We start from the raw sequence: 124,016 nt of genomic DNA on the forward strand, positions 1-124,016 counted from the left end.
AGGTTACTCTGTGTTCCCTCCTCCCATATGTAAATCTTAAAAAAACAAAAAAAAAACCGGGTAACCCCATACATAAGGAATTTTATTCTTCACTAATGTTTCCGTTATTGGTTTAAGACTTCGTCTCCAATTTAATGTGTGTTGAGAAAGATCATTAAAAATTTGCACTGTTTTGTCTTTATATTGTATCTGATTCTTAAATCTCAATTCTTTCATAATTTGCTCTTTTTTATAATAATTACCAAATTTCACCAAAATGTCTCTAATCCCTTTGTGGTTTTGCCCCCCCACACAATGGACTCAGTCCAGATCCAATCCGTCTATTGGTATATCAGATATCAGCTCCTTGAACCAGTTCACGATAATTTCTCTAAGATCTTCTCCCTGCGACTCCTTTAGCTGCTTTATTCAAAAAGTAGATCTACTAGATTAATCTTCCAAGGCAATCATTCGCAGTTCCCGTTCTTTAAATTGTATATTAGTTGATTTTTCAAAAGCCTCTTGTTTCTTCTGGTCCAAATCCGCTTTAGCCTCTATCTTTTTGATCTTATCCGAATTTTCCGCCGTTTTATCCGCTAAAATACACATTTGATGTCTAAATTCACTCATATGCTGATCCATTTTTTTAAAATATAACAATGTTATTTTCAGCTATAATGGCCTTGATCTCCATCAACGAGGGAGGGTTGCTACCACTTTCTTTTCCCCCTTCAGTCATATTTTTTTCTTTATTTGGTATTGTATCCAAAGGGACTGGGTCTTTATCTTCCTCCTCTTGCTCAACTCCAGGGGCTGTACTTTCCAGGAGGGAGAGGTATGCCAAATTATGATTTGAAAGTTCCTTTTTTTTATGATTTGAAGGTTTCTTATTTTTTCTTCTTCTTCTTTTTCTTTTTTTTGTATATTAAGCTTTTCCCAACTTTTGATCTTTCTTTTAACGTTAGGCATGGGACTCTTCTGGGTAGGGCATAAATCTTAGAGTATAGCTCACTTCCTTAGCAACTTATGCTGGCTTCTCTGTTATATATCAAACACTTTTTCCTTCTTCACGAGGGGGGGGAATATCCAGTTCACAACAGCATTCACTAGAGGGGATCAGATTTAATCATTCACAGCCTCTCAGCTTCCCACATCTCCCTCACCGAATGCCGAATGCAGCTTCTTCCACCTTCTCTCCCCCCTTCTCGCCACGCCAATAAATCCAATCAACAACTTCCACCTTACAAAGCCAGCATTTCAATCGTTCCCATGTGAGATAAGAATGAAAGGTTATAACACAAATCAATGTCCAGCAAGCATAAATTCCTTCTTTTAAAACTGCGTCAGTGTTTGCTCTTTACTTTCGCTTTTGATACTGTTGCCGTTTACACAGACATTGTATTAAACATCAATCATCTCACCTCCCTTCTTCAGATCTCTCCACTTTTCCAGCTCCTGTGACTTTTATAATCATTTTCTGTCGTTTGCTCAAAGATTTATGCCCATTAGAAGAGAGATAATTGCTTTTTCCGGCAAACGCCGCTTAGAGCCTCAGAAGAAACCCGCCATTGCTCAGGCGGCCAGCTCCGCCCCCCCCAGGGACCCTGACAGGGAAAAGAGGGAGTGGGTGGTAACTCTATTGTTCATAGTCCATATTGGAAAAGAGTCCCCGAGCCCATTGGTTAGGTTGTTGTCTTTGGGAAAGCTTTCATTGAAATTGAAAAAGAAATTGAGATTTGAAACTGTGTATGAATGAGTTAAAAATGTTTTGTGAACATCTTTTTATGTTGGATTGCCCCCTAGTGGATCTTTTGATCCAAAGTTAATTTCAGCTGTGTCATTGGAATCAATTTGCAAATGTAAACGTAGAAATGTAATTAAGTAAATGTGCCTTTCAAAGGATTGGAATGTGAATTACAGAAAAGTTGATGTTTGTACAAAAGTAGAAAGAAAAGAATTGTCAGTTTGTGTTTTCCACCCGGCCCAAGTGAAAGGAGTTTGAAGCTTTTGTTTCCCTCCTATGGCTAGATCCCCCTTTGCCTCCTCCTTCCTAGTGTTTGCTGCTTCTCCTGTGCTTAGCAGCTAGAGATAAGCAGAAAGAATGTTTTGTTTTCAGTGAAAGTAGTCCAAGGATTTTGAAGACTTTGTGTATTTTGTCTTTCACAAACCCCAGATAATTAGAAAATGTAGAATCCCACTTTCACCAGCTTAAATGTCTTCCTTAGCTTTGAAGATTTACTGCCTGAGTTAAAGCTCAAGTCCTTGTAAGCACAAATAGCGCAGACGTTTTGCCAACTGGAATCACATGCAAGAGAGAGAGAGAAAGAGAGGAAGTTGCAGATAGGTAGAGGAATGTGGAAATGTGTAAAAGGTTGTTCTGAGAATGTTGGTTTGAAAGACTTTAAGAAAGTTGTTTTGAAAAGATGTGGTAAAGTGTAAAGTGAAGTGTAAAGTATTTGAAGAGAAGAGGTGAAACAGGAAAGTGTTTGAAGGTTAGTGTACGTGGCATGGTTTTTTGACCAGAAGGAAAAGGGGGGGGGACCCTGTCTTGAAAAGGTTTTGAAATACGTTTTATGCAGAAGAAGAAGAAAAAGTTAATGAATGGACAGTCTTGCGCCCTCTGCTGACGAAGATTGGAAAAACTGAATTGCTATATTTTTGTGTGTGTTTTGAATATTATGTTCTGAAAATTGCCCAGTGGCTCTTTTGGGCAAGGATATTCTTATTGCAGGCCCAAATTTCCTTTGGCCTAATAGAACATTTGAAATGCTTTGAGCCTGAGCCTGAGCCCTAAATGCAACTACAATTGAATCCTAAAAGTACCCCTGTGTCCTTGCATCAGTATCCTTTGAAATTAAAAGCCAGAAGAAGAATACAGTTATTTATTGCTTTTTAAAAATGGACTTGTGAAATAATTAAAGCAATTAAAAACTCAAAGCTTGCATTACTGTGTTTGCACCACCAGCAATGGTGTGCTGTGCCAAGAGTCAAGTCCCACCTGGAGACCAGTGGAGTCCTGGACCCAAGGCTCACTTTCAGAGACATTCCAGAGCATGATTGCCTTGAAGTCTTCCAATTTGGCACCAAACCTCGCCCAGACCTGTATGATGACCTCAAGTTGTTTACTGATGGATCCAGCTACAATTGTACAACAAGCTGCTGAACTCGTAGTATGCACAGAAGCCCTGAAACTTGCTTCAGGCAAAAGACTATATTTACTGATTCAAAATATCACATGGACAGATTTGGAAAGAAAGAAGCTATTTTACTTCTTAGGTAGAGTAGAACATGGCAAAAGCCCTAAAATAGACTGGCACCTCCATACCCTATGGAGACTCCAGTCTAGTAGACCGGTAGAGAGAGAATGAATAGGACCCTGAAAGAACCCTAGCAAAAATTAAATTAGAAATTTCCTTGAAATGGGTGGATGTATTTCCAATTGCATTGTCAAAAGTCAGAAAAAGTCTTAAATTGTTTCATTTTGAACTAATGTTTGGCTTTTCCCCTCAGGTTTTAGTGGGGGAATAAGAAGAAATTAAATGGGAACTGAGGAATGATTTATTCCAAGAATATGTAATTGCCCTATAGTTTTCTTTTTCAGCTCCATCGTTATGCTGCACCTTTCCAGAGATTGTCATTAGAAGAACCCTATCCACCTGTTCCAGCTTGCCTGCTCAAAAGTAGAATTCCAGAACTGAGAAAGTCCTTACTGCCTTGTACTTGTAAGTCATTCTGCTGTGAAATTATTAGAGACAGTTAAATGGACACATTGTTTTAGAATCAAGTCCTACAGAGTACCCCTGCCTCCCCCTGGCCTCGCGTGCCAGGAGGACACGGGCAACAGAGAAAACAACAGCCATCTGCCTTCTGGTGCACTGGAAGCCGCCAGAAGCACAGGCGAAGAAACCAGCACGGAGCAACCTAAGTACTCAGCCCAACATTTAAGGGGGGCACTAAAGTTAAATTTGATAAATAAAACTAATGAGCTTACATTTGTGTGAAGATCGTGTAGCTGTAATTTTGATAATTCTTGTCCTGTTCATAAGTTTCTTACTTTAGTAGTTCCAAGTGATTCTTTAATTGCCACAGCAAATGTTTTTAAGAAAAGATTTTGCCTATATTTGTGCCTTTTACCACTTATAAGTAACTTAACTTCATTCCACAATTGCCAAACGTTGTTTGCAAACCCTTATCTTCCTGCCTTGCAAAGCTTGTGACCACCACACAAGCCAAAATATAAGATAATTAAAGGTTCAGAATTGTGCACACATATTATGCTTTGATTCTACCCAAGGACTTTTAAAGCCCTACGTTACAGATGAAATGAAAGTTAACAAAGAAAAATCTGCATGCAGTGGCACATACAATTTTAGTGACATGCCCTTCTATAGTCTTAAACACTCTATAGTTTAGATTTCACAGATGTCATTTAGAAAAATGAATCAATAAGCCTTATTAAACAACTCTGTGTTCTTTTTCAGAAAAAGTGGAGCCACTTTCATAAGTTTTTCATAAAACAAGACAACTACCCACTGATGGTCTATTTAGATGGCTCACTAGTTAGTTATCCAATATGGAGTAGTTAAAAGAGAGATTTCTTGCATTGTATTTTGTTTCATTGTAATGATTTTGTTTATCCTTGCTTTTTGTCTCCCCTGTATTTTGTCTCTTGTGAAAAATCTTGCAAAATCTGTAATCCCCCAGCAAATGTATTTGCATTATGAAGCCTTAGCCATAGATGATCAAAAAGAAGCTAGCAAGCTTAAGTTTTAAATCGCTTTAAAGGGGGGGAAATGTTAGCATAAGTGTCTCCATTTTTAAAAGGAAACTGTAAAGTAGTTATCATACAGCAGGCAAAATGTCATGCATGCGAGAATATCTCCTTGAGTGCATCTGTCTTATCTAACATAAACAAGAGCTTCGGCTCCAGTCCTCCTGTGTCAAAGTTAACTTTCTGTAACTACTGTAAGGCAAAGGGATTGTTTATAAAACAAAGAGAATTGTTTAGCAAAATTAGCTATGCCCCAGTGTTATGTTCTGATTGGTTTATGCTGCTACTGGGCCCTGCCCCTTGCAGGCTCAAATGCTGTGCTAAATTCCCAATGTCTTTGTTTGATTGCTCCTTTTGAAGAGACCAGGCCTTGATTACTAATCAATAAAGCGCTTTTGAACCCTCTGTTGCTGGAAGTGTGGAGTCATACTTAAGGGCTGTTTGAATTTCATCCTTGGGTGAAAGAAATTGATCTAACAAAACCATTTACCCTATTTATATTGGTAATGTTGTTGTGGCTGTTGGTTAATGCCCATCTTTTTAGCTGTATTCTTAGCTTTCTGAATAGTGTCCGTAGCTTAATCTGTATTAGCGTGAAACAGTCCTATTCCATCAAATGGTAAGTTCTCAATTCTAGAACGGGTCTCAAGGCATCAATCCCACCGATCTGAGCCAAGCATGTCTTCTAAGTGCTATAGCACCGACCATAGCTTTCGCTCTACAGTCGGCTTGATGGTGAACCGTGTTTCTCTGCTGTTCGGATAGCTTGATTGCTTTGTCCTGAAAGAGTCAGGCAAGCTCGCGATGATCCTCTGGGAGGTAGTTACAGAGGGATGACATCTTCTCCCAAAGGAAGTGTTGATATCTCGCCATGGTAGCTTCATAGTTTGCTACTGGAAGCTAGAAAAGAAAGCCAGCTCACAGAGAGCAAGCGAACAAAGAGCGAGTGAACACAGATAGCAAACAGGAGTTTGACAGGGGGAGTTCAGCAAGGGAGGTCAAGGGGGAGGTCTCTAAGGGGAAAAAACAAAAAAACACAAAACAAAAACACCAACAAAAATAAACAAAAAAACCCTTTTTTCTCTCTTAAGACATACTCATATGCACCTTCAGAGAGGACAGGACAAAGCACATGCAATTCCACTATAATCAGAAAGGAAAAAACAAAACAGAAATAGACTATATGGGTGGAAAGGAGTCCCTAGTAGTAGTGACCTGCAAAGTGTGTGCAATGTTCGTGTTCCTGACTGAGATCGACATGGCGTACACCTGCAACAAGTGCAAGCTGGTGGCACTTTTGGGAGAAAAAGTGAGAGGACTTGAGCAGTGAGTGTCCACCCTCCAAGGAATAAGAGAAGACGAGGAGTTCTTAGACAGAATGGTGGAACTGCAACAGCAACAAGAAGCACATGAGATTGAAGAGCAACAGCCAGCTGAAGCAGAAGTGGAGTATGCTGAGGTGAGGAAAACCAATGAAGAGGAAACTCCTTGGAAAAGAGTGACAGTTAGGAGCAGAAGAACTAGAAGGCATTCTGCACCAGTGGAACCATGAGAGTTAAGCAACCGCTTTCAGCTACTGGAGGATGAGATTGGAGGACAATTTGCAGAGGAAGAATTACAGGAGACACTGTGCAACAGTGAACAAGATGCAGAAGGTAGGTCGACCAAGAAGAAGAGAAGAGTAGTCATTGTGGGAGACTCCCTGCTGCGTGGGATTGAAACCCAAGTATGTCGTGGTATGCTGTCTCCCTCTAGGAGACAGATTAGAGACGTGACTGAAGGGTTACCGATGCTCATAAAGCCCATGGACACATACCCTTTTCTTCTCATCCATGTGGGAACAAATGATGTCGCCAAGCGGAGCTACGAAGAAATCATTTCAGACTTTGAAGTTCTGGGAAGGAAACTGAAGAACTTTGGGACCCAGGTAGTTTTCTCATCCATCCTCCCAGTTCTTGGAAGAGGATTAGAAAGGGAAAGGGAAATACTCTGGGTGAACGATGAAGGTGGTGCCAACTTGAGAGTTTTGGATTCTGGGACCACAGGCTACACTACTTGGAAGATAGACTGCTGGCAAGGGATGGGTTGCACCTCACAAGGGCTGGAAAGAATGTGTTCGGCCACAGCATGAAGAACTTCATCAGAAGGGCTTTAAACTGAATCTTACAGGGGCGGGAGACGTAAACTTTGAGGCAACAATGGATGAAGGCCCATGCACCACAGTACAGAGAACAGCTCCAATAGTGCCACAAAATAGAGTCCACAACAATGTAGGAACAAAGCCAGACTATAAAACACATGGTCTTCGATGTCTATATACTAATGCCCAGAGTATGGGAAACAAACGGAACGAACTTGAACTTTTATTACATGAAGGCAAATACGACCTGATAGGTATAACTGAAACTTGGTGGGATGACTCCCATGACTGGAATATAGCAATTGAAGGATATATAACTTGTTCAAAAAGAACAGAAGAAATAGAAAGGGAGGCGGAGTTGCACTATATGTTAAAAATACCTATCTCTGCACAGAAATAGAGGCGGATGAGACTGGGAGCCCCAACAAGAGCATCAGGATTATAAATGGGGCAAGGAATAAAAAGAATATGATAATCGGAGTCTACTACCGACCACCCAATCAAGGAGAAGACGAGGATGAAACTTTTGAGGAACAAATTGCCAGTGTTTCAATGAAATGTGATGTAGTAGTGACGGGGGATTTCAATTAGCCTGATATCTGTTGGGAGACCAATACTGCCAAAAGCGTCCCTTCCAAGAAATTCCTGACATTTGTGGGTGATAACTTTCTCCTACAGAAAGTGGAGGAAGGAACTAGAGGATCGGCAATCCTTGACTTGATATTGACCAATAGGGATGACTTAGTGGATAAAGTAGCAGTTATGGGAATTCTGGGGGAAAGTGACCACGTCATACTTGAATTCTTGATGTACATGTAACTCTGGATTTTAGGAAAGCTGATTTTAATAAACTCAGAACTATGATAAGTAAGGTCCCATGGCACTTGAGCCTAATGAGAAAAGGAGTGCAGGATGGGTGGGAGTATTTAAAAAAGGAAATTTTAAAGGCACAGTTACAAACAATTCCAACAAGGAGAAAAGATAGAAGACAACAGAGGAAACCAATGTGGCTCCACAAAAAGCTTAGAGATGACCTGAAAACAAAAAAAGGATACATATAGGAAGTGGAAGGAAGGCCAGGCTACAAAAGAAGAGTACAGACAGGTGACGCAGAAGTGTCGAAATGGCGTCAGGAAGGCTAAAGCTGAGAATGAGCTGAGGTTAGCGAGGGATGCTAAAAGAAATAAAAAGGCTTACTTCAGATACGTGAGTAGTAAAATACGGAGGAAAGAAATGGTGGTTCAACTGCTTAATAAGGATGGCAAATTTATAACAGATGACAAAGAAAAGGCTGAAGTGCTCAATTCCTACTTTGCCTCAGTCTTCTCCCAAAAGTGGGTCTATGACCCCCTGGAAAAAGTGAAGCAGAAGTTGAGGGGGCAGGATTGCAATTTGAGATTGATAAACAAATGGTCAAAGAACACCTAATTTCCTTGAATGAGTTCAGATCTCCAGGGCCCTATGAACTGCATCCTAGAGTAATGAAGGAGCTAGCGGAAGAACTCTCAGAACCTTTGTTTATTATCTTTGCAAAATCATGGAAGACGGGTGAGGTGCCGGACGACTGGGGGAGGGCTAACGTTGTCCCTATCTTCAAAAAGGGCAAAAAGGAGGAACCTGGGAACTACAGACCAGTCAGTCTGACATCCATCCCTGGGAAAATTCTGGAGCAGATTATAAAGAAGTCAATCTGTAAACATCTTGAAATCAATGTGGTATTCACTAGAAGCCAACATGGATTTGTCAGGAACAAGTCCTGTCAGACTAATTTGATCTCATTTTTTGATCGGGGAACCTCCCTTGTGGACTGTGGGAATGCTGTGGATGTCATATATCTTGACTTCAGCAAAGCTTTTGACAAAGTGCCCCATGATATTCTGATTAACAAACTAGCTAAAAGTGGGCTAGATGGAACAACTATTAGGTGGATTCACAGTTGGCTACAGAATCGGACTCAAAGAGTACTTATCAATGGAACCTTCTCAAACTAGGGAGAGGCAATGAGTGGGGTACCGCAGGGCTCAGTCCTGGGCCCAGTGCTCTTCAACATTTTTATTAATGATTTGGATGAGGAGGTGCAGGGAACACTTATCAAATTTGCAGACGATACAAAATTGGGTGGGATAGCTAATACCCTGGAAGACAGAAACAAACTTTAAAGTGATCTTGATAGGCTGAAAACAACAGAATGAAATTCTGTGCTGGGCTGAAAACAACAGAATGAAATTTAATAGGGATAAATGCCAAGTTCTACATTTAGGAAATAGAAACCAAATGCACAGTTACAAAATGGGGGATACTTGGCTTAGCAATACTACAAACGAGAAAGATCTTGGAATTGTTGTAGATCGCAAGCTGAGTATGAGCCAACAGTGCGATATGGCTGTAAGAAAGGCAAATGCTTCCAAATCACGTGAGGTGCTGGTTCCTCTAGAGTACTCTGGATTTTAGGAAAGCTGATTTTAATAAACTCAGAACTATAATAAGTAAGGTCCCGTGGCAAGGGAGCCTAAAAAGAAATGGAGTGCAGGATGGGTGGGAGTATCTAAAAAATGAAATTTTAAAGGCACAGTTACAAACAATTCCAACAAGGAGAAAAGATAGAAGACAACAGAGGAAACCAATGTGGCTCCACAAAAAGCTTATTGATGAACTGAAAACAAAAAGGGATACATATAGGAAGTGGAAGGAAGGCCAGGCTACAAAAGAAGAGTACAGACAAGTGGCGCAGAAGTGCCGAAATGGCGTCAGGAAGGCTAAAGCTGTGAATGAGCTGAGATTAGCGAGGGATGCTAAAAGCAATAAAAAGGCTTTCTTCAGATACGTGAGTAGTAAAAGACAGAGGAAAGAAATGGTGGTTCAACTGCTTAATGAGGATGGCAAATTGATAACAGACGACAAACAAAAGGCTGAAGTGCTCAATTCCTACTTTGCCTCGGTCTTCTCCCAAAAGCGGATCTATGACCCCCCTGGAAAAAGTGAAGCAGAAGTTGAGGGGGCAGGATTGAAGTTTGAGATTGATAAACAAATGGTCAAAGAACACCTAATTTCCTTGAATGAGTTCAAATCCCCAGGGCCCAATGAACTGCATCCAAGAGTAATGAAGGAGCTAGCGGAAGAACTCTCAGAACCTTTGTCTATTATCTTTGCAAAATCATGGAAGACGGGTGAGGTGCCGGACGACTGGAGGAGGGCTAACGTTGTCCCTATCTTCAAAAAGGGCAAAAAGGAGGAACCTGGGAACTACAGACCAGTCAGCCTGACATCCATCCCTGGGAAAATTCTGGAGCAGATTATAAAGAAGTCAATCTGTAAACACCTTGAAATCAATGCGGTGATTACTAGAAGCCAACATGGATTTGTCAGGAACAAATCCTGTCAGACTAATTTGATCTCATTTTTTGATAGGATAACCTCCCTTGTGGACTGTGGGAATGCTGTGGATGTCATATATCTTGACTTCCGCAAAGCTTTTGACAAAGTACCACATGACATTCTGATTAACAAACTAGCTAAAAGTGGGCTAGATGGAACAACTATTAGGTGGATCCACAGTTGGCTACAGAATCGGACTCAAAGAGTACTTATCAATGGAACCTTCTCAAACTGGGGAGAGGCAACGAGTGGGGTGCCGCAGGGCTCAGTCCTGGGCCCAGTGCTCTTCAACATTTTTATTAATGATTTGGACGAGGAGGTGCAGGGAACGCTGATCAAATTTGCAGATGACACCAAATTGGGTGGGATAGCTAATACCCTGGAAGACAGAAACAAACTTCAAAGTGATCTTGATAGGCTGGAGTGCTGGGCTGAAAACAACAGAATGAAATTTAATAGGGATAAATGCCAAGTTCTACATTTAGGGAATAGAAACCAAAGGCACAGTTACAAGATGGGGGACACTTGGCTCAGCAATACTACAAATGAGAAAGATCTTGGAATTGTTGTAGATCACAAGCTGAATATGAGCCAACAGTGCGATATGGCTGCAAGAAAGGCAAATGCTATTTTGGGCTGCATTAATAGAAGTATAGCTTCCAAATCACGTGAGGTACTGGTTCCTCTCTATTCGGCCCTGGTTAGGCCTCATCTAGAGTATTGCGTCCAGTTCTGGGCTCCACAATTCAAGAAGGACGCAGACAAGCTGGAGCGTGTTCAGAAGAGGGCAACGAGGATGATCAGAGGTCTAGAAACAAAGCCCTATGAAGAGAGACTGAAAGAACTGGGCATGTTTAGCCTGGAGAAGAGAAGATTGAGGGGAGACATGATAGCACTCTTCAAATACTTAAAAGGTTGTCACACAGAGGAGGGCCAGGATCTCTTCTCGATTCTCCCAGAGTGCAGGACACGGAATAACGGGCTCAAGTTAAAGGAAGCCAGATTCCGGCTGGACATCAGGAAAAACTTCCTGACTGTTAGAGCAGTGCGACAGTGGAATCAGCTACCTAGGGAGGTTGTGGGCTCTCCCACACTAGAGGCATTCAAGAGGCAGCTGGACAACCATCTGTCAGGGATGCTTTAGGGTGGATTCCTGCATTGAGCAGGGGGTTGGACTCGATGGCCTTGTAGGCCCCTTCCAACTCTGCTATTCTATGATTCTATGATTCTATGATACTGCGTCCAGTTCTGGGCTCCACAATTCAAGAAGGATGCAGACAAGCTGGAGCGTGTTCAGAGGAGGGCAACCAGGATGATCAGGGGTCTGGAAACGAAGCCCTATGAAGAGAGACTGAAAGAACTGGGCATGTTTAACCTGGAGAAGAGAAGATTGAGGGGAGACATTATAGCACTCTTCAAATACTTAAAAGGTTGTCACACAGAGGAGGGCCAGGATCTCTTCTCGATCCTCCCAGTGTGCAGGGCACGGAATAACGGGCTTAAGTTAAAGGAAGCCAGATTCCAGCTGGACATCAGGAAAAGCAATGGAATCAGTTGCCTGGTGAGGTTGCCTTGAGGTTGTTGTGACACTAGAGGCCTTCAAGAGGCAGCTGGACAAGCATCTGTCAGGGATGCTTTAGGGTGGTTTCCTGCATTGAGTAGGGGGTTGGACTCGATGGCCTTGTTGGCCCCTTCCAACTCTGCTATTCTATGATTCTATGATTTAAAAAAGGAAATTCTAAAGGCACAATTACAAACAATTCCAACAAGGAGAAAAGAGAGAAGACAACAGAGGAAACCAATGTGGCTCCACAAAAAGCTTAGAGATGACCTGAAAGCAAAAAAAGGATTTCAATGGCTTTAAAAAGGGACTGGACAAATTCTTGGAGGGGAGATCAATTATTCTTGATGGCGCTGTGCTTCCTCCAGTAACAGGGGCAGTGTGCTCCTGTATTTATTTATTTATTTATTTATTACATTTTTATACCGCCCAATAGCCGAAGCTCTCTGGGCGGTTCACAAAAATTAAAACCATCATAAAACAACCAACAAGTTAAAAATACAAATACAAAATACAATATAAAAAGCACAACCAGGATAAAACCACGCAGCAAAATTGATATAAGGTTAAAATACAGAGTTAAAACAGTATAATTTAAATTTAAGTTAAAATTAAGTGTTAAAATACTGAGTGAATAAAAAGGTCTTCAGCTGGCGACGAAAGGAGTACAGTGTAGGCACCAGGCGGACCTCTCTGGGGAGCTCATTCCACAACCAGGGTGCCACAGCGGAGAAAGCCCTCCTCCTAGTAGCCACCTGCCTCACTTCCTTTGGCAGGGGCTCACGGAGAAGGGCCCCTGTAGATGATCTTAAGGTCCGGGTAGGTACATATGGGAGGAGGCGTTCCTTCAAATAACCTGGCCCCAAACCGTTTAGGGCCTGTATGCCAGTTGCTGGGGATCATGGGCGGGAAAGTGCTAGAACTGCACTCCTTTCCTGCTTGTGGGCTTCCCATGGGGGCATCTGGCTGGCCACTGTGGGAACAGAATGCAGGACTAGATGGACCCACGGTCTGATCCAGCAGCAGGGCTCTTCTTAGGTTCTTACAGAGCTACACTTCTCTAGAGAAGTCAGGCCTGCTTTGTCCTCCATTTCCCAGCAGGCTGGGGAAGGAAAGGCAGAGAGATTCTCAGGGACAGAAGGGGGCCTGGCTAGGGGGGCACCTGCCCTTGCCTCCAAGCATTGGCGTGCAGACAGGGGGTTCAGCTGAACCCCCTAATATGCTGCCGCCACCATGTTTGCCCCATCCCTGACAGAGTACGCGCTTCCCTTCTTGCAGTCCAAAGAAAGACACAGAGTCTGCTGGTCCAATTAATCATAAATATATTTTCTAGCAACCATCCACCACCGACTACATCAACTACCCAACCACAACATGAACATTACCTACAGAATATATACACAGGGTTTTCAACCTGACCAGCAACATCCCAGGTGCTGCTAATCAGCACACCCTGGCTGATGCAATTAGCTCTCTTCATTTCAGGAGCTTGGTTAACCCTTACCATTCAGGTCTGTAAAATCCTTTTTACTTACAGTGAATACACTGACACCCCTCCATTTTACTGACCTGAATGAACATACACAAAACAGTTTACATATTGTGATTTACCATATTCAGTTTCTCAATTAACTCTTGATGCCTTTTTGCACATAATGGTTTAGTCATCAGATCTGCTACATTATTTTCTGATTCACAGTATTCCAGATCTATCAGTCCATTATTTACAGATTGTCTAACATTACAATATTTTATATCCACATGTTTACTCCTGGCATGCATTCTTTCAGTTTTAGCCATCTGGATACACGTTTGGCTGTCTTCATTTACTTTTATTGGTTTATCAATTGGCACATTTACATCTATCAACAGTTGTTTGAACCACACTATTTCGTTACACAGTTCAGATAGTGCTGCAAATTCTGCCTCAGCAGTAGAAACAGAAATTGCATTTTGTTTCCTTGCTTTCCAGCCAATTATGGAATCAGCAAATGTTACCACAATGCCAGTGGTAGATTTTCTATCACTTCTGTCTCCAGCATAATCACTATCCACGTAACACTCCAGATTTGGTGTTCCTGATGAACTTAATTTTAAGCATTTGTCCTGAGTGCCTTTTAAATACCTCATTATTCTTTTTTACAGCTTGCCATGCATTTGTTGTGGGTTTTGCCACCAATCTACTCAAAATGCTTACTGCATTGGATATGTCTGGTCTTGACCATTGTGCCAGGTACAACAGACTTCCAATGATAGATTGATAAAGGTCTGGGTCTTGAAAATATGTTTCACCTATATTCTTTTGAAAATCTACTACCATTGGAGTTTGGACACTTTTGCAATTGTCCATGTTATATTCTTTTAATAATTGCTCAATTTTCTGTTTTTGGTTTAGCAGAAAACTGCCATCTTGTGCCCTTTCAATTTCAACTCCAAGATAGTTTTTAATATTTCCCAAATCTTTCAATTGAAATTCTTTACCAATTTCCTTTTCAAAGTCTTGAATTTGTTCCTTTTTACTTGCCATCAAACAAAGATCATCCACAAAAGCTAACAAAATCATTTGTTTTTCTCCTGTTCCCTTGGTATACACACATGGATCTGCCAAGCTTCTTTTAAAACCTTGAGATTGTAAAACTTCATCTAAACATTGATTCCAGTTTCTGGCTGACTGTTTTAGACCATAAATGGCTTTGTTCAATTTATACACCATTCCTGTTTTTCCACTTTCATACCCAGGAGCCTCCATCATGAAAATATTTTCCTTTAGTTCTGCATTTAGGTAAGCAGTTGTGATGTCAAAATGATTGACTTCAAATTTCTTTAATGCTGCCAATTTCAAAGCTAATCTTACGCTCTCTGACCTAACAGTAGGTGCATAGGTCTCATCAAAGTTCAAGTGCTTTCTTTGTGTAAATCCCTGTGCTACTAAACGTGCCTTGTATTTTACTTTACCAGACACTAGAACTTTCTTTTTGTATACCCATCTGCAGCCAACTGCTTTCTGATCTTTAGGCAACTGTGTTGGTGTAAAGACCTTGTATTTTGCCATTGAATGCATTTCCTCATCCATTGCCTCAAACCATTTTTTAGATTCAGCTTTTGGCAATTCCAACACATCCTCTAAACATTGAGGTTCATAACTTACATGACACACTCTCACTTCCCCCACAGTGAATCGCTCTGGAGGTATGCCTTTTGTTGCCCTTTCAGAACGCCTGGGTACAAAGATTTCAGTTTCCCCCTCCTCTCTCTCTACTTTAGGACTTAGAATGTCTGCTTTCTTTTCTGGACTCTTTGCTGATTCTTGTGATGGCTGCAAACTGTGTTCTGTCTCCTCACTATCACTTAGTGGCATGATTATCTCTGTGTTTGCATGTATTCTCTCCCAACCATCCTGTTCTGCAAACTCTGCTGACCTGGAAATTACAACTTTCCCATTGTTAAGTGCAAATCTATATGCCTTAGAACCAGGTTGGTATCCAACAAATCTCAGTTTCCTTGCCTTAGGCTGACCCTTTCTTCTTTGTCCCTTTGGTATATGCACCCATGCGTAACAACCAAATACTCTTAAATGAGACAACACTGGTTTCATTCCAAACAGCAGATAATATGGAGTGTTGTTCATGACAGAACTCCATAATCTATTCAGTATATAATTCGCTGTTAAGATAGCCTCCCCCCAGAAATGCTTTGACAATCCTGAATCCTGTAACAGTGAGTCCTTCATGGTTTGTAACACACCATTCCTCCGTTCTGCCACACCATTCTCACTGGGGGAGTATGGGTTTGTTTTGCGATGCCAAATGCCTTGCCGCTTCAGCCAACGTTGAAAAACACCTGCAAGAAACTCTCCTCCTCTATCTGTTTGTAACTGAGCCACTTTGTAGGAAAACCTCCTCTCCACCCAAGCAACCCAGCTTTTAAATGTCTCAAACGTTTCATTTTTGGATTTGAGCAAATAGCAGAACCCATACCTTGTAAAATCATCTACTATTACCAGTACATATTTTGCCCCTCCTAGGCTTTGTGGCAGTGGACCAATTAAATCTGCATGCACCAATTCAAATGGTTTTTTCGTTGACCTATTACTCTGTTTACTAACAGGGTAAGCCTTTGATTTTGATACTTTGCACGCAGCACAATCCAAATACTTGCCACACTGTTTTATGTTTAACCCTTCACACATTTCAGGCATTTTGGCCAAAGCTCTGAAATTTGCATGACCTAACCTTCTATGAAGTAAATGTATACAATTATCATGCACTGGTTTGTTATACATTGCAGTATTTACATTATCAGAGATATTTTCTTTAGGTAACATGACATACAGCCTGTCCTTTAACACACCTTTCGCACAGAGAATTCCACTTTTTTCTACTTTGCAATACATTCCTTTAAATAACACAGAATATCCATCCTGTGTAAGAGAGGAAACACTTAAAAGATTGTACTCTAAGCCTGGCACCAGTAATACCCCATCAAATGTTTTGTTCATGCTTGGCACAAACACTTGCCCTTGACCATGAACTGCAGATTTCTTTCCATCTGCCAAACTAACATGGTCTTTAGAAGTTGGATTCAAAGTCACAAAATCTTCTTTTCTGTTGGAGATATGCTGGCTGGATCCAGAGTCTAGGAGCCAGGTTTCCTTTTGCAGCTCATCAACTGCTCTCACCACTGAAACAAACTGCTGACGTTTGCCTCTTGTTAATCGCTGGTTCCTGGGTTTCTCAGCCCCTTCTTGCAGCTGAGCCATACAATTTCTTTTCAGATGCTGTGTTGATCCACATCTGTAGCAACGCTTTACAGCCAGAGCTCTCTCTACTCCTCCGCTGGTCGCTGCCTCCTCCATGTCTTTTTTTCCTCGCAAGCTTATTTTTGCACGGGCACATTCCTGTGCTTTATCAGTCCGTTTCTGCTCCTCTTCAAGAAGCCTCCCAGTAAGATAATGCAAAGTAAGCTCTCTTTCTGGCATTGATTCTAAGCTGGCAACAATCATATTCCAGGAATCATCTAGGGAGCTTAGAATAATATATACTTTGTTTGCTTCTGAAAAAGTCATTCCTCTTACCTCCAGTTCTGCAAACAAAGTTCTCATGTTTTGCAAGTGCTGAGATAAACTTTCCCCCAGCTTCAAGCTAGCTTTGTATAGCCTTCGGGTTAAAGCAATCTTGCTGCCTGGAGTGTCACGGACATAAATCTGTTGCAAAACATTCCAGCATTCACTGGATGTTGTTAACCCACGAATGTGGACAAATTGGCTGTCTTCCAGACCCAAAATTATACATGCTTTAGCTTTTTCATCAGCTCTCAGCTCTCTTGCAGTAGGGTTTACTGGAGAATTACTGACTGCATCCCAGAGACCTTCCCTCCGGAGGTACATTTCCATTTTAATGCACCATGTTAGGTAGTTATGTTCATTTAGTCGGTTCAAAGGAATTCCTCCACTCACCGCAACTGCTGCCTCAGCTTCCATATCTTCTGGTGTTCTCAGGCCTCGTTACAAAACCTTCAACAGCTCAAGAAGATGCCTTAAGCACTGCTCACCAGTGGATCCACTCAAACAGAATCAGAGCTTTCAAATCAGCTCTGGGCCCATAACCTGACAGAGTACGCGCTTCCCTTCTTGCAGTCCAAAGAAAGACACAGAGTCTGCTGGTCCAATTAATCATAAATATATTTTCTAGCAACCATCCACCACCGACTACATCAACTACCCAACCACAACATGAACATTACCTACAGAATATATACACAGGGTTTTCAACCTGACCAGCAACATCCCAGGTGCTGCTAATCAGCACACCCTGGCTGATGCAATTAGCTCTCTTCATTTCAGGAGCTTGGTTAACCCTTACCATTCAGGTCTGTAAAATCCTTTTTACTTACAGTGAATACACTGACAATCCCTGCCGAGCAACTTCAGGGAGAGAGGACAAGCAAGGAGCCGCTGCTCTAGCCCAAGCTCCCCCATATATGGTCAGCTGCCGCCTGCTGCTGCTAGGGTAACGAAACCCAGAAAAACCCAGTTCGACCAATCTGGAGGAAGGAGGGAGGGAGAGAGGAGAAGAAAAAAGCACCAGCAGCACCAGTACCCATTGACGGCAATGGAGAGTGGAGGAGAGCTGGCAGCAGCAACGAGGAGGAAGAGAAGAGCCCCACGTGCGAAGGAGGTGAGGGGGAGAAGGCCGGCCAGCAGTGGGGCTTACAATCAGGGGCCTTGCTTGTCCCTGCCTGGGCCAGTCCCTTTTTTCCAGCCTTGGCGCGTACTGAATGCAGCTTCCCTGGGGGTTGCTCCCTGCCCGGGCCTCGGCCGGGCGCCTCACCTATCTCCAGCCTCGGTGCATGCTGCACACGGCTTCCCCGGAGGTTGTTCCCTGCCCAGACCTCGTGCCCCATCTTTCTCCAGCTGCTGCAATGCCCTCCTGCCCTGGCCTCAAGTGCAAATCCTTTTTCCAGTTGCAATGTGTGTGCGTGCACGTGGCTTTATTTGGCTGCCCTGGGCTTCTTCAGAACCTGCCAGGCATCCCCTTTCTCCCACCCCCCTTCCACCTATGTAGGGAGTGGCTGGGTGATCACTTACCTGCATAAAAATTTCCATTGGGTTCAGCTGTTTTCGCTAAAGTTGTTAAAGCCCAATGAACATTTTAGTTGCTTTTTGCTACACTGTTCCTAGCTCTACAATATTTATTTTTCAAACCATTCTTTTGGTAAATATGGTATGTGTGTATCTTGTGTCACTTTAAAACAGAGCTGCAGCACAATCCTATGTATGTCTACTCAGAAGTAAGCCCCACTGAGATCAATCAAACTTACTCTGAGGTAAATGTGCACCGGATGCAGCCTGAAAATGAAGAGGGGATGAAGAAAGAACAGGAGAAAAAGAATTGTAGAAATAGAATAGCAAGGTAACTGGGATATTTAACCATATTTAAAGACAATAAGTACATCCCACACTGGGATATTTAACCATATTTAAAGACAATAAGTACAGCAAAATTAGTGCCCCTCTACTTCAGTCCCAATTAAATAATTACAACAGTGAACCAGCTAGGTCTTCCATAGGAAAACTCTGTACCAGGTGATAGTTATTTTTAAATTTTAATTAAAAATATATTATCCTTTCCTATAACAAAATGGTACTTACTCCTAAGTAAGTGTGTCCCACTGAAGAAGGAAATCCTATTTGATTCCTGTATTCCTGTTAGTGTGACATAAGTTAAAGGCACAATTTTATGCATGTTTAGACAGAAAAAAGTCCTTCAACTCCTAGAATCCCCTATCTGGCATGGCTGGCTGGGGTATGCTGAGAATTGTAGGACTTCTTTTCTTTCTAAATATGCACAGGCTTGCACCTTAAATGAGTTTAAAATGTGGAACTCCTCACATGTGTTGAATCATATATATACTATTGCTCTAGTATCAAGAATGTAGCAGCTGTCAGTGTGGAAGATATATCTGCCATTTGAACTGAAGCAACACATTTTAAGACATAAAGGGGTCTATAAGACTATTACATATGGTTTCTAAAATTGCTTAACACCATTGTAAGCTACTACCTGATTATGCAGAGAGAGATGCCCAGGCAATTACTATACTTTGCCATTATAGGCAGCATGGCTCCTGGCAAGGGGAGAAGTGGGTAGACTGGCTGTTGACATGTTCAGTGGAGTGCCATAGGCCTTCTTTACTTGTTGCTTGTTCCAAGCTGTCCAGGCCCCTTATCTGGGTCAAGGGGGCAGAAGTGGCACTGCAGCAAAAAGGGATATGAGCACCAATGTTTGGACTGGGGCAAAATAATACAGTATGTGGGTATGTGGTGTGGTTTGGCTTGAATTGCTTGTGTCTGGATTTCCTTTCTGGACTGGACTTGCTGGTTACATGACCCACAAGGCCAGGTTGTTCTTCTTTTGTGTTCAAAAGCTGTAAAGTATCCTGTGAGATCTGGAAGACTCACAACTTTATTATGGCATAATAAGCTGTTGTCCACTGGCCTCAAGTGCCAAAATGACTTTACTGGCTTTGCACTGTGAGTTTGGGGGTGGGGTGGTGGGTCATGTCATTTGCTATTCCGCTTTGGACAGCAAAATGTCTTGGACCAGCCCTGGCAAGAGCTGGCTATAATTTTGATACTGAACAACATGCATTGGGTCTCCTAGGTGTACAGGGCCCAGGTGTCTCAGGCAGGATCTACACTACTGTTTTCATAGAATCATAGAATAATAGAGTTGGAAGAGGTCTATAAGGCCATCAAGTCGAACCCCCTGCTCAATGCAGGAATCCACCTTAAAGCATCTCTGACAGGTGGTTGTCCAGCTGCTTCTTGAATGCCTCTAGTGTGGGAGAGCCCACAACCTTCCTTGGTAACTGGTTCTACTGTCATACTGCTCTAACAGTCAGGAGGTTTTTCCTGATGTCCAGCTGGAATCTGACTTCCTGTAAATTGAGCCCATTATTCCGTGTCCTGCACTCTGGGATGATCGAGAAGAGATCCTGGCCCTCCTGTGTGTGTCAATCTTTCAAGTATTTGAGGAGTGTTATCATGTCTCCCCTCAGGCTTCTCCTCAAGGCTAAACATTACCTCTGTTTCCTTTCCCCTCCGGGACACTCATACCTCTCCTGTCTGCACCCTCTCTCCCTCTTCTACCCCCACACATAGGGGCATTTCTCTCTCTTCTTTCCCCAGGGCTCCCCCTATGCCAATCCTCTTCTTCTGCCCTTATTTTATTTAGAGTATTTTTATTTAGAGTATTTTTATCCCGCACCTCAGCCTAAAAGGCTCCCGGAGCGGCTTACAATTGATCAGTAAAGAAGACTGATGTGCCCTTGTGATGGTTTCATATCCTCTCTTTTCTCCTTCATCTCCTGTCTTCTGCCAATAGCCCCTTCGCGGCCTTCCAGAGATGCCCCTAGTTCCAGATCTCCTACACTCCCCCAAGTTCTCCAAATCTTGCCAGCCAGCCCTCTCTTACGCTAGGCTCGCAGCCACCCCTCGTCTTCACTATATTCACCCCAGAAGTCTCTCTCCTGGACCTCATTCCAAATTCTTTGCTCAGCAGCACACAGGGCAATCTTTTAAAATCATTATTAGGGCATTTGATGTATGGTGTATTCTTTGTATGGTGCTGGAACTTAAGATGACACTCATTGTTGTTAATGTGATAGAATCTGTTTTAAATGTGAATCTGTTTTAGTAAGTTTGGATTAGGTCATTATCTGATTAAATTTAAAGATGGTGAAAATTGACTGTATCTTTATATATGCCTGGTTATCACTACAGCAAAAAAATAGTATTCAGAGTCTCCATTTTAAAATGTGTATTTTTAAAGTACAGATTACTTGTTAATTAAAAAAAATACAATTTACTTCAGTTTTCGTTTATTTTGTTTGATGAATGAAAAAAAAGTCCTTTATTACTATATATTTAATCAATGTTTACCTTAAAAAAAAAATCCCTGGCTGAACCCCCTAATGAAATGTGCTGCGCACGCCTATGCCTCCAAGGCCAGCTATCCCTCAGAGCTGCCCACTGGCCCTTGCCACACACCACTGTGTGCCTCCTCTGCAGGAAAAGGGATCAGGGTGGGGACATACAGAGGTGACCCTGGGCCTCCCTCTGTGCAGGCACTGGACTTTGGCCACACTCCATCCACCCACGCGGGGAAGGGGAGGCACAGAGCTGACCTTCTGCTGCCTTCCCTTGATGCTGCCATGCTTGGGGGCTTCAGAGGCCTCCTCTAGCTTCCTCCCTCCTTCTGGCCACTGAGGGAGAGATAAAGGCCCCTGAGGCCCAACAACCACCCTCAGCACCACTTCAAGAAGGGGCTGGTTCTCCTTCCCTTTCTCCAATGGGCGGCGGTGGGCCAGTGGAGGGGAGCTCAACTCACCAGCAGTGCTGTTTACACACTCATGGCCATACTTAGTAGCCTCAGCACTGCTGTCACACTCATAAGCAGGCTTGCTTGCTTGTGGAAAGGAAGGGCCGATGGCGGCCATCTTTCTCCTATGGCTGCAACTGAGGGGAAAGACTAGGCCGGCCGGGGAGCAGCCACTGCCGTTGCTGCTACTGCATCACAGCTGCTAATAATGTCCCAGAGGTTAAAAGAAAAGGCTGTAACATGGGGGGAGCTCCGGGGGCCTTGGCTGCTCCCTCGGCCGCCCACCAACGCTGTCTGCGGGGGTGGGTGGGGGGCAGCTCTGTGGCTGGAACTCCTGGAGGCCATTTTAGGAGCTTCTGTTCAAACGGCGGCTGAGAGGAGCGAAGGCCATTGCTTGCTCACCCGCCTCCTCCACAACGTCCAAAATGGCACCCCAAATGGCACCTGTGGCAGGAGTGCGTCGGGGCAAGACACAGCCCAAGCAGCCCCTCTCCCTCACATACAACTGAGGTAAAACTGAAGCGGAAGGGAAGCTCAAGCAGTGCCGCATCCGCTCGGCTGGGCCAGGATCCAGCTGCCTGCTAGCCAGACGGGGCTGGTGAGGGGGGAGTTGAGGGGAAGCCCCTTCCTCCACTCCATCCTGGTGCCATCCTTGCTGGAAGACACCCTCCGCTCCATTCAGCCAGCTGCGAGGATCTCAGCCCAGAAGTCAACGTCACCCCACCCTGCGGCACCCAGGCAACGAAGCCCAGGCTTTAAGCTTTCCTGTTTCCGTTTTTTGGAGCTCCTCATTACCTTAGGACGCGGCGCACACAGCCTGCCACCATGTTTTGCTGCTGCTCTGGAGTCATGATCCTTGGGACGCCTCCAGGCGTGGAGGACAGAGCTGGGCTAAGGCCTTGGCTGCGGCCTGGTCCCCTGGCTAGAGGGACTGTGCACTCTCAGAGTGGAGGTTTCAGGACCGGGTGGAACTTCCCACCATGGCCAGTGCCTCCATTTACCTCAGAGAGTGGCGTGTCCCACTTTCAGGTGGGCCCCTATGCCACTAGCCACCCCAGGCCCGTCTTATGCCTGCCGCGGCCGCTGGCTGTGCCATATCCTTGTGGTTGGGCCGATGCCCAGCCTGAGCAGCTCCCCACATGTGCCGCTGTGGTGGGGTGGCCTTCTTCTGTACCTCCGCTCCCCCCACCGAAGCCCGGGCCGCTTCTGTGGGGAGGGCTGCCTGCTCCCCCTCTCAAGGGCCCGGCCATGGGGGGCTGGGGGCTCCAGGTAGATGAGCTCCTGAGCAGACGGTGGGAGGGAGCGGGAAGTTCCAGGCTTCATCAAAGGAAGCTGCCTTAGATCAGGCTGATGGTCCATTTAGCCCAGTATTGGCTACTCAGAGTAGCACCAAGGGCTCCCCAGGGTTCCGGGGAGGGGAGGGGTCTTCCCCATCACTGCTACACAAGAACCTTTTAATTGGAGATGCTCTTGGGGTTGAACCAGGACCTCCTGCATGCAAAGCAAATGCTGACACCGATCGAGCTATCAGCCCCTCTTTGCTCATTGTGATTGCCGTTTCTTGTTTTTTTTTGCCAGCTCTACTTTATGCTTTCCTTTTTAAAGACAAGACTTTTAAAATAACTGTAAGCCCTAAGGGTAGTAGGGCACCTACTGGCCATTTTGTTTTCCGCCCGTGGGGATCTCACAGGCTCTAGGGAAAATGGGCACTCTGACAGTCATGAGTGGAGCAAGCTAGGAGGAAATGCCAGCAGTAAGCATGGCTATAACTTTGCTCTAATTAAGGCTAGGAAGATCCTTCAAAGGCCTCATTAAAACTGAGCCACAAAACCTTCCTTTTAGCATGGAAGCCAGCCTTGGCAAGTCAGCCATTGGGTTTCCTCACAAGAGGAAAAAGGACTAGGCTCCTATTTATTTAGCAGACCTATTGTGCCTAACAACTCCTTTCCAACCCCTAAAAATAAAGCAGAGGATTTGGTTTTAAAATAATTTAAAAATATTGGCAATCAAGGAAATGGAAAATGACATTTCCAAAGCACTTTTCAGAAATGAAGCCAGCAGCTCAGTGGCAAGACTCCTGCTTTGCATGCAGAAGGTCCCAGGGTCAATCCCCATCATTTCCAGGTAGGGCTGAAAAAACTCTCACCTGACACCCCGGAGAGCCATGGCTGCCAGTCAGTGTGGACAACAATGGGCTAATGGACCCAGGGTCTGATTTGGCACAAGGCTCCTGTGGGCGGTCTCTTATTCTGTAAGCTTGGAAGAGAGGCGGGGAGGGAATTGCTCAGTGGTAGAGCGATGTGCTTTGCATACATGCAAGACCCCATGGGCAAGGACTGCCCTCTTCACTTTGAAGTTCGAGGATCAAGGCTAAGACAGGGCCCTGCCTCAGCTCTTGGAGGGATGTTGCCTGTTAGAGTAGAGGAGGGGAGCAGAAACGGAGCAAGGTGAAGTGCGGTGGGGGGATTTCCTAACAAATTCAAGCAGGCCATGCTAAGAGAGACAAGCGGGGCCACTCAGCTAGCCTTGCTAACAGACAACATTCATTTTTTCTTCGTCCCTTCTCATCTCTTTTTCTTTGTGTGTCATGTCTTAAACCTATGGACAGGGACTGTCTTGTTTAACTAATTGTCTGGAATCTGCTTTTGGCTGAAGAGTGGGACAAAAATATTTTAAATGAATACATTTTAATTGGTTTTACTGTTTTTAAATTCTATACCCAGTCCCTGTACCTGTTTGCATTCTCTTCCCCTCCTTATTGTTTTACTATGATTTTATTAGATTGTAAGCCTATGCGGCAGGGTCTTGCTATTTACTGTTTTACTCTGTACAGCACCATGTACATTGATGGTGCTATATAAATAAATAAATAATAATAATAATAATAATAATAATAATAATAATGGTAATAACAGCTGGGGAAGGCAACAGCAAACCACCCCGCTATAAGGCCTGCCAAGAAGACGTCAGCGAAAACTGGCGTCCCTCCAAGAGTCAGTAATGACTCAGTGCTTGCGCGAGAGGTTCCTTTCCTTCCTTTTTAGCTTATTAATGGTTCAATTTGTTTTTAGCTGTGTATATTGTTTTATATTGTTTGTATGATTTTTATCTGTATGCCAACCTGAAATCCTTGTGATATTGGGTGGGATACAAATGTTTTAATAAAGAAATACATTGCCCATGAAGCCATCTGGCAGATAGGGATGGAGCCATCTTGGTAACACACCAAGCATTATCAAGGTATGCCAGCATTAATCACATCCCACCAGAGGACCGAAGGCTGCCCCATGGAGTTAATGACTAGAGTGTGGCAGGTGGGGAAACTAGGGCTTTGCTTCAGAACCTTTGAGCAGGTCTGGGGTGCCCCCTCCCTTGGCAGGGACAACCACAAACAGCTCCCAGCCACATCTGAGATTTAGAAGCACCCTCCCCTCCCAGTTATCAACACTCTTTAGGCAGGTCCCAAGGCCTCCCCCTCTTGTCCCTACTGCTGTCCTCCAGTTGGGAGTTAAACAGCCCCATAGATGTGAAATCCGGCACATGTTCACCTGTGGAAAAAAGTGACATTGTTATTGCAGATAACAATGGAAAGCCCAGCAGTTCTTGTGTGTTGAGGGGGAAATCTGGGAAGCATCTGCCATTCAGGACAGACCAAGCTGGCTGCCTTCGCTGCCCTTTAGCAAGACAGATTTTCCTTCCCTGTACACTGGACTTCCCCAACCTGGTACCCACCAGGTGCATTGAACTGCCTCTCCCAGCTTAGCTGGCTAATGCTGGGAGTTGTAGTCCAGCACATTTGGAGGGGCCCAGGTTGGGAGGCTGCTGTGAACTAATGTATTTATTAAACTTCAGCATTCACACAGAAAGGCTAAAGGACTCACCACCCGGGAGCCCTGCCCCCACATTCTGCGCTCTTGCTTAGATGAATGTCTCCATACCTGTTGTCCGAGGACACAACAGAGGCGGCCTTGGGAGTTAAATACAGCAGGGAAACAGGAAGAAGGCAGCTGAGAAAAATTTCTATTGTCTCTTTATTTATGCTAAATAAGTCATGACATTAAAAAAAGAGTCTGTGTTTTGTTTTGTTTTAAGATGGGCTTAAATTGTAAACTGGGTGCTTGGCCAAAAGACTGTCAGCCAGACTCCTTGGAGGATTACATTTGCACCGAAACATCAACAAGCAGGCACGTGCATACAAACACCTCTCCAGCACACCCTCTGTCACAGCACAAAGATAGCGTCTGATTTATACAGCTGTTTTTCATTTATACAAAGTTTGCCACTGCAGCAATGGTATGCTATAGACCCTCCTTTTACAAAACTCCCAGCTGCCTGCTGTTGGGAGAGAACACAGTCAGAAACAAAACAGATCTGAGAGATGCCAAACACAATCAGAACATATCCACATTCATTCCACTGGAAAGTTCCCAGTAAAAGGGATCCCGGGGGGCGGGGGGCGGGGAGAATTGGACATGAACAAATCAAAATATTGCACTTAAATTAAAAAGGCAAAAAACTCAATAGGAAGTTGAGACTTTCTCATGGACTTTAACCAACTGAGCATCCAGATAAAAATTCAATAAATAAACCTAGAGAGAAAGATGAGAACCAGATGAGCAAAGAGAAGCAGTAGCTCTGCATGACCATCAGTGAGAAGGACAAGTAAGGAGGATTCTTTGTCCAGAGCAGACACACCGAAGTGCTAAATCATTCCTGAAAGTGCGGAGCCTTCGTTAGCGCCTCTTTGGCAGTGCTTGTACACCCATTCACACAAGCCATCTTGGTCCCAATCCAGATCCATGTTCGGGAAGGGATCCTTCTGAGCTTGCTACCTCCAGAACGGAAGACGGCTCAGAATTTCACAGTGGTCTGGTAGGGTGACTGACCCTCAGCCCCCTTGATCACTGGGACATCGTCGTACCGGAGAAAAGAAAGCAGGTTCCTGGGATGGATTGGGGCCAGACTGCTTAGTTCTTCAATCCCGGCTGGGTCCCTTCTAGATGATATGGTTCTGTGTTCCAGCAGTTCCCCTACCAAAAAAGGCCGTGGATCATATGTAAACATACACCTCCCTAAAACAGTGTCCCTGGAGGATCAGCCGTGGCCCCCTCTACAGTGGAGGGCTGAGTTTCTTCTGGTTAATGAGGTCCAAGTACAGCTCTGAGCGCAGGAAGCGGGGATATGAGTCCTTCTCCATCAGACCATAGATCCGCCTCTGGGCAAGGTTGAAGCATCCCCAGGTGATGTTCTGCAGGTTCTCTTTGGTATGTTCCCGTGTGTAGGAGTCTAGATTGACCTAGATGAACAGGAGAAAAACAAACCAAAAAGTTTATCAATAACTGATCCTGGCAGTTTAAGCTCAATTGAAGGCAGAAGGAAAGACAAGCCAAATACTCATGGAACAATAGTTGACTGGCCTAGCATCTAGTGGCAGGTGCACGTTCACGTGACAGCATGGCACCCACTGTAATTTCAGTTTGCAGGTCAATGCTTCAAAACCTGTTTTAAATCTGCAGTGGACAGAGTAGAGGAATGGATGCCTCCATCTCCCACCCTGCCAAGTAAGCAGTCAGCCAGCCAGCCTACACCCTGTCAGGACTTCTAGAGGCCACCCCTAAATTGCAGACTTCAACCAGTGTAAGTCATTCTCTTTTCCAAGAGGATCCTGGGGTGTGGGGGAGTGCTGATGATCTCCAAAGCTATTTTCAGCAAAGGACAACTCACAGCATACTTTGGGGTGGGAGCCTAACAGGTGAAATGGCATAAAGCATCTTCCTGAAGGGACTTCATTTGTGAAGTTAATTCACAAATGGAGTCCCCACAGAGTTAAGGGGTGAAAGTATTGTCCTGGAGGGAGGGAGAGCTGGAGCATGCTTACATGAATTTAGATTTATAATGTTCTGGTGCATCTTTTCCTCTCTATATGCCCAGTCATGAATACTGCCTACACAGAGGTTTTCATTTTTTTAAAAAATGTACAAGTATTTTATTCTAGCAAGTCTTGACGTGGCTTGAAGATTCATCAGCAGGACTCAAGATTTCAAATCAAAAACTCATTTGCAAAAGCTCAAGTTTGAGAATGTGAGTTCCCAAGTGTCTCCTTTTCATCCCAGGCTTTTGGGCTGGGAGTTCTTGACCATCTACAAGGCAATACGGCACCTGGACACAGGCAAAACTGAACCTCAGATTGTTGTCATGGGGCTTAGCTAGAAGACAGCTGACCACTCCGCCACTCACTTCTTTGCAGGACTGGATGGCAATGAATTCAAGGAATATCTTCTTGGCTTTGGAAGCCATCTTGGACTGGGATTTGATCTTCTTGTACTCCTCACATGCCAGCCAGAACTCCAGGTTCTCCTCACTGAACTCCGTGCGCAGGAAGGCGCGAAAGGCAGCCAGGCCATCTGGGAAGGAAAGCACGAACACGGTGGCCTTGAGTTCAAAAGCAGGCAAGCTAGGAACATTCTGCACTGGAGGTTCAGGACTTGGCCAAAATACAGAACCTCGAGAAGCAGTTTGGGGCACCTGGCTGGCCGAGGCTGAGACAGCAAATACTAGACGAAATGGACCTTTGTTCCAATCCAGCAAGACTCTTCTTGAGGGGGAGGGAGGCTCAAAAAACACCCTCTCCAATGCACCAGGCACTGGAACAGGTAATACACAGATCCCTTTTCCTGCCCCACAAAAGAGAGTCTTGCAACCCAAGGATGGAAAAAGAGGCCAGCTAAGGCTCCTGCATGAAGCCCCTGACTCAGCAGGAGAATACCTGCTTGGCATGCAGAAGACCCCAGGTTCCCGTCCTGGGAACTCCAGCTAAGACAGGGCTCTCCATTGGCAGGGCTGGGAAAGGAGGCCTTGGATGATGATGCCTATCAGAGTAGGCAGAGGTGGGCTAGAGGGCAAACAACTCGCCCTCCCCACGTGGAGGCGGTGGGTGGGGAGAAGTAAAGAGCACTAGCTTCTGAGTGAAGCATTCATGACTGCTTTTATCTCCATAGAACTGGACAGAGTTAGAAGGAAGGAGGGCAACTTTAAAAAAGTTTTTGCAGATATTTGAAATTCAGTGACATTTTAAGAATTTGGATTTTAACGTTTTGTGCCTCAGTTTTAAGTGAGGCTTGAAAGCCAAAACCAATGAAAGCCCCCTTACATTTATGCTGCAGCAGCTTCTCCAAGGACTCCCCCCACTTGAGGGCTTCTTCAGGAGTGGGCCTGCGAAAACAGGGGGGGGGGGGGAGGAAGGGGTTGTTACTATTTGCTTTGAAAGAGAAGCCGGAGTGATCAGAGCTCTTCCCTTCCCACCACATCAAGGCCTCCCCTCATCAGAATTGGAATGGATTGTAGTCCAAGGAAGATTCTTAAGTGAATGCTGCTAGGTATCCCGCATACCTAGCTTCGGCTATGGAGCGGTATATAAATGTAATAAATAAGTATACATTTGCATTCTGCTAAATTACTTTTTCTCCCAAACAATGAATGTTGCTAGATTTAAGGGTTGTTTTCCTTCGTGTCTTTATTCCAGAAGTACGGTACATCCATCAGTCATCCATGTTTTATATCCATATATAGATTGCCACGTGTCTCCGCCCCCCAGTCCGGCACCCACCATCACCACTTACTTGAGAGATTTCAAGACTTTGTCCAGTTTACTGGCAGGGTGTCCCCCTCCTGGAGACTCATTCCTCTTCCGGAAGATCCCCAGCCGGTTCTTCATGTCTTTGGCCCTGGAGGCAGAAGCCAGGCTGGGTTATAGTATCCGGTCTTGGGGGAGGGGGAATTAGCAGCTCCACAGGGGAGGGAGGGGGGACACGGGACAATAAATGGGCAACACAAGTAAGCCATGCTTTCCAGCCAGGTGAAAGGCCGCCCAAGAGACCTCGGGAAGCGTTGGGGCACGATGGCTTCTTTCCTCCGTCCTGACGGCAACGTTCTCCATGCCTGCTGCTCCGCTCAAGTAGAGCCTATGCAGCGTGCTTCCCAGGGAGCAGTCACAACCGCACCCCCAACACATACACGCAACAGGAGAGCAGCAAGGACGAATGAACCCGGGGCTAGGAATCCAAGCAGGCAGCTTTGCCGAGGGCGCTCAAGGCACTCTGCATATGCCTTGGAAACCAGCCACCGAGGCTTGAGCCCCAGCATCCATTTTACCCGCCTTTAAAGGTTTAAAACTCCCCACCACCTACTCCTTCATGGTGTGCCGCCGCTGCAGGCTGACCCCGCGAGAGGCCCGCCCGGGCGCGGCCAGCACCATCTCCGCGCGGAGGTCGGGCGGTGGCGGCGTCTTTGCCTGCTCGCGGAAGAATGGCATGGCGGCCCGGCAGGGGAGGCGCGCGGATCGGAGCAGCCCGTCCTTGCCGCCACCGCTGCTGCCTGCCCGCTCTTGCAAATGCCGCCGCCGCCGCCGCTCCGCCCGCCCCCTCGGCCGGCGTGTGGCTCATACCCAACGCCGGGCTTTTCCCCTGGCCGGCCAGGGCGCTGCTATTTATAGCGCTGCTGGCGAGCCGAGTCTCAATCTGCCCGGGAGGGGCTCAGGACCACAGGAGGTGCTGATGATGGGGGCGCAACGCCCCCCGGCGGCCCAGCCCGGAATGGTCGCGCAGAAGGCCGGCGGCTGGGCGGCGCCTTCCCTCCGGCACAAGCGGGCAGATCCCTGCCCACAGGCCCTTACAATCACGCCCACCCCGCCGCTCTCCCAGGCGGCAGAAGGTGAGAAAGCCCACAGCGGGGCTGGAGCTCCAATGGGCAGAGGAAGGCATCCACGCGCTTCGCGGAACCCAGAGAACGGGAGGAGGGCTGGGACACCAGGCCCCTCCCCAAATGTATTCTGCACATGCCCAGAAACACTTGGGACAGAACTGGGGGTTGCTAGATGCTCTCTTTCCCAAAGACACCTGTGTGCCATTCCGACCAAAATCCTAGAACGACTTGCCCCACTGAGCCCAAAGTCACTTACTTCTGAATGATGAACACAGCCCTTTGGCTGTGCAGAAGCTTTTCAGCCAGGCTTGGAGACTTAGGAGCAGCTGCACCACTTTCAGTAACATTAGTCTCTCTCCAAAGGGAGGGAGGGGAAGAGCACTACTTACATTTTCTGTCACCCACCCAAGCTTAGGGTGACATATATGGGCCTTTCCTTCACAACGACCCTGTGAAGTAGCTCCAGACACACACAATCAATTTATTTATTAAAACTCATGATTAATTGAGGTTGCAATCCTATACACATTTACACAGGAGTAAGCTGCATTAAACTCAAAGGCGCTTTCTTCTGAGCAGATATTTATAGGATTGCATGTAAGAGTTCTTTGACGACTCCTTAAAAAGAACATAGATATGCCCCTGTCTTCCATTCACAAAAGCCATCAATTTGGGGGGAGTCCCAAAGGACTGCTAGTCCAACTGCTGCCCCAAAGGGTGGGAGCAACCCCACCCCATGGTTGTACCCCCACCTGTGCTGTGATGAGAACACAGGTGTCTCAAGCAAGTGAGCCAAGCTGCATGCTACCAAGCTGGAAGGCAATCCCTTTCTAGGCATAACTCCAGAAAACTTGTTTGGGGGAGCAAAAACCAGCATAAGGGGAGCAAGGATGCTCTCTGAGACATTCATATATTGGGACTCAAAGCTGGGGGGAGCAAAGGGGTCACTAGGAGGACCCATGGCTGCTCTCTGCCCTGCGCACAAGCCCTAATGTGCCAACAAAACAATTGGGTTGGGCTTACTGGTGTTAATAAGTATAATTAAAATAAAATCTAATAATAAAATTTATTTATGTTATTAAATACACACATGCAAAACCAGTTTGTTTATTATTACAACATGTGCACTTTGCTGCTGGTACATGTTCTAGGAGGAAAGTATTGGCAAGGGTAATAAATTGGTGAGTTTTTAACTTTTAATAAAATTCTTTTGGTATATTTTAATATAGTCTCAAGAAAAAGTTTTTCACCATAATAAAATTAAAATAGTTTTAAACATAATATTGTTTGTTTAACAACAGGTCTTACCCCCTACAGTGTTCTCTGTTGATAACTGCACATTATGTGATATACAATGTGTCTGTACACACCTGTTTGTCTATTTGGGGGCAAATTTCTTATATACTTTTTATTTATTTTATTTATTATTACATTTATATACCGCCCCATAGCTGAAGCTCTCTGGGCGGTTTACAAAAATATACTAAGACCAAATCCCTGTTACTAGACCACTGAAGACTACAGTGGTCTAGTTAAAATTGATTTGGTTTATTTGGTATTGGCCAGCCCTTGGTATGGTCTAGCCTTTGTAACGCAATCACATTGTATTCCCTCTCATTGGTTTGATGTATGTTTTATAGCACAACAGTATATTCTTTCTTCTTAGATAAATAATTTTACTATCAGATTTTGTTTCAGTTATATTTATTATCATCAGTAAGCCCAACCCAGTTGCTTTGTTCCCCCCACAAGCTCTTCTAAGGGGGTGGTGGAGAGAGATTCCTTCTTTCCCGACAATGGCCAATGCTCGATCTTGGGCATGGCCAGGATCAGGCCGTTATGGTGAGGAGTGGGGGAAGGTAGTAATGGTGACAGCAGTTTCCGGTGCCCAGCACCTATTTTCAGGACCTGAAACACGTGGGAAATAACATGGTGAGGTATAAGTTTAAGAGTGCTCATGAGCACATACAAAATGCTTCTCTCTCTCTCTCTCTCTCATCCAGCCTGATCAGTCAACACTGCCCCAGGTCACATTCAGAAGAAGGCCATGTAGCCCACAGATAAGTTTGAGCCCCAACACCTTTTAATCTGGGTAACCATATGGAAAGGAGGACAGGCCTCCTGTATCTTTAACTGTTGTGATGAAGAGAGAATTTCACCAGGTGTTGCATGCGTACAAAGGACATCTGCTGAAATTCCCTTTTCTATGCAACCCTTAAAGATACAGGGATACATCCTCCTTTCCACGTGGTCACCCTATTTTAAAATTATTTTAAAGGTTTATTTTTTAAAAAAGCATTTTCTAATTCCAACTCATCTTTGTTTCTTTCTTTTTTTAAAAGGGGCGGTGGGAGGTTGTGTCTCCCACTTGCGTTAATGCATATTCACTGGGTGCCAGTCCAGGTCCGGCCCGATTCAAAGTGCTGGTATTAACATTTAAAGCCCTAAACAGCTTGGGACCAGGCTATCTAAAGGAACGCCTCCTCCCATCTGTACCTCCTTGGACCCTAAGGTCATCCTCAGGGGTCCTTCTCCGTGAGCACCTGCCGAAGTGAGGCAGGTGGCTACCTGGAGGAGGGCCTTCTCTGCTGTGGTACCCCAGCTGTGAAATGAGCTCCCTAAGGAGGTTCGCCTGGCACCTACATTATATGCTTTTAGACACCAAGTGAAGACCTTTTTATTCTCTCAGTATTTTAACAGTCTATGAATTAATTTTAACTTTGCTGTTTAAAATTTGTATTTTAAATTTGTATTTCTGCACTGCTGCTGATTTTATCCTGGTTGTGCTTTTATATTGTATTTTATATCATGTTTTTATACTGTTTGTTTTTTACCTTGAATGATTTTAATTTTTGTGAACCGCCCAGGGAGCTTCGGCTATTGGGCGGTATAAAAATGCAATAAATAAATATATAAAATGGGTGAATGCTGCTCTATCCCCTCCACAGCTTCTTACTACTGAGGAAGCCTCTCCCCTCCCAACCCCCTAGGTGGGGAAGATATCTTACCTCTCTGGTACTGTCTGAGACGGATGCAGGGCACGGGGGAATGCACCTGACACCCACCAAGCAGCTAGACCACCTCCACAGCCACCCGAGGGAACAGCGCTGCCCCACAGAAAGGGAGGGAGGGAGAGGGAAGACCTTGCTCCAACTCCCACACCCTTTGAGGCCAGTCATACCTCGCAAGACTGTTATGAGGTTCAAGGGGAAAACATTCTTGGGGGACAGGTGGGGCAGGAAAAAACTATCATATTGATGAACAAGAAAAGAAGGCTGCACCACAAGCAATCGTAGGGATGTTTACTCAGGAGTAAGTCCCACATGCATAGGATGTAGCTCCTAGAGAGAATAGTACCAGAAGGCAGGCAAGGAAGAGAGGTGACACAGAGATGTTTTCCTGGGGTAAGCACCACCAAATTTCATTTCCAAAAAGTGTGGAGCCTTGGGTGGGCTACCTCTGAGCATATGCAGAGGTTTCCTTGCTGTCACAAAACTAATTTTTGTAAGGACTTACGGACAAAGCACTTTTGGTCATGTAGAGAGCACCTTTCTGGTCCGACGTAAAGCAGCGTATAAAAGCAAGCAAAATAAATCCAATGTGCTTTTGGACAAAATGCATGGAGGAGGACATGCAATGTTGGGGGACATGCAATGGCATAAGACCATTGCTTGTGGGCTTCCCAGAGGTTGCAGGCTGGTCAGCTCCCATGGGAGGGGGGAGGCATTTTTGAAGGAAAAGGGTCTCTGGCTGCTTCTGCCATCACTAGTGGGTAAATCTTGGATGAAAAAGGTGGGTTTCCATGCCATTGCCATGGGCTCCATCCTCTTGAATAGGGTTAGGGTTGGGGTTCACACTTACAAGTTCTTGTGGGCAGCTCTGGCTCCTCGGCTGCAGGCACATTCTGGATCCAGCATGTGGTGCTGCTGCTGCTGCTGGGGGAGAAAAGCGTGAAAGATGGGGTAAGCAGATCTCCCTTGGGAGGGAGGGACACCTGTGAAGGAAGACCTGGCATGCATTTCACAGCAAATGGGAGGCCTTTCTGAAGTGCTTCCACCATCACAATGTGGCCCAAACAACCAGTGCCGAGCTGGCAGACCCACAAACCTGTCCCTCCCTTACTGATCCGGCCACCTCCGCTCTCTTGTTTGTCTTCTTCCTTCTCTTCCTGTTTATCTGACTGAAACCCCAAGACTACAACAGGGACACAAAGGAACTAGAGGATAGGCAATCCTTGACTTGTTATAGACCAATAGGGATGTCTTAGTGGATAAAGTGGCAGTTACGGGAACTCTGGGGGAAAGTGACCACGTCATTCATGAATTCTTGATTATGAAGGAGACAAAAGTCGAGCGTAGCCATACACGTACTCTGGATTTTAGGAAAGCTGATTTTAATAAACTCAGAACTATGATAAGTAAGGTCCCGTGGCAAGTGAGCCTAATGAGAAAAGGAGTGCAGGATGGGTGGGAGTATTTAAAAAAGGCAATTTTAAAGGCACAGTTACAAACAATTCCAACAAGGAGAAAAGAGAGAAGACAACAGAGGAAACCAATGTGGCTCCACAAAAAGCTTAGAGATGACCTGAAAACAAAAAAGGATACATATAGGAAGTGGAAGGAAGACCAGGCTACAAAAGAAGAGTACAGACAGGTGGCGCAGAAGTGCTGAAATGGCGTCAGGAAGGCTAAAGCTGAGAATGAGCTGAGGTTAGCGAGGGATGCTAAAAGAAATAAAAAGGCTTTCTTCAGATACCTGAGTAGTAAAAGACAGAGGAAAGAAATGGTGGTTCAACTGCTTAATGAGGATGGCAAATTGATAACAGATGACAAAGAAAAAGCTGAAGTGCTCAATTCCTACTTTGCCTCAGTCCTTTCCCAAAAGTGGGTCTATGACCCCCCTGGAGAAAGTGAAGCAGAAATTGAGGGGGCAGGATTGCAATTTGAAATTGATAAGCAAATGGTCAAAGAACACCTAATTTCCTTGAATGAGTTCAAATCTCCAGGGCCCGATGAACTGCATCCTAGAGTAATGAAGGCGCTAGCGGAAGAACTCTCAGAACCTTTGTCTATTATCTTTGCAAAATCATGGAAGACGGGTGAGGTGCCGGACGACTGGAGGAGGGCTAACGTTGTCCCTATCTTCAAAAAGGGTAAAAAGGAGGAACCTGGGAACTACAGACCAGTCAGTCTGACATCCATCCCTGGGAAAATTCTGGAGCAGATTATAAAGAAGTCAATCTGTAAACACCTTGAAATCAATACGGTGATCACTAGAAGCCGACATGGATTTGTCAGGAATAAGTCCTGTCAGACTAATTTGATCCCATTTTTTGGTCGGGTAACCTCCCTTGTGGACTGTGGGAATGCTGTGGACGTCATATATCTTGACTTCAGCAAAGCTTTTGACAAAGTGCCCCATGACATTCTGATGAACAAACTAGCTAAAAGTGGGCTAGATGGAACAACTATTAGGTGGATTCACAGTTGGCTTCAGAATCGGACTCAAAGAGTACTTATCAATGGAACCTTCTCAAACTGGGGAGAGGCAACGAGTGGGGTGCCGCAGGGCTCAGTCCTGGGCCCAGTGCTCTTCAACATTTTTATTAATGATTTGGACGAGGTGCAGGGAATGCTTATCAAATTTGCAGAGGACACCGGGTGGGATAGCTAATACCCTGGAAGACAGAAACAAACTTCAAAGTGATCTTGATAGGCTGGAGTGCTGGGCTGAAAACAACAGAATGAAATTTAATAGGATAAATGCCAAGTTCTACATTTAGGAAATAGAAACCAAATGCACAGTTACAAAATGGGGGATACTTGGCTCAGCAATACTACAAACGAGAAGGATCTTGGAATTGTTGTAGAACAAGCTGAATGTGAGCCAACAGCGCAATATGGCTGCAAGAAAGGCCAATGCTATTTTGGGCTGCATTAATAGAAGTATAGTTTCCAAATCACATGAGGTACTGGTTCCTCTCTATTCGGCCCTGGTTAGGCCTGATCTAGAGAATTACGTCCAGTTCTGGGCTCCACAATTCAAGAAGGATGCAGACAAGCTGGAGAGTGTTCAGAAGAGGGCAACCAGGATGATCAGGGGTCTGGAAACAAAGCCCTATGAAAGGAGACTGAAAGAACTGGGCATGTTTAGCCTGGAGAAGTGAAGATTGAGGGGAGACATGATAGCACTCTTCAATACCTAAAAGGTTGTCACACAGAGGAGGGCCAGGATCTCTTTTCGATCCTCCCAGAGTGCAGGACATGGAATAACGGGCTCAAGTTAAAGGAAGCCAGATTCCAGCTGGACATCAGGAAAAACTTCCTGACTGTTAGAGCAGTACGACAATGGAATCAGTTGCCTGGTGAGGTTGTGGCCTCTCCCACACTAGAGGCCTTCAAGAGGCAGCTGGACAACCATCTGTCAGGGATGCTTAAGGGTGGATTCCTGCATTGAGCAGGGGGTTGGACTCGATGGCCTTGTAGGCCCCTTCCAACTCCGCTATTCTATGATTCTATGATTCTACAGCATGCCTCTTTTTATGCTGCTAGATACATACCTGGAGTTATTTATTTATTCTTTTAATTTTTTAAAGGTTTTGCTCCAATTTTAGTTATTGTTCATTGTAATCAATATTAAAAACTCTGAATAGTAATTGAAAGATAAGTGTGTTCTGACCCACATCTCATCTCTACTTCAAGTCCGTGGTAGGTGAAAATGTTAAGAACCAGATGCACCAAATCAGAGTTTATGACAAGACGATGGGCATTACTGATGGCTGGAGGAGGGATTTGCCGGTACAAAGAGGAAACAGCTTTACGAGATGGCTCTTGCAAAAACAGCCATGCAAAGCCTGGGTTCTTATGGGTATGGGCTTACTATATAAAGCAAAATGAAAACATACACACTGATGAATTTTAAAGCACTAACTCACAAAAAAATCAGTACTTTTGCCACTTGGAAAAGTAACCCTAAGCAACAGCATCACTAGTTCAAAATGCTGGGATGGGTTGGGGGTGGGGGGAACCCCCAATGTGCAACCCAATCCTAGACCTCACTGTGGGTGCTTCCGGGCAGACAGCCCCTGGCACCAGCAATCATTATGCATTATTCCAGCTTTGCACCAGAACGGTGTTGTTGTTTTTGGTGGAAAAATAAAAGCTGGAAGAAGCCAAAGACAGGAGGTCACAAGTGGAATATGCTGTTGCCTAGACTGCCCATAATAATCTGAATGCACTCTCGGTTCAATGGCATTTACTCGCAAGTAAATGTGTGTAGGATTGTCTCCATAGGAGAGTTTAAATTCTGTTTGTTTCCCTGTTCATGCCTGTTCATGCTCCACAGCCCCAGGCAAACCGTGGGAACCATCTCCCTGGCTAAGAACTCTGAGCGGAGGCTTCCTTTCCTGCTAGGTGAGGCTTCCGGAGTTTATAGGCTCAGGCAGCCTCCTGCTCCAGCAGAGACATCCCTCTGCATTTGGTGTGCGCCAGCCAGCCCCAAACACATTTCCTCCCATTGTTGGGCTGGGGGAACATTCTGCTTCCACGCAAAGACAAAAAGACAGACAGGAGCTGCCCAGCCCCAATCATCATTATCAGTGGGGCAGCCACCGAGGTACGTACAAAGGCATGTGCCACCCCACAGTGTGGTGAGGGGGGAGACTTATCACCATCTGGGCAGGGTACAGGGTTTACCCTCCTCCACCCTGGCCTACGGCACTTGGCTGGGGGAGCTGGCTGCTGGTGGGGGTGGGCCAGACCCCGGCGTTGCAGGGTGGGGGGAACCACGTAGCCTTTGGCTGTCTTTCAGTTTCATGATTGAGGAATTGGATTGGATGAGGCCTGCAGTGACAGGTATGCCAAGAGCACAGGTGACGGTGAGGGGGGTCATGGGGTTATGGTGTCTATTGCATAATTGCACCCCACAAAGGGACAAGCTGGTATTGGGCACAGCCGCCTCCGCCTCCTCCTCCTCCTCCTCTTCTTCTTCTTCTTCTTCTTCTTCTTCTTCTTCTTCTTCTTCTTCTTCTTCTTCTTCTTCTTCTTCTTCTTCTTCTTCTCTTTCTTCTTCAATTTAATTGGGGGGGTGTCTCCATTGCTCAGTGTCAGAGGCCCTGCTTTGCACACAGAAGCCCCCAGGTTCTATCTGCATCACATCCAGGCAGGAGCTGATGGGAAGCCAGGGCCCTCCTCCCTGACTGGGAGCACGAATGCCAGATAGGACACAAATAGACTTACCTGGTCCAAGGCAGCTTCCGTTGTCCTTAAATCAGTGTGCATCCCAAAATTGCACCCCACACATGCACACACTGGCAGTGCACAAGAATCTTGGTTTTCTTTTCTTTTTAAAAAGCCAAGTTTCTAACTCGTAGTGAATTAACTGTGGGCTCTTTGGTTTGCTTATTTTGAGAGCTAAAGAAACAATAGTACTCAGACCAGGCTTTTAAACATTCAAAGCAGTCGTCAACTTTTACAATAATCCTAATGTGGCAGGTGAGGGAACAGAGGCTGAGAGCTTGTGACTCACCTCAAGTGCATTTGTGGACAAGTGAGCTCTGAACCAGCTCAGGCTCCCACATTTCTGTGAAGAAACCTCACTGAAATCCAGGGGAATTACCCCTGAGCGTTGCTTTGCCCCACAGTGCCGCTCTGCCTCTCAGTGGCCATCTCGTGCCCCCAAGCACTGAGCACAGGCAGATGGAGGGTGCTGCTTCTGAGCAGGTCACTCTGGCCAACACTCTTCTGCCCAGGAGGACTGAAGCATGGCTGGCCTTGCTGCCCATGTGAGCAGCCCAGGCGAAAGCTCCCCCCCCCCTCCTGCATTCTGTCCAAAGACATTTACCATCTCCTGCTGGTTCCAGGGCAACCTAACAGAGTGAGCAAACATCTGTCAGAACTTCCCACTGAGAACGCCGGGGTGAAACGGCCTCTGGAAGACCACTCCTAACTGCCTCACTCAAATTCGTGGCGTGGTGTCAAGAGGCGCCTTCCCACAACTTGGCTGGAAAGCCCAATGGCCACTAGGGGGCAGCCAGTGCACATCATGCACCCGATCAAGCAGCTCTAGGACACTCTGATTCAGAGGCTGCCAGCTGCAGCCTAAGGCGGCCGCCAGCCAGGGCTTTTGCAAGGGCTCTGCCGTCTCTCCCACTGTCACATCGCAGGGCTCACAAACATTCCCCTGGCCCTGCTGCCAGGACACCTTGAGCAGTAGCCCAAGCTGCTGGGATGGCGCAGGGGATGCTTGGCCCACCGCAATGCTACACGCAATGCTAGACCCACTGGCCCCGTTGCAGCTCAAGTGGTCCTGTGCACACCTGCATTCCAGGCCTCTGTAATCTCCTGGAGAAATCTGCCTCCCGCCCCTGGGCTCCTGCCTCTCAACATGGCTCAGAGCTGTGCCAAACCCCCTCCCTCAAGGGAGGAAGAGCCTTGCTGGTCAGCGGCCAGCAGCCCCTTCCCACAATAGCCAGCCAGGTGCTTCTGGGAAGCCCAGAAGCAGGGCTTGAAGGCAGCATGAATTCTGATTCAGGAAGTTTTGCTCTAAATTCCAGCTTCGTGTCCCAGAGCTGCTTGATCGGGTGCATGATGTGCACTGGCTGCCCCCTAGTGGCCGTTGGGCTTTCAGCAAGTCTCTCAGCCTCAGTTTCTCCATCTGTGAAATGGGAACTATCGTGACCCACCTGGGAGGATGACTGAGGAAGATTATAACACTGTTTGAGGTTTTATGAGCAAAACCAACATCACAAATAGCCATCCTGTAAAATAGACAAAAACAGCTGTGCATTTTTGACTGCAGTGCCCCACCAAGGTGTTGCAGAAGAGAAACGAAGTCCTGCCGATCCCAAGGGGGAAGAGCAGCCACACGGGGATGAGGTGAGCTGAGCAACTGGCGCTCAGCATGTGTGCACGATGCAGGCAAACTATTTCCAAGAGTGCAACCCTGGGGTATGGGGAGGAGCAGCCAGCTGGGCAGGCACCCCCAGATTAACATTGGCTGCACCAAAGACTGAGCCAAAAGGCTTTTCCAAGTCCTTCACATGGAAATGCTCCACACTGCCCTCAAGTTACAAGTATTTCGCCTATTATTATTATTATTAGTAGTAGTAGTAGTAGTAGTAGTAGTAGTATCCTGCCTTTTGCCCAATACTGGGCCTCAAGGTGGGCTTACAAAATTTAAAACATACATTTTAAAACCTATGAATATACAAAAGTTTAAAATATATTCCAATATTAAAATATTAAAACAATTAAAATACATGACAATTTTAAAAGACCTTAGCACAGACGGAGGCCCAGATTAATCGCCAAAGGCCTGCCGGAACAAAAAAGATTTTGCCTGCCTCCGAAAGCACATCAAGGAGGGAGCCAGTCTAGCTTCCCTGGGAAGCAGGGAAGCTAGACTGGAGCAGCCACCGAGAAGGCCCTCTCCCACGTTCCCACCAGGCGTACCTGTGATGGTGGTGGGACTGAAAGAAGGGCTTCCCCAGAAGCACAGGCAGGCTCGTTTTTAAATATTTTCTCAGAAGGGCAAAATTCTCCAATCATTTCTTGAGGCGGGGGGCCTCACAATCGGTAGCAGTGATAATGTAGTTTCTTTATTCCACTCCCTGGCCAGCATTTTGTCTCCCCCCAAAAGCTGCAAGGCATTGTGTCACTCCAAGGTGTTGTGATGGGAAAAATGGTATCAAACAGGCACATGCAGTGGAGAACAGTCAGAGAACTTTTGACAAAATTTACCTGTGGGGAGAAAATTCTCAGAAAATGTCTCACAAATTTTTCTTCTGAGAAATGTTGGCCCAGCTCTTGTTTGCATTTGTCTGTCTGCACCTGCTACCAAGTCCCCTGTCTCTACTGGAGGAAAGAAGAAGCTTCTCGTACCCTTTCGGGGTGTCACCTGGGGGGTGGGGAACTATCTGTTTGGCGAGCACAAGATAGAGCTGCACCTGCAAACCAGAAACAAGCACCAGGCGCTGGCCAGTCTCCGCTCCACCAGCAAGCTTCCAGAAGTTTCTTGCTGCTAATCGTTTTAGAAATATACTCGCTTCTGGCCGAGGGCTCCACAGAGGCCGTGTCAGCAGATGGGCCCATCTGTTAATGCTCCTGTACTGCAGGAACATTAACAACCACCAGAACCCACAAGATGCTCACGGCAGCTTGCAGTTGTCACCCAAGCCCCACCCAACTTCCTGGGCAGAATAAGAATGACTCAGCCTGAAGTCTCTCTCCAAGCATCCCTGGGTTTCTGAGAACAAGCTGGTACATTCACACAAATTGGAAAGAAAGGCAAATCATAGTACATTGGGTCTTAAACTCTGCAAGAGTTCATGGTGAGATCCAACAGAAGCAAGTTGAGAAACAGATAAAACCTCTTTCAGAACCAACCACTTGTTTTCTTTTTATGCTGGCAGCAATCCTGTGCCTTTAGCATGGCAGAAGAGGCAGACATCAAACAGGTCAAGCTCTCAATATGGCTGCACCTTTGCTTAGGAGGAGTGGCAGGGAGTACGGAGGCACCTGTTGGAATTGGGTGTTGGCAAAAATCCAGCCTCAGTCTGAATCTTAAAAGCAGAACTTCTCATCCTCTAGCAACAGGGACAGAGACAGAAGCTGGCTATGGAGGAGGAGGAGGAGGAGGAGGAGGAGGAGGAGGAGGAGCAGCAACTGCTGCTGCTCAGAGCAGGCTCCAGAGCTGAAGGTGTAAAAGAAGGGCTTGTGTCCCAAGAAACCCCCTGGCAGAAGTCATCCCCTTGGGCTTGCAGCCTCTTTGCAAAGACAGCCAGGTTCCAGCTGGCACAGAAGGAGGGGGCGCCCCACAAACTCCCAGATGCAGCATTGTTCCAAGTGCTGGTTCCATACCGGAAGCAAGGAAAGGAACACAGCCGAGGCAGAATACAAAACACTTTTCCCTTGAAAGGGAATTTGGTATGCAGCGATTGGCACCTCTCCCCAGAAGGATGGGAGGCATCAGGTAGGTGAACTAGTATCAGTTAATGTTTGATCAGTCCAACTTGTGTTAGAATGAGTATGTGAAAACTTTTCAGCAGAAAAGAAGATGAAGAGTGCTGTGAAACCCAGCACCTTTCAGACAGCTACGGCTGGCCCAATAACAAACAAAAGCTTGGTATCTTGGTTTTCCCAACCAATGAAAAGTCCGCTGGGGCTGAGGATCAGGAAGAGCCCAGCGCAGGGCCTAAAGGGCTTCGCACTAGAATCTGTTTTCAAAACCAAGGTGCAAATCTGAGATAACAAGAGTGGTCCAGATCATGTGCAGAGTATATTGCCGTCGTTGCTAAGTAATCACAAAACCACAGCAACATGAGGCAGGGCTCCCAGGTCAGAAAACATGGCGATGAGTTGGAAGCGAGGCCCAGGGCCTTTGCTGTTGGAAAGCAAGCACGAACCAACAGCCAGGGTTATGGGTGCGCCGGCTGACAGCTGTTCTCTTGTTGCTAAAGCTGGCTGTCCAAAAAGCATGGAAGGCAGGCAGAGAGCAACACAACACGGGCACTGCAGGACACCCAGTCCTCTACTGGCATTCCCTTGGAGAGGACCTGGATCTGGGAGGTTCAAAACAATCTCTTTTCCCTGCCTTAAGAACTAGAAACTTTTAAAAAGCCCAACAACTTAAAAGCTGAAATTCTCAAGAGGCTGAATCCCTTGCCTAATGCCAAGCCACCTGCTTTCCTGGGCTCCTGTGGAAGTGAACAACACATGGAGGCCGGGCTGCCTCTGGGCTCGAGGGCTGAGCACCTCTTGTCTTCCCACTTGACCCCCAGGGCCTTTCTCTGGGAAAACTGAAGGAAGACTATGCCCTGCTTGAGGCAACAGCAGACTTCCCACTCCCATGGCAGAAGATGGAAAGGAGTCCCTAGAGGTGGTGACCTGCAAAGGGTGTGCAATGTTCGTGTTTCTGCCTGAGCTCAACATGGCGTACACCTGCAACAAGTGCAAGCTGGTGGCACTTTTGGAAGAAAAAGTGAGGGGACTTGAGCAGCGAGTGTCCACCCTCCAAGGAATAAGAGAAGTCGAGGAGTTCTTAGACCGAACGGTGGAACTGCAACAGCAACAAGAAGCACATGAGATTGAAGAACAACAGCCAGCTGAAGCAGAAGTGGAGTATGCTGAGGGGAGGAAAGCCAATGAAGAGGAAACTCCTTGGAAAAGAGTGACAGTTAGGAGAGGAGGAATTAGAGGGCGTTCTGCACCGGTGGGGCCATTGGAGTTAAGCAACCGCTTTCAGCTTCTGGAGAATGAGACTGAAGGACAGTTTGCAGAGGAGGAAGTACAGGAGACACCATGCAACAGTGACCAAGGGACAGAAGGTAGGTCAACCAAGAAGAAGAGAAGAGTAGTCGTTGTGGGAGACTCCCTGCTGCGTGGGATTGAAACCCAAGTATGTCGTGAAGACCCATGGACTCGCCAGGTGTGCTGTCTCCCTGGAGCACAGATTAGAGATGTGACTGAAAGGTTACCGAAGCTCATAAAGCCCACGGACACATACCCCTTTCTTCTCATCCATGTGGGAACAAATGATGTCGCCAAGCAGAGCTATGAAGAAATCATTTCAGACTTTGAAGTTCTGGGAAGGAAACTGAAGAACTTTGGGGCCCAGGTAGTTTTCTCATCCATCCTCCCGGTTCTTGGAAGAGGATTAGAAAGGGAAAGAAAAATACTCCGGATGAACGACTGGCTTCGAAGGTGGTGCCGTCGTGAGAGCTTTGGATTCTGGGACCACGGGCTACGCTACTTGGAACATGGACTGCTGGCAAGGGATGGGTTGCACCTCACAAGGGCTGGAAAGAATGAGTTCGGCCACAGCATGAAGAACTTCATCAGAAGGGCTTTAAACTGAATCTTACGGGGGTGGGAGACGTAAATTTTGAGGCAACAATGGATGAAGGCCAATGCACCACAGTACAGAGAACAGCTCCAACAGTGTCCCAAAATAGTGTCTGCAACAAGGTAGAAACAAAGCCAGACTATAAAACACATGGTCTTCGATGTCTATACACTAATGCCCAGAGCATGGGAAACAAACAGAATGAACTTGAACTCTTATTACATGAAGGCAAATACGACTTGATAGGTATAACTGAAACTTGGTGGGATGACTCCCATGACTGGAATATAGCAATTGAAGGATATAACTTGTTCAAAAAGAACAGAAGAAATAGAAAGGGAGGTGGAGTTGCACTATATGTTAAAAATACCTATCCCTGCACAGAAATACAGGCGGATGAGATTGGGAGCCCCGTCGAGAGCGTCTGGATTAAAATAAATGGGGCTAGGAATAAAAAGAATATGATAATCGGAGTCTACTACCGACCTCCCAATCAAGGAGAAGACGAGGACGAAACTTCTGAGAAACAAATTACCAGTGTTTCAAGGAAGTGTGATGTAGTAGTGATGGGGGACTTCAATTACCCTGATATCTGTTGGGAGACCATTACTGCCAAAAGCGGCCCTTCCAAGAAATTCCTGACATGTATGGGTGATAACTTTCTCCTACAGAAAGTGGTGGAAGGAACTAGAGGATCGGCAATCCTTGACTTGTTATTGACCAATAGGGATGACTTAGTGGATAAAGTGGCAGTTACGGGAACTCTGGGGGAAAGTGACCACGTCATACTTGAATTCTTGATTATGAAGGAGACAAAAGTCGAGCGTAGCCATACACGTACTCTGGATTTTAGGAAAGCTGATTTTAATAAACTCAGAACTATAATAAGTAAGGTCCCGTGGCAAGGGAGCCTAAAGAGAAAAGGAGTGCAGGATGGGTGGGAGTATCTAAAAAATGAAATTTTAAAGGCACAGTTACAAACAATTCCAACAAGGAGAAAAGATAGAAGACAACAGAGGAAACCAATGTGGCTCCACAAAAAGCTTATTGATGAACTGAAAACAAAAAGGGATACATATAGGAAGTGGAAGGAAGGCCAGGCTACAAAAGAAGAGTACAGACAAGTGGCGCAGAAGTGCCGAAATGGCGTCAGGAAGGCTAAAGCTGTGAATGAGCTGAGATTAGCGAGGGATGCTAAAAGCAATAAAAAGGCTTTCTTCAGATACGTGAGTAGTAAAAGACAGAGGAAAGAAATGGTGGTTCTGCTGCTTAATGAGGATGGCAAATTGATAACAGATGACAAAGAAAAGGCTGAAGTGCTCAATTCCTACTTTGCCTCGGTCTTCTCCCAAAAGCGGGTCTATGACCCCCTGGAAAAAGTGAAGCAGAAGTTGAGGGGGCAGGATTGCAGTTTGAGATTGATAAACAAATGGTCAAAGAACACCTAATTTCCTTGAATGAGTTCAAATCTCCAGGGCCCGATGAACTGCATCCAAGAGTAATGAAGGAGCTAGCGGAAGAACTCTCAGAACCTTTGTCTATTATCTTTGCAAAATCAAGGAAGACGGGTGAGGTGCCGGATGACTGGAGGAGGCTAACGTTGTCCCTATCTTCAAAAAGGGCAAAAAGGAGGAACCTGGGAACTACAGACCAGTCAGTCTGACATCCATCCCTGGGAAAATTCTGGAGCAGATTAGAAAGAAGTCAATCTGTAAACACCTTGAAACCAATGCAGTGATTACTAGAAGCCAACATGGATTTGTCAGGAACAAATCCTGTCAGACTAATTTGATCTCATTTTTTGATAGGATAACCTCCCTTGTGGACTGTGGGAATGCTGTGGACGTTATATATCTTGACTTCAGCAAAGGTTTTGGCAAAGTACCACGTGACATTCTGATTAACAAACTAGCTAAAAGTGGGCTAGATGGAACAACTATTAGGTGGATCCACAGTTGGCTACAGAATCGGACTCAAAGAGTACTTATCAATGGAACCTTCTCAAACTGGGGAGAGGCAACGAGTGGGGTGCCGCAGGGCTCAGTCCTGGGCCCAGTGCTCTTCAACATTTTTATTAATGATTTGGACGAGGAGGTGCAGGGAACGCTGATCAAATTTGCAGATGACACAAAATTGGGTGGGATAGCTAATACCCTGGAAGACAGAAACAAACTTCAAAGTGATCTTGATAGGCTGGAGTGCTGGGCTGAAAACAACAGAATGAAATTTAATAGGGATAAATGCCAAGTTCTACATTTAGGGAATAGAAACCAAATGCACAGTTACAAGATGGGAGACACTTGGCTCAGCAATACTACAAACGAGAAGGATCTTGGAATTGTTGTAGATCACAAGCTGAATATGAGCCAACAGTGCGATATGGCTGCAAGAAAGGCCAATGCTATTTTGGGCTGCATTAATAGAAGTATAGCTTCCAAATCACGTGAGGTACTGGTTCCTCTCTATTCGGCCCTGGTTAGGCCTCATCTAGAGTATTGCGTCCAGTTCTGGGCTCCACACTTCAAGAATGATGCAGACAAGCTGGAGCGTGTTCAGAAGAGGGCAACCAGGATGATCAGAGGTCTAGAAACAAAGCCCTATGAAGAGAGACTGAAAGAACTGGGCATGTTTAGCCTGGAGAAGAGAAGATTGAGGGGAGACATGATAGCACTCTTCAAATACTTAAAAGGTTGTCACACAGAGGAGGGCCAGGATCTCTTCTCGATCCTCCCAGAGTGCAGGACACGGAATAATGGGCTCAAGTTAAAGGAAGCCAGATTCCGGCTGGACATCAGGAAAAACTTCCTGACTGTTAGAGCAGTGCGACAATGGAATCAGCTACCTAGGGAGGTTGTGGGCTCTCCCACACTAGAGGCATTCAAGAGGCAGCTGGACAACCATCTGTCAGGGATGCTTTAGGGTGGATTCCTGCATTGAGCAGGGGGTTGGACTCGATGGCCTTGTAGGCCCCTTCCAACTCTGCTATTCTATGATTCTAAGTCGAAATAGACCTTCTGGGGCAAGGCCCGCCCGACCCAACAGGCAGGCCAAGAAGCGGCTGGCAGATCAGGATCGCGGAGATGCCAGGCTACTCTAAAGAGAATGCAGTAACGCAGGCTGGAGGAGCAGGGTGCCAACTCCAGAGACTTTCCTAGCAGCATCTCTTTTTCACACTGAGAAGGGATACCCCCACGGTGCCTTTCTGCCCCCTCCCCCCACACCCATCCCTGCTTGGCCTACCTTCCGGTTCCCAACAAAGAGCAGAGTGAGCTGGTGAATGGAGCCCCCATTCTTCGTGAGCTGCTTCTTGAGAGTCTTGGGGGACGGCAGGGTCCAGCTAGAGTTGGGTCCCTGCTGTACTTCGGCGTAGTTCAGGCTGGTGTCGGAGGTGAAGCAGTGGCCGCCCCGAGGCTCCTGCAGGAGGCTGCCCTCGCTGTGGGTACGGCGGCGGCGCAGCGAATTCTGCACACTTAGGTTGCAGGGTGGATTGCAAGTGGAGGCCTCGAACATGCTGCAGCGCTTCCTCTCGCCCTGCTGCAGGTAGCCCTCATCGCTGTCCTCCTCCTCCTCCTCCGCCTCCTCCTCCTCATCAGCCAGGCCCACCAGGCCACCCAACTCCAAAGTTGCAATGCCCATGGTGCCCTGGCTGAAGGTGCTGTCCAGCCGCAATGTGGGGATGGTGAATGCTGCAGAGCTGCTGCAGGGCTCCTGCTCCTGCCCCAGAAGGCGTGTCCCTGGTTCCTCTTCTCTAGGGCTGCCCTGGGCCACCGTCATGGTCTGCTCAGCCGACTCCTCTGTCTCTGGGTGGGCTAGGTGGCTGGGCTGCTCCTCTCCCATGCAGGGCATTGCTCCAGCTGTCTCAGCCTCTGGCTCAAGCATCTAGAAGGAGAAAGGGGGAAGGGTCAAGCACATGCCTAGGGGAAGGGGATGTCAGTGTCTCAAGAAAAATGCTGGAAGGATTCAGCAGAGGCTGTGCCTAAATCGGTGATGGCAATGCCAGCAGCAGCTCAGGTGTGTATTCTTGAGACTGCCTGCCCAGAACTACCATCACCAAGCTTCCACATTTTGGAGCCACAACAGTCAAGCCAGGTTGGAACAAGGCCCACATTGGCAGCATAAAGGGGGGTTGTGCAGAAAGGAGATGTCTATTCCTGACCACTAGCCATGTTGGCTGGGAATCCTGCATGGAGCACAGCCTGTGTCACTGGGTTGTGGCCTGATACCCTTTGCAAATGGAAAAAAGGTGCTTGTGTCTGTTGCACCGTCTGTGTATATAAGAAACCTCCCTGGACCAGCCCAGTGGCCCGCCTAGCCCAGTCATGTCTACTCAAGAGTGCCAGCCACGACTCTCCAGGGTCCCTGGCAGTGGAGCGGGGGAGGGGGAGAGAGGTGTCTTTTCCATCACCTGCTACATGAGACCCTCTTAACTGGAGATGGTTCTTGGGGTTGAACTGGGACCGTTCCGCACACAAGGCCAATGCTCTGGCAGCCAGCTGTGAAGGTATTTGCCAGAGTGACACAAGCAAAGCTCCCTGCCTTGAGGCATTTACAAGGTAAACGTGCACAACTGTGGCAAGGAAGACAATAAAGGGAAAGAGAAGCAAGCAGGAAGGAATCATAGAATTATAGAATAGCAGAGTTGGAAGGGGCCTACAAGGCCATCGAGTCCAACCCCCTGCTCAATGCAGGAATCCACCCTAAAGCATCCCTGACAGATGGTTGTCCAGCTGCCTCTTGAATGCCTCTAGTGTGGGAGAGCCCACCACCTCCCTAGGTAACTGATTCCATTGTCGTACTGCTCTAACAGTCAGGAAGTTTTTCCTGATGTCCAGCCGGAATCTGGCTTCCTTTAACTTGAGCCCGTTATTCCATGTCCTGCACTCACGGAGCATCAAGAAGAGATCCTGGCCCTCCTCTGTGTGACAACCTTTTAAGTATTTGAAGAGTGCTATCATGTCTCCCCTCAATCTTCTCTTCTCCATGCTAAACATGCCCAGTTCTTCCAGTCTCTCTTCACAGGGCTTTGTTTCCAGACCCCTGATCATCCTGGTTGCCCTCCTCTGAACACGCTCCAGCTTGTCTGCATCCTTCTTGAATTGTGGAGCCCAGAACTGGACGCAATACTCTAGGATGAGGCCTAACCAGGGCCGAATAGAGAGGAACCAGTACCTCACGTGATTTGGAAGCTATACTTCTATTAATGCAGCCCAAAATAGCATTGGCCTTTCTTGCAGCCATATCGCACTGTTGGCTCATATTCAGCTTACGATCTACAACAATTCCAAGATCTTTCTCGTTTGTAGTATTGCTGAGCCAAGTATCCCCCATCTTGTAACTGTGCATTTGGTTTCTATTTCCTAAATGTAGAACTTGGCATTTATCCTATTAAATTTCATTCTGTTGTTTTCAGCCCAGCACTCCAGCCTATCAAGATCACTTTGAAGTTTGTTTCTGTCTTCCAGGGTATTAGCTATCCCACCCAATTTGGTGTCATCTGCAAATTTGATGAGCGTTCCTTGCACCTCCTCGTCCAAATCATTAATAAAAATGTTGAAGAGCACTGGGCCCAGGACTGAGCCCTGCAGTACCCCACTTGTTGCCTCTCCCCAGTTTGAGAAGGTTCCATTGATAAGTACTCTTTGAGTCCGATTCTGTAGCCAGGGGAACTCGCTGAACAGCAGGGAGCAAAACTCAGTGACCCAGAAAGGAGCCAAGTCCGTGACTCTCAGGTTCAGCAACTGGGACACTGAAATAGGAAGTCATGTTCAGAAGCCGGGATTCCTGATCGGTCTCTCCTAGAAAAGCTGCAGGGCAGGCTCTGTAGCCGTGAAGAGCTCTAATCTTCTCAGAAGAGCCAGCCTAGGCTGGCAGCTACTCTGAGACGGGGCTCTGCAGTCGGACCCCAGGGGCTTTGGTGAGTCCAGATGAGCCAGGGAGGAAAGGGGAACCAATCACTGCCAGCCCCAGAGCGCCCTCCACCCCCACCCTCAAACACACACACAGAGCTGCGAGCATCTGGGGGAGCCAGTGCTGCGCCCCTGGAGCCCTCTGGCCAGCCCCCAAGCTCCCAGGTGCAGACTGCTCCGGAACATTTGCCCCAGGTGGAAAGCCCGGCATCTGTGGCCACCCACTTCTCTTTTTTGGCCTCCGCACACGTGCGGCGGCGACAACTGGGGAGGGAACGCAACCTACAGCTCAGCAACACCTGGCTAAAACGGCCTCGCCATGTGATTGATGCCATCTTGCCACCGCCACCCGAGCCAACTGCCTGCCTGCAGAGTCCAAGGGTCGCTTCTTCTTCCAACTGCCAGGCTCAAGATCCTGAACTCTCCTGCTCATTGCCTCCAAGTAGTACACGCAAACAGGACTGCAGCTGGTCCTCAGCCTCCTGCAGATGTGTGTGTTTTTCTGCACATGCTCTCTTCTCTACAGGCCCCGTTAAATCTATCAGTCTGACCACCCCCTTCTGAACCAACAGGGATACAAAGCACTTAGCTCTCCACTGCCTCCTTCCCCCAGGAGAAGACCAGCACAGGAGGAGGAATTGCTCCATTCTGCACTCTGCTTCCTGCAGAAGTGAAGAAAGAAGTGGCCAAGAAGCAGGACAGCATGGAAGTTCACGGCCAAGATCTTGCTTCCATCCCTCACTCATTCCCGGCAAGCTCCTAGAATGCACAAACTACCATCAGGAAATGGTAAAAAGGGAAGCCCTTGTTATCACGAGACACCTGCCTCTGGTGCACTCCTTTCCAGGTTAATCACACACTGTTTCTTACTCATGCAGCAATTAAGATGCCTGTTGAGTCTAATGGTTGGGGGGACCTTAAAAGACTTGGTGTGCCTTCTATTGAAGATTCTCCCCATCAGATAAAAACTTAAGAGGACATGAGCAGGCACCATTAAACAAGGAAATATTTTTCTGGATTAAATTAAATCTCTTGCAAATCCAATCAGAGTCCCTGACATGAGCAAGATATGCACTCAGAAAGTTGCTGGATACAGACAAGGGTGAAAGCACCAGTCTTGTGGTTGTCTCTTAGTCCATCCCCTGAAGATGGATGGATGGCATACCAGAAGAGGCTGCAGCACTTCATTTGTGACTATTTTTATTTATTTATTTATTTCATTTTTATATGGCCCAACCGCCGAAGCTCCCTAGGCCTGTTCGCAAACCCTAAATGTGTTGAGGTTGGCGAAGGAGGGGAAAGCATTCTGCACACGTAGAGAGACTTCGAAGCAGCTCCGAAGGAGACCAGACCAAAGGGAATCCATCTGGTCCCACCCTTAGTTTCCAGCAGTGGCTGAGTTCCCTCCACCCCTAGAAGCTCACAGGCAAGACATGGACATGGATCACACCCATTTGTCCCCAGTATCTGGTACTTGGAGGTGGACTGCTTCTCCGTATCCTGTCTAGAAACCAAGATCAACCTGAGCTGCCTGAACCTTGTTTTCTTGCTGGACTTTGGGGCTCTAAGCTGCAGTGCTCTGGGAATCAGCGCTTGTCGCCCAAATGCAAGGAGCGGACAGCTTTGGGCCTCCCCCCCCCCCCCCGCCACCATTGGCCATTCCTCTGTAATTCAATCTGGTTGGCTTGCTTCTTGTTTCTGCCCTGCCACCAACAACCAACTTAAACAAACAGATGCAATCTCCTTTACTGCTGCCTAAATTCTTCTATGGTGCACGCCACGCATCAGCCACGTCTTTATCAGCCGTTAGCCACAAGGCTGCCACTTATGGGGTACAGCAAGGCTCTGGTGCTGAGCCACAAGAAACAGGGGAGGCACTTGCCGGGGTGGGGTGGGGCATAGCTTGCTTGCTGGCTCATGCGGCCAGAGCACAAGGGCACTGAGGACTGTGGGAACACTGTTGGTGTGCATAAACTTGACACCTACCCCTCCTCCTGAATACTCTGGCAGATGCACTGAACTCTGGAAGAGTTTACAATGAGGCACTCATCCTGTGATTTCTGACATTTTCAAAGCTGCAGCACAAAGGGGAGGAGATAATCCCCCACCCCGCACCTCTTGCCCCAAGTCCTTTGGCAGCCACAGAGGATTTTGGAAGAGAGATGGAGATCTTCTCATTTGAATGGAGGCTGGGAAACGGCAGGGACCTGCACAACCCTCTCCCCTTGCTCCAAAGAGACTCTCCTACTCACTTTCTCCAAACTTCAGTAGTGCTTAGCAGAAGGCAACAAAACACGAATTTTTTATTTATTTAAAATATTTCTTGGATGCCATTCAGGGCAGTAGCCCTCCCAAGGTGGCATACAGCAATAAAACACAAAGGACTGGTATGGTATTGCGAACAAAAAAAAAAAAAACAGTAATACAATAAAAGCAGCAATAATGAGCTGGCAAGTGGTTTTGTAGAAAGACAGAGATGAGACTGTGTGCCTTTCACCGGCAGAAACTCAACTGGTGCTTCTTTCCCCTAGTCTGGAGATGCAAGGATGGAAGATGTCCCACTTGTTGATTGCTGCCTGTCATGCTGCTGGTAAAAGGAATGGGATTCTGAGGCTGATTGGTGCCAGCCCTCACCTAGCAGAGGAAATTGCAGAAGCCTCCCAGGAACATAATTCTCTCTTCTAGGCAAATGTTAAAAGAACAGAACCTTCCCGTCTTACTTTGCATTTGCTCATTGGACAGCAGGAAGAAAGACACCCCTTTTCCCCTCAGATCCATAGCTCAGGGGGAGATCACATGCTTTGCAGGCAAAGGTTCAGGACTCCCCAAGGTCTCCCATTTTAAAAGGACTAGGCAGAGGGGGTGGGAAAGAGCCCAGCCCAGCCCAGCCCTCTGCCTGAGGCTCTGGAGATCCGCTGCCCCACAGAGCAGACAATCCTGGGACAGATGAACACACCCAAGCAGTCTCCTCAGTTCCAATTGCTTCCTCCCTACCTGACAACGTTCAACAGCTTAGCAACTCTGCTGGGTAGCAGATGTGAGACACCTGCAGACACACCCTCCCCCAGCTGCCTCCTTTCTGCAAGCAAGTCGCCAGCAATGTGGCTGTTCCAGCTCATGTGCACTACCCACCCCACGCACCGTCTCTGCCACGGGCTTTCTTGGCATAGGCACATTGGAAACACCTACCCGTGTTGTCTCACAAAATGGCGCCCCGTTCTCCAGGTCGCCCCTGCCACGGAGGACCCAAGCAACAAGCACAAGAGCAGCAGCTCCTCGCCGCCAGCCAGCATCCGACAGAGTCACCCGCAGCACAACTCCGGCATGGAGACGTCACTGCAGCCAGCTGGTCCTTCTATGGATGCACAAGCTGCTCCTCAGACAGTGGTCCTCAGAGCCTCCCGTTCTATTTCTGGCTCTGACAGGGTTCCCTGGAGCTCTTGGGCCTGACAGCAAAGCCGGGGCTGGAGTGGGGAGAATGACCCTCATAACCCACAGGGAAATCATTCCTGCCTGGCCTTGCCCCTCCCCCTTGGGCCAGTTCCTCCTCTCCCAGTAAAGGACAAACAAAACTTTGTGCTGAATTGCATTCTAGGAGCCCTACTCTGAGACCCATCAGCTACCAATCCCCTGCTGTTACCATGCATAGTTGTACTATTCGGCGCGTCCAAACCCACAAGCCCCAGGCGGTGGATTTGGGGAGAAAATTTACTGGTTCTGCTATTTACAATATTATGAATTGCCTGCTTCAATTAAAGAGATAGGGTTAGGATTCAATTAAAATAATCTCCCCCAGAAGACTTTAACACACAGGGTTGCCCAATGAGAGGCAGTGCCTGCATGGGTTTCATCACAGTTCTCTAATCTGATCCAAACTTTCTGGGAGCCATTTTGAAGCCTGCTACTCTTGAAAGAAAATCTGCCAATGAGTCATGCTGCTGTAATCTTCTTGTGAGGTGCTTCTCTGGGTGCCCCAAACTTTGAAAGTGAGGCAGGTGACAACTAGACAGGAGGCCTTTTCTGTGGGGTGGGGGGTGGCAGTGCCCAAAGACTGGAGTTGCCTCCCTAGGCACATTCCCTAGGCACCCTCCCTGCCACCCTTCAGGCAGCAGATGGAAGACAGTCCTCTCTCTTCTGCCTTTTTTGACCAAGGGCAGAGACTGCAGGCAGAAGCACACCTTCCTCAGTGGGGCTTCTGAGTAGCAACACGCTGCCATTGTTGGGCTTTTCCCGGGGTTTTTGGCCATGTCAACTGCAGTTGTTGCTTTCTCTTAATGTACTCTGTTTTATTTGCTATTTTATATGTTTGCATTTTTATATTTTAGTTTCATGTTTTTATTGTGAGCCACTTTGAGGTCATTTTGTGAAAAGCAAGGTAAAAATTTCCAACACAGGTAAATATGTCATAAATAACAATGCCACAATATTTGTATTCTCATGGTTTGTTTTTTGGCGTTGTTTTTTTTTTAAAAAAAACACCTTTGAATGTTTTTGGGTGGGGCGGGGGGTGGTTGATGTCATCTTCATTTAACCAAAATTCTGTGGCCCCTCACCCACATTTCTGAAGGTCTAGATTTAATGTCCTTCCTTATGAGCCTGTTGGGAATGACTGATATGTAGCCTTTAACAAACAAGGTACACTGAGAGAAGGGATGAAAGCGGACTGGGATCTACTGGCAGGGTCCCTCTGGGTGATTTGCAGTAGATCAACAAGAGTTTCTGACCACCAACAGTTCAAAAAGAGAAACAACCAAAAGGGCTTCCCCCACCCCCACTTCCAAATTAGGCTGTGGAAACTAAGGAAGTTGGGGGCGATAACCAGGGAGTGGATTTTTTGCGCAAAAGGACTGTGAGCTCAGTTCTGGTACTCAAAACAAGTCCCTGCTCTGTGGAACTTACAGTAATGTCTACTTGTGCTGTGAAGCACTATGCCCATTCATGGTGCTGTATAAATATGACCAATCGTGGACTGAGATGCAATTGGGCCATCCAGCACTGAACAGCAGGTGCAGAGGAGAAAGGGTGGCCACAAAGGTGGAGAATCCAGGGCTGTGGGCTGCTCCACCCAGCTCTGAACAGACGAATGTTGCTTTGCAGGGATGGAGCAAGCTGGCTCCCTGCCGTGCATCTCTGTCAGGAAGAGGAGAGAAACGAGGGGGACAGCCTGTGAACAAGGAAGATCAGCTCTGATTAACAGCAGCTCTGTTTTTAAACTGGTGGAGGGTTTACTCGCGGCCATGAATCCACGCTTTTCATTCCCACCCATTCCATTTAAGAGAGAGGGCACTGGGACACGAAGGCAGCCAGTTCAGATCACAGCAAAGGGGCTGAGATTCAGGAAGTAGGGCTAGCCCTACTGCAAGGTTATTTTGCAAAGAAAGAAAGAAAAAAGTGGGGAGCTGTATAATCTTAAAGCTTGCATATTTGGCTTCCTTTTCACACCTCACAAAAACTCTAGTAATGTTAGGAACACACACACACATCCTTGATAAATTAGCCTAATCCTTATTTAAAACAACAACAACATCCAAACTAGCAGCAGTCACATCTTGCCGTGTGTGTGTGTGTGTGTGTGTGTGTGTGTGTGTGTGTGTGTGTGTGAGAGAGAGAGAGAGAGAGAGAGAGAGAGAGAGAGAGAGAGAGAGAGAGAGAGAGAGAAAACAACTTTTCTACCATTCTATAGGCCATTTTAGACCTGACAAGCAAGAGACAGGCCAGGAAACACCATGGCCTTATGCTTCCTGTCCCCCATCCCAGCCTGACTTTCCACCCTGTCCCAATCCGCCCTCTGACTAACGGAGCCAGGTCGCCAATCCTGCTCAGAGGCCTGGAGCTAATAAAGGCCCTTTTCGACCTGAGATGTTTACCCAGCACTCAACTCTGATTGCTGCCCTTTTCCCATTCTTCGCTCCTTCTTCCTTGCCAGCTGAAGTGCTTAATTACACAACGGACTCACCTATCATTAAGAGAGGTTCAACTGTAAATAAGACTCCAGCTCAGGAAGCAAGCAGAGCTGGTCAGGTTCCAACACGCCTCATTCCTTGACCAGGGGGAGTGGGGAATCTTGGGTGTAAACACCCTGCTGCCAAATGGGTGGTCCATGCCGCATCACGGACACCTGCTGACGTCCCCTTGGGACCCACACAACGACACAAAATATCACATCTTTCCAATGAGTATCATCAGGGGAGGCGACAGGACACTGACTCACTGGGCTGGCCATGTGGTAAGGCAGGTGCTGCAGAAGGAAGGTTTTCATACGTTCAAAACTGTTCCCTGTTCTCTGGACCTTTCCTGTCCGTCTCTTAGTTTTGCCTTGTCAGAGTGTCACTGGCATGAGATGTTCACAAGGGCTGCCATGATGCTTCTGCCCCTTTTCCAGAATCCCTAAAAGTTACATTTCTCAGCAGACGCATCTCATCTCTGGTGAACACATATCTAAACACATGTGCTGGAGCACTGAGGCACATTCTCCAGATGACCAATTGGTAACAGATTGTAGGGCATTGTATTTTTCTGTGATCCTAACTATGCGGCCTGTAAAATGTACTGATCAGGGCTGTGGGAGGCACGTGACTTTGTGCTTTGTTAGAGCAAAAGCTACATGTGGGATGCAGCCAACGCCTGCTCATAACCTCCAATGTACTAGATATAAATCCTGGAACACTCAAAACACCATCTTCATTCTGTTTAGCCCAAATTTCACCCATGAAAATCATACCAGCCTAATGTACTTGTTGTCACCCACCTTTATGTTTACCTGTTCAGAAAAAATAAGGATTTCTTAAAAAAAAATGCTTACCCTCCCAATGGAATTTATTGTATGTATTGTACAAAACAAAGCCATCAACATTTACTATCTGTATAGGGAGTTTCTGGTGCACATTGAGATGCAGAGACATAAGAGTCAAGACGTGTCAGCTTGTCACTCAGAGAGGCAACAACTTGAGACCTGAAAAAGGAGGAGGGAAACAGCAGGGGCTCAAGTGCAAATGTGTGCAGGCTAAAAGCATTTCTCAAAGGCATTCTAGCCCAGCCAACATCTCGCTAACAGGCAAAGCGGAATGGTGATTATCAGGTGCAGCTGGAGCACATGCCAGCTTTGGAGATAAGCAAGTGTGCTCCATCCCATGATTGCCTATTTGTGGAACTACTCAGGGATGCACTGAGATAAAAGCCTAGTTCTCAAACAGCCTGCGGTGAGGGAGAATTCCTTCCAGGTGACTAGGCTGGTAGCCAGTGTTCAAATTACTGAGTGGGTGAGTGTGAAAGCTATGACCCCCATCCACTAATCCTCCCCCATTTTAGCCAAATCATGCTCTCCAGATCCTTCTAAAAAGAGTAGCTAAGAGGGTTGGGGGGCCCTTTGCCTCCCTATATTTTGAGCTCCACATGTAACCAGGAAGAAAACTAGTTTTTTCCTTTCCCTCCCCTTTCAGATCATCAATCTGAGTAACACCGATACTAGCAAATATTTTACATGGCTCATTTAGAAAGCTGGGGGAGATGCTTCATGTCTAAAAGAGGAGCAGCATTGCTCGGGCCAATGGCCTGGTGGCTGTAGTTGCCAGTCCAAAAATCCCGCTTCATGGATCCCCAGGAATTTAGTCATGGGCAGTGGCCACCCAGTGCTGGAGGCAAATGTGCACTGTACATGCTCAGGCCACCTTGCATCCTATAACTAGCTCACATCTTCTGGGGCTTATCCATGGCTAAGAAGCCTTTATGTGAGGCTGCAACTTGGTAGCCACCCTGAGCATTTGTGGGAAAGACATAAAGCAAATATAATAAAATGAATTAGGGCTGTAATCTTTAACTGATTAGTCAGTTAGATTAATAGAGTAGATGCTATTAAGCTACAAAAAGATGCCCCTTGCTAATCAGGGAGCAGTTTTTAAAAATTGTATTTTTAAGACAAGCAGTACTTAAAAATGCAGATGGCAATTCTGTTCCTTCTCTTACTCATGGATGCCTCTTCTAAACTGATGCCTATTCTATGACACACGTGTGCCAAATCTCAAATCAAAGATGTGCAGCTTGCATCAGAACTACAGACATGTATGCAACTTTATATCAACACACCATCTGACTGAAATCATTGAGTGTCCCACTCTCTCTACATTCAAGAAGGCCAGACCAGGCTGACTTGAGCAAACTCTTGCGAAGAGACCGAGCCCACCCAACCTGCTATTCCCAGCCTGCTGTTTGACCACCCCCCTCATCCCACTTCTGCCTGGGCATCTGTGCAGCTCACAGTTGGCAAAAGTGCTTCCCCTGGGCACCCTGCTTCCTGGAAAGTGCTTCCTGGGCATCCGCTTCTCAGCAACGCTCGTAGCCCTGAGGCATGATGCATGGACCTCCTTGACTGAGCTCTTTCCTCCTCAGGCTCCCCCCTGCAGATCTCCTTTTATATATATATATATATATATATATATATATATATATATATATATTTGCTTTTCCACATTGATTAAACATACAACATTACAATAAAAGAAACATCAAAACAACTATGACATACTACATACATGTTGAATAAATGTTGAGTACATATGTATTGAATAGATATTAACTATAAAATATTATACCATAACATAATCATTCTTAACATAATAGTGCTCCCCCCACCTCGGGATCTATTCCTGATTCCAAAATCTTATCGTTTCTTCTGCTGGCAGTTTCCCACTTCCCTTAATAAACACAAATATTAGGAACTGTTTCCAGATTCCTTCAAACTCATTTATTTTAGTTATACCTTTTCTCCACTTAATATTACAAGTCAGTTTATCATTAATAGCTATATCCCATACTTCTTTATACCATTCTTCAATAGAGTATTCCCCTTGAATCTTCCAGTTCCTAGCTACCATCAATCGTGCTGCAGTCAGCAAACTCGATATCAGCTCTTTAGTTTCTTTTCCACATTTTACATCTTCAAATAGTGACAGTAATGCAATCTTTGGTGTTTGTTCTATTTTCATTCCCACTATTTCTTCGATTTCAAAAAACACCATCTTCCATAATCTTTGTACATATTTGCATTCCCACCACACATTTCCCCCCACAACCTCTCCAACAATTTGCTGAATGCTGATCATTTATCTTATTCAATCTAATCGGGGTTAGGTACCACCTCCACAAAATTTTAAAGTAATTCTCTTTTATTCTCACTGACATACTTCTCAACACTCTTTGTTTCCACAGTCCCTCCCAGCTCTGTCGCCCTATTTGTACCTTCAAATCTGTCTCCCGTACCATTTTCCTTGAGCTATCCCTTAACTCCTTTTCTAACAATATTTTACATATTTCGCTCATTAACCCTTTTAAAACTATACTTCCTCCTTTACCTTTTTCCCTTATTTACTATTAACTCTTCAAACTTCGTCATTTCTCTACAAACTCCATTATCTTTAATCCACTTTTTATTCCATTGTTCTAATTGCCCATACTCTAACCAAGATAATTTTTTCTCCTTTAACAAATCTTCCATATCTTCTCTTGTGTTTATATCTCTTAACCAATCCTTTAATTTCAATTTGTTTTTCTCTTTTAATATTTTACTTAATCTACCCTTCAGTTCCTCTGGGAAATTCTTTAACATTATTACCGGTGATAAGGCAGAGTTGCTCGGAAGCAGCTTCCCTTTAAATTTACTCCAAATTTCCCACTGAGACCTCAGGAGTGGATTATCTATACTTTCAACCCATTTTCTCCCTCCTTCCTTGAAAAAGACATTTTCCAAGCTCATCTCCACATTACTTGTAGTTTTATCCTCCATCCAATATAGATCTCCTACTCCTATAATTGCTTCTACAATATGTCTTAATCTATTTGCTACATAGTATAATTTTATATTTGGGAGACCCAATCCTCCCTTTTTTTGGCTTATAAAAAAGCCAAAACCCCTGCAGATCTCCAAATGTCTGCTGTTGCTAAGAAGTGCATGGAACCCCACAGGAGGGGGGCTTTGCTTTGTGCCATTTTAGCCCTTTAGTGCCCAACAAGTACTGCACTGGGGGGTCGGGGTCTGTGTTGCCTGCCAACAGTTCTAGCCTCCTTTATGCTACCAAGTGCTTCTGCTCCCATTACCAACATCCGCCTTCCCAGCTCTACCCCATTCCTGGGCACATGACTCTCTGGCTGGCTGCTCTCTCACCTGCATCACCACTTCTACCATTTTTACAAGCCGTGTTCCTTCAACGGTAGCCTGGCACACTAAAATCAAGCATTTTCCCAGCATAGAGAGAAAGCAACAGAGAGGGGGGAAAACACCTGCTTAATTTCTACATGTCAGGAGCAAAAACAGTGCAAAAATCCTGCCAACCCTTCAACTTCCCTTGTAAGTAGATTTGTACTTTTCAGTGACCAGACTAAAGTCCTTTGCAAAGCATCCTTACTTAACATGAGGGCATGAGGCCTTCCCCGCCTCTCACTCCAGGTGACTCTGCAGGAATAATCCAGAAGAGCCACACACCCACGTCCCTTTGCCTCTGCCCTCACAGCCATTAATACAGACCAGGATAGCATGCACTGAAAAGGTACACTACCCTTTCACCACCCTGGAAGTGAGTTTCCCTGAGGATGAGTTATCTACAAGACTTGTGCATCTGCTGTAAAAAAAAATATGCTCAAGGCAACAAACAATTGTTAACATAACTGAAATGAAACCAACTTTTGATAACATTATAGCAACAGATAAACTAATTTGTATGCACATGAGGTTGAAAAGAGAAAGGAAGCCTTGTGAACAGAACATCTGCCTGTGCCCTCTAGGACAGATACAACAGCGCCTTCTCACTCACTTCCTTGGTCCTCCTACCCCTCCCAATTGCAAAAGGCCACATACACACCAGAGCCCCACAAGGCTTTTATGCTTGCTGTTGTTCCCCACCTCGATCCAATTGGAGAAGCAGGTAAAATATATTATTATTATTATTGGAATGGGGGGCAGGAGTAGCAGAGAAAATGGTGCACAGGAGTCGCCAACCCGAGCCTTCACGGTGAGCCTGCCCTCTCTGAGGCAAAAAACCCAAAGTGCAGCATCGCTCAAGCTCCTCATGTGGCCAGGCCACACGTGGAGGAGGAGGGCAGGGAGGCCGGGACCTGCTGCTGCTGTCCTGCAGCCATTGGGGTCTCCAGCGGGAGTGAAGGGGGGCTGCAGCCAAGACAGAGGCCCGCTTGCCAGCTCTGCTTCTCTTTTGTGCAGTGAGCATCTACCCTTGGCTGAGGAAAAGCGACAACTTGCAGAAGATTTTATTGGCCTCACTAATTGGCCTCACACCATCATTGGATTAAGCGCCAGCCAGGACTTTTGCCAGAAAGCAGCCCATTCAAATTACCCTCATAACTCCAGATGCTGAATTGATCACGGCTGGACAGAGGCAGGCACCGCTCCCTCCCTCCCTTCCTGGGCCTTGTTGGGAACAAAAGCAAGGCTTTCAGAGCAGGCCAGGCTTGAGGAAACAGAGCTGTCGTGTTGCCCTACGGGGCAGAGGGAGATTGTTCCAGCGGACATCAGCCCCTCCCTCGCTTTGCTGGAGAAACAAGCCCAACATGGCCCCCAGAGGAGAGGCTCTGTGTTCACTTGCTCATAAGGCTGTGGAAGAAAACAAGCTCGAGAAGAAGGCCTTAGGGATACCACCTCTTTTTCCTGGCAGGGTTCCAGTGCCTTCCACAGCTTCACAGCAGGCAGAAATGCAACAGATGTCCATCTCTCTGTCTCCAGCCAGAGTACAGAACTTAAAAAGAGCCAGGCTGGATTAGACCAAAAGTTCATCTAGTCCAGCATTCTGTTTGCACTGTGGCCAGCAGATAGCCCAGCAATAAGCCCACAAGCAGGACAGGAGGGCAACAGCACCATCTATCCAGCATCTGCCAGCAACTAGCAGACACAGGCATACTGCCTCTGATACTGGAGGATATGTAGCCACCATGACTAGTAGTCACTGATAGCCTTCTCCTCCTTGAATGTTTCTAACCCCATTGTTTTAAAGCTATTCAAGTCAGTGGCCATCACTACATCCTGTGGTAGCGAACTCCATAGTTTAACTCTGCATTGTATGAAGAAGGGCTTCCTTTTGTCTGTCCAGTGGAATTTTAGGATGATTTTAGGATGTTTTTTAGGAAGTTTTAACAATTTATACTATGTTTTTAATCAGTATTTTATGTATTTTATAGTTACTGTTGTTCCCCGCCTCGATCAGGATGGAGAGGCGGGTAAGAATTATTATTATTATTATTAATAATAATAATAATAATAATAATAATAATAATAATTCATGGGATGACCCTGCTGGGTTCTAGTATTTTGAGAGAGGGAGAAAAATGTCTCCTTCTCCACTTTCTCCGCATAAGAACTTGCATGCTGGATCAGACCAAGGGTCCATCCAGTCCAGCACTCTGTTCACACAGTGGCCAACCAGCCATCAGCCAGGGATGAACAAGCAGGACATGGTTCAACAGCACCCTCCCGCCCATGTTCCCCAGCAACTGGTGCACACAGGTTTACTGCCTCAAATACTGGAGATAGCAGCATTCTCTAGTAGCCATTGATAGCCTTCTCCTCCAGGAGTTTATCCAACCCCCTTTTAAAGCCATCCAAATTGGTGGCCATCACTACATCCTGTGGTAGTGAGCTCTATAATTTAACTATGCACTGTGTGAAGAAGTACTTCCTTTTATTTGTCCTGGATCTCTCACCAATCAGCTTCATGGGATGACCCTGGGTTCTAATATTTTGAGAGAGGAAGAAAAATGTCTCCCTCTCCACATTCTCCATACCATGCATAATTTTGTACCCCTCTATCGTGTCTCCCCTTAGCCTCCTTTTCTCCAAGCTAAACAATCCCCACAGTTGTAACCTTCCCTCATAGGGGAGATGCTTCAGCCCCTTAATCATTTTACTTGTCCTGGCAAGAAAAAAAGAAAAGGCAGCCACTCTAAAAAGAGGGAGATGAAGCTTTCTCCAAGGGCAGTCAAGGAACATGGGTGAGCCGACATGGAAGTGACCCAGTTCCCTTGATGAATTGCAGGATGCGGTGGAGTGAGGAGAGACTTCCCGAAGGAAGGGAGAGCAGCTGCGAGAAACCGTCTCCCTCCCTGCAGACATGACAGTCCACCACCCCCATCCCCCAAACTCAACAAAACTCACTGAGTGTAGCTGTCACGTTCTATGGCAGGCTAGCACCAAGAGACAGATGCGGGAGAGCCACAGAAGAGGAAGGCCACAGCCTCCCACGCCCTGCTTGGTGGGCTTCTTGGAGGGACCCATTTGACCACTGTGGGAAGTGGGATGGTGGACTGTGAGCCAGCGCCAGAGCTCTCATCTCCGTACAGAAAGCCATACTGGTTGTGAAGGGGCTGGCCGGCCAGCTACCTGGCAGGATCGGTTCCCAAGAAGCAGGCAGCTGCAGCACCACAAAGACAGCTCCTTCCACCCAGCTGCGCCACGCAGACCGGTTGCCAGCCATCACACTGAAGCCCACAAACAATTTCCTCATTCATCTTTTCTTCTCTTAGCCCCACCCCTTGACCCTCCTGGAGCAAGATGCTGGCCTCAGCACCACCCTGCCTGGCACAGGGCATTGTCTTGGCTAGCAGTAGTTGTCAAACTGAAGAAAGATCTTCCAGCCATTTGTGCTCATTCAGGGAACACCAAGTGATCATCCAGCATACAAAAGGTCGTCACGTCACCACCATCACACCATCTCCTTTTCATTCAATATTACAGTAATGCGCAAGGACCAAAACCAGGGAGCCCATACAACCAGCCTGCTGTCCATTCCTCACTGACAGAAACAGATGCCTTCAGTTAATTGATCTCTGCCCTGAGGAAGCTTTGCCACCGTGCTTGCTGTATTCCCAAACTGGAGGTGGACAGGTGGTGCCCCTAAAGGCAGAGCCCTGAACCCTAACCTTCTAGCCGCTTGGCTTCTGGCTTACCTTGCATTCCGCTGGCGGAGCCGTCGGTGTCGTCACTGGCGGCTGCTGCTTTGAGATGTGGTCAGCCAAGCACCAGCACACCCTCTTCTTCTGCTCACAGGAGTGAGCCTCCAAGCTGAGCACGCATTCCAGCTTCTAGCACACAGAGACACAGAAGAGAGGCCAGCCTGAGTGGAGGCTATGCAAAGCACCGGAGGCCCCACAGGAGGCCTTCCTCAGCTGCAGCATTCAGAGGTGGAGGAGGAGGAATACAACCCAGAGAGCAGAACCCAACATACCACTTCCCTTCTGCCCTGTAGCTCCACAGCAGGGGCCCTTTTGGGGAGACCGCCTGTGCAAGGTCATACGGAGAGGCTCCCTCCCACTGGAGAGTGCCAGAACCCAAGCCTTAGCAATTAAGTCAAGGCAGGTAGGTGAGGAAACTTTTATGAATTTGGGGACATGGGTTAGGGCTCTGCTGGAAGGTGTGGGTGCTTTTGTTATCTTCTGCCTCAACCTTCCGTGTGGAGTAAGGGTATTAATCTACAGATGGATGCATCACATCCACCCAGATCTTTTTTCTATACAGCTCAGCCTTCTCTTGAAGACCAGGCAGGAGTAGGTGTTGCCACTGGTCTTTTAGCTAAAAGGCCAACTGGGATTTCACATTCTAGAAAACACTCATTTTCAGTGCAACCATGGATGCTAGGATGAGGGCAAATTTTGCTAAGTGCCATCACCGTCTGTTACCCGACTGAGCACAGACTATGAGCTTTATCACACCAGCGTTATACTGTGCAATCACTGTGAATTGCATGCAAAGGACTCAGAAGTTTTCCACTTTATAATCTGCTTTGAATGTGAAGTACTCCCATGCATCCTGCCTTAATTGTGCAATAAAGCAAAAAGATTCGCCATATTTAGCCCCTACTTTTTTAGTGTATCTTCCAAGCCGCCGCTGGGGCGCAGGAGCAGGATTTTAAAGAAATGCTTACATATGTGTAAGCTTTAAAGATAAAGATACCAAAATTGGCACAGTAATAGATATTAGGGAGAGCTTTAAGCATACCAAATTTGAATTGAATTGGGCCATCCATTGATTTTTAATGATTTTTTACATTTCCCCCCTTAAACTCACTTCCTGGTATGCAAAGGATCGTTGTCACCCGGTAGCAAAAACAACAACCGCGAAAGCTTAGCGCTACAGGGATAATCCGAGGGAAGCAGGTACATGGGATGAAGCAAGTACAGGTTGTGCTTACTTGCTCTAGCAATACTTTGCCTTGTTACAGTTTTAACAGGATTTGCTTGTTTGATGGGCAAAAAGCTACAGCCCTCAAAGATGAAGTCTTCCTTTAGTCATGAACAGCTGTAATAACCCGTCACCCTGGCTTGCCCTTGACTTCTACAACAGCATCCAGGGCACGCCTCTTGCCTTGTGAGTAGGGTAAAATGATCCTTAGGCTGTTTTTAAGGTAAAACTCTCTCAAGATGGCGTACAGAATAAAAATGCCCTTCCTGGTTGGGATGTTGGCCTTTGCTCTTATGACTTTCAATAACAGCTTCAAGGGAACCATAAAAGTAGCCCTGGACCTGAAAACTCACCACAGGCTGGGAGGGGAGAATTCTGGGTCAGCTTGGGGCCCACTCTGGCTTGGTCTGGCTTGGGGTTATTTCTGACCTTCTGCAGCCCAGCAGCCCCAGGGCGCCTGAGTCAGTCTCAGCCTTGGGCGACCTGCCCAGCTTGAGCAGTTGCTAATGCACCTCCTTCCCTCCTGCTCCCCCTGACGCCAAGGAGCAGCAGGAGCGGAAACTGGGAGAAGAGTCATGCTGTGGGGAGAACAAGGGGCCAGTGCACACTCACCAGGACTTGCATCCAAAGCCACAGATCCCTTGCTTTGCTAAAACTAGGGGAAGCTCTTGAAGATGGTGCAAAGATCACCATGGCTGGGCCGGGTGCGTGTCTGTTGTGGGTGGGTGCCATACATCAGATCTCTGACCCATTCAAAAAACACATTCCTGGAACCAGGCCAGAACCCCAGCAGCTTCACCACCCCACAGAGGCAGCGCAAGGCTCTCCCTGCATCACTAGCGATTAATGTTGCTGCTACTCAATCCAGCATTGTTTTTTAAAAACAATAAAACCTTACCTGACTGAAAGAACAAAGTCCACTGTCCAGGAGGAGGAAGCACAAATGTGCAAGGAACACAGTAAGAGAAGTACAGGTGGAACATGGGGTCCCAAGCCCCAGAAAGAACTGCTATGGAGGACACACATGCACACAGCGGACTCTCAGCCATGCAAAGCATCGAGATGCCTTATCTGCGAGCCCAGCCTCTGCACGCGTTTGGCTTCGAGCAGCACAAGAGGCCGATTGACAGGGAATCGATTCTGGCTCCCAAGGCTGGGCGGGATGTGGGGGTGGATGTGGCCGTGCTCCAGCTGTAGCTAATATACCCTTTATGCAGCTCTCCAGAATGCCACCCAAGAGGCAGCTGGAAAGACATTTCCAAGTGCTCTCCATCAAGAGCCATTCAGAAGCCCGGCTCCTCAGCCCTCACCACAGCTAATGGAATTAATGGCTTGCATCAATTTGATTAGGCCAGGGCAATAGTAACACTGTGCAAACTTACTGCAAGGAAAGTGGGGGTGGGGAGGACGCTGCACATGGATGCTTTTTCCTTGTACAGGAGGTGTATACAACACACACACACACACACACACACACACACACACACATAGGCAAAACAACAATGCTCAGCCTGTAAAAAGAGTACTGAATTGAAGCTGAAATTGTTAAGATGGGGTGAAAAGACATTTGTCAGTTTCTCTCTCTCTCTCTCTCTCTCTCTCTCTCTCCCACACACATCACACACATCATAAAGACAAACAAACAAAGACAAGCACACACACAGCACCATCTTCAGACTTTGCTTTTGGGATCCCCAAATTTCTCCCACACACATTTTTTCTGAAAAACTGGAGAGAAACAAACTTCCCTCTAACAGCTGGGAAAAGGCTTTTATGGAATGATGTGACAGTAAGAAAGACCTTTAGGGGAACATGCCCAGTGACTCCGCCACTGGATGAGGTTCATGACAGCAGGGATGAAGCAAATCCAGAAGGCAGGGCAGGGAAAGTGACTGCTGCACCCGCCTGTGGTGCTGCTGCACAGGTTGGCTGATTTATGACATGTCTATCCTGCCTCCCCTCATGCTTCCTCCTCCCCATCTCCTGCCTTTGCAACAAACAACCCTGTGAGGTAGGTGAAAGTTCATCCAGTGAGCTGAGTGGAAAAACAGGAGCCTTGATTTCACCCCCCCCCCCCGTCCCAAGTGGAGGCTCCACAGCCTGAGCCCCAGGAGCTGCTGGGAAGGAGCTCAGGTGTTCAGATAGCCAGGAGTCATGCGTGCTCAGCTGCATCATGGGCAGCGGGTGGGCAGTGGGGGGGCTTGCGGAAACCTTTCAGGTGCTCAGGTATTTATTTTCGGGGCACACTCATGCACACCATTAGGGAGTGACCCGTTATCTGCCACAACCCCCTTATACAGCAGCCTGGCTCAGCCTATGAATTCCACCCCAGATACATGCAGCAGGACAGGTGGTTTGTCCTGGTTAGACAAGAGCCCGGCTGGCTAGCACAGCAGCAGCAGCAGCCACCGCAGAGGAAGGCCCCTGGGCCCCAAAGCAGAGGAGGAACTGTGGCGTTACACCCCACAAGTCAATTCCAAATGTATGTCTGCGGTTTGTAAGTCTGTGGTTTTTAGAATGTTGGCCTGAGTGGGCGGAGTTAGAATGTCTTGGGAGGGGGAAGGAGTGATATATAAGGGAAGGACTGATGGGATTAAGAGACTTTTTCAGGAAAGCTTTTCAGGGAGACTTGTTAGGTACTCTTAGAGTCTGTAGTGCTCTCTGTGTTTATGGTACTTAAGTTCTGGGAAATTTGAGGCTCAGTGTAGTGAGTGGTGTCTTTAGGGTGTGGTGTGGACGTAGTGGAAGTATATTAATCAATACTGATAATAAAGAAAGTTCAAGAGTGATTGTGTGAGAAAAAGGAAAGCGCGAATGTGAATGAGTGACCGGATTGTATGAAAGGTTTCAAAAAGGTTTTTAAATGTTGTTATTTGAAACAAAGCTTATGAACTTCTAAAAATAAATTTTGATTGTTTTGTTTTTAAACTACCACAAAAATCCCACGTGTCTGTTTGGCATTTATCATCTCAAGTTTACACATTTAACACCCACTCTGACAATCATTCACCTAAGCAGATATAACTCACAGTGCATTATTATATATATATTAAAATCCATTCTTCATTTTAAACCCTTTTCTCCACATAGTTTGGAGGAAGGTGGTTTTTATCCCTTGCCTCAGGTGTATCAAGCGGTGGTGCTTAGCTTGAGCAGGGAGTAGCCTCGGCCGGGTCTGTCGTTCAGAGCCTGTGTGGCCCCATAATAAGTGGTGGCAGACGGGAGGTCTGGTGTTCAGAGCCTGTGTCGTGGCAGGAACCCAGAGCTCCCAGGGATGATGATGATGATAATTTCTTACCCACCTCTCCCTTGGATTGAGGCGGGGAACAACATTAGTACAGGAATCAACACATCTTAAAAATTCTTGATTTTACATTGATTTGGGTAGGCCTGCCGGAAAAGGCTAGTCTTCAAAGCTGCCTTAAAATCACAGAGAGAGTTAATTTGACGAATCTCCTCCGACAGGCCGTTCCACAATCCAGGGGCAACAGAAGAAAAGGTCCTCTGGGAAACTGATGCCAGCCTAGTTTTGGCTGACTGAAGTAAGTTCTCCCCAGAGGACCTGAGTGTGTGGGGCGGACTGTATGGGAGAAGGTGATCGCACAGGTAACCTGGACCCAAACCATTTAGGGATTTAAAGGTAATGACCAACACTTTGTACTTTGCCCGGAAACATCTGGACAACCACCTGTCAGGTATGCTTTAGGGTGGATTCCTGCATTGAGCAGGAGGTTGGACTCGATGGCCTTTTAGGCCCCGTCCAACTCTACGATTCTATGATTCCAATTGGCAGCCAGTGGAGTGTTTTAATGTTGGGGTAATATGCTCACCCCTAGATGTACTGGTGACCAGCCTGGCTGCCATATTTTGAACTAGTTGAGTTTCCAAACTAGGTACAATGGTAGCCCTATGTACAGTGCATTGCAGAAGTCGAGCCTTGAGGTTACCAGAGCGTGCAGTACTGTCTTTAGGTCTTCCAACTCTAGAAAAGGTTGCAGCTGGCACAACAGCTGAAGCTGATAGTAGGCCCTCCTGGCCGTCGCATCTATCTGGGCTGTCATTTGGAGCAACGGATCCAGGAGCACCCCCAAAGTGCGAACACAGTCTTTCAGGGGGAGTGTAGCCCCATCCAGAACTGGCTGACACACCTCCAAACCTAGGTCAGAGCCCTTGACAGCAAGCACCTCTGTTTTGTCTGGATTCAGCTTCAGTTTTTTTCCTCATCCAGCCCATTACCGCCTCCAAGCATTCATTCAGAAGAGACACATTAGCTGATGCTGTTATTGAAGGCATAGAGAAATATATTTGCGTGTCATCAGCATACTGATAGCACCCCGCCCCATGCCTCCAGATGATCTCTCCCAGTGGTTTCATGTAGTTGTTTAACAGCATTGGGGATAGGATGGCGCCTTGTGGAACGCCATACAACAGCTCCTTCTTTGACGAGCTGCTATCCCTAAGCATCACCATCTGGAATCTACCTGAGAGGTAGGACTGGAACTACTGGAGCACAGTGCCCCCAATTCCCAACCCCTCAGGCATTCCAGAAGGATACCATGGTCGATGGTATCAAAAGCCGCTGAAAGGTCCAAAAGTACCAGCAGGGTACAACATCCCCAGCCAGAAGGGACACACAAGAGAACCACACTGGCCACCATCCTCCCTGACACAAAGCCAACGTGGCTCCTCATTCAATGACCAAGGCCACTATTGCTTGTGAGCCAGCAACGGTGCAGCACCGGGGCCTCAGATTTGTCGAAAATGGTGGCTACTGAGGGCACAAGGGCCTATAAGTCTCCAATGAGAAAGCCCTCCCATTTGTGCTGCTGTTCCTTGGAGGATATGATATTTGGGGAGACCAAATATCAGGTGGAACCTAACAGGCTCAATTGATCACCTGTCCCCACCCCCACTGCTGTTACCCATTGATAGTTCTTCTGCCCCACCTAAGGAGAAAAAGCTGATTGGACACACTAAGTCAGAGATGTTTGGAATATTGTTATAGGAGATACTGTGCTATATAGAATGCAGAAGGAGCCAAATAGGCCGGAAGACAAATTCCCAAATCCATTATTGGGCAAAGCCTTAATTAGGCCAAGTCAAGGTCACAAAACAGTGTGCCCATCGCCTTTGAGTCTCCAGAAATGCAGCTTGCTTACCTGTAACTGTAGTTCTTCTAGTGGTCATCTATGCATTCACACATATGGGCTCTGCGCCTGCGCGGAGACCCGAACCGGAAACTCACTAGCTAGGTAAAACATTTTAGGCGGGAACCCCTCCCCCACACCACTGCGCATGTACTGTGGGTTCCCGCCCTTACCTCAGTTTACAGGAGTCCGACATTGTGCTCCCATAAACATGAAATATATTATCCAATAAAATGTATTTTAAACATATTTTATTTATTTTATTTATTTTTTATTTAAGGATTTTTATGCTGCCATTCAGCCAAAAAAGGCCCTCACGGCGGCTTACAAAAGTATTTCTTGACAGTCCCTGCCTACAGGCTTACAATCTAAAAGACATGACACAAAAGGAAAGGGGATTGGGAGGGAGGAGGAGGAGGGGGAAAAGGAAAGCAAATTCAGGCACTATAATCTTAGTTGCAAAGTTCAGCAGTTACAGTTGACAGCAGAAGGGAGGGGGCTCTCAGCTGGAGCAGGACCCAGGCACGGTAGAGAGGTGCCTGGCTGTTGCTTCCTCCCTCACTGGTGGCCTCTGCAGAGACAGTTGGTACCAGGAGGGAGGGGGCTCTCAGCTGGAGCTGGACCCAGGCACGGTGGAGAGGTGCCTGGCTGCTGCTTCCATAAATATATACGTATAACCACTATGCACCACCAAGCAGGGATGGTGGGTGGGTTGTGTGAATGCATAGAAGACCACTCGAAGAACTACAGTTACAGGTAAGCAACCTGCATTTCTTCATCGTGGTCTCTATGCATCACACATATGGGCGAGTAGCAAGCTGACATACCTGGAAGTGGGTTGGTGTGTCATTTTAGAACCTCGGAGAGAACTGCCCTTCCGAAGGAGCAATCTTGTCATGCCTGAGTGTCCAGGTTGTAGTGCTTGACAAACGTGGATGGATTGGACCACGTAGCTGCCTTGCACACTTGTCTTAGAGGCACTCCTCTGCTGAAAGCGACAGAGGTTGCCATGGCTCTGGTTGAGTGAGCTGTCACTGGTTGCTGCAGTTTCAATTTTGAAAGAGAGTATGCCAACTCGATTGTCTGCACAATCCATTGTGACAATCTTTGGCACGATACAGGGAGTCTCCATAACAAACAAATAGTTGTTTGGTCTTTCTAAAGCTTTCAGTTCTAGCCTTATAGAAGGCTAGAGCTCTCCTCACATCTAGCATATGCAAAGATGTATCCACCACTGTTGTGGGATTAGGGAAGAAAGCTGGTAGAATAATGTTCTGTGACAGGTGAAAGGTTGAGACTACTTTAGGCAGAAATGCCAAGTCTGTGCGCAGAACCACCTTGTCCTTATGAAACGTAGTATAAGGAGATCTATCCTGAGAGCCCTGAGCTCATCTGCACGCCTTGCAGAGGTTATAGCCACTAGGAAGGCAGTCTTGAGGGATAAGAGTCTAAGATCTGCAGTGGCCATAGGCTCAAAGGGCTTTCTTGTCAGTGACTGCAACACTACCGACATGCTCCACGATGGAACAATCTCCTTAACTGTCGGTATTGTATTCTTTAGGCCTTTTAGGAAAGTCTTTGACAAAGGATGGGAGAAAGCTGAAAAGCCCTCAGCACCTTTATGATATGCTGCAATCGCGGCTAGGTGTACTCTAATTAAGGACAGTTTTAGTCCCTCTTGGTATAATGACAGTAGGTATTCCAGAGTTGTCGCAATTGAACAAGAGTCTGGTATTTGACTGTTCTTTAAGGAGAAACTTTTGAATCTCTGCCACTTTTTAGCATAAGATTCCCTTGTTGATGGTTTTCTCGATGCTATCAAAATATGATCTACTGTTAAGGTCTCGGTATGGAGAGGGGATCGGGTGTTATCCTCCACGCTGTCATTTTGAGAGTTTGGAGGTCTGCGTGACGAACTCTGCCTTGGGGTTGAGATTACAACGTTAGTAACGACGGGAGTTTGATGTAGTTCCGTTTCGAAATGCGAAGAGTGTGAGGGAACCAAGCCTGTCGAGGCCACCAAGGGGCTATCAAGATGCAGTCCGATCTGTCCGTTTGAATTTTGGCTAGAACCCTCATCAGGAGTGGGAAGGGGGGAAAGATGTAAAGCAAATCCCCTCTCCACGTTCTTGTGAACACGTCTCCTAACGAGTTTCTTCCTTTTCCTGCTCTGCTGCAGAATCTGGAACAGGCTGCGTTTTCCTCAGTGGCGAAGACATCGACGGCTGGATACCCCCAGTACCGAAAGAGATCTTCCCTTGCTTCGGTATCGAGTTCCCACTCGTGGTCGGTATGGAAGGACCTGCTGAGGGCATCTGCAACGATGTTCTCCTTCCCTGCTACGTGGATCGCAGTCAGGTGAGTATTTCTTTTTATGCACCAATTCCAAATCCTGAGAGCAGACCGGGTTAACGGGTGTGATCTTGTTCCACCTTGTCTGTTTATGTAGCATACTACAGTGGTATTGTCTGTAGCAATCAGGCCATTTCGGCCTTCGATGATCTGAGCGAAAGTTTTCACTGCATTCTCCACTGCCAAGAGTTCCAGGTGGTTGATGTGTTCCTCCTTTTGGTGGGGAGACCATCGACCTTGGGCAGTGAGGGTGTTGCAATGCGCTCCCCATCCGACCATGGAAGCGTCGGTCGTGATCGTTACCGAAGGTGCTCTTTGTTGGAATTGAACTCCTTCTAATAGGTTCCCCATTGACAGCCACCACTTCAGGGAAGCCCGCACTTGCCTCGGGATCGAAAGGTAAGTTCTGTGGGCGTTGCGACGCAGGTCGAAAGTCCTTAAGAACCATCCTTGTAAGACTCTCATCCGTAGTCTTGCAAATCTGATCACTGCGGTGGTAGCAATCTTTAGGCCCAGCAATCTTTGAATTGTCCATGCCAAGAGCCGTGCTTGGCCCTCGATGTCGAGGACCAAATCGCACAGAGTTTTTGCTCTGGACACAGGGAGGTATGCTCTTCCATCTAAAGATGATAAGAGTCACCCCTATAAAGTCTATTGTTCTCTGTGGGGTCAGTATGGATTTCTCCTCGTTGACCCAGAGTCCCAGAGTGTTCAACAATTCGAGCGTCGTTGCTATGTTTTCCTGGAGCATAGTGCAGCTCTCCGCTACTAGGAGCCAATCGTCTATGTATGGGTAAATAAATATTTCTTTTTGTCTCAGATGAGTGCAGACAGTTGCCATCACCTTTGTGAAGACTCTCGGCGCCGTCGCAAGTCCAAAGGGGAGGACGGTGAATTGGAACTGCTGAGTCCCGATGGAGAAGCACAGGTAAGTTTGATGCGACTTCCTGATGGAAATGTGGAAGTAGGCATCCCTCAGGTCTACCACAGCGAACCAGACTCCCGTATGTAGGAGTTGGAGAATAGAAGTAACCGTTGTCATACGGAATTTTTTGGGGGTGATGTAATTGTTTAATTGCCTGAGATCCATAATTGGTCGAAGACCCCCATCCTCCTTCGGGACCGTGAAGTAACGCGAAAAGAACCCCTGGTTGATTTGGTCTGCTGGTTGATGGCTCCCTTCGTTAATAAAGTTTGTACCTCGAGAAGCAGAGGAGGGGAAGGCGCTGTTACTTTCACTGCCGAAGAAGGAGGGAGGGCATCGAACTCGATGGCATACCCCTCTTTGATGATGGTGAGCACCCAGGAGTCTGATGTTATTAACTCCCACTGGTGCAGGAATGGTGTTAAGCGGTTCGTGAATGGTGGTAGACCTGGGGCATGGAAGTCAAACCCGCTGCCTCTTTCCAAAATCAGGTTGACGTTTGTTAGGTTGGTATCGACTTTGGTAAGGCCTCTTTCTCTGCAGCTGCTGTTGTTGCTGCCTTGGTTGTTTGTCAAACTGGGGACGTTGCTGTAACTGTGGAGTTGGCTGTCTTGTCCACTGCCTTGGCCTGTATTGAGCTACGGGTGCAGAGAAACCCATTTTCCTGGCCGTAGTGCAGGCTTTATAAATGGAATCTAACGATTCATCCGAGCTATTGTTAAAGATCCCTTCGCCATCGAAGGGCAAATTCTTGATCCTTGTTTTTGTTTCTTGGGTGAGGTTAGCCGATCTCAGCCAGGCATGCCTGCGAAGCGCAATGGACCCCATCATTGACTTTGAATGGCAGTTGGTTTGATGCCTGGCTGTGCTCAATTGTTGTCTGGCGATGGCTGAGGCTTCAGACTTAAAAACCCTCACGAGCTCCCTTTTATCTTCTGGGAGGTAGTCACAAAGGGAACCTATCTTCTCCCATAAAAATATCTGGTACCGAGCCATAGTCGCTTCGTAGGCAGCAGCACGGACTCCCAGTGATAAAGAGGCATATACCCTTCTTCCCAGATAATCAAGTTTTCTACCCTCTCTATCAACTGGAGCAGAGTGGATCTTTTATGACCTCCCCTGGGCGGACTCAACAACTATAGAGTTTGGCTTTGGATGTTGAAAAAGAAATTCAGCATCTTTTTCCTGTACTTTATACATAGATTCTAATCTTTTCGATGTTGGTTGAGTAGCTAATGGTGTCTTCCATGAAATTTGGGCAGTACGCCTCAGGGTAGGAGGGAAGGGAATTGCTATTGCAGCATTCGCCTCTGTGTGGAGGACATCATAAATTGGGTCGTCAAGAGTTTCTGTGGGCTGTTGAATATCTAAGCCCAAAGATTGTGCCATTCTGAGGATATGCTCAGAGAATCTCCCCATATCCTCGGATGGAGACGCTGGGTCCTGAGTGATGACTGCATCCTCGGGTGATGGCGTCGAAGGAGCAATGGAAATAATAGATTCAGAGTCAGACTGATAGTCGTTGTCTGGCGACTCTGACCTGGTATGCTGTAATGTTTGCTGGAGCGGCTGCAAGGCCTGCTCTTGTTGCAGCATTGGTGCAGTCGCGGTCGCTGTCGGTATCGAAAGTTGTCTCGGTGTCGATGGCTCGATACCGATGGAGAGGCGCGTTGTGTAATTGCGGCCGCTGTCGGTATCAAAGGATTGTCTCGGTATCAATGGCTCGATACCGATGGGGAGGCCTATTGGGGTGGATCCCTGGGGACATGAATGACTCTGGATGGAGGAGAAGGTTGTGCAAAATACGCTTCTGGAGGGTAAGGGTATCTGCAATCATCATAGTAGCTTCGTGGCCGATAGTAGTCCCAATCATAGTATTCAGATTGCCTGTGGGATTCAAAGCGCTGGGGTGCTTGATCCCAGTCAGATCTTGGCGAATGCCTTTCCCTACGCATAATGCGTGGCCTCTGTTGAGGGAGGTGCTCCACGCCACCTTGATCTTGCATATCCTGGTGTACGGTTGAAGCATGGAGTGAAGCTACCGACGCTGAGTCGCGAATCTCGCCCTCCGACATAGAGCTACGCTCTATCGGCAAGGGTGTCGGTACAGTTATCGGTACCGGCAGTTGGCTCGGTACAGAGGTTTCTGCGACTGTCGACTTGTTTTAGCGGCTTTCGGCGTCGATGGTATGGACGTGCCACGTGAAGAGGAGGGTTTGTCAGAATCCTTCCTATTTTTCTTCTTTTTCTTGTGCAACTCAGCAGATTTCGGAGTCCGGGCCTTTTTCGAAATCCTTTTTGCCGCGGACATGGCCAAAGACCGGCCTGGCGTTAGGGGTATCAGTGCCCTATTCTCCGCCATTGATTCCTCCGAAATGACAAAAGAGTGTATCTGATCTCCGTCAGTGCTCTTTGAGGAGGTTTTTTCCATCCTTTTTTGCGGTATGGGGTCTGTAGCCCTGAGGGCTTTCTCCCAAAGGATAGATTGTAATCTGTCCGCTCTATTCTTCCTGGTCTGTTTAGTAAAGGCCATACAATGATGGCACATCTCCACCTCATGTCCCTCACCTAAACAAAGAACACACAAGGAGTGGCCGTCTGTTGGTGGGAGTTTGGACCCACATTTAACGCATTTCCTAAATGGCGCTTTTAAGGTCATGCGCCTGAAACGCCCGTGATCAAAGATCGCTGTAAAGGGATAGTAAAGCTAGATTTTTTTAAAAAAAAAAAATTAGACAAAATAACGTTAGAAGGAAGGAGGAGAGAAGAAGAGATAGTGTAAGTATAATTTGTAGAATTAAGATGCAAAATAGAAAGAATCGCTAGAGGTTCGGTTTCTAAGTCTTAGCACAATGGCGGACGACGAAGAACTGAGGTAAGGGCGGGAACCCGCGGTACATGCGCAGTGGCGTGGGGGAGGGGTTCCCGCCTAGAACGTTTTACCTAGCTAGTCTCCGCGCAGGCGCAGAGCCCATATGTGTGATGCATAGAGACCACGATGAAGAACTCTACATCAGGCATGGTAAATAAAGCAACAAGAGGAGGTGGGGAGGAAAGAGTGGGTGATACTTAAGCCCTGACGTCTGCATGTAGTTAGTTTTAACATGACACGTGGGAGAAGGCTGCAGCCATTCAAAAAGCTCCATCACACCTATACTTTTGCCCTCGTATTATCCACCTTTGTTTCCATAGCATGTGAAGCCCTGATCACTTACACCTGTGTGCTTTTAGGGTTCATGCATCTTTACACCTCTTCTCTCCTATGCACCTACGAATCAGCTATTGCATCCACCCGTGGATCTTCCCCCTACACTTTATTGGTTGGTGGTGGTTGGACAACTCCCCACCCCCACTGCACTGACTGTGATGGACATGGGGCTACTAGGGTGTTGCTCTGCTTTTTCCTTAGCAGTAACTTCTCTTGTTGCTGAACAGACTTGAGAAAGACAAGGACTTCTCTCCCCTAAGTAGTTTTGTGGATATTCCCTGTAAGTCATTAAGCGCCCTCCTACACATCTTTACTCAGAAGTACGTCCCAGTTAGGACCACTGATCACTGCCTGGGATCGACCAGATAGAAAGAAAGAAAGGAAAGGGGGGGGGGTGTGGAGAGAGAGAGAGAGAATCCCACTTCAGTAATGGAGTAATCCAGTAATGGATGGAAGGAGACACGGGACTCTCGCTTCCCCGCTGCTTGACTCAAGGTTGCCTCTCTGTCTCCCCTTGATGCAAAACAGAGCCCCACCCCCCACCTGGAATAAGAAAAGAAGCCACTGCTGCAGCCCTCCCGGGATTGGTATCCTCAGCCAACTGCGGAGACAGCTGGTGTCCAAGCCTTGTGGAAAGGGCACCAGGCCAACCTGGTTCCCCTTGCACCCTTCCTCTCCGTGCCTCGCACAGTGCACCATACAAGCTCCATCTGTCAAACGGAACACACACACAAGCCCTCCATAGCTCTCTAGGACTGGAATATCCCAGCTGTTTTAAATAGATATTGTCTGTTTTTGTTTGTATTTTTATGCTTTTTATGGTTTTAAATTTTGTATATTTCTTTTTAATATTCACTGTTTTTAACTTTTGTAAACCACCCAGAGAGCTTCGGCTGTGGGGCGGTATATAAATGTAAATTTATATTAAAATTTATATTGATCAGGGAACGCTGATCAAATTTGCAGATGACACCAAATTGGGTGGGATAGCTAATACCCTGGAAGACAGAAACAAACTTCAAAGTGATCTTGATAGGCTGGAGTGCTGGGCTGAAAACAACAGAATGAAATTTAATAGGGATAAATGCCAAGTTCTACATTTAGGGAAGAGAAACCAAATGCACAGTTACAAGATGGGGGACACTTGGCTCAGCAATACTACAAATAAGAAAGATCTTGGAATTGTTGTAGATCACAAGCTGAATATGAGCCAACAGTGCGATATGGCTGCAAGAAAGGCAAATGCTATTTTGGGCTGCATTAATAGAAGTATAACTTCCAAATCACGTGAGGTACTGGTTCCTCTCTATTCGGCCCTGGTTAGGCCTCATCTAGAGTATTGCGTCCAGTTCTGGGCTCCACAATTCAAGAAGGACGCAGACAAGCTGGAGCGTGTTCAGAAGAGGGCAACGAGGATGATCAGAGGTCTAGAAACAAAGCCCTATGAAGAGAGACTGAAAGAACTGGGCATGTTTAGCCTGGAGAAGAGAAGATTGAGGGGAGACATGATAGCACTCTTCAAATACTTAAAAGGTTGTCACACAGAGGAGGGCCAGGATCTCTTCTCGATTCTCCCAGAGTGCAGGACACGGAATAACGGGCTCAAGTTAAAGGAAGCCAGATTCCGGCTGGACATCAGGAAAAACTTCCTGACTGTTAGAGCAGTGCGACAGTGGAATCAGCTACCTAGGGAGGTTGTGGGCTCTCCCACACTAGAGGCATTCAAGAGGCAGCTGGACAACCATATGTCAGGGATGCTTTAGGGTGGATTCCTGCATTGAGCAGGGGGTTGGACTCGATGGCCTTGTAGGCTCCTTCCAACTCTGCTATTCTATGATTCTATGATTCTATGAAATAACAACAATAATGTGTTTACTCAGAAGTAAGACTCTTGGGGTTTATTCAAAGGTAAGCCTGCATGTGACTTTAGCAGTTGAAATCAATGGGATTTACTTTTGAGTATGGGAACCAGCAGTTCTGTAGTTTATGAACTTGGAGATGCACAGCTTCACATGATCAAAGGAATGGAAGAGCGATCCTACGGTCCTTCGCACTGGTGCAAAACAGAGGAAAAGAATTTAAGGTGAGGAATTTTAAAAATCATAAAAAATCAAGTGATGACCCAATCTGATTCAAATTTGGAATGCTGAAAGCCCTTCTTAAGACCTATCACTGTGCCAATTTGGATCTCTTTATCTTTAAAACTTAAGTATTTGTTTAATTTCCATTTTAAAAATATGCAGGTTGCTTACCTGTAACTGTAGTTCTTCGAGTGGTCATCTGTGCAGTCACACTATGAGCTCTGAGCTGGCGCTGAGCTTTGCCTTGGAAAATCTTCTCTAGCTGAGAATCGTTAATTTTGGCGGGAACCCTCCCCCACCATCTACTGCGCATGCTCGTGCATGTTCCTGCCTTCCTCTCAGTTCCTTTGTGACTGACTGAGCAATCTCGGTACCGAGAGGAATACTCCTTTCAGTATCAAAAAACACCGAAGAGGGGATGGTGGGTGGTTTGTGTGACTGCACAGATGACCACTCGAAGAACTACAGTTACAGGTAAGCAACCTGCATTTCTTCTTCGTGGTCTCTGTGCATCACACTATGGGCGATTACTCACCGGTGGAGGGTCGGTGTTATTGAAGTACTGCAGACAACACAGCTCTGCCAAAAGAGGAATCTCTCCGGGCACGGGTGTCAATGTTATAATGAACATTGAAGTTCTGGGGCACTTGTCGGTACCGACGTCCGTCGGTATCGATGGGCTGTGGTTCCTCTCGGTACCGAGGGGAACTGGGACCCCGATCAGGTACGGTATTATCCAGGGAGGAACCTCTAATTTTGCCTTCCAAAATCGATGCTCTTACGCTGGGATCATCTATTGGTACCGTGATCTGCAGCGGAGAAAGTATCGGTGAGCCGATACCGTGCCCTGCCTGGGGCGGAGAATTCAATACCGGTGGTGTGGATGGTGTCACCCATCTCGGTATCGAAAATGGTCTCGGTAGCGATAGCCTCGGTATCAGGCTTATCGGTTCCGGAGGAGACCTTTGCAATGAAAGGCTCGACATCGGGCTCCTGTGCCCTGTCGGATGCCTCGGTACCGAAGTGCTTGGTACCGGGCTCCTCGGTACCGACGAAGTCGGTTTAAATGGTTTTTTTCTTCCCATTTTTCGTCTTAAGTTTGATCTCTTCTTTCTGGGGTTGTCAGCCCCAGAATGCTCTCTCACTCTCTTAGAAATCTTTGCCGCCTTTGTTGATGCGGACTGAGAGGAGGAAGGGGGAACCGATAAGGCTTCACTCCGCGCGGGAAGAGGTTGGGGCATAGACTCCATTATAATAGGAGATTTGGAGCGTCGAGATCCTCTCGGTACCTCCACTGCCTCCAATGCCTTTTTTCAGAACAACGCCCGAAGGCGGTCTGATCAGTTTTTTCTCGCTTGCCTCGAGAATTTTAGACAAAACACACAAGATTCCACAATGTCCCCCAAGCAAAGCAAACAAAGGGAATGTCCGTTGGTTAGTGTGATCTTCAGCCTGCAAACGGGGCACTTCTTGAAGAGGCCTTGATGTGCCATAAGCCACAAGGCTAACTAACAACAAACGAATTCTTTTTATATATAATAACTAAATAGAAAAGATTAGAAAACTGGAGAGAAAAGACAAGAAGGAAAATAGAATATTTTCAGCTGAGGTAAAGTATACCACACACGAGAAGTCTCCACAAGCTGTTGACCCTACAGGCGGTTGAAGAGAACTGAGGGGATTAGGCGGGAACCCCTGAGCATGCTCAGTGGACGGTGGGGGAGGGGTTCCCGCCTAAAAGACTTTCAGCTAGAGAAGTTTCCGAAGCTGGCCCTGCGCAGGCGTAGAGCCCATATGTGTGATGCACAGAGACCACGAAGAAGAACGTGCGCAAGCATGCGCAGTAGACGGTGGGAGAGGGTTCCTGCCAAAATTAACAATTCTCAGCTAGAGAAGATTTTCCAAGGCAGAGCTCAGCGCCAGTGCAAAGCCCATAGTGTGATGCACAGAGACCACGAAGAAGAACCCTTAAAATTAAGGAATGATCCAATCAAATTCAAATTGGGCATGCAGAAAGCCCTCCTTAAGACCTATCACTGTGCCAATTTGGATCTCTTTATCTTTAAAAATGAGGGCACTGCTGGCAAGGAGGGTGCATTTTCCACATTTCTTTTAAGGTGAAAATGCCTACTCAGGAGTAAGAACATAAAGTTCAATGGAAACTCTCCCCTCTGGAGAGTTCCACCTCAGCACCTAAGAGAGCCTCCCCTGAATTGCTGCGTACTCCTCCCATGTCCCATCAATAGATTATAAAACTAGGCCCCTGTTTATACAACAACGGGATTGCTCCTCATTTAATATAAACCCAATGTTTGATTGATTCAAATGTAGGTAAAGAGCGTCACACTGCAGCAACAGCCATTTATTTCCTGATTTTTTTTATATAGGCGCATTATTGCATTATCACATATACGAAGCTACAGAAGAGAGAGGAGCGAAGCTATAAATTTTATATGCGGAGCTCCGCAGATTCATATAACACACAAACTGGGGAGGGGGGGAAGGAACGAGGCAGCAGAACACGTCTCCATCCTCTGGCTGTCCATTTGGCCCTCTTCGTTTTTGTGAACTGCCCAGAGAGCTTCACATATTGAGCGGTACAGAAATGCGATAAATATATAAATACATAAATAAATTTGTTTTAAGAAGCTTTCTCTGCGTGAACGAAGGAGGCAGCCGATTGGTGCGAAATCAGGAAATCAGCCAATCACGTTCTCCTACCGTCAAAGCTCCACTCACATGTCAAAATCCGATTTAACTCCCCCAAAGACACACAGCCATAATGTGGTGCACACTCGGACATGATCTAAAAGTCGCAGTAAATTGCGAATGCGAAGCATGCAACCTAAAACGTGAATATGTGCATTTAGGTCGGGGTAAACAAGTTGTACAGACAAGCCCTAGAACAGTTTCAAAAACACAGAAAGTAATAGTTTCATTCTACTCTGTTCTGGTCAGACCTCCAGCACACTTTAAGAAGTACCCAGATAAATTGGAATGAGTTGAGAGAAGAGCAACACAGATGATCAGGGGAGGAGAAAAGGTGGAAGAGCTGGGCATGTTTAGCATTGAGAAGAGAAGACTGAGGGGGAAATGGGAACACTTTTCAAGTACCTAAATTGTCACACCGAAGAGGGCCACAACCTCTTCACTGTCACCCAAGACTGTAGGACACGGAATAACGGGCTTAAGTCACGGGATGGCAGATTTCGGTTAAACATCAAGAAAAAGTCCTAATGGTCAGAGCAGTCAGAAAATGGAACGAACTGCCTAGGGAGGCGGTGTGTTCTCCGCCACTGCAGGGGTCTGGGGCTTGATGGCCTCAAAGTCCCCACCCCTCCGGGATCCTTGAGTTCCATGAACACAGACTCCATGGCTTGAACATCACCCGTGGTTTCCCTTCCCCTCCCTGCTCCCTTCTGCAGCGGTGACCCTTTTGCCTGATGAGAACTCAAGGGCTCATCCACTGTTGGGTGAGCTTCAGTTGATCTAAGGAAGGTATTGCCCAACTATGGATTTGGGCATTGTGCTGTAAACAACACTCACCTCAGCCAGGTACAGGATGCAGAATTTCAGGTCGTCAGTGGAGTCTGCAAAGGACGGAGAATAAAAGAGCCATTGAGCTTTGCCTTGACTCAGAACGTGACTCCCACAAGCAAAGCAACGATGTTTTCCTTTCTGAGTAACTGAGTTTCTCTTCCCATCTGCTTTGGTTGGCTTTCACCGAAAAGGAAAAGAGATGCAAGGGATGGTTTCTCAGCCCTCAGACAGGGAGTTGCCACCCCATGTCCGCCAGCCAGGCGGTGAGTTCATCCAGCCTGCTCTGCTCTGCAGTGAGGCCCTTCCTAGCCCTGTTGCCAGAGATCCATTTGACAGGAAATGAATGGAACTTGGGACCTAGCTCTGTGTGCAAAGCCTGGTCTCCACTGCTGAGCTGTGCATGTTTCTGGGGGATGTCCAGATGGGAGCCCTATTATACAATCGCCCTGCATCAAATACAGAATTCTACAAGGGATCCAGGCAACTTTGGCTTCCATTTGGAACCCTCCCAATTTGCCTTCTGCCTTTTTTTTAACCACAAAAAATATGTTGAGGGAAAGACATGGTCATGTCTGCTCAAGGGCAGCACTATGAGCTGCCTGTCTCTAGTAAGCAGGGAAGGCTGCCTACTGTGGAGCCAACAAAGGGCCGCCCACTCACCAGGGCAGTGGCTCACCACTGGTTCAGGCAGAGAGCGTTTCCTCTCCCAGCCCCACTGTCTGAGATCCTGCTACCTGGAGAGGTTGCCAGGGGCTGAACCTGGGCCTTTGCCTGCCTGCAAAGCTGGTGCAGTAGGGCTGAGCTACCACCTGAGGGAGGAGTAAGGCCCTGATGGCTAAGGGATGTCACATTCCTTGCAGAGCAGGAGGGGAGCTGGATCGTTCTGGCTCCCAGGCAAGAGTCTCAGACATTTACGCATTTGGGTTTTTTCATTTAGACAAACGATGCCCTTGGAGGAGACGCAATGGAGGTTTCTAAAATTTTGAGTAGAGTGAACATCCCCTGCTCTCATAATACTCAATTAAGTGGTTAGCAATACATTGTTCAGGAGTGATAAAAAGAATTAGTTTTGCAGTCTGCGCTTTTGGAAATCATTACCACAGGATGTGGCGAAGGCCACTCAGATGGATACAGGTAGGAGGGCAGCACCATCAAGAGCCATTAGTCATGACGGTCCAGAGTTTGGCCAGGCAGACCTGGGTTCAAATCTCCACACAGCCATGAAGCGGAGACACAGCCCCCTTATCTTGTAGTCTAACTTATCTCACAAGGCTGACGAAGGGACAAAAGGCAGGGAGAGGACCATGTCTGCTGCCTTGAGCTCCCTGAAGGAAGAGCATGATATGATGTAATCAATCAATACACACACATAAATAGAGCCCCCAGGAGCTGAAGCAGGAGACCTTTGAATACCTGCTGCTTGGGGGCGACCGGGAGATGGTGGAGGCATCTTTCTGACTATCTGTTGCTGAGATCATGATGGGCCAATTCTTCTGTCTGGAGGAAAGTGTTCATGATATCGAATCCCCCTGCCCTTGCCCTCCATATACGTATGGTGGACTCACCCTCTTGCAGACGGACATCCTGCAGATAAAGGGGGTTCCGAAGGACATTACACCGTCCAGGTTCATCCTCCTTGGTGAACAGCAGCAGGTCTGAGTAGACGAAGAGAGTCACCTGGGCAAGGCAGGAAGAAGGAAATAAAGACTGAGGCCCGGCGCTGCCCTGCTATCAGCAACACAGCCAGCAGGCTGAAATCCGGCCTCCTTGTTCTATTCAGTGCAATGAATTCTGCCCTGTTTGGCACGTGGCCCCAGAGCCCCCACCACCATTCCAGCTCTGTGCTGCTTCCTACTGGAGCCAGGCCAATGAGATGCCCCTGTGAAGCCCAGCTGCAGGGCATGGATACCAGGAACAGCGACTGGTATTTTGTGGCCCACTGCCCATGGGAGGTGCCATCTTCCCATGGAGAGCAGCGTCAGCTGTTGGCTGGCTAAATCACTTCCTCCTCCTCCTCCTCCTCCTCCTCCTGAGTGCCCCCTTCCTTGTTCAGATGCCATATCACTGCGGTGTTGTCGGTGAGAAGCTGTACATGGTTTTTTCTTAGGTGATCCTCGAAGGTGATGAGGGCTTTTTGCACCGCGAGCATCTCCAGGTGGTGATTGATTGAGAGGCTCGCCGGTTGGTCTAGACAGTGTGGCTGACGGGGGCCGGAGATGTGTTGAAGACAGTGATAGGTTTTCCGTACTGTGCTCCATATCTCGGTGCCAGTCTAGGAGCCTTTGTTGTTGATTAGATGGTATCGACCATGCTGAGGATCGGTTCCATAGAATCATAGAATAGCAGAGTTGGAAGGGTCCTACAAGGCCATCTAGTCCAACCCCCTGCTCAATGCAGAAATCCACCCTAAAGCATCCCTGACAGATGGTTGTCCAGCTGCCTCTTGAATGCCTCTAGTGTGGGAGAGCCCACCACCTCCCTAGGTAACTGATTCCACCGTCGCACTGCTCTAACAGTCAGGAAGTTTTTCCTGATGTCCAGCCGGAATCTGGCTTCCTTTAACTTGAGCCCGTTATTCCGTGTCCTGGACGCTGGGAGGATCGTGAAGAGATCATAGAATCATAGAATAGCAGAGTTGGAAGGGGCCTACAAGGCCATCGAGTCCAACCCCCTGCTCAATGCAGGAATCCACCCTAAAGCATCCCTGACAGATGGTTGTCCAGCTGCCTCTTGAATGCCTCTAGTGTGGGAGAGCCCACAACCTCCCTAGGTAGCTGATTCCACTGTCGCACTGCTCTAACAGTCAGGAAGTTTTTCCTGATGTCCAGCCGGAATCTGGCTTCCTTTAACTTGAGCCCGTTATTCCGTGTCCTGCACTCTGGGAGAATCGAGAAGAGATCCTGGCCCTCCTCTGTGTGACAACCTTTTAAGTATTTGAAGACTGCTATCATGTCTCCCCTCAATCTTCTCATCTCCAGACTAAACATGCCCAATTCTTCACTTTTGCTTCACTTTTTCCAGGGGGATCATAGACCCGCTTTTGGGAGAAGACTGAGGCAAAGTAGGAATTGAGCACTTCAACCTTTTCTTTGTTGTCTGTTATCAATTTGCCATCATCATTAAGCAGTTGAACCACCATTTCTTTCCTCTGTCTTTTACTACTTACATATCTGAAGAAAGCCTTTTTATTGCTTTTAGCATCCCTCGCTAATCTCAGCTCATTCACAGCTTTAGCCTTCCTGACGCCATTTCGGCACTTCTGAGCCACATGTCTCATTCAGTCTCATTCTCCAGAAGCTGAAAGCGGTTGCTTAACTCTAATGGTTCCACCGGTGCGGAATGCCTTCTAATTCTTCTGCTCCTAACTGTCACTCTTTTCCAGGGAGTTTCCTCTTCATTGGCTTTCCTCCCCTCAGCATACTCCACTTCTGCTTCAGCTGGCTGTTGCTCTTCAATCTCATGTGCTTCTTGTTGCTGTTGCAGTTCCACCATTCGGTCTAAGAGCTCCTCGACTTCTCTTATTCCTTGGAGGGTGGACACTCACCGCTCAAGTCCTCTCACTTTTTCTTCCAAAAGTGCCACCAGCTTGCACTTGTTGCAGGTGTACGCCATGTTGAGCTCAGGCAGAAACACGAACATTGCACACCCTTTGCAGGTCACCACCTCTAGGGACTCCTTTCCATCCGTATTGTTGATTTCTGCTTTGGTTTTTTTCCTTTTTGATTATAGTGGAATTGCCTTTGCTTTGTCCTGTCCTCTCTGAAGGTACACAACTACATGAGTATGTCTTAAGGGAAAGTAAGATCTTTTTGTTTTGTTTTTGTTTTTTTGTTTTTTGTGGTGGTTTTGTAGTGTTTTTTTTTCTCTTTATGTTTTTCTTTGTTTTTCCCACCTCTTTTTTTTCTTAGAGGCCTCCCCCTTGACCTCCCCCTTGACCTCCCCCTGTCAAACTCCTGTTTGCTCTTCCTGTTCGCTCGCTCCCTGGGAACTGGTTTACTTTTATAGCTTCCAGTTTCTATCCCTTGTGGGGGATCTCGATCTGGAGTCATAAGAGTCATGTCGAGATCTGGATGATGTCGGTGAAGTGTTTCTGCTATAGACTAGGTGTCTAGGTGAAGGCTGTTGTGAGAGGTCTATTACAATGATTGGTCCCGAAGGTGATGAGTCTCGTATTTCTCCCTCAGAGAAGGAAGCGGTATTGGGTCGGCTGTGTCTCGACGTCGAGGGTACAGCATCATGTCTCGACATGGAGTAGCGGCTGTGGGCTGGAGTCATAGAATCATAGAATAGCAGAGTTGGAAGGGGCCTACAAGGCCATCGAGTCCAACCCCCTACCCAATACAGGAAGCCACCCTAAAGCATCCCTGACAGATGGTTGTCCAGCTGCCTCTTGAATGCCTCTAGTGTGGGAGAGCCCACAACCTCCCTAGGTAACTGATTCCATTGTCGTACTGCTCTAACAGTCAGGAAGTTTTTCCTGATGTCCAGCTGGAATCTGGCTTCCTTTAACTTGAGCCCGTTATTCTGTGTCCTGCACTCTGGGAGGATCGAGAAGAGATCCTGGCGCTCCTCTGTGTGACAACCTTTTAAGTATTTGAAGAGTGCTATCAGAGGCAGCTGGACAACCATCTGTCAGGGATGCTTTAGGGTGGATTCCTGCATTGAGCAGGGGGTTGGACTAGATGGCCTTGTAGGCCCCTTCCAACTCTGCTATTCTATGATTCTATGATTCTATGTCGCCCCTCAATCTTCTCCAGGCTAAACATGCCCAGTTCTTTCAGTCTCTCTTCATAGGGCTTTGTTTCCAGACCCCTGATCATCCTGGTCGCCCTCCTCCGAACACGCTCCAGCTTGTCTGCATCCTTCTTGAATTGTGGAGCCCAGAACTGGACGCAATACTCTAGATGAAGCCTAACCAGGGCCGAATAGAGAGGAACCAGTACCTCACGTGATTTAGAAGCTATACTTCTATTAATGCAGCCCAAAATAGCATTTGCCTTTCTTGCAGCCATATCACACTGTTGGCTCATATTCAGCTTGCAGTCTGCAACAATTCCAAGATCCTTCTCATTTGTAGTATTGCTGAGCCAAGTATCCCCCATCTTGTAACTGTGCATTTGGTTTCTATTTCCTAAATGTAGAACTTGGCATTTATCCCTATTAAATTTCATCCTGTTGTTTTCAGCCCAGCACTCCAGCCTATCAAGATCACTTTGAAGTTTCTTTCTGTCTTCCAGGGTATTAGCTATCCCACCCAATTTGGTGTCATCTGCAAATTTGATCAGCGTTCCCTGCACCTCCTCGTCCAAATCATTAATAAAAATGTTGAAGAGCACTGGGCCCAGGACTGAGCCCTGTGGTACCCCACTCGTTGCCTCTCCCCAGTTTGAGAAGGTTCCATTGATAAGTACTCTTTGAGTCCGATTCTGTAGCCAATTGTGAATCCACCTAATAGTTGTTCCATCTAGCCCACTTTTAGCTAGTTTGTTAATCAGAATGTCATGGGGCACTTTGTCAAAAGCTTTGCTGAAGTCAAGATATATGACGTCCACAGCATTCCCACGGTCCACAAGGGAGGTTACCTTATCAAAAAATGAGATCAAATTTGTCTGACAGGACTTGTTCCTGACAAATCCATGTTGGCTTCTAGTGATCACCGCATTGATTTCAAGGTGTTTACAGATTGACTTCTTTATAATCTGCTCCAGAATTTCCACAGGGATGGATGTCAGACTGACTGGTCTGTAGTTCCCAGGTTCCTCCTTTTTGCCCTTTTTGAAGATAGGGACGTTAGATTGTAAGCCTATGCTAGATTAGATTAGCCTATGCTATGCTAGATTAGCCTATGCTATGTTATGCTATGCTATGCTATGCTATGTTAGATTGTAAGCCTATGCGGCAGGGTCTTGCTATTTACTGTTTTACTCTGTACAGCACCATGTACACTGATGGTGCTATATAAATAAATAAATAAATAAATAAATAAATAATAATAATAATAGCCCTCCTCCAGTCGTCCGGCACCTCACCCGTCTTCCATGATTTTGCAAAGATAATAGACAAAGGTTCTGAGAGTTCTTCTGCTAGCTCCTTCATTACTCTAGGATGCAGTTCATCGGGCCCTGGAGATTTGAACTCATTCAAGGAAATTAGGTGTACTTTGACCATTTGTTTATCAATCTCAAACTGTAATCCTGCCCCCTCAACTTCTGCTTCACTTTTTCCAGGGGGGTCATAGACCTAAGTCATCCCTATTGGTCAATATCAAGTCAAGGATTGCCGATCCTCTAGTTTCTTCCTCCACTTTCTGCAGGAGAAAGTTATCACCCACACATGTCAGGAATTTCTTGGAAGGGCTGACTTTCTTGGAAGTCGACTCACTTCCGTGTCGAGAAGTATCTCCACGTCTGGAGCCCTGTGTACGAGCCTCGACATCGAAGGTGTCGGTGTCGGCGGGTCATTTAGCTGGAGAGGCACTAGGAGTAGTGTCGACGGGCGTCGTATAGATGGAGCTGGTGAAGACACGATAGGCGTTGGGGATGTATGAGTGACCCCCGGTCTTTTCACCTTTTTTGCCTCGTGTTTGGATGGTTCGGGCTTTCTCTTTTTTGCCCGTACCTTCTCCAAGGAATGATGTTTGTCCTTAGACTTTTTTGCCAATTTTTGCGGGGGCATAGAATCATAGAATAGCAGAGTTGGAAGGGGCCTACAAGGCCATCGAGTCCAACCCCCTGCTCAATGCAGGAATCCACCCTAAAGCATCCCTGACAGATGGTTGTCCAGCTGCCTCTTGAATGCCTCTAGTGTGGGAGAGCCCACAACCTCCCTAGGTAGCTGATTCCACCGTCGCACTGCTCTAACAGTCAGGAAGTTTTTCCTGATGTCCAGCATGGCTTGCCCTGGTGGAGCCGACCTACTGGCTTCTGCCCGTTGTGTGGGCGGGGTGGTAGATTTGCCCACGTCCATAACCATCAGTTTGTCTACTGCCAGCAGGGCGTTTTGACACAGTATTGCCTTGAGGCGGTCGGAGTGATTTCGGCACGTTTGTCTAAAAAAACTCATGCAGTGCACGCAGGACTCAGTTATATGAGACTCGCCCAGACAGAGAAGGCTGAGGGAATGGCTGTCTGCAGGAGGAAACTTGCTGTGGCTTTTGACGCATTTCCTGAAGGGGCCTTTAATGTCATATGCCCCAGTTGAAAAGAAACTCTTCACAAGCGGGTGAGAGGATATAGGGTACATATTTCTGTGGCCTTGATATGCCGCAATCGCTGCTAAATAAACTTTCAAAGATGTTGGTTTAAGCCCAGATTGGTATAAGGAGTATAGAAATTGTAAAACTTCAGTTACAGAGGTTGATAGAGGTTCAAATTTAGCATCCTGTGCAAAAATTGAGAATCTTTTCCACTTCGATGAATAAGATCGGCGTGTAGCTGGTTTTCTGGATTCAAGTATAATCTGTTGTATTGACTTCCCCGTTGGGGAAGTCTGTAAAACAGATTGTTGGAGAGGAGAAGTAGCTTGGTGAACCACGGTTGGCGTGGCCACCATGGAGCTATGAGGATGCAGTCCGTGTTGTCCGCCTCTATTTTTGTCAATGCACCAATCTTCTCCCATAAAAATAACTGATAATGGGCCATTGCGGCCTGATAATTGGCGACTCTCATGGTAAGTGATGCTGAGGTATAAACTCTACGATCCATAAAGTTGAGTCGTCGTCCTTCCTTGTCTACAGGGGAAGCGTGTATTTTTTGAGATCTTCCTTGGGATGATTCCACTATTACCGAATTCGGGGCGGGGTGCTTTGTAAGAAAAGCAACCTCTCCTTCCTGCGCTTTATACATGTTATCCAGACGTTTAGAGGCTGGAATCATAGAAGATGGGTTATTCCATGGTTGTTGTGCTGTTTGAAACAACGTTGGTAAATATGGTATGGAGACAGATGTGGGGCTTTCTGTCGCTACTGCATCAAAGACTGGGCCCTTTGGTCGTTCCACATGATGTTGTGTTTCTAAACCTAAATTTCTAGCCATCCAAAGAATGTGTTCTGAAAAACTTCCTATGTCTTCAGGTGGTGGAGGAGGCTCTTGTGACGGTGCAACAGATGACACAGATAATAAGTCGGACTGGTAATCATCAGTAGGAGATCCATGAGACTGTCCTTCAGCTGCCTGTAGGATGAGGTTAGTATCTGTGACTGTTGATAATGGGCGACTTGGTATCGAGCGCGTAACCCTCTGTTGTCTCGGTATCAATGGCGGCGGTGGTACATAGTCCATTTGCTGTTCATGTCTTGGTGTTGATGGTGGTATACGTCGGTACGGAGCGGGGTCCGTTCGCTGTCCATGCCGTGGTGGCGAAGGAGACATGCGTCGGTATGGAGCGGCATGATAATCCTGGTATCAACGTGACTCATATTCATAATGAGGTGGGCGATAATAATCCCACTCTGAACATTCCTGTCTCCTGTTATAGGACTACTCGGATGATCTATCCCACTCTGTGAGAGGGGATCTAGATCTATCTCTTCGATACCGAGTTTGGTCGATCCCTGTTTCCGCTGGGACGGAAATCACAGGCTCCAAATGGCCAGGCGAGGCTGGTATAATAGCCTGCTCTGCCATATCAGGTGGTGATGGTTCCACCAATTCCCCTTCGGAAACCGAGGCATTCGGCATCGATCCAGGTGCCGGTACTGAGGGCGATATTCAAGGTGGTGTTAGAGCTCCCCTCGGTACGGAAGAGGCAGAGTCGGTGGCGAAGGAAGTCTTGGAGGCGTACCTCTATGAGATTGAGGTTTTTGCTCCTTGTGTCTCTTTTTCTTTTGTGGGTCAAGATGTTTAGGTTTTTTTACCTTTTTTGAGTGGTGTTTGGCTGCACTAGGCTGTGGAGGATCTGGAGCGGTAAATACAGCTGTAGATGTATAATACAAGGGAGACTTGTATTATGTTCAAGCCATTTTTGTCCAGCGAATCTTCTCGAGTTGGAGTCGCCATTGGTTTTTGTTTGGTGATTTTAGGGGGCGTATCCACTGCTCTCAGGGCTTTATCCCAGAGCAAGGATCGCAAATGATCAGCTCTATGTTTTCTGGTTTGCCTGGTGAAGGACATACAGTGATGGCAAGTTTCAACTTTATGCCCTTCACCCAGGCATAAAACGCAAAGCGAGTGTCTGTCTGTGGGGGGAAGTTTACTCCCGCAGCGGACACATTTACGAAATGGCACCTTGACGGCCATGCGCCAAGGCACAGCGATCAAAGATCGCCAGAAATAAATGCGAAATCAAGCGCAAAACAGAAAGAAGAATTAGAGTATAGAAAGGTAAGGTGAATAAAAATAGAACAACAATTTTTTAAAATTTATTTTTAACTCTAAGCAGTTCAAATGAACGGAGAGATCCCTAGTTGAAGCTGCCACAATGGCGGTCAACGAAGAACTGAGGGAATGGGCAGGAACCCTTTGGGATATGTGCAGAAGGGACTGGGTTCCCGCCAAAACTCTAGGCTATAGAAGTTTCCCGGATGAAGCTCCACGCAGGGGCAGAGCCCATCAGTGTGATGCACAGAGACCACAAAGAAGAAAGAGAAGAACTAAAGAGAATAAACTACTCTCAAACAACTATAGTGGTATCCACTGGAGTGAAGTCCCGAACATGTTACCAGCAAGGCGGTTGAAGAGAAACTGAGCGTACGATGGTGGGGGAGGGGTTCCCAACCAAATTGAACGTTCTCAGCTTTAGAAGTTCCGATAGCTAGCTCAGCGCAGGCGCAGAGCCCATATGTGTGATGCAGAGACCACGAAGGAGAACCCCCTTTTTCAAAAATTAAATTTCTTAATAAAGTTTGAAGATCAGCATTGCATCACAGTCTTTTAAAATCATGGCCCATTTTAGTTCAGAGATTTACAGAGTTTCTTAAATGACAGTTGTAAAATTTATTTATTTATTTATTAAATTTATATACCGCCCCATAGCCGAAGCTCTCTGGGCGGTTTACAAAAGTTAAAAACAGTGAACATTAAAAAGTATACAAAATTTGAAACCATCAAAAATATATAAAAAACCCAATAGTATAAATAGTATAAAACAACAGTTGTAAAAGGCGAAGATCTGTGGCAATGAACACACCTGGACTCCTGTTCTATATGCCTCTAGGTTGCTGGGGAAGCGCCGTGGAAGGGGCTGTTTGGCAATCCCATCCTGCTTGTGGGCACCTGGTTGGCCATTGCCTAAAACTGGTGCTAGGCTAGGTAGCACCTCCTGGGTGGGATCCAGCAAGGCTCCCCTGATCACTAAACTTGCAGAGTGCCATTGCAGATGGCATCCAAAGGACACCGCCAGCCACACACAAGAGGGAGGGAGGAATCCGCACACCTGGGGGAACCCACAGGCTTGCAGAAGTGCAAACATGCTGTAAAGAATCACACAAACCAGCAACAACAAAATCCCCCAGAGGGCAAGAAGCCCCAGCCCCTGAACAGGAGCCTTCCTCCAAGCGAGGCAACCCCTTCTTTCAGGTGCGTCTGGTCTGCTCTTCTTGGCTGTGACAGGCGCTGGGACGTGACATCAGAGGAGGGCTGCCTCCACCTCCTGCCATCAGACGACACCTTTCCACCCCCGATATATCTGGAGAGAGCTGCCCCTGTCATCCTTGTTTCTGGGCTCCAGGTCATGAGCAAAGAAAACACAGAGCACGGCAGTCCTTCAGCAATGCGGAAACCACCCAGGGCCCAAATTTTGGAAGGCTGTGGCTCTGGGAACTGAAATCAAGTCTAGACAGGATGTGATTGAAGCTGGAGTGAGGATTCAGGGAAAGGACCAGTTCTGGCATCACTCAACACTCCATGGCCAACTAGCACCCTCCCCACCCCCACCCCCACCCCGCTATCTGCTTCCTCTCTCATTTTAAAAATCATTGTGTATTGGTTTTATTTACTTTTATTCCCTTCCTGAGCAAAGCAATGAAAGCAGCTTCCAAAAAACATAAAATACTTGCGTGATAGAGACAGCACAGTTGGCATGCCAGGAACTCATAAACCAAACTCAGCAGTGATAACACCAAAACACCCCCATCCCCACTGAGCAGCCAAGAAACAAATAGGGCAGGTGGGCCTCTGAGAAGGGGAATGAGCCCCCCTCCCCCTGCACGGGGTGCCACTAATGCCATTTATTTATTTATTTATTTATTTATTGCATTTTTATACCGCCCAATAGCCAAAGCTCTCTGGGTGGTTCACAAAAATTAAAACCATTCAAAGTATAAAACAAACAGTATAAAAACATGATATAAAATACAACATAAAAGCACAACCAGGATAAAATCAGCAGCAGTGCAGAAATACAATTTTTAAATACAAACTTAAAACTGCAAAGTTAAAATTAAATTTATAGACTGTTAAAATGCTGAGAGAATAAAAGGTCTTCACCTGGGTGCCACAGCAGAGAAGGCCCTCCTCCTGGTAGCCACCTGTCTCACTTCCTTTGGCAAGGGCTCACGGAGAAGGACCCCTGAGGATGACCTTCGGGTCCGGGCAGGTACAGATGGGAGGAGGCGTCCCACCAGATAGCCTGGCCCCAAGCCTTTTAGGGCTTTAAATGTTAATACCAGCACTTTGAATCGGGCCCGGACCTAGACTGGTAGCCAGTGAAGCTGGAAACAGACTGGTGTGATGTGGTCTCCCTGGCCAGTCCCTGTTAGTAAACGGGCTGCCCTGTTTTGTACCAGCTGAAGTTTCTGGACCATTTTCAAAGGCAGCCCCACGTATAACGCATTGCAGTAATCCAGACAAGATGTTATCAAAGCATGGATAACTGTAACTAGGTTATCACTGTCCAGATATGGGTGCAGTTGGTATATCAGCCTAAGCTGATAAAAAGTGCTCTTTGCCACTGAGTTCACCTGTACCTCAAGTGACAGTTCTGGATCCAAGAGCACCCTCAAACTACGAAGCCAATCCTTTAGAGGGAGTGCAACCCCATCCAGAACAGGGTGAACATCACCTAGCCGGACAGGGGAACCACCCACTAACAGTACCTCTGTCTTGTCTGGATTGAGTCTCAGTTTATTGGCCCTCATCCAGTCCATTACCGTGCTCAGGCACTGATTCAGAACAGCCACTGCCTCACCTGGGTTAGATGAAAAGGAAAGGTAGAGCTGGGTGTCATCCGCATATTGATAACATCTCAACCCACATCTCCAGGTAACCTCTCCCATCGGTTTCATGTAAATGTTAAACAGCATAGGGGATAAAATAGAGCCCTGTGGAACCCCATGGCCTAAATGCCATGACACAGAGCAATAATCCCCCAGCACCGCCTTCTGGAATCGGCCATCCAAGTATGATTAGAACCACTGCAAAACAGTGCCTCCAACTCCCAGCCCAGACAACCTATCCAGAAGGATACCATGGTCGATGGTATTGAAAGCCATTGAGAGATCCAAGAGAATCAACAGGGTCATACTCCCCCAGTCTCTCTCCCGGCAAAGGTCATCCCACAGGGTGATCAAGGCAGTTTCCATTCCAAAACCAGGCCTGAAGCCCGATTGAAATGGATCTAGATAATCCATTTCATTCATGAGTACCTGGAATTGTCCTTCAACCATCTGCTCAGGCACCTTGCCCAGGAAGGGGATATTAGCCACCGGCCTGTAGTTGTTAACATCCTCCGGGTCCAGGTTAGGCTTCTTCAGGAGTGGTTTGATTACCGTAATGCCATGAAAGGTCCAGGTCCTGCACCCCCTCTTCCCTTCAGATGGCAAGGGCACCTGCAGTAGAAGACCTGGACACACCCGTCCACTCCAAAACTCTCCCTGTATACAGAAAGTCAGCCCAAGACACCAGGGAAAAGTGGGCTAAGGCACCCCCACACACACCTTTGCCCTTCCCACGCACAAGGGGTCTGCTGCCATTTAATGTGGGGGGAGCCTCCTACATCGGGTATGTTTCAAGTAGGGTAGCTCAGCAGACACCTTGGTCTCCAACAGGTGGAAACTCCGCCACCTCCCTTTTTCTCAACAGGAGCCCTTCCGGTGCCTTCAACCGCTGCCTGGCGTGGCGACAATCAGCAGGGGACACTCCTGGTGCCAGGATAAAGTGGTGGGGAATGGTTCCTGTGATGCTCCTGGCCATGAGAGCAGGGCCAATAAAACACAGTGGCAGCCTACCCTGGGCGGCCCTCCAACCAGGAAGAGCCCACCAGGTGTGGATGGTGCTCCACCAGTGTTTGACCATCCCAGAGAGGGGCAGGGCTGGAGAAAGCCAGGAGATCTGTCAGAACCCTTTTACCCCATGCTGACAGCACTATGGGGCTGCCTCCAGCTGTCACAGTGCCCAGGGCTTGGCACTGATCACTGGCAGAGTGCCCCATTTTTTCCTGCTCTTACACCTTAGGCAGAGCTTGGGCCACAGGAATTTCGCAGGGGACGCTTTCCACACTCTTTTGAAGTTTTGCCTGTGAAATTTCTGTGTCTCAAGCTGGTGTTTGAAGGCACAGAAGCAGAGACAGAGGGCGGGGGGGGGCAGAAGGTGGCAACATCTAGCAGCAAGCTGCCCCCTGGCACGGGGTCTTTTTGGAGATGAAAGAGCCCCTTGTGGTGGTTTGGAAGGGATGCTGGCGGCACAGCCTTTGCAGTGGCACAGCCCAGGGGCACTTCTGCATGGAGCCTGCTCCCTTCTTGCTTCTGCAGTGAGCCACAGCAGAGGCAGGGGTTAAGTGGGAGCTCCCTGGCCTGCCCACATTTCTCACTTTGCTGGCTTTTTGTGCTTCTGGATCAGGGCACAAATAATAATAATAACAACAACAACAACAACAACAACAACAGCAATAACAATAACTTGTTACCCGCCTCTCCCTCTGGATCGAGGCGGGGAACAATATAAAAAAGAAAAATGTTATAAAACACATAAAACTGATTAAAAACATATAAAATAAATACATTATTAAAATAACAGCCAGACATCTTAAAATTCGACTGGGTAGGCCTGCCGGAAGAGATCAGTCTTTATAGCTTTTTTATATTCAGAAAGACTGTTGAGTTGGCAGATCTCTCCCGGCAGGCCATTCCACAGTCTGGGAGCAGCAGAACAGAAGGTCCTCTGGGTAACAGTTGTCAATCTGACGAGACCACATCATGCCAGTCCTTTTCCAGCTTCATTGGCTGCCAGTCCAGGTCCGGGCCCGATTCAAAGTGCTGGTATTAACATTTAAAGCCCTAAAAGGCTTGGGGCCAAGCTATCTGAAGGAACACTTCCTCCCATATGTACCTGCCCGGACCCTAAGGTCATCCTCAGGGGTCCTTCTCCGCGGGCCCCTGCCAAAGGAAGCAAGGCAGGTGGCTACCAGGAGGAGGGCCTTCTCTGCTGTGGCACCCCAGCTGTGGAATGAGCTCCCTAAGGAGGTTCGCTTGGCACCTACATTATAGGTGAACTGCGGTTCACATTGTGAACCGCCCAGAGAGCTTCGGCTATTGGGTGGTATAAAAATGTAATAAATAAAAATAAATAAATATTATTTATTTATTTTATTACATTTATATATCGCCCCACAGTGTGGTTTACAACAATTAAAAATAGTAAACATTAAAAGTATACAAAATTTAAAACATAAAAACAGTATAAAAACAACAGTATCCATTTAAAAACATAAATAAATATGCCTTTAGATGCCAGGTGAAGACCTTTTTATTCTCCCAGCATTTTAACAGTCTATAAATAAATTTTAACTTGGTGTTTTAAATTTGTAATTTTGCATTGCTGCTGTTTTTATCTGGTTGAGCTTTTATATTGTATTTTATATTATGGTTTTATACTGTTGTTTTATACTTTGAATGGTTTTAATTTTTGTGAACCGCCCAGAGAGCTCTGGCTATTGGGCGGTATAGAAATGTAATAAATAAATAAATAAATCTAGTTTTGGCTTTCTGAAGTAAATTCTTCCCAGAGGACCTGAGTGCGCGGGGCTGATTGTGTGGGAGAAGGCGATCCCGCAGGCAACCTGGACCCAATGTAAGGCTTTAAAGGTAATAACCACTTTTGTAAACCACCCAGAGAGCTTCGGCTATGGAGCGGTATAGAATTGTAATAAATAAATAAATAAATGTATACATTGCCTGGAAACTAACTGGCAGCCAGTGGAGTGATTTTAAAATTGGTGTAATATGGTCACCCCTAGGTGTACTGGCTGCCATATTTTGAACTAGTTGAAGTTTTTGGACTAGGCACAAAGGTAGCCCTATGTAGAGTACATTGCAGAAGTTACCAGCGAGTGTACTACCATCTTTAGGTCTTCCAACTCTAGGAAGGGGCGCAGCTCATGTATCAGCTGAAGCTGATAGTAGGCACTCCTGGCTGTTGCAACTATCTGGGCTGTCATTTGGAGTGATGGATCCAGGAGCACCCCCAAGCTGTGAACACAGTCTTTCAGGGGGAGTGTAGACCCATCCAGAACTGGTTGACACACCTCCAAACTCTGGTTGGGGCCTTTGACAGCAAGCACCTCCATCTTGTCTGGATTCAGCTCCAGTTTGTTTTCCCTCATCCAGCCCATTACCACCTCCAAGTATTCATTCAGAGGAGACACACTAACCTTGGCTGATGCTGTTATCGAAGGCATAAGAAATATATTTGGGTGTCATCGGCATATTGACAGCACCCTGCCCCATGTCTCTGGATGATCTCTCCCAGTGGTTTCATGCAGTTAAACAGCATTGGGGATAGGATGGGGCCTTGTGCTACACTCCTCCTTCTTTGTGGAGCAGCTGCCCCAAGCATCACCATCTGAATCTCCCCGAGAGATAGGACCAGAACCACTGAAGCACAGTGCCCCCGATTCCCAAACCTCCCAGGCATTCCAGAAGGGTACCATGGTCGATGGTATCGAAAGCCACTCAGAAGTCCAAAAGCACCGGCAGGGACACACTCCCCTTGCCAATTCTCAAGCGTAGATCATCCACTAAGGTGACCATAGCTGTTTCAACTCCATATCCTGCCCTGAAGCTGGTTTGAAATGGGTCCCACTCACAGCACAAGAGGCCAGAAGCACCTTTTGTATCTCGTAACTGAGGCAATTCAGAGAAGAAATACTGGCTCATTACAAGTCCAAATCAGCACTACCAAACCTCAAAATTCTTACCTTTGTAGGTTTATTTCGGATCTCGTGAAGAAACAGCTCTTCTGACAAAAGCAGTGTCCGGGCTGGATTGCAAAGGTCAAGTGGCTAAAAAGAAGTCAGGAACCTGTCTGAGGACTGGGGGAGATAAGTCCCTTGAGAACCTCTTGCTCTTGGAAGCGGCGAGGCCCTGATAACGCACCGGATCTTGACGGTGGGAAGTTTGCAGTTCAGCCAATCAAAACCAAGATCTGGCTGTGGGCTGGGCTGGATAGTGGAGGGGCTCATTACATTCCCAAACCCTACCTCACAGAGGAACTGTGAAAAGCACTTGCGCCCTCTGTTTGTGGGGGTGGTAAAGTCAGCTGTTTGGCTATAAAGCCACAACTTGAGCCAAAAACCCTGCAGTAGCCGCCAGCCAAAGTGATCCTAACGTGTTGGAAGCAGGAAATGTTTGCAGAGTGGGGGGCACATGAAAGGGCATGACAAAGAGTCCCACACTCAGCACCCTCCTTCCGGCCACAGTACCCTCCCCCTGCCCTGCCCAGGAGTATCTTGCTTTGAAGCTGTGACTAAACGTGCACCTGCCCAAACTTGGCCAAGCCCATCTTTCCTTCCCGTGGTGGTGACCCTGCAAGGGCCAGTGCGACATACAGCAGGAGGTGAGGGAGCTGCTGAGGGAGTTATGTGGGTCTGGCCTCTGGGGCTTCATCCAGCACAACCAGCTCGCCACGTGACCCAAGAACGCATCCCCAAACTTCCTGAAATGCTCCAAGCGACTTGAGAAGTCTTCTGCATTCACGGGGGCAGGGGGAGAGACACTCCACCCCAGGCCCATGGAGGCAAGACTGACTTTGAACCACCACCCCTCTCATTTGTTTTCACAGGGGGACTCTGCTTCACCAGGTATGGTTCTAGTCCTCAGTGTTTAAAACTCTCCCCTGGTGGTTCCTGATTCTCTGCCTTGCCTCACATATGTCCTTGCTCAAAGTCTTCTGCATGAGCAAAGACTCTCTTGCCAATGGCTAGGAGCCACAGAGACTATACGGAACCTCCAGGTCTGGAAGCAAGGAGCCGCTCGATACCTCCTGCTGCTGCTGGGTGAGGTAGGGGAGGGGGCCTTGCTTTGTTTACTTGCTAGATTGATAGACCAATTCTAACCAAGTCTTCGGGTGTCTTACAGTGAGGAATGAAAGCCATGTAAAACTCAGTGATAAACAAATGATGAGGCCTCTTGAGGGCTGCTGGTGGGCTTCTGGGTGGCTACTGCGGAAACCAACTGGCTCCTGGGCGAGAGGGGCCTACTTTTGCCCTGGAAGGCTTTGCACTTGGGAGGCTCTTGTGTCCTCTCACCTAGCCCAGCCCCCCCTTCCATCTTTGTCCTTCCTGTCACCTGTTTCCCCACTACTCCGCCTCTTCTGTGGCTCCAAGTCTCTCTCGCCTGCCGCACCTGGCCTCTCTTCCTATCTTCTCCCCCACAGCAGACTGCAAGCCCTCTTCATGAAGACAGCAGGGCCTCTGAACACACTCTGAATCACAGGGTCAGATGCGGCAGGGGGGATTTCCCACCCAGGTACTGACGACAGAGTGAGAGCAGGGACAGTCCCCTCCCTCCCCTCCTCTCGCCAATGACTGAAGGGCCTCTTCGAGGAGGGGCTGCTCTGGCTTGTCTGCTCCCAGTGCTGAGCATCAGAATGCCCAGGACTTACCTGCACAAAGATAGGGAAGACCAGCACCTTGGGGGCCAGCGTCACATATGTGCCATAACTGGAGTGGGGGACGTGGGGCTGGACCAGAGTGCAGGTCTGAGGGCTGCTGCTGTGGCTTTTGATGGTCTGTACCGTCTTCATGAGCCGGGACTTCTTGCCATGGGAGCCCCCTTTGCATGTGCTGCCTGGAAAGAGGGATCAGGGAATGGGCAAGTTGCGTTGGCTCACGCTGAGAGAGGAGACTGGCCCCTCAAGCACCTCCCAGCCCCTGGGCTCCCCACTCAGCCTAGGAGAAGCCTGGCTGCCAGCCTGCATGCATGAAACATCCCGTCAGGGAGCCCCAGAGCATCCCGCTGTATGTTCCATCGCTTTGTGGAGAAGTCAGCCACCAAGGGTTAGGGCTCACATGAGCAGCATCATATCTTTGCTATGACCAACTAAGAGTCAAACTAGAAGTCATAAACAAGAAATAATAATTCTGTGACTGGAACTCCTACAAGGATCGTGGTACAGGGAGAAGCTGCCACACATTTTCTCACTGAAAATCCCACCTCTACCACACACATGCACACACTGCTATTTGTGCCCTTTGGTAAAATGTAGAAGCAGGCAGGGCTACGCCCCACCCCCAACCTGAGCTTAAACAATCGGGGCCAATGCCAGTGTTAGGGGGTGCGGAGGAGTTCAGAAGGGAAAGGGTGAAACCTGTCTCAGCAGCAGCAGCTTTTTGTAAAAGAAAAGACATCCCGAGATCAAATTACAGGGCTCTCAAGTCACACCTTGCTCGACCCTAAAACATCACAATAGCAGTCAAGAGTCTGAGTTAGGGTTTGGCTGCAAAGATTTCAGGTCACAGGAAAAGCCACCAGGGCACAGAAGCAACAATTCCCACTTCTTCCACTGTGTCAGTATAGGTTTCCCCAGGAGAAAGCAGGGGCAGGATGCATTTGGCAAAGCAGCAGAGGTGGGTTGGATTTGTGGGTGCAGAATTAGACCCTCTCTTTTCAAGGGCAAAGTGCCTCATGGAAGCTTTGAGCACTTTTAACCTGCTTTGCAACCCTGGAAACACAGAGGAGTTTGTCATGTATTTATCCCCCATGCATGGCGTCGGCGTGGCACTTTCCCAAGAGTCACTAGGAAATGGAGCCTAATGGAAACGTTGAGTCAATCCGTCAGTCCATCTCATGGTTGCCTGGCCATTTCAGCAAATTTCCTACACAGCCATGTGTAGGAGCTGGAAAACAAGATTGCTCAGCCAGTGCAGTGAGTTTCCACTGCTTCAGTTCTCAGGTCTGCCTTCTGATAGGTCACAATCCCAAGCATTTTGTTTTGTCACGCTCACGTTTTTGCTAGCAAAAGCCGCCAGCTGATAATGTTATCATCATGCTGGGCCTGTGCAGGTTGTGCCAGAGACCCTCCAGGGAGATCTGGAATGCCATGAAGGTCAGCAGAGGGTGAGGCGGAAGCCCTGCAGAAGCATGGACAGGAGCAAAGCAAGGGCCCAACGGAGCACAGGACACCAGCTCAGGCCATGGGCCTACCGAGCCAAGGATTGGGTGGCCTCTCTAGGAACAGAGGAACCCAGGGTCCCTCCAGGGAGATCTGGAATGCCATGAAGGTCAGCGGAGGGTGAGGCAGAGGCCCTGAGGAAGCGTGGACAGGAGCAGAGCAAGGGCCCAACGGAGCACAGGACACCAGCTCAGGCCATGGGCCTACCGAGCCAAGGATTGGGTGGCCACTCTAGGAACAGAGGAACCCAGGGTCCCTCCAGGGAGATCTGGAATGCCATGAAGGTCAGCAGAGGGTGAGGCGGAAGCCCTGCAGAAGCATGGACAGGAGCAAAGCAAGGGCCCAACGGAGCACAGGACACCAGCTCAGGCCATGGGCCTACCGAGCCAAGGATTGGGTGGCCACTCTAGGAACAGAGGAACCCAGGGTCCCTCCAGGGAGATCTGGAATGCCATGAAGGTCAGCAGAGGGTGAGGCGGAAGCCCTGCAGAAGCATGGACAGGAGCAAAGCAAGGGCCCAACGGAGCACAGGACACCAGCTCAGGCCATGGACCTATCGAGCCAAGGATTGGGTGGCCACTCTAGGAACAGAGGAACCCAGGGTCCCTCCAGGGAGATCTGGAATGCCATGAAGGTCAGCGGAGGGTGAGGCAGAGGCCCTGAGGAAGCGTGGACAGGAGCAGAGCAAGGGCCCACCGGAGCACAGGACACCAGCTCAGGCCATGGGCCTACCGAGCCAAGGATTGGGTGGCCACTCTAGGAACAGAGGAACCCAGGGTCCCTCCAGGGAGATCTGGAATGCCATGAAGGTCAGCGGAGGGTGAGGCAGAGGCCCTGAGGAAGCGTGGACAGGAGCAGAGCAAGGGCCCACCGGAGCACAGGACACCAGCTCAGGCCATGGGCCTACCGAGCCAAGGATTGGGTGGCCACTCTAGGAACAGAGGAACCCAGGGTCCCTCCAGGGAGATCTGGAATGCCATGAAGGTCAGCGGAGGGTGAGGCAGAGGCCCTGAGGAAGCGTGGACAGGAGCAGAGCAAGGGCCCACCGGAGCACAGGACACCAGCTCAGGCCATGGGCCTACCGAGCCAAGGATTGGGTGGCCACTCTAGGAACAGAGGAACCCAGGGTCCCTCCAGGGAGATCTGGAATGCCATGAAGGTCAGCGGAGGGTGAGGCAGAGGCCCTGAGGAAGCGTGGACAGGAGCAGAGCAAGGGCCCACCGGAGCACAGGACACCAGCTCAGGCCATGGGCCTACCGAGCCAAGGATTGGGTGGCCACTCTAGGAACAGAGGAACCCAGGGTCCCTCCAGGGAGATCTGGAATGCCATGAAGGTCAGCAGAGGGTGAGGCAGAGGCCCTGAGGAAGCATGGACAGGAGCAGAGCAAGGGCCCAACGGAGCACAGGACACCAGCTCAGGCCATGGACCTATCGAGCCAAGGATTGGGTGGCCACTCTAGGAACAGAGGAACCCAGGGTCCCTCCAGGGAGATCTGGAATGCCATGAAGGTCAGCGGAGGGTGAGGCAGAGGCCCTGAGGAAGCGTGGACAGGAGCAGAGCAAGGGCCCACCGGAGCACAGGACACCAGCTCAGGCCATGGGCCTACCGAGCCAAGGATTGGGTGGCCACTCTAGGAACAGAGGAACCCAGGGTCCCTCCAGGGAGATCTGGAATGCCATGAAGGTCAGCAGAGGGTGAGGCAGAGGCCCTGAGGAAGCGTGGACAGGAGCAGAGCAAGGGCCCAACGGAGCACCGGACACCAGCTCAGGCCATGGGCCTACCGAGCCAAGGATTGGGTGGCCACTCTAGGAACAGAGGGACCCAGGGTCCCTCCAGGGAGATCTGGAATGCCATGAAGGTCAGCGGAGGGTGAGGCAGAGGCCCTGAGGAAGCGTGGACAGGAGCAGAGCAAGGGCCCACCGGAGCACAGGACACCAGCTCAGGCCATGGGCCTACCGAGCCAAGGATTGGGTGGCCACTCTAGGAACAGAGGAACCCAGGGTCCCTCCAGGGAGATCTGGAATGCCATGAAGGTCAGCGGAGGGTGAGGCAGAGGCCCTGAGGAAGCGTGGACAGGAGCAGAGCAAGGGCCCACCGGAGCACAGGACACCAGCTCAGGCCATGGGCCTACCGAGCCAAGGATTGGGTGGCCACTCTAGGAACAGAGGAACCCAGGGTCCCTCCAGGGAGATCTGGAATGCCATGAAGGTCAGCGGAGGGTGAGGCAGAGGCCCTGAGGAAGCGTGGACAGGAGCAGAGCAAGGGCCCACCGGAGCACAGGACACCAGCTCAGGCCATGGGCCTACCGAGCCAAGGATTGGGTGGCCACTCTAGGAACAGAGGAACCCAGGGTCCCTCCAGGGAGATCTGGAATGCCATGAAGGTCAGCAGAGGGTGAGGCAGAGGCCCTGAGGAAGCGTGGACAGGAGCAGAGCAAGGGCCCAACGGAGCACAGGACACCAGCTCATGCCATGGACCTATCGAGCCAAGGATTGGGTGGCCACTCTAGGAACAGAGGAACCCAGGGTCCCTCCAGGGAGATCTGGAATGCCATGAAGGTCAGCGGAGGGTGAGGCAGAGGCCCTGAGGAAGCGTGGACAGGAGCAGAGCAAGGGCCCAACGGAGCACAGGACACCAGCTCAGGCCATGGGCCTACCGAGCCAAGGATTGGGTGGCCACTCTAGGAACAGAGGAACCCAGGGTCCCTCCAGGGAGATCTGGAATGCCATGAAGGTCAGCGGAGGGTGAGGCAGAGGCCCTGAGGAAGCGTGGACAGGAGCAGAGCAAGGGCCCACCGGAGCACAGGACACCAGCTCAGGCCATGGGCCTACCGAGCCAAGGATTGGGTGGCCACTCTAGGAACAGAGGAACCCAGGGTCCCTCCAGGGAGATCTGGAATGCCATGAAGGTCAGCGGAGGGTGAGGCAGAGGCCCTGAGGAAGCGTGGACAGGAGCAGAGCAAGGGCCCACCGGAGCACAGGACACCAGCTCAGGCCATGGGCCTACCGAGCCAAGGATTGGGTGGCCACTCTAGGAACAGAGGAACCCAGGGTCCCTCCAGGGAGATCTGGAATGCCATGAAGGTCAGCGGAGGGTGAGGCAGAGGCCCTGAGGAAGCGTGGACAGGAGCAGAGCAAGGGCCCAACGGAGCACAGGACACCAGCTCAGGCCATGGGCCTACCGAGCCAAGGATTGGGTGGCCACTCTAGGAACAGAGGAACCCAGGGTCTCTCCAGGGAGATCTGGAATGCCATGAAGGTCAGCGGAGGGTGAGGCAGAAGCCCTGCGGAAGCGTGGACAGAAGCAGAGCAAGGGTCCATCTGGCTCAGTGTTGTTTCCACCTACTGGCGGCAGAGACTCTCTGGGCTTTCAGGTAGGGCTTTTTCCTTCCTTACCTGGAGATGCTGCCGAGGACTGAACCTGGTGCCCTCTCCATGCAAAGCAGGTTGCTTACCATTGCACTAGGGCCCTTCCATGTTGCCTGGACGTCTCTAGATCAACGTATCACTGGAGCCATAAACCAGGGGTTGTTGTTTTTTTAAAAGAAAATTGTCATCCCCTCTCAATTGTAATGGAGGGCTAATAACCCTACACGGCCGTTGCAGCAATGATTGCAGCCATACAGCTGGAGTGCTTTGGCCCTTGGCTCAGCTTCAGAGTCCTGGCTTTGTATCCAGAAGATCCCAGGTTTGAGCCCTGGCAGCACCTTCAGTGAACAGCCCCAGGGGAGTGTGGGGAGAGACGCACCAGCCATTGAGCAGAGAAGGCAAGAAGACACCCTCCGTTCCCTCCCCCAGAGAGACTGCTGGGCAGGGGCTGAGGAGACCACTCAGCCACAAAACTCTTGAGGTGACCATAGTCCAGGCTTTCTCTCTCAGCCAAACCTACCTCACAGAGTTGTTGTGAGGATAAAATGGAGGTGGGGCAGGAGCGGAGGGAGTACCACATATCCCACCATGAACTCCTTGGAAGAAGAGTGGGATAAACACGTAACAACGAAATACAGAAAAGAAGTCAGGATGGCACAATGTGTGAATGCTGGCCACCTGGCCACCAGCTAGGCTGCTGTGCACCCTCTGTGTGTTCTGCAGGTGGAGGAAAAGCCCTAGCCAGGCAGCTGGTGCCATCCATCAGTTCCTGAAGGGACCCTCCATCAGCCTGAGAGGACTGCTAAGGCAGCCCCTCCCTGCCTTCCCTGGGGCTACTGAAGTCCTGCCTGCCCTGAGCGAAGTCAGAGAACTATATACTGGTGTTAGTTTGGGGGAATGGGGCAGGGAGGGACAATGCCTTGGCTGAAAGGTGGTACAGAAATGTAATAAACACATAAATGCTCAAAACAGAACACTTGGCCCAAGCAAAATGAATATAAAGTGGACACATAAAGGAGGTTGAGGAAACAAATGTCCACCACTTTGCCTGAGCCCTTCACTGTTCCTTGCCCCACGTCATGTTCCTCTTGCATCCAGCCACTCAGGAAAAACCAAACTGCCACCAGACATGCTTCTGCCTGAGATGGAAGGGGCAAGAGACCCTGACTCACCTCCAGGGGCTTTGCCCTCCTGGTAAACTGGCCTCAAAAGCTGAAAGACACAAGGCAGAAAGTCAGGGTTACCTCCTTCTTCTTAGGTCAGCCTCATCAGGCTTATAAATATTCTACAAGTCTAGAGAGAATTGGGCGCCGGGTGAAGGATTCAGAACATCTCCGCTTCCTTTCTTATTAGGGTGAGTGGCAGCATCTTGGTCAAGTGGCACCACCCTGAAACAACCATTTCAGGAAGCAAGTGGACTACATTTGTTCCAGTATCTCATGAAAAATTAACTGAATGAGCCCCATTAATCTCGTTTGTTTTAGTTATAAAAACAAATGGAAATTCAAGTGAATGAATTACAAATGAAAATCCAGATGTTACTCACTCATTTGAAGCATTGTTCAATTGTTTTTTGCCAGTAAGGAAGAGAGCACCCAGGGGTGCAAGGGCTGGGATGGGGGAGGCACCTGACCACGGAGGGATGGAGTGGCAGCGGCCCATGGCTCTAGGCCCACAGCTCTGTTCCTACACTATTCCACTGGGGATTGCAGGCAGAGGAGTCTATGCCAGGGTTTTTCTCCCATATAAAATAATTCCATTTGCACACAAGCCTAGCCTGTCAGGGAGGTGCCTAGGCTGGGACCTCCCTCCCTGACACCTAGATTTCTGATTGCAGGGAGAGTGTTCAGTCTGGTGAGCTCCCACCTGCGATCTGGGAGGTTTTAATCATGTCAGCAAGAGCTATTTTCATAGGTGGAGCCCTCATCTTTACATGTTGGGCAGCAAAAAGGATAAATGTAGTTCTAAGTGTTGGCTGAACTCAGACCCGCGAGCACATCTTTTCTGAGAATTGAGATGAAACCTTCCTGACATGAGCAGGAAGGTTGCCTGGAGTTAAAACATGGCCTCGGCAATCAGGCCAGGCGGGCTCTCCCTTGGCTGCCAGTTGCCAGCCTCTCATCGGAAGCCTCCCTACCTGGCTTCCTGGGTTGACCGGGGCCAGGATGATGTAGCTCTTGTCGCTCCCGCCTGTAGAGGGAGGCCGGGGGCACGGGGGGGCGCTGTGCTGCTGGGGGATCTTCCCCAGCTCTGTGTAGCGCTCCCAGCCATTGAACAGCAGCCCGTCGTTTCCACCGTAGACAACATGGCAGCTCTGGCGATGCTCGGGGGGCCGGGAGCGCCCCGCACCATTCTTCTCCCGCTTGTTGGGGGGCAACTGCAAGTCACAGGTGGATTTGCAAGAGGCACGGCGAGTGATGCTTTCTGGGCCAGCCTTGACCTGAGGCACGATGCGCCAGACCAATAGGGTGATCTCACGGGGGCAGTTCCTGCAAGAGAGATCCTCCATATTATGGGCTATTTCAATTTCTATCCACTCACACTTTTTGCATAAAGCCATTAAGTAGCAAAATTATGACAGGCTAAAATGTACATCTAAAAAACAAAACAGAAGGGGCATTTTGTTGTACTTTGCCCGCTACAGCTAAAACCACCAGCCGACAGTAGGCAAACCATCAGTCCAGCCAGCTCAAGGCTTGCCTAAGCTGAAAGGACTTTTTGCCTTCTGGCAGAAGGTCATCCTACAAGGACCCCCACAAAGGGGAGTTCCAGGGTACGGCCACCAACAAGGCCCTGTCCCTACCACACACATTGGCAGGATGCTGAGAGGGGCCTCTTCCATAAATTCTTTTTTTTTTTTTAATTTATTTAATTTATTTATTTACTTTTTTTTTAATATTTTTATTATTGAAACAACAAACACAAATCAAAATCACTTAATACAAGATATTATCATACCTTACTATCATATATTCAATATTAACCTATTAAACATAATATAATAAACATAACAGTGCTCCCCCCACCTCGGGATCTCATTCTTGTTTCCAAAAACTCATAGTTTCATCTGTTGGTGGAACCCCCCTTCCTTTAGAAAATACAAACTCCAGGAACTTTTTCCATATACTCTCAAAATCATTCGTTTTTACTATGCCTCTTTGCATTTTTATATTACATGTCAATTTATCGTTTATAGCAATGTCCCACACTTCTTTATACCATTCTTCAATACAATAATCTCCTGTAATTTTCCAATTCCTAGTTACTATCAACCTCGCAGCTGTCAGTAGGTTCGTTATCAATTCTTTCATTTCTTTATTACATTTAGGATCATCATGCAGTGAGAGTAATGCAATCCTTGGTGTAACTTCTACTTTAAATCCCACAATCTGTTCAATCTCATAAAACACCATCTTCCATAACTTTTGCACATATATACAATCCCACCACATATGTAAATACGTTCCCTTTTCTCCACAACCCCTCCAACAATCTGCTGAAAGCTGTTTATTAATCTTATTTAATCTAACCGGAGTTAAGTACCACCTCCATACAAGTTTATAGTAATTCTCCTTTATTCTTACTGACATATTTCTCAACACTCTCTGTCTCCATAGTCCATCCCACCTCTGTTGTCCTATTTGTATCTTCAAATCAGTCTCCCAAACCATTTTCCCAGCACTATCCAGCCCTCCTTTCTCAACTAATATATTATATATTTGACTCACTAACCCCTTTATCCCTATGTTTTGTCCCTTATCTATTTCTTTTTGTTCAATTAATTCCTCAAATTTCGTCCTCTCTTTACATTCTCCATTTTCTCTTACCCAATTTTTAGTCCATTGTTCTAATTGAAAATAATTTAACCACGTTAATTCCAAATCTCTCAAAACTTCTTCCAACCTCTCTCTTGTATTCATCCCCCTTAACCACTCTCCTAATTTCATTTTATTTATTTCTTTTAAAACTTTGCTTAACCTCATCTTTAAATTTTCAGGAAATTTCTTTAACATTATCACCGGTGTTAAGGGGGAATTACTTGAAAACAATTCCTTTTTATAATTATCCCAAAGTTCCCAATGGAACTTCAGAAATTGGTTATCTAAATCATTAAGCCATTTACCCTTCCCTTTTTGCTTAAAAAACACATTTTGCAATTTCAACTCAATATTCCCTAGCGTATTTTCCTCCATCCATTTCAAATCCCCTACCCCTATAATTGCTTCAACAACATGTCTTAACCTATTAGCTAGATAGTAGTACTCAAGGTTTGGGAGACCCAGTCCGCCTCTCTTTTGGCTTAAATACCATTTGCTTTTATTAATCCTTGATCTCTTCCCTTCATTGCAGTAATTATTTATAAGATTCTGCCATCTTTTTAATTCTATCACTGAAATTCTTATTGGTAACATTCTAAAGAAAAAATTAATCTTAGGTAAAATTTTCATCTTTATTAAAGCTATTCTTCCAAACCAGGAAAGATTCAGTTTCTTATACCTCTTTAACTCTTCCTCTAATTCTTTTTTCAATCCATTTAAATTCTCACTTCCCAAATCTTCTAAATTTTTTGTAATCTTAACACCCAAATATTTAATTTTCTCTTTGCTTTTCAAAACTGAAGCCTTCCCTTCCCACTCCCTTTCTTCCTTTTTAGTATAGTTGAATAACATCAAATCCGATTTTGCCCAGTTTATCCTTAACCCCGTAACTTCCTCAAAATCATTCAACTGCTGTTTAATTCTTTCCATTTTACCTAAAGGATCTCTGATAGTCATCAATGTATCATCTGCAAACATGTTCAGTTTAATTTTATTACTACTGCCTATCCCCTCTATCTCTTCATCCTCTCTTATTGCGTTTGCCAACAATTCCATCACCAATACAAACAGGACTGGCGAGAGTGGGCATCCTTGTCTTGTCCCTCTAGCTAGTCGTATCTTGTCCGTTATTCCATCATTTACTACCACTACAGCTGTGCTTTTAGAGTATAACTGTTCTATTATTGTTCTAAATTTAGTACCAAATCCCATTTTATTTATAACCAACTTTAAAGTTTGCCAGCTCACACAATCAAAAGCCTTAAATATATCTAACGCTAAAATACCCGCCTTAATCCTTGATTTTTTTATCCCCTGTATTACACTCAACACTCTACCTATTAATGTGTGCATCTGTCTACCTGCTATAAAACCACATTGATCTTCCCCTACATATTTAGCTATACATTTATTTAACCTTTTAGCCAAAATGCCTGAAAAAATTTTTGCATCTTGGTTTATTAGTGAAATTGGTCTATATGAATCGGGGAGAGTTAGATCCTTATCTGGTTTCGGAATTAAAATTATTATAGAATGCTCCCATGACTCTGGGATCCTCTCCCCCTCCATTATTGCATTATATAATTTCAGCAACTTTGGCACTATTAAGGTTTTAAATTTTTTGTAAAACTCTGGTCCTAAACCATCTGCCCCTGGTGATTTCCCTGCTTTAAGCTGGTCTATAACCTCCTCTATTTCACTTTGCGATATTTTATTATCCATTATTTCCTTATGTTCTTTTTCTAATCCTTTCTTCAAAAATTTATCCACATATTCCTCCGTCCTCTTCATTTGGATATCTCTTTTCTTGTATAACTCTTCAAAAAAATCCTGAAAATTTTTTATTTTATCCTTCATCAAATGACAATCATTACCCTGCTTATTTTTTACTAACCCTATCCCATTTTTGGCTTTTTCTTTCTGTGTGAGTTTGGCAAGCATCTTAGAGTTCCTGTTACTATTTTGAAAATATTCCCTTTTCATATAAATTAAATTCCTCTGTACCTCTTCTAAATTAATATTTTCTAATTCCTTTTTTTGTGCCATTAATTCTATTAATTTATGTTTATTCTTAGTTTGCCAATATTCTTTTTCCAGCTTTATTATCTCTTTTTCTAGAGTAGCCTGCCTTGCCTCTTGTTGTCTTTTTAATTTACACGTTTCCCTAATACAGTTCCCCCTAAACACAGCCTTCATGGTATCCCAAACCACTGCTATTCTTGTTCCCCCTTTCTCATTTATTTCCCATGTTTCTGACAATTCCTTCTGCATTTTCTCAATTACTTTATCATTCTTAAATATCTTAGTATTCAATCTCCACCTTAATGCTTCTTTATATTCCTTACTAACTGCAAAAACTAAGCTTACCAGTGCATGATCCGATACCTTGATTGTCCCTAATTCCATTCTACATGTCTTGGTTACAAAATCTCTAGATACAAAAATATGATCAATTCTGGAGTATGTATGATGGACTGAAGAATAAAACGTGAATCCTGGGTCTGCCCCTCTGAGAACTCTCCAAGAATCAACAAAATCCTTCTCTTTAATTAATTTGCTTAAAATAGTAACATTGTTTCTCTTTTCTGCTTCAGAGGGATTTGACCTATCTACTCTATTGTCCATAACCATGTTAAAGTCTCCCGCCATAATTACATACCCCTCCTTGAATTCTTCCATCTCTCTTAATACCTCCTCATAAAATTCTTTTTGTTTATTGTTTGGTGCATACATGTTAATCAAAGTATATTTTTCCCCCTCCAGTTTACCTTTAATCATGAGATATCTCCCATTCTCATCTTTTTTAATATCCTCCATCATAAACCCAATTCTTTTTGAAATCAAAATGGCCACTCCCTTTTTTTTTGATGTCCCCAACGATACTTCATAATAGACTGGCCATCTCAATCGAATAACGTTCTTTTTCTCCTTAATTTGATGAGTCTCTTGCAGAAATATCATATCAGAACCATCCTTGTTTAACAATTGTTCAATCCTTCTCCTTTTTACGACTGCCCCCAGACCTTTGACATTGAGCGTTGAGATTCTTAACTTCTTATCCATATTCAGCTCTCTGATCTTCTATTCGATCCCGATCGTGTTGAAAACATAACATACACACATATACATACAACACCTCTAACATACCCTTCCCTCCCACCCCACTTCCCCCTTCCCTCCCATCACTTTTCCCCCCAATATATACCCGGAAGTCTAATACTTCCGCCATTTTTTTTTACCCTTTGGGGGGGGGGGAAAGAAGCCAGGAACCCAGAGCCAGCAGGAACTAATTAATATATTTCTTATCATCGCTATATTAACCATCTACACCCCCCCCAACTGCTCCTCTTTCTTCTTCATCATCGCTTTTTGCACCGCCACCAGCATCTCTTTGAGGACCCAAACCTAAGCTCTCAAGAAGCTCCATGCCTTGCTGGGCGGAGAAAACCCTATGATTTTCCCCGTTGTATGAGAAACGCAGAAAAATCGGATATCCCCATGCATAAAGAATTTTCTTCTTTTTCAATTCCTCCGTTATGACCTTGACACTGCGTCTCCATTCCAAAGTCTGTTGGCACAGATCATTAAAGACCTGCACTGATGCTCCTTGGAACTTCAGCTCACCCAATGCTCTTAATTCTTTCATCAATTGCTCTTTCTTGTAATAGCTTAAAAATTTCACCAAAACATCTCTGGGGGGTGCACCACTTCTGAAACCCCCTACCCTGTGAGCACGCTCCACATCTTCTTCAGCTAATTGCAGGGTTGGGACTAGTTCTTTAAACCAGCTTAGAATATTCTTCCTGAGGTCCTCCCCTTTCTTCTCCACCATATAACGAACGCGCATGTTTACTCTTCGTGCGTTATCTTCCATAGCAATCAGTCTCTTATCTAGATCTTTAAATTTCACCTCTTGATCATTTTGAGTCTTCTTAATTTCTTTAACTTGATTTTTCACTTGATCAACCTCTGTCTTCAAAAAGCCTAATTGATTGTCTCTTATAGCCATTTCTGCAGCCAGCTTATCCACCCTCTTATTATTTTTGTCAATTTCCGTTTCAATTTTCATAAATAGTTCAGCTTTAAGACTTCTCAACATAGCTGAAATTTGATCCACCATTTCCTCTTGCCCTGCTGGCTCTGCGCCAGCTCCGGCAGCCATCTTCAACTCCTTTGTCGTTGTTACAGATTCTTCTTGTTTTTCTTCCGTCTCCGGCTCTGGATCAACAACTCTTTGAAGTCTTTTAATGGTATTGTTGGACGCGTATTGAACCCAGCGTGGCTTCACCACCGGGGCAGTTTTTTTGGGTGGCATAGGCTTGTAAATACTGCTGCTGCTAATTAGTTTCGCTTTCAAATCCAACAAACAGCGAGCTCAGAAGGGTTTTACTGCCGTGCTTAACAAGATTTATTACTTGCTACTGAAGAGGTGGCTATCAATCAATCTCTCCTGACGATGGCTCTGCAATTAAAATTCCTTTCAAGATAAGCTCTCCGTCTGGGAGATTCCTTATACAGCCGCTCTTAACAGTTCAAGGAGGGGCTACTTCTCCACTAGCCACCTTCCTTCCACTTCAAATACACTCGTTAAGCAGCAAAATACTTTAATCTTTTAAATCCCATTCTGTAGCTCAAAGTTTCCCATTCAATCTTCACCTTTCTTCACTATTTCCAGCCCAGATAATTAGATGATAAGGCTTAAAAACCTACCGGTCCATCGGCAGTTCTTTTTTTCCCTTATTGCTCCATTGGCACGCTGGCTCCTCCCCCCCTCTTCCATAAATTCTAATACATAACATAACATGGGGGATGGTCAGGACTGAAGGTGCCCAGAGACAGTTTCAGAGCCCCCAAAGGCACACCTGGTGCCACAAGATGGCAACACATCCCATCCCCAGGAGCAGGAGTCGAATCCAACACCCCCCAAGTCTCAGTGCCTCAAAACCTCTTCTTCTCTCTCTATCCCTCCTCAGAAGGCCCTCATGGTGGACAAATTTAGAGCTAAAGGCAACCTCCAACTACAGCGGCAGAAGGAAAACAATAGGGGTTGGATGTGACCCTAAAGCAGCCCTGTTTGTGACCTTCCCCAGTGCACCTGATAGAAGACTGTGCCAGACAAAAAGGATTACAACAATTCATGGAAATGTCTAACAAAGGCTTCCAGCCGTGAAAGTCAAGCGGAACCTCCATGGTCAGAGGCAGTCTATTTCCAAGGAACAGGCGCTGGGGACAAACTTCCCAGAACATACACACACCTAAAGATCCCTCTGTCTTCCTAACAGTCCCCCCACAACCCCAAGGAGCTTAGATCCTCTTTCCACCCCTCATCCACACAGCGTCATAGTCACCGGATTTCATGTGCCAACTCCACACATTTCCAGTGTTCCACAGGCTGCTCATTGAGCTGAATGACGGTGTCCAGTTGTTGCAAGCCTGCTTTCTCTGCTGGGCCGCCTGCCAGAGAGAGAGAGAGAGAGAGAGAGAGGGAAGGGGATCAGCAAGGGCATGTCTACACCACAGGATGGAAATGGTTTAATGGGCTTTCCCTTCCTTGGGGGAATACAGGTGGGGCTCCTGCATTTTTACAAGCTGTGTAGGAAAGGGGATTTCCCTAGGTGCATTTTTCAAACAATGTTTACTTATATGTACGTGTATGTGTGTGTATATATAATGAAAATTATATATATACACACACTGTTTGAAAAATGCACCTAGGGAAATCCCCTTTCACATACATACACACTCACTCACTCACTCCCTTCCTCTCCCTTATTCCTTGCATTTCATGCCCTGAATTTTGATTGTATGCCTGTCATGCTACTTGTCTTTGTAATCTATTCCGAGAGCCTTTTTGCCTAAAGGGCAGGGAATAAAGGCTGTAAGTAAGTAAACCCACAAATTGGCATGGCTTGCATGGCCAGGCTTTTGCATCTGGCTACCCTGTGGTTCTGAGGTGGGAGGGGAGGGCTCTTTAACAGAGTTTTCAGCAGCAGCACCAAACTACAACACCCAGGACTCTTTGCGGGAAGCCATGACCTCATCATCATCCCTTCTAACAGTGAACTTTGATAGTTGAGTGTCTAGTCACTAGAAGGCAAAACAGTGCCCAAAAACTGGGGAAGCATTTCCATACACTTGTATAGAAATCCTTTCTATACACTTCTATACAACCAGAAATGTGTATGTATGTTTGTAAATGAAAAGAAAAAGGTTTCCTTTCAAAGCCCAAAGGCAACCCAGTGAGCTTCCTGAACCTAGAGAACATTGAAGGCATCAGAAAATCCTAGAGGAACTCTTCTCATTGTCTGGAGGGAGAAGCTTCTGGGACCCCAGTGAATGCCAAGGCCAGACATCCCTCCTTGGGAGGGGGGAGCAGGGAGGGACCAGGCTCATTGCCCCCTCACAGCTATGCTACAATCCAGGATTGCTCCATTGTTTTCTCTGGGCAGCGGCTCACACAGCCAGCTCTGGGGAAGACCGAAACCCTCTGCCAGAGCCGCCAGGCTCCTTGGCAACCCAGTCAAAGCAACCAATTCAGACGCCTTGCTCTTACCAGAATCAACAGCTTGAACCCGGACAGGGGAATCACAGCAGATGGTGAATCCAAACCCGTTCTTCCCACGTAGAATTGTAAACTGAAAGCAAACAGCAAAGCGATGCTTTTCATGTTTTAAAAACATCCATGCTTACATGTCACTGGCAAGATTGCTGAACTCTACATCAGTCAGGGCAAGGCAAAAAGGGTGTACATCCGCCCGCCCGCCCCCTCAATGCATGTTCACTGAATTCCTGAGATGGCAGTGACACTGAAGTGGGGCTGGCCACATCCAAGGAGTCTTTAGTATCAGAGGCAGTAGGCCTGGGCACACCAGTTGCTGGGGAATACGGGGTGGCTGGGGAGGGTGCTGTAACTGTGCTCCTGGCCTGCTTGTGGGCTTCCGCTGTGTGAACAGAGTGCTGGACTAGATGGACCCTTGGTCTGACCCAGCCTCAGGGCTCTTCTGATGTTATCTTGCTCTAGCATCAGTGACTTTCCGATGCTAGAGCAAGAGTACATCAGAAGAGCCCTGAGGCTGGGTCAGACCAAGGGTCCATCTAGTCCAGCACTCTGTTCACACAATATTGATCTTACCAAGTTCCACCTAACCCATAACTGTTGCCACAGGCAGAATGCAAACACCACAGCAGCTAATCTTAAGAACATGTCACACTGTCAGGCTGAGGAAGGGACTTCCCAAAAGTGAGAGCTTGTTTTATCATTCTAACAAGGTCTGGGCTTTAAAAGGCTCTAGTACCCAGTGGAAAAGATGTTCAAAGCCATCCTCATGTTCCTTCCCTGGCAGCAGCAGCATGAAGGGCTAAACAGCTGAGAGAAAAGAATGGCAAAAGCCTCCCTTTTCTTCCAGGCGTTTTAGATTTTATGGCTGACATGTTATATTTTATGTTGCTTTCCTGTGCTGTTTGTTGTTCTCTTGTATTGTATTGCATTTTAGCCTTTTGTTATCCATCCAGAGAACTGGCTTTCCTACCCATTAATCTGAATTCCTCCACAGTAATTTCTCATATTCGGTCTTGGATAGTAGTTGTATTATGCTTTAACAAAGTTCTTGATTCTTTACTGAAGGTTGAGAACGTCCTCTCAAGTTTTTGAAACTGTGATGCAGGCATGGGCCCTCCAGATGTGTTTGCCTACAACTCCCATCAGCCCCAGCCAGCATAGCCAGTGGTGAGGGATCAAGGGAGCTATAGGCCAAAGCATCTGGAGGGCCATAAGTTGCCCATGGCTGTTTTCATTTCTGCTTAACTATATGCATAGTGTGTGTGTGTTTTCTTCTTGCTTTCTGTAGTTTGCTTTTATAGTAATTGTGTTTAAACAGTAACGCGTGAAATAGATGTTATGTCACCTGCCAGAGCTGAGTGGTCAATTTCATACCTTCAGTAAACCACATGGAATAAAAGGAACATCTCATTATTGGGTGCCAAATTTTGTCAATTGTCAATAAAGAGCCTCGTGTGGCGCAGAGTGGTAAGCGGCAGTTACTACAGCCGAAACTCTCCCCATGGCCTGAGTTCGATCCCAGCGGAAGCTGGTTCTCAGGCAGCCGGCTCAGTTCGACTCAGCCTTCCATCTTTCCAAGGTCAGTAAAATGAGTACCCAGCTAGCTGGGGGAAAGGTAACTGCGACTGGGGAAGGCAATGGCAAACCGATAAAAAGTCTGCCAAGAAAACGTCAGCGAAAGCAGGCGACCCTCTAGGAGTCAGCAATGACTCAAGTGCTTGCACGAGAGGTTCCTTTCCCTTTCCAATAAAGAGATACTTAAATTTCAGGTTATTATATAAAGAATGCAGGGAATGCAGAACACCAATTAGCCCTCTGCACCAGCTAGGAGTCAATTCAAGGTTCATGTTCATACCTTTAAAGCTCTGAATTCTTAATTTTTTACTTTATTCATTCCATATTTTCTAAAAATATATATTAAAGGTGGTAAACAACACCTGCCACCCACCACTAAAATGTGGCCCTGAGAGCTTTTCTAAAACTGCACTTGGCCCGCAGGCAGGCAGAGGTTCCTCCTCCAGATGTTCTGCTCCAGCTGCTCCAGTCCACATCCTGGCAACAGCATTCTGGGCCAAATGAACTGTCTCCAAGGGGAGGGCCATACAACCCTAACCCTAACCCTAGCCTGGAAGTGACCTTAGGGCACATTTCCCAAACATACATACTCCTCTCCCCATTCCCTGAGGTTTCTGCAAGGGCCTGGGGGATTATGAATATGAGCCAAGCTGAATATGAGCCAAAAGTGCGATATGGCTGCAAGAAAGGCCAATGCTATTTTGGGCTGCATTAATAGAAGTATAGCTTCCAAATGACGTGAGGTACTAGTTCCTCTCTATTCGGCCCTGGTTAGGCCTCATCTAGAATATTGCGTCCAGTTCTGGGCTCCACAATTCAAGAAGGACGCAGACAAGCTGGAGCGTGTTCAGAAGAGGGCAACCAGGATGATCAGAGGTCTAGAAACAAAGCCCTATGAAGAGAGACTGAAAGAACTGGGCATGTTTAGCCTGGAGAAGAGAAGATTGAGGGGAGACATGATAGCAGTCTTCAAATACTTAAAAGGTTGTCACACAGAGGAGAGCCAGGATCTCTTCTCAATCCTCCCAGAGTGCAGGACACGGAATAACGGGCTCAAGTTAAAGGAAGCCAGATTCCGGCTGGACATCAGGAAAAACGTCCTGACTGTTAGAGCAGTGCGACGGTGGAATCAGCTACCTAGGGAGGTTGTGGGCTCTCCCACACTAGAGGCATTCAAGAGGCAGCTGGACAACCATCTGTCAGGGATGCTTTAGGGTGGATTCCTGCATCGAGCAGGGGGTTGGACTCGATGGCCTTGTAGGCCCCTTCCAACTCTGCTATTCTATGATTCTATGATTCTATGGCACTACCCCATAGGAACTCAAGGATAACAGAGGAACAATGAATAACCACAATGGCGAAAAAGTCAGTCAGGCAGACACAGACAGCTTGGCTGGACAGCTGATGGGAACAGAGGAAGTGCTGTGTGAGTCTCCCTCAAGCCAGCCACGGGGCAGCTCCATTAGCAGGCCTGAGGCACAGTACAAAGGGTTCCCCTCGTCCAGTCCTAACAATCACAGAGACGTCCCTCATGTTTCCTGACTGACCAGCAGAGGGGAAAGATCTGCCCTTCCAATTTCTGGGCAAGGCAGCCAAGAAGAAGATCCCCACCGAAGGCTCCCTCCCACGTGTCTGTTCTCAGAAAGCTCTGGTTCAAAGGGCCTGCACAGAAGCCTCTTTTGGCCTGGGAGCTACGGGTGACTCCCTGGTGGAGCTTCTGCAGAGCCTCAAAGGCACATCAGGTGGAACTAGGTGCAGAAAAGGGCAGTCAAAATCATCCAGGGACATGAGCCCCCACCCCAGGAGGTCAGGCTGAAGCCTTCGGACCTTTTCCACTGAGAAAAAGACAACTCAGCAGAGGCAGAAGAGTGTTTTAGCATTAGAGGTGGTGTGGAGAAAGGAGACCGAGAGATGTCTTTCTCCTTTTCTCATAAGAGCAGGTCTCCTGGGGATGGCTGATGGGACATTAATGCAGAGGCTGCTGACTTTATGCCCTGCCTGAATGCCTATGGTTGACTGCCATGGGAAGCAGGGTGCTGGGCTAGGAAGACCCTCGTCCTCCTCCAGCCCCAGCGCTGTTGTGAAGTCCTTAACTACAGCTTTTCTTGGACTTTCCCCTAAAGTAGGTGGAGGCTTGCAGCCCTTCACGTCTCACTACATTAGGAAGGTTGGATAAGAGCAAGTTTCATATTGTACACACAAACTTTATATTTCTTGTAGACACTTGTGTTTCACCTCACACACACAGAGATTATCAATGTTATTAAGCTGCTTTCAAAACAGACAGAACAGCTGAAATTAGGCATAGACACAGTCCACAACATCCAGATGAGAAGACATGTTGCAGCTAACCATCAAAACACACGACACAGATGATCCTAGCAGCTGGCCTAGCAACGCTCCAGCAGAGAACCAGGCCAGGCTCCCCCTTCCCTGGAACAGAGGCATCTGGGAGTTCTTCCTTCACATGATTGAACCAGCTTGATAAGGAGTTCTGTGTAACTGGAAAGCGGCACAGTTTGGGGTTTACTTCTGAGCCGACATACATGATAAGTTGTCTCTTCCACTTTTCGGGTGTTTTAGCCCACTTCATCTCTAGGGCTCAGGGTGGGGGATCTATTTGGACCACAACAGACCAGACTGTGTCCTATCAAGCTTTTTCTACATGGCCTGAATGATGCTTGAATCACTCTTGATGCCCCAGCTCACACCAATGGAAAGCAGAAAGGGATGGGGATTCTCTATGAAACAGCTGCTCTTCCTCCGGATAATCCAATCACTCAGAAGTGAGAGAATCTACCAAAAAACATGTGGTGGTTCAACCCCTGCCAAGGCTGTGTCCACACACACACACACACACACACACACACACCCTGCTCCCTTTCTACTACAGGCATCCAGTGCCAGCCAGACTACAGTGTGATGCAACCAGAAGTACCTCTTAGTGGAACTTTACCTTTAAGACTAGCACTTTAAAAAAAATGATTAGACACATGAATGGAGATCAGGCTCATCCACAGCTGTTCATGATGGTAGCTAGAAATGGAACCTCCCTGTTCAGCAGTAGCGAGCACCCTTGGGGTGAGTACCCACTGGGGACAGAGTGAACAGGGACATTTCTCAGGGGCACCTTTGGAAGCAGGACTGGGCAGATCATGGTTCAGAGGCAACAGGGCAGTTATTTCATTATTATACAGTACGAACACAGTTGTGTGGTGTGTCTGTGTGTTATGTACAGCCACACACAGCAGCAACAACAAAGTTGAAGTGACATGCCATTGGGCATTTCAGGTTGAAATCTCATCTCAGCTACAAACACGCTAAAGCTACACTCCAATGCACTTACTAGGCCAGACGTTCAATGGAAATCAGTGAGATTTACTTCTGAGTAATTGGGCTGTGGGTGGTCTTAGGCAAACTGTTCTCTATCAGCCTCAGATCCTCACTGGTAACACTGGCCTACATTGCAGGATTGTTGCAAAGATCGTAAGAACAAGAATACACATGGAGCACTTTGAACAAAGAAGATCTGAAGGGCCAGGTCTTCAAATGGTCCAGGACAGGACAGGAGAGCTCCCCTCAGAACACCTGCCTGTGCCTCACAGAGAAACGGGCCATGGAATTATTTAGCCCCAGCTAGGAGAGATGCGGGGGGGCATCCCATTTGCAATGCCAATTCCACATGAAACAGACGTCCGCCCACACACACACTTCCACCCGTGTCACCTGATGTGCACAGATGCAGCAGCCCACCTGAGAAGTGGAGGCCCCCTTGACCTCACGCCCTGCCACTGCTCCCTCCCTCCTTCAGGCACACCTGCTCTTGGCTTCACATGCAACTGACCTGCTGGTAGCGCTGCTCCGAGCACACTCGGCACAGTCCGTGGAAGCGTCTCATGTCCACGGCCGTGAGGCTTGTGGCTTGCCCATGGAAAGCCAAGCCCTTCCCCACCCTCCCTGGTGAGCGTGAGCAGGAGAGAGACCCCCTGGCTCCTGGCAGCCAGGCAGCCGAGAATAAGCCCCAGTGATCCTGGCATGGCTGCCCATGGGAACCCAGGAGCCCAGCAGAAGAAGAATGGCAGGAAGCCACCCCTCACCTCCTGGGCCGCCTCTGCCATGTGCTGCTTTATGATAAGCCCCGAGGCTTCCTGAGAACTTGGGAGGGATGAGGAAGAGAAGGGGGGGAGTTCAGAGTACGATTCCTGTCAGTTCTTTGGCCAGGCAGCCTTTGTTCCCAGGCACATGGATGCAGCCAATGTTCTCACAAACACTGCGAGGATGTGGAGGGGGTGGGCTTTCACTGGTCCTGCCCACCCCTTGGGTAAGAAAAGGCGTCTTGCATTCACATTCATATTAAGGGCAGGAAAGGGAGAGGAAGAAGAGGGACTCCAAGTAACCAAGGAAGGAATGCAAATTTACAGAAATCTCACCTCCCCCACCCTGGCCAGGTCTCTGCTGATGGAGATGCTCAGACCCACAAAGCAAATTTCTCTGCCAGCACTATTGGGATTTCCAACACAAAAGGAAGGAGCCTTTCTGTACTTTGCAGATCTGAACATCAGCTCTCCATGGCTAAAACATGGGAAAGGGGAGGAGTGGTGTGTGTGCTGCTGCTGCTGCTTTCCCGCACTCCTTTTCCTCTTTGGGGGTGGGGACGAGGAGGTAGAAGCTGCCTCCTGTGCCTTTCCCAGCTGCAAAAGAGTAAGAAAGAAACCCGGTGGCTGAACATTCCTTATCATGAAGGAAGATGTGGTGATGGAAGGAGGAAGCTTCACCTGTTTTCAGCTGTTAGAGGCATAGAGCCTCTAGCCATTAAAAGAACAACACCTGGCAACTGGAAGGAAAGAAATTCTACAAAATATTGCTGGTTTAAAACTGGTCCCCTGGATGCCAGCGGAAGGACAGCTCTTCTCACTCCTGTGCCGTTTTCCTCCCCTCCCCTTTTCAGATGAGCCAGGTGGCAGCAGAGCAGAAGGGGAGAGGGGCAGCCCCAGGCACACAGACAAGGGCAGAAGAGTAGCAGCAGGAAAGGCAGTGCAGGGGGAGGCTGTCAGCCCACCTCTGGGCAAACGTGGCAGGTGCAAGAGGGCCCGGAGCCCCCTTTGCCCAGGAGCAGCAGCCACAGGAAGCTTCCGAGAAGCCTCTCCAACACATGGCATCTCCCAGCATTTTCACACTGGCCTCCGTTGCCTCAAAGACTCAGATTTTAGAAAACGGAACGCTGACCTGTTTGATTCCTTCCCTCCTGGACGTGAGTGAAGTGGGGGAAACCCCTCCCCTTCCCCTTGGGTGAGAGGCAGGCGCTTGATGTCCACTAACTAGAGCAGTTGCTGGGAGCCTGTCTGGCTGAGATGCTGGTACCTACCTTGACCTGCTCCATATTCTCATTTTGCTGCCTCCCCAGTAATGCAGCCGGCTTGGCGTATGACAGCTCTGTAAAAAATAAAAAAAATAGATTGATAGCGTCATCCCACGTACCTGTTTCCCTCGAATTATCCCCTACAGCACTAAGCTGGTGTCGTTGCTGTTGTTGCTAAATCACACCCCAGGCAGCAGCGCTCCTAAGATCCTCTGCAAAGGGTTTATGGGGGGAAATGTAAAAAATCATTAAAAATCAATGCGTGACCCAATCTGATTCAAATTTGGTATGCCTGAAGCTCTCCTTAATATCTATTACTGTGCCAATTGTGATGTCTTTATCTTTAAAGCTTATGCAGATGTAAGCATTTGTTTAAATTTTCTTTAAACATATCAAATCCTGCTCCTGCGCCCCAGTGGCCGCTCAGAAAACAACAAATGATTCGCTTGAAAACTACTAGCAAAATACCTCAATTCTTTCCCTTTATAGCACAATTAAAGCAGGATGCATGGGAGTACTTCACAATAAAAGCAGATTATAAAATGGAAAACTTCAGAGTACTTCACAGTCAAAACAGATTATAAACTGGAAAACTTCAGAGTGCTTCACAATAAAAGCAGATTATAAACTGGAAAACTTCGGAGTCAATTGCACGCAATTCGCAATGATTGCACAGTATAACACTCTTAATAATAAAGCTCTTATTATACAAGGGAAAATTGAAGGGAAAAGATCAGTGGGAAGAAGACAAACATCATGGCTAAAGAACTTGAGGGAAGTTGTACTTCTATACAATTATTTCGAGCAGCGGAATCAAAAACAAAAATAGCTGTAATGAGAGCCAAACTTCGATAGAAGGCACTCAAAGAAGGAGGAGGAGGAGGAGGAGGAGGAGGAAGAGAGAATATGCCTCTCACCTGTGCGGGGGAGCACGCTGAAGGGAAAGGAATGACTCTGTCCTCCCCACCACCAAACCATCCTGCTGCACACTGCAATGGACCGCGGAAGCTGGACCTGCTTCTCTGCCAGCAGGGAAGTGAAAATCCCGCCATTGAGGGCAGCGGACTTGAGAACCCTCCCCCGACCCCATGCCTATGTGGAACTGGGCAATGTTTGTCCCTCCCTCTGCCCATAACGATGAGGATTCTGCAACTAATTCACCACCACCACCACCACCACCACTTTTCTCTCGTAAGTTCCAGTAAGAACTTGCAAGAATAAAACATCCAACGACTCAATTAAAAAAAAAGCCTAAGAAAAATCATGGTAAAACACCAGCACTAAATTCACTATACCATTTAAAAGAGAGCAGTTCTGAAAAGCTTCAGGTTGATCTTTCTTTCTATCTTTCTTTCTCTTTTCTTCATTTGTCTTGTCTTTATACCACTTTTCGTTACTTGATCACTGTGATATGCAGTAACATTTCATAGAATC

At 47.3% G+C, this 124,016-nt stretch overlaps 1 protein-coding gene across 2 annotated transcripts; it reads right to left on the reverse strand.

Moving 5' to 3' along the window:
• Positions 1–25,720: 25,720 nt before the first annotated feature.
• RGS3 (regulator of G protein signaling 3) lies at positions 25,721–121,256 on the reverse strand. 2 transcript variants are annotated; one of them, XM_063144456.1, is made up of 16 exons: positions 121,068–121,256; positions 115,643–115,724; positions 114,438–114,543; positions 107,409–107,760; positions 106,444–106,483; positions 100,394–100,578; positions 98,709–98,792; positions 84,146–84,257; positions 82,587–82,630; positions 64,097–64,231; positions 47,490–48,128; positions 34,269–34,342; positions 29,327–29,431; positions 28,858–28,919; positions 27,945–28,111; positions 25,721–27,003 (listed from the first exon to the last, which is right to left on the reverse strand). In XM_063144456.1, the coding sequence occupies exons 1-16, from the start codon at positions 121,119–121,121 to the stop codon at positions 26,818–26,820; spliced, it is 2,427 nt and encodes an 808-aa protein (XP_063000526.1). In that variant the 5' UTR covers positions 121,122–121,256; the 3' UTR covers positions 25,721–26,817. The 2 variants fall into 2 exon arrangements, with proteins under 2 accessions (XP_063000526.1, XP_063000525.1); XM_063144455.1 differs by lacking the exons at positions 34,269–34,342; positions 47,490–48,128; positions 64,097–64,231; ... (7 more) ...; positions 115,643–115,724; positions 121,068–121,256 and adding an exon at positions 29,894–30,018.
• Positions 121,257–124,016: the final 2,760 nt, after the last annotated feature.

The sequence above is a fragment of the Elgaria multicarinata genome, chromosome 19 (assembly GCF_023053635.1).
Source record: "Elgaria multicarinata webbii isolate HBS135686 ecotype San Diego chromosome 19, rElgMul1.1.pri, whole genome shotgun sequence".
NCBI lineage: Eukaryota > Metazoa > Chordata > Lepidosauria > Squamata > Anguidae > Elgaria > Elgaria multicarinata.

Coding starts and splice junctions, on each gene's coding strand:
- RGS3 (XM_063144456.1), bottom strand. CDS start 121,121: ATGAGACGCTTCCACGGACTGTGCCGAGTGTGCTCGGAGCAGCGCTAC. Junction 115,725..121,067: donor CGGAGCAGCGCTACCAGCAG/GTCAGTTGCATG, acceptor GTTTGCTTTCAG/TTTACAATTCTACGTGGGAA. Junction 28,112..28,857: donor GAAGCTGCTGCAGCATAAAT/GTAAGGGGGCTT, acceptor TTTCCTTCCCAG/ATGGCCTGGCTGCCTTTCGC.